The sequence below is a fragment of the Cupressus sempervirens genome, chromosome 3 (assembly GCF_028749045.1).
Source record: "Cupressus sempervirens isolate cs-2001-9-10 chromosome 3, ASM2874904v1, whole genome shotgun sequence".
Classification (NCBI taxonomy): domain Eukaryota; kingdom Viridiplantae; phylum Streptophyta; class Pinopsida; order Cupressales; family Cupressaceae; genus Cupressus; species Cupressus sempervirens.
Window position 1 is genome coordinate 989,217,248 of NC_143120.1, and position 144,179 is coordinate 989,361,426.

Genomic DNA, 144,179 nt, shown 5'->3' on the forward strand with positions numbered 1-144,179 from the left:
GTTAGATACATGGAGACCTAATATATGCACCTATTTAAGAATGGAGTCACTTACGACTACTTGCCCCTTATGTCAATGTGGACTTGACCTTGTAAGAAAAATTCATCCACCTTCCAATGGCCATAAATTTAGTATCAACAATATTAAATATTTTACAAAATGCATTGAAATCATTCTATTAACAAATATAATTGGAAAACAAATTGCTACATTTATTATCAACTATATCATCTATCAGTACATGGTATTCCCTTTTCTGTCATCATAGATAATGATCATCCCTTCAAGAATTGGGATGTCCATAAACTTTGTAAAAAAATCATATTCAACATTTATTGTCCACATCTTATTATCCTCAGGGTAATGACCAAGTTAAGGCCTCTAATAAAACTATCCTAGGAATTCTAAAAAAGATGGTCAATGAAGTTGGTCGTGACTAGTATATCCAGTTATGCTAGCCTTACGGGATTATCGCACAAGTTCCCACACTCTCACAATCGCCACTACATATGCCCTAGTTTATGGTTTGGAAGCTATCTTATCAAATGAGGTTGAGTTGCCTTCTTTATGGGTCTCTTGGTGTAATTTGACCAATGATGAAGACTATAGGGTATCTTGCTTGCCAGGATTAGATCTACTTGAAGAAGACAAACAAATTGTCTTTAATTACCTCATGGCATACCAAATGCAAACATGTAGAAATCATAACTACAAAGTCAAATCAAGAACATTTTAAATTGGTGATCTTGGAAAATCTCAAGAATCAATAAAGCAAAGAAAAAGGGCAAGTTTTAACCCAAGGCTTGGTCCACTTATCATTAGTGTTGTAAATGAATTGGGTGCATACCACTTGATGACTCCTAAAGATAAATCACCCAAAGACCCCATCAATAGCATTCACCTTCACAAATTTTATGCCTTATCATTTCAGAGAATTTCTTCCAAAAAGACCTAAAAAAAATTTAAAAATCATAAAAAGTCGAGAAAATAGAAAAAAAGGCATGAAAAATCCTAAAATTCATGAAAATATACCAAAAAATCATAAAAGGTCCTAAAAAAAGAAAAATATAAACAAGGACAAAATTTAAAAATTTAAAAAAAACAAAACTTTCTTTAGAGGAAACCACTTTGGTGGTATCCTAGGTAAGTACCACATTGAACCAACGCTATGTGTAATGACTTTGCTCCACCTTGATGAAGACAAACAAATTGCCTTTAATTACCTCATGGCATACCAAATGCAAACATGTAGAAATCATAACTACAGAGTCAAATCAAGAACATTTTAAATTGGTGATCTTGGAAAATCTCAAGAATCAACAAGGCAAAGAAAAAGGGCAAGTTTTAACCCAAGGCTTGGTCCACTTATCATTAGTGTTGTAAATGAATTGGGTGCATACCACTTGATGACTCCTAAAGATAAATCACCCAAAGACCCCATCAATAGCATTCACCTTCACAAATTGTATACCTTATCATTTCAGAGAATTTCTTCCAAAAAGACCTGAAAAAATTTTAAAAATCATAAAAAGTCGAGAAAATAGAAAAAAAAAGGCATGAAAAATCCTAAAATTCATGAAAATATACCAAACAATCATAAAAGGTCCTAAAAAAAGAAAAATATAACTAAGGACAAAATTTAAAAATTTAAAAAAACAAAACTTTCTTTGGAGGAAACCACTTTGGTGGTATCCTAGGTAAGTACCATATTGAACCAATGCTATGTGTAATGACTTTGCTCCACCTTTCTTCAGGATTTCCCTTGATTTTCCATCTTGTATTTGTTTTCCTTTCATGTTACAATAATATTTCCATGCTTACCTTGACTTGTGGATTGTTTCACTTTGCTCGCTAACTTGTGCAAATTTTCTCCCCGTATTATAAACAATCTTTTTTTTTAAGGCAGTCTACTTGACAAAACATAACAAAGCTTCACTCGCACCATCATCTATGTTACTTCACCTTGCTCTACAATAAAAACATTCAATTCATGGTTAGACTTCACTTTAACAAACATTTAGCTTTGGACTTATTAAATCATGGCACCATGAAACTAAGATTGAGCAAACATAAGAACATCCTATCAATGTATCAAATCTAAACATATCACTTGTAACAAATATCATTTTGACATGAAGCATAATGTTTTCTTTTTGCTTTGAGTCTTCTGATTATTTCTGATTTTACGTTTTGGTGACATGCCATTTAGCTTTCTCAAGATGGCATTGCCTAGAGACTTTATCTCTATGTTGTATTTGACTAGAAAGGCTAGGATAGGTCATGTTCACTTGTTTGTTGCTTGTGGATTGTTCCTTGGTAATATGATGACTCATCTGAGGACATGATTGAATAAGATCATCAAGGATGTATAAGTCTCATGTGAAACTGGAGCATTCCTTAATTGTCTAATGTGTCTTCCTCCACACAATGGGTATGTTGATTCATTTGGATATTTCAATGTCTAGATGAATTCATCTTTTTGCCATAATAACCTCAATGATGATATAAGCACTTAAATCACAAGAAATTTGATCATCTTCACATATGTTTCTTCTCATCATCACATTTATCTTCAACTCATTTCCTTCATTCCATTTTTCTCATTTATTTTCTTCTTTTCATATCCCTTGTTCATCAACCAATTCTTTCATCTTCTCATTATTCTCAATCTTCTTCCTCATCTCAAAGATCAATAACTTTCTTTATCCAACTAATGCATGCTTCTTAATTTAAATTTCAAATCAATCGAATTGCTTCTTAGCATGTGTCATTGCTCTCTAATCAACCAATCAATCATTTTACCAACGTCTCTTGCGCTAGCATCAATCTCGAACAACTTACAACTTTTCAACTTGACTATACTAAAAATTTCCATCAATGGTTCAGTTGGACTTATCCATTGTGCATTTTTATCAAATGTACGTCTCAACCCAACCACTTGTGAAATATTAATCATTAAATCTTCTCCTTGTAATCTATCAAGAGATCTATCTCATCCCATTTTGTTAGGCCAATCTCTCAAGGGGGCATATCATATCAATTGTCATCCTTAACAAGGTATATTTATGGCATATATCACTTAATCAATTTTCCTTTGAAACAACATGACAAGTTGCACGGTCTAAAAGAGGGGCAAAATATGGACGTGCAAAAATTATCTTCTTGCACCAATCTCAAATTTTCATTAATCAGGGGGATCCATTATTTAATAATCCTACATTCCATCATAATATTATAATTATTCATAATACTATACCATGCATGTTTCTCCATTATACCTCTAATCCATTTAATAAAATATTATATTCTCTGTTAATTCATTAAATACATTAAACAATATAGATTAGATTATTATTTCATCATAATCCATTTTTTAAATCTCCTACATATCAACTGCATTCCTCTATTTATCCTCTCTCACCTCTATCAATTGCCTCCACTTAATACATGTGGGACAAGCACACTTACAACTCTATATCACATCTTCCATACCACAACTGTCTTGTAACCTACTGAGGACATCTATTTAAACCTTTCCCCCTCTCATTTCTAAGGATCCAATACTTACATACTTTTTTAAATTCATTACTTGCATATTTTGATATCTCTCTTGCATTCTAGTTTCCTTGACTATTCTTGCATCTTCATTTTTGCATTCATTTATGATCATTGTTCTTCATTGCTTCTTGTGCACGTGTTTCTAAGAGCATCCATTCTTGAAAAAAACTTCTTGAGAGATAAGCAAGCAACATAGTCAAAAATTCATTTGCATGCATGTGTATTTTAGTTTTGTGATTTAGTTTTGTTTGTGTTTTGCAAGTACTCCATTGTTGAATGTTGGAACAAATTTGAATCTTTGGTTCAGAAATAAATTTCCCTCATCTACATTTGGCACACCCAGTGAGATGAATCTCCTTGTCCTATTATAAATCTAGATTTTGTCGAAATGAAGTTATTTTATTTACAACTATGTGATGCATAGAACATTGTGAAATGGTTTTACACGCCTTCATTAATTTAGATAGATGGATAACAAAAATGGTAGAAAAAATGAATTTTATATATATATATGAGGGGCTAAATTAGCATGTTAAACCAATGTACTTTGGTCATCAGTATAGTGGCTCCCACACTTTTTTCATTGAAAAACTATTTCCCATCTATCTACCCCAGTTTGGACATTTGAATGAGGCTTTTAGTTATGGCATTAACCCTAATCACTCTATAAGGTGCATACTCTAATGTTAACAAATGTTGGCTAGTTAAAGTTTCAAATTGTTTCCTCCATCCTTCCAATGGCATTTTGTGTTCCTGACATACTTGGTACACACTACTCTTCTGACATAGAAAATTTAGAACTTCAAACCTCATTTTACACATACTCAACCACACTAGTATACTAGTCTTATATAATTTTATAAAAACTTAGAACTCTCCAATAACTTCATGTGTGTCAACACATGCTCCTCAACTCTCTCATGTTATAAGGTATTTGTGTTTAATTCCATTTCATCTACAACTAGCTTTTCCATATCAAGATTTTCAAATCTAAATTCAATGATAGTCATTTTCTCAAAACCTTGTCTTCTCAATATTGAGAAATGGAAAAATGCAAATTGAATTTGAATCACTATTAAATCCATCCCAATATTGAGAAATGGAAAAATGCAAATTGAATTTGAATCACTATTAAATCTAGGGTTGAGAAGCTCCTTGACTCTAACAATCAAGAAAGGAAACCCTTTCTCATCAAGATGATCAATATCTCCCATGTGAAAACACCCAAATTGAAAAACAGTTTTATTGCCTTCTGGATTTTTCCAATATCTCTTCACAATGTTTTTTGCCATGATGTATTTGTGTGATGCTGCTTTTGTTGAGAATTGTCATTCCTAATCTTGTGGGCTTGCTAATAGACCCCCAGTCTATGTTGTCCATGATGTGGACCATAGGTAAGGTGGCATATTTCAAAAAATCTGAAATGATCTCATAATTTGAAGTTAGTTTTCCATCATTAAATGTGTGGAAAGAAAACATTTTACTTGTGTTACCAAGCTTCCATTAGCACTATACACATCCACCTCATTCTTTTTAAGGTTGGATATTATATGGTATCCAATATCATCATACAACTTTAAACGCTCATTTTATGAATGAGGTGCAATCTAATTTTTAGGTGTCTAAATTTCCTCTTGAAGGGGGATTGATAATTCCTATAGGAGATAAAGCCTATTAATTACACCAAATGTAGAATTAAATAATTGTAACCGTCTACCCTTTGATTAACTGTCACCTGTTTTCATGTGAGGGAGCTACATATGGGATTGTGGCATATTACACTACAGGATATATAAGATTAAACTTTGAAGTTCCCAGCAACTATTAAGAGCACTTTTACCAGCAAGATTAAGATCTAGAAAATTTGTATGTAAAGTTAGCTAAATCACAAGTTCAGTGAAATATTATGTTTGAATGGAAGAGTCAGAAATGAGGCTGACGCATTTGAGCCCACTCTGACTATTCCCATGACGAAAATAAGTTTTTGGGACTTGATGACAATAGCAAAACTCCTAAATCAAGTAAGAATGCAATTAGTGTTATATGCCATGCGTGAAAGAATGAATCTTTATAGTTAATAAGGAATTCACTATATTTTACTATTTCTTGGAAATATAATTTGGTCAAATAGAGATGAATCTCCTGTTCAACCACAATCAGAGGTGTCTTAAGGTTTCAAGTGCATTTACAATGCCAGCTGTCAGCTGTGGATTCAAGTATCTTGGTGCAGGCTCAGCAAAGGGTGGAAATGTTTGCCAACATTAAGTTACTTAATCTAGTTGCTTCTTGTGGAGGTTCAGCTTTGGGTGGCACTGCTGGTGGGAAGGATTCAATCACGATGGTGGATTTGACTGGATAGTATATTAATTCTTTAGTGAAGTGGGCAGATAGGATGACTGTATGTAAGGTGGCAGTTATGTTCCATTTGTGCTCTTCTAGTTAATAGTTCTGTCAGGTTTGGGGTTTTCTCAGTCTTTCAATTTCGACGAGTGTGGTTGTTCATTTTGTAACAGCTTGTTGATTTCTTAGCATCCATTTCCTATATAAGCGAACACCCGTATATTCGCTACTGATTAAAAAAGAACAAGATGCAGAGAGGCCAGGTTAAGTTTCTCTTCCTCTATCCCTCTTCTATCCAAGTATTCAAATTTTATGGTCAGTTGTATTAAGTCTTTTCTAAGTTGCCATAGAAGTTGTTTGCCATGCCAATTCATTTCAAATTTTCAATAACTAAACAATATTGTCCAGGGATAATTTTACTATTTTCCTTTGGAAAGAACCATGCTATGTTAAATTTCTGTGAAAATAATTCACTCAATGTAGACATAGACTGTGATTGCATTCCACGATTAAAGGTATCTTTCTAATTAAGATATTGTTTCAAATTGAAAAGTGTAAACAAAACAGAACTTTGAAAATTAATATAGAGCTATGAAACTCCTAGCTAAGTGATTTTCTAATTATAAATTTACCTGTAATAAAATATTGAGTAAATTTTGGCTTACTGGTGTCTCATGTGAATGGTTCATATACTATATGATCTCAATTATCAGTTTGTGAAGCACCTTCTAAATGCAGCCGAGTGAGCTAAGAAGTCATACTTCAGCCATTAAACCATGGCGATGGAAATTTTCCACATGTTCCCAGTTTGATTCACAGCCTAACTGTTAACACTATTTCCATTTTCTTTTAGATCAAAGTATCTCCATAACAAGCCTCCAATGAGATTGTTTAGGGAGTGAGCAGCTATTGGTACAACGAGACTTGAGGCAGAAACTGCTGCAAAGCCATATACAATCCCAACAAAGGAAGCCCTGAACAGATGACAGAACAATCCAGAGTATCAGACAAGAAAGTCTTCAGATGTTCCATGCTAGAATTCATTATAACATTAAACTCCACTTTGAAACTCATTCTGGTTTCTGAGTCACTTTGACCGACTTTGATCAACTGAGTAGATTAATATAGTTTATAGTTTATTTCTTTTTATACAGTCGTCTCTCATTTTACAATCATCAACACTTCCATTTCCAAGCACAATCACCCAAAAAGCTTGGAAAGAAAGAGAATCTCAACCATGAAAGTTTGACTGCATAGAAGTAGTCTCTAAATACACGTGTTCATCATCAACTGACATTTTTTCCGAGTGAAGAAGCCTTGAAAGATATTCCAATTACTGAAAATCAGAATATGAATGAAGCTATATATTTTACCACAATGCAAAAGCAGATTTCCTGCCTCCTCCTAAATGCAAGGCTCCAAAAGTAATTCCTGCTACTGCAATGCCCTTCCAGTCAATCCCAACGATAGGAAGCAACGCCCCACGAAAAAGTAGTTCCTTTGATATAACAGAATCAATGTGACCAAAAGAAAAAGCATTGAATTCAGCTATCCAGAAATTTCATGCTAAGATAAAAACTCCTAGACAAAGAAGATTTAAAATTTTAATCTTGATTTACCTCACCAATTCCAGGCAAGAATGACACAGCAATATAATCCCATGTCTCCAAGGACCCAAGGACCTGAAAAAGAAACAGAAATAAAAACAAATCAGAGATCTAGATGCCACTGTGATTACAGTGAAGTGGATTTTTCTTAAATAATGAAAGCATCATGACATTTAAAAGATCCTTCCTTCAAGAGAGTCCAACATTAGAACTAGCAAAACCAAAGAAACAGCTGTAAATAAATGGTTCTTTAAGATTTGACCATGCACTGCAGAATTGTACAAAAGATGCAACCCATGCCACAAAATTTCATTTGAGAAACCTGGTACTCAAGTCATGTTATAGTGGGCAGAAAAATTTAAAAGATCCTTCCCTAGAAAGAAACCAACATTAGAACTAACTAAAACCAAAGAAACAACTGTTAAATAAATAGCTCTCTATGATTATTGACTATGCACCACAGAATTGTACAAAAGACAAAACCCATTGCACAGAATTTCATTTGAGAAACCTGGTATTCAAGTCTAGTTATGGGGAAAAGTAAAAGTATTCTATTGTATCAATTGCATGTACTCATGCATCAGATATTGGTGAAAGCTAATGCTGAGGACAGTTTATTGTCAAAGAATGGGCAATGCTCTAAAGCAGAAAATGTATTAAGAGACCAGTTTTCCCAAATGACTTCATATTTTAAAATTAATAAACATGTTGATAGAATAAAACACATGTTTCAAGGGCTTTCTATATACACCATGCTGATTGTTGTCAGTGTATAAAAGATGGTGAATGAGCCTAAAACAGTTGTTATAAAGGCAGGTTCTCTGCTCATTTGTGGATATTAAATTCATTTTCATAAATTGCGAAGGCGTTTTAAATTCACTTATAGCAACCATGTTCAAATTTCTTGTTTCTAAAGGTCAGAAGGGTGTAGGATAAAATTGTTAAAATTTTACAGGAACTCAAAATAGACTTAGATACGTGGAAAATCAAGATTACACTTTAAGGCCATAAACCTGCTAATTATCAGTAACCTTACTCACTTCTGTTAATGTTTGGTAGCTTCAGTTGGATAAACCCATGAGACTAAACTAAAGATATATATATATATATATATATAGTTAAATAATCAATTGTTATACTAATTAAATAATAATGAATTGACATGTCCCATGAAGGGACATGTCTCTCCATGTCTCATCCACAATGTAAGAGCGAGATTGCTGCCCTTGAAAAACGTTTACCAAAGAGGCAATGTTAATACATTTGCAACAATCATGATAAAACGACATGGTATCAGAGCAGGTTCTTTCTTGCCAACCTGTGATGTTAAGCATCAAAAGACAAACAGAATTGTAAAATCTAAAGTTTGTTTCAGAATAACAAATCTATGTCCTGTTTAGAAATAAAATTATTATAATCTGACTTATGTCTTGTGGTCGCATCAAAATACAATAGCTAGCCGTCTGTGATTGGCATATAAATAAAATATTTGTTTGGAATAATTATTGTTGCTGAGGATATGAGATTTGCGTAAGAAATAACAATAGCTGGCGGTGGAAGTAAATTACAGTAGGATAGAATAAAAGCCTTAGAGATTTGCAATTAATATTGCAGAGTTCTCAGTTTACCATATGGAAAATTTAATCTGAGTTTACATGGTTTAAATTCGAGTGGGTTTGAATTAAATTTACCAACTATTCTTCTATATTCCTTTTGTGATTATTAAAAGAGACGATTATCTGAGGCTACTGCTATACCATGGAAAGTAATATTTGACTTTGGAATATTTGTGTGGGCCTTTATTTATATATACGTCTGGCTGTTGTGGATTTAATGAAAAATATTCTTAAGGTTGGAGTTGGCAGACATCAATAATATAGTGTGATGAATAAATTTATCATTATGTTACGTTTCTTATTAAGCCAAGCAATATAGTTCCATCACTGTAATTCCTGGAATTATTCAGTTTTGGCCAAGATTTTTTTTTTTGGCAGAAATGACATCTCCACAACCCCCTTGAATAAGAATAGGTGATGAGAGAAGTTGCTACTGTGAGCAAGTGTCAAGTGATCTGGGTGTCTTGTGCAAAGTTCTGTCTATAGGAAGTGAAGCTTGGTTTGGGGGCAGTGAGATGCTTGTGTATGATTAACTCACAAAGCATGGCATTCACTTGTTGTATCTGCTCAAAAGTACCTTGCTGTAAAGAACCTTATTGGAACATGTAAATGTTAACTGACCTCTACAAGTGAAGAGCTCAGGAAGATTTTAATGTTGTTATGCCATGGGTTTGGTTTGGAGGTTTTGACATCAAATTTTCCTAAAACTTCATCATGATTAATTTGGTCAAGAAGGAGACAAATTAAAACTCCGTAAGCAAACAATTTAAGGCATACACAATAGAGAAAGTGGGACAATCATTGGACCCGAAGTGACAAGGTAAAAGAAGGTATAATATGTCATTTAAAAAATATATTAATATTGTACTAGGAGTGTGATCCTCACTATACAATGTTTATAATTATTTCTTAATTCATTTATATGGATAGATATAAATTTACCTATATGGTGTTATATATGTATATAAAGTAATAATATATGAAAGACATAGATCAAAGATACATACTTGGAAGATTGAATATGTGTGTGTGTGTGTGTGTGTGTGTCCAAAGTATATATTTAAATCAGATCTTTATCTATATTAAATTGGAATGATCTTATATCATTATGCAGAATTATCCTTGATTATCATGTTAGTCTCTCTCTTATTTTTTTATTTCAATACGTACAATAAGAGTCATTTCCCTTGATCTTTTCCAAGAATGCTCTTGCAGGAAAAGGAGATTGATATCATATTCAGAGTGTGTTTGACACTTCTTCGAAGGTAACTTTGGATGAGGAGCTCACATGATTGATATTCAGAGGGAGTTTGAAAATCCATGTGTGACTGCATGATTTTGATGGGCCTACACCCTGTGTACATCATGAGGAAGTGATTTCTTCCAAATGATTATCACTTGTATTTGCAGATGTTATTGGAAGCATAGTTACACATCCTGGGGGATGAGGGGCAGGAGCACAAGTTTCTGGGATGGGGGGACAGACAGGCCTCAATTTGGGGACGGCAGGGGGGCGGCAATGGGGGATGGGAGGGGGGGACGGGGTTTATATTGTATATACTATACATATGATACTCAAAATGCTAATTATGAAAAGATGTGTAACAATATAAGACATAAATATGAAGTATAAGTTCGTCAAGACCGCTATTGCTAGTTTAGTTTTAGTATTTACATTGCATTGACTATTGAACAATGAACAATGAAAGAGAACTAACTTCTAACTACTAACTTCTATCAAATAACTTAAATTAAAATAATGTCATGTCCCCACTCTAGCTCAGTCTAGCAGAGACATGTGAGTCAGCTTATTATGGGGTTTTGTAGGTTGACAGGGTTGGATAGAGACCCAGTATGGTTATTCAGTGTTGGGGATTTGATGTTCCAGCAGTTATTGATCAATCGGGAGACGTTCCTTGCTTTTAGGAGGCAGTTCCTACTTTTTAGGAGGTATGATCATGCCCAGGGTTGGGTCTCCATGAGATTACTCTTTGGGTTCAGTTTCAGAGGAATAGGGCTTGTTTCCTAAATTTTGGGAGCATCCCTAGATTTTAGGGATGAGACTGCTAGTGGATCCTTGATTTCCAACTTCAGTCACAGATAGGTGACAGGATGATTTTATGGTTTGTGATGTCAATTGAGCATTTTGTGGCTATTTGGGTTATATTTTTAATATTTCCTAAGTTAACGTTTAATAATTAAATAAGGCTTAGTTATTAGCCATTTTGGAGTAATAAGGGGTTTTTTGGCCTCATCTGGATGTGCATCCTATGGTGTGATAGCTCATTGGAAAGGTCTCGAAATTCTCTAAATCTTTCTATTTGGTCTCAGGGCAATTCAGTGAACAGATTTGTCTATGAGGAAAAAGGTCATTTTCTAGTAACATGACCACTTTAAAATAAGAAATTATAACACTTTCAGTACACAATGCCACTTGGAGACACTTAGGGTTCAATTTGCAATTGAGAGGGGTTATAAGGAGATGGAAGCTTCATTCTATGATCATCTTTTGCATATTTGACAACTTGTTTATGAATTTTCTCTAAATGGGTGATTTCTAGTCTGGGACGCAAACCCCAGGTCAGTGATTGGCTAGGATGTAGCCCTCAGCAATCTTTGGCACCGAATCTCTTAGGTATTGTGCGTGGTGATTAAGGACAAAGGCATCAATTCTCATTGGGGTTTCAACGTGGCATATCATCTTTCCAATTGGGACGCGGTTCATTGTAGCCTATGGGACGCCATTTGCAGCAGATACACCACGTGGTGTATAGAGTATTGCTTGTATTTAGCTCCAAATGTATGTTGGATTCGAGAACAATCTTCACCTTCCAGTTTGAAATCAAATTTGTATGTGAGCTTTAGGAAATGCATTGGATTTATTGCTTGGCTCTATAATTCAGACAAATCTGCCTAGTACAGTTTGCAATAATTCTGATTTTTACTGAATACCTTATTTATTTCAGTCTTGTTTCATGGTTGTTCCCTATTCCTTTCTATGTTATAAAACCAATAAAAACAAACAAACCTTTCTGCACTACTATCTAGTTCTGCAAGAAAACATAAATAAACAGGAAAACAGATTTTAAAAATATAAAATTACAGCAAATCAACAGAAGAGATCCATCAAGGATCTTTCAAATAATCAAAGATTGAAGATTCAAATGGCATCAAAGTATGAGTATCATTATCTCATCAATCATTCAATGGCATCATAAACTTAATTACATCAAATAGCAACAATCATGATATGGTCACAATGTTCAATGTTTCAAACTTCAAATAACAAATATGATAATATCCAAGTCCCAGTACAAACTACAAAATCAAAAGACAAAATGTCAAATACTAAAGACCAAAGGACCACCAAAATGCAGTAGAGGCTGCCTAGAGGCCACTAATCATCCATGTCAACCTGAGGCTTAGGCTCAACAAACTCATCCTCTGAACTCTCGGCCTCTTTGAGGGTAAGAGCCACGAGAGGAATACCAACCAACCCCACATCAGAAGTATTTGCATCCTTAAGGGCTCCTTTGGCTCTACATCCCATAGTGTTGTAGGGCTCTCCCTGTACACACGTCTTGTGATCTTTAATACATAAGGCACAGTGTACAGCCACTGGCTTCTTTGCTTTCTCAGAAGTAAGTATGTTCCTCTTATGAGAGTGGATGAAGCCATAAGTAGACTAGCTCCTCTCAGAAGTTGAAGAACTAGATACCTAAGATAACATCATAACAATCAAATGACTAGTATGAGAATCATAAAATTGAAATTGAAATTCATGACTAAAACACTAAAGTAAAAGTGAAAGTAGAATTTAAAAGTAAAAAGTAAAGGTTCTAAAGTTGGAGAACATGAAACCTAAGATAGGAGACGGATGGCTAGTGTGGTAGTTGTTGATTTGGGTCCATGACAATTCCACCACAAAATAGGATCCTATTGTGTCATTGTTTCTATGTCGGCCTTTGCTCTAGCTAGATAGCCCCTAAGAGTAGAAAATTTGGTCCACTCAGTGCGAACCTTCCCTGCTCTCAATGTCATACATCCTATCAATGCACTTGAAGAATCCTTCCTTCACCTAAAATTCAAATTTTAAAATCAGTAAATTAACAAATTAAATATTCATAAGTGCAGGTGTACTAACTTCTAACTTTCAAGTGCAAGTGTACTAAATTCGAAATTGATAGTAAATTACCTCATCATCATTCAGTGGTGTAACTCTCCCAGGTATAGGCATGTACCACTTCGGATTCAATGCATAAGAAGCCATATGTAAGGGAGTGTTGAGGCTGTCCCATCTACATTGAATAATAGGTTGAATGTGCTCAGTGTAAAATAACAAACTCGGTTCCCTCTCTCACACAACTACCCTCATCTAGTCAAGCATAGCATCAATGCACTCATACACCTCTCCAAGAGTAGTTGCTTCCGCATCCCCATATTGGATGACTTGGAAAACTAGAGTGATGAAAGAGACAATGTATTTTGCATCACTCCAAAATAGACCACTCTTTACTATCTCCTTCAGCCTCAACCCCTACTCTGTCCTGAAACCATCCCACCTATTCCACTCATTCATCATAACCATGAGTTGCAATGACTCCATGCAACCCAATCATTCTCTCCAAAAGAATGAAGTAGGATGCATATCGAGTCTCAACTGGTTTCAGGAACTCCTTCCTTGTGAAGCTCCTAAAAAGCGCATGTGATGTGTGGTGATTGCAAATAAACATCTGCACATCTCTAGCATCACTCACTACTCCCTTAATTCAGGGAATCTTCCCCATGTCCTTTAGTGCATTGTTCATGACATGCACACAACATGGAGTCCACCAAATATGTCTGTAAGTTGTCTCAACAAGTCTCCCTGCAGCTCTACACACAGGTGCCACACCTGTCACTACTTGGACCACTTTTTGTGGCTCAACCTCCTCAATAGCATCCCAAAGTATATGAAACTGAAAACCAGTATCCTTTTGATGCCTTGAACAATCAATAGCCTTGAGAAAAAATGGCCCCTCTATGCATGCAATGATGATATTGATGAGTGGATGGTTCCTCATGTCCATCCACCCATCCATGATGATGTTGCAACCATACTCCTCCCAAACAGGCCTCAAGTTCTCCTTCTAGAAAGCAATCTTGGCGTACTCTTTATCCAAGGTTGTAGTCCGCAATTTGTGCTCACTTGGTGGGACAAATGATACTCCTCCTCCCCTTGCCACCAGCTGCATCATCTCCTTATAATAAGGAGATCGTGTCACAGGAAGAGGTATGCCATTGGAAAAAAAATCTACCAATGCCCTCCTCTATCTCATCTCTCAGGCAAGCATTAAATAAATCAGCAATGGGGTTACTTTCAAGTGACACCTTTCTTTTCCCCTTGCTGGATAGTGCTTCAGGCATAGCACTAGATGTAGAAGGACCCGAGGCTGCCCCTACAAATGATGTAGTTGTAGGCCTCTACAGTGGTCTACCCCTAGGACTAGGAGTAGAATAACATGGTTGGCCCTACTCATAAGCCTATTGAAGACTCTAAACCTGTTGCCTACCACTCAAGGTGGTAAGTACCTCAACTCCCAAGTCATTTGGAACACCTCAAAGATTGGTGAACTCAATTCTATAATGGAAATTTTTCAATTTTGTCAAAAATTTGCATGGACCCACACCTTTTCCTATCCAAAAGAGGAAACGTGCATTCACTCTAGTGATGCTCCCAAACCATTATGTCTTACAAATGTTATATTTCCACTTCCTTGTACCACCACTTGTAGCTGTCCGTGCAATTATCCTCATTGCAAACTGTCTGAGAGGAGATTTAGAGTCATAGCTATTTCTAGTTGATTCTAAATTTGTTTCTTCATTCTCTTCATCATGTTCAGCCTCAGGGTTATAATCTTCTTGGCTGCTATCACTATGAGAATTGGCCTCTAAATCCATCTCATCATCACTGTGATTTGACCCACCTGAGGCATGACCTTGGGAGCTCATTTTCACACTGAATTTCACAAAAAAAATTTAAAAATTAAAATAGATACATGCTTTCAGCCTATGTCTCTCTTCAAAATCACAATTTTTTAAAGTAAAATTCAAGCAACAAAAATTTGGAAATGAAACAAGAAACATCTACTAAAATCTAGAAATGAAATTCAACTAAGCACTAAAACCTACAAACTCGAAACAAAAAAAAAAGATCTTGAGTTGAAAAATCAGAAAATAAAATTAAAAAACCTTGAAAACCCTACCTTTTGCTTCACAAATTTCTTCAACAAGCTGAAAAATCTTGCTTCTCCTCTTCTTCTTGCTCCTCACTCCTCTTTGCCTTCCACATACTCTCTTCACTCAAATAAGTACCCTTCTATGAGCTCTTCACTCTCCTTGTTGCTGTTGCTAAAACTAGAAAACTATGAAATGAATAAAAATGAGAAAACAAAGAAACTTAAATGGGATTTCAACCTCTAGATGGGCCCCACACACCCTAGGATTACCAAACATTAAAAAAAAAAATTAATAGAACCTTTTTTTTTTTTTTTTTTTTTTGTGCACTTTTTCATGGGGATGGTCGGTGGTCCCTTGTTGGGTCAAGGGACGCGTATGGGTGTCGTTGTTGGGGACGTGGGAACACCATCCCCCCGTCCTAGGTTCGTCCCCGTCTCGGATGCGGCCCCCAAAAACGACAGGGACAAGTCTCTGTGTTACTATGATTGGAAGGTGGTGATCTTACAATAACTTAAATCGTGCTATACATTTTATGTAAATGTTTAAACAGATCATGATTAATTACATCTTGAAAATCAAGAACTTAGTGTTAGATGTCATTCACTTGATGGTCTATAAGTTGTTTGTATCAATATATGATAGGTACTTGGTGAATATCATGTGTTGATATTTTGCAGGCCATTACTTAGAGTATTTGGTGAATATCATACATTGATATTCTAGAGGCCAATACTCATGATATCAAATGTGATATCAAAATGGTGGACATTTTCTGATCAAAGATATCCTTAAATTTGTCATTCGTAATAGTACCAATGGTATAATATCTATCATGTGTTTATCCTCCCTAGCTAAGAGGGAGTGTTAATGTTTGGTAGCTTGAGCTGGATAAACCCATGAGACTAAACTAAAGATATATATGCGTGTGTGAGATATATATATATATATATATATATATATATATATATATATATATATATATATATATATATATATATATATATATTTCATTAAATAATCAATTGTTAAATTAAAAAAATAACAATGAATAGACATGTCCCATGAAGGAACATGTCTCATCCACAATATAAGAGAGATCGCTGCCCTTGAAAACATATATTGAAGAGGCAATGTTAATACATTTGCAGAGATTCAGATAAAACAAAAACTTCCATAAACCTCACCTAATAGATAACCCCAAAGTCTTGTTATTTTCCAGCCTTGAAAACAAGGTTACATGGGAACATGTACCCACATCACTAGGACGCATATCCATGTACCCAAGTACCGGGTACATGTACCCATGTACCGGGTACATGTACCCATGTACCATGTACTCAATGGACACCATCATAGCTAAGGACCTTGGTTAAGATTTCTGATTTATTTTTTTCATTTGTGTATCAGTGTGATGTCTCATCTTCTAGGTTAAGGAATGAGTGCCGGCACTGGCAATAAATCATTAGTACAACATAGGAAATATATATTAAAATCCAAAAACATATTAGAAGTGTTGAACTAATTAAATACTTATCTTAATACTACCCCAGTAACCCCTCCGAATCCTTCGGAAGAACTCTTCTTAAATCACCTAACCCTCTAATGAGAATTACTTCTTGATTAGGCGATCATCATATGAAGAGCACCCTTCCTAAGGACTCTTGGGATCTCTAAGTATGCTTTTATTAACACTACTTGGTAGAGATCCCACCTCTAACCAAGTCTCTTATCTCTGACATGTGCATATGACTGACCACCACAATATATATTGCCTCTAAGAGATTCTCTACAAATCTCTCTCTGGATTCAGTTCAGAATCCGACATTCAATCAAGAATGTCCTCTGATCTCTGAGTCCTCTCTATGAGAGACTCAACATTCATAATGAATGTCCTCTACCAAGGATGTGCTGGGTCTCTATGAGAGCTATAGAGTTCTCTTATGTATATAATTTGTAAATATTCTCTACACAGGATCTGACAAGTTATGATGTAAACATATCATATATTACATACCTCTAATTCCCTTTGAAGTCTGCAACTATATCTGTCCCTTTAATATATACAGTTCTTTATCCTAGTTACTAATTATCGACCATGTAGTTTACTGCAACAGAATTGGTTTCTGCAGTCTCTTCTCACTATATCTTTTTTCACTTCACTGTTGTCTATATTTGGCTATTGTTCAAGTCTTACAGTTACTACTTAGAGTTTGTTTGGCTGTCACTGCCTTAGTCCTTATTAAGACCCCTTCCTGTTTGCACCATTACTTATTTCTCCACTCACCATGCACTTTTTACTTTCATTTGTGTCCATGCTTTCTGGCATTTGAAGAAGAGTGTATTGTTTGCTGGCTCTGTTTGCCAAGTTGTCATTTGCCACATAGTATCCTTTATGGCTTATTTGTTGTTTGTTCCTTTATGTTCTATGTCCTCTGATTTTATCTGTATTCGATTCTTGCTCTTACCTGTTCATTAGCCTTCTATGTGGTGCTCTGTTACTTCCACGCTGGCAGACGTGTATTTTTTGTCCATTCTCTGCTCTTCGATTGGTTATTTGCAGATGTATTTTTATTCTCAAAATGATGGTCGTCTTTTTCTCTGTGTTCGATAAATCTTGATTGCTATGGTTATTTGTCATAAATATATATTCTGAGTATTCTGTTTGCTCTCCTTATATATGATGGAAATTGCTATTCTATTTGTTGTCAATAAACTTTTTCATGCATAATTTATTTATCTCTTCTTTCCTTTTTACACATCTCTCCATGAAATAGGGATTCAACCCAATAAGAGGCTGCCCTTTGCTTTCTAATACATTTACTCTTATGTCTGAGACAGTGTAAGATACGCCATTTCCCAACTGATCACATTATTTGACTATGTATTGGTATGCCATGTTTGCAATCGATATTTCTGCTTTCGAATATGGTATTGATTGTTGTATTTATATGAATGCATCTAATTAAATATATACAGTCACTGTATGTATACATCAATCTGGAATATATTAATCTTCTCTGCTCTTATATATAATTGTATATATCTGTATTGATATCTTAATCTGCACAAGATTTTGCTCTTGATTTGTTAGAATATACATGCCTCTCTATGTATTTTTCAATGTATTTTATGGATGTCACTTGATATGAACCTCTGCTCAATGCATACATCTCAACTTTTGATCCGATAATAAATTGCATTCCATTCTATATTCTCCTCTTTCCCGCAGATTTTCTCCTTTCTTCTATACTGCTGATTCTATGGATTCAGCAATCACAACCTTTAGTGACTAATTAATCAAGTTCGTATTTTTATTTTAATATAATTCAATTTCTTATTAATATATATTATAAATGTTTAGATTTATATAATTCTTGAAATATAATATGTGTGTGTGTGTGTGTGTAATCATATTTCAAATTTATTTGAATAATATCAGGTATTATTAATACATAATTATCTTATAATTATCAGTCTCTTAATTAATCATTAGAGGGATATTACAATCAGCTTGTTGTTTATCAAGCTTAATTCAGTACGTAATCAGTTTGAAACTTTGATGCAATGCTGCTCAACAGTAAACTTTATCATTGTTCAAGTTAGAAGTTTATCATTTGCAACATGTCAGTGTTAAATGATTTATGATCTTCTTGTTCATGTTTAAAGCCTGCCTTCTTTGCTATGTATCTAAACATTTAGCACATATTATTATTAAAAACATATTGCAAATCTGAAGCAAACTTTATCAGTGTTCTTGTTTTGAAAAACCATTGTTATGACTTGTATTTTCAGATTTTTCTATAAATATTGAATTATTTTAAAAAACTGATGTACTCAAGTAGCCCCGTCCCCTGTTTTGAAAAATAGTTGTACCCATACCCTAAGTGCCCAGTACCCCCATCCCCGTGTGACCTTTCTTGAAAATGATTGCATGTTCATGTTTCCAAATATCTGCACAGGAATATGCAAAATAACAACAGGAAGCCAAGATGAAAAAATCAACAGTATCATGAAATTTTACCATCTAATTCTTAGAATCTCAATAACTCCCTGTTCATATTTTCCCACAAACAAACTGTTTGTACTTTTAAAGCCTCACACCAAGTAACAGATTAAACCAAAGCGGGGTAGTCTCTTATATGAGGACTGTGTACACAGAGAACCAGCTGAACAAAGGTAGGAAACAACAGCAAGCGCAGGAACTTGAGAAATATCTAATGACATGAGCAGAACCAGAAAGTGCAGAGATTTGTCATCGAGTAGAATCTATCTCACAGCTACCACTGAACTCAACATTCAAACGTCAACATACACAATTTCTTCTAGAAGCATTGTTGTAAGAGTAAAAAATTGATCTCAGTGTACTTGCATAAAAATGTCAAAATATAGGTATGCTAGTTTTAAGAGCACCCTTGTTCAAGGGTCAATGCACCCAAACTGCCTGTAAACAGTTTTTATTTTTCATATACAAGGAAACAAACCCCTCACCCACAATTAACATAATAAAAAAATAACAAAAATAAAACTAGCAGCCTAGCACAAAACATTTGGTATTAAGGCACAAAATTATTTTCATAAAATCAAAAAGTGTAATGTGTTACAGTTGCATGCCTTCGACTAAGAGCTGAAAGGAGCACTCAAATACCTAGGAACTCATCCCAAACAGTGCAAACATTTCCACCACCACTATTTGAAGTAAAAGAGTAAAAATGATAAAGAGTAAGCACTTTTTGGACCTGAAGAGTCATATTCTCAGCTGACTGAGTTCTCAATCATAAATCATGAACTTTATGCCAGTTATTAGCAAGTTGTTACCAAGCTGCACTCATGTTATTCGGAAAAGCTAGGGGTTTAGTTATTGCATGATTAACTTACAAGTTCCCTGCAAATTTTGCATGTATGTTTTGATCTATTCTCATTCCTATTATTGGGTTCAGTCATCTACTGCATCGAGTTTTGTATTTCTTATGGGCTTGTTTATTTAACTTCACAAATTAAACATAGTCAGGTAGACAGCCTAATTCAAGTCCAACATTGTTGATGATGAGATTTTGAATGGGTACTATCCTAAGTTACCATATATTCGCTCAGTCTCAGTCAAACTTGAAATTCAGTTTGTGTCAAAGTTGGGTCCCGTCCAAATTCATTCTGAAGTCGGCCAGTGACTGGAATTCGTGGCAAATTCACTCAGCAGGACCCTGGATGAATTTGCCACGAATTTTAAAGACTTCTGTTTTCTTAATGCAAGCCCTGAATGACATTTCCCAGTTGCATGCGAGCCTAGAACAAATTTGGACAACTTTGACTTTCAGCAACATTTTTAAACTTTAAAAAGTTTTCCCTGCCATGACAGCCTTAAAACAACGGCATAGCACAGGAGGATTTTATCATTTTAGAGTCTACACTTTAGACTTGGTTTAAATTTTAATAAATATATATACAGCAACACAATGTTTCTATTTTGTCACGGAAAACTGCAAAGTCACGGGCTTAGTTTATACTCATAAATGACAAAGGCACAAGCATTAACTGCATTCACACCATTTTCAAACAGCACTAGCATTCACTGCTCACACTACGGCATTTACAGGCATTCACACCCACATCAGGAGCATTCTCAGTGACGGAAGGGGAATTTTCATTCACAAAAGAGGCATTTTTAGTGACTGCATGTCATGTCCCCAAATTTTAATGTAATAATTTAGTTTAATTAATTAATTAATTGGTCCAAGAATTAAAATAATATAATAAAAGGACCTTTTACTAGTTACTTTAATTAATAAATATGGGGCCCAAGTTAATAATATTTGTATTTGTGGTTCCAATTGATTTAGTATATCTCAAACCCATTTTTATTTTAATTGTTTCCGTAGGTGTTGCCGTCAGCTATTTTTGTAAACCCTCAGAAGTTTCTCCAAAGGGTATTTAAGCATGGCATTTAGGTAGTAGTTGGCATGCAATTTGGATTATTTTCTTTGTACCACGAATTCTTGTTGGAGTTCTCTGTTGTTCGCCATTTCTAAAGTGAAAGATCTTCCCTACTTGGCTAGTGTGGTTTCGGTGGGATTCAACCCTCACCCTATTCCAATTCTCTATATTACTTCACTCGGATCTGGCAAATTCACACACCATCTTCATTTGCAATTATAAATATTGTTTGAGGAACCTCCTCAATTCTGTTGGCATCCATTTGTCTTGCAATTTGGAGTACATATTTAATATTGTTGATCATTTGGAATCATCTTTGCAAAAAATCAGTATTGGCGAACTCATTGGTTTAAAGGCACCACATGGCTCCACATACTTCACCAAACTGCCAGAGTCACTTTCGTACGGACTCACCCAACATCGTACGCCACACTCTCTTCACTACTTCGTACCCTCCTAATACACCGCACAAGATTACCCTACCATATGGCCTTCTGCATTACTGTATGGCCTGCACTCCAAATCATAGGAACTGCCTTGGCTCTAGTCATACGGTCTCCTAGGTCAACCATATGGTTGTTTGTTTACCATACGGACAACGTTGAGTGTTGTTTCGATGTGTGTTTGACTTGCAACCTGTGCGCTAAGTCAGAGTATCTTAGAGTTTGCCTTCGAAACATTATAGTGGTACTAGAGCAATTACCTTCGGGTCGAGATCCCCTTTGGGAAGTCATTGCCTTCGGATCGAGATCCCCTTTGTGAATTCATTGCCTTCGGGTTGAGATCCCCTTCGGCCCTTCAGGTCGAGATCCCCTTTGGGTTGAGATCCCCTTCGGAAAGTCATTGCCTTCGAGTCAAGATCCCCTTCGAAAAGTCATTGCCTTCGAGTCAAGGTCCCCTTCGAAAAGTCATTGCCTTCGAGTCGAGATCCCCTTCAAGAAGTCATTGCCCTTAGGTCGAGATCCCCTTCGCGAAGTCATGGCCTTCGGGTCGAGATCTCCTTTGCAAAGTCATTGCCTTCGGGTCAAGATCTCCTTCAGGAAGTCATTGCCTTCAGGTCGAAATCCCCTTCTGGTCGAGATCCCCTTCGAGAAGTCATTGACTTCGAGTCGAGATCCCCTTTGGACTGAAATTGCCTTCGGATCAAAATTGCCTCTAGACAGAGATTCCCTTTAGGTTGAGATTACCTTTGGACAAAGATCCCCTTTAGGACAAAATCCCCTTTGGACCGATATTGCGTTCAGGTCGAGTTCCCCTTCGAAACATTACAGTGGTATCAGAGCTGGTGATTTTGCCAGTCTACTGGGATGACTGAGAGATTTTGGTATTTGGATCACACTATGGCGCTGAACAACAATGGAGAATGGTGGTGGAAGGCACTGCAAAAGATTGGCTAAGAGCTCAGTGAGGGGTTTGATCTTCCATTAGATATATTAGAAGTATTTTTGTGTAAGGTGAACCAATTACCTTCAAGGATTTATATAGAGAATCCTCTCGCCGATTAAGGATGCCTTAAGTCAACCCAAGCTTTTGAGACACTATGACAGGAAAAACAAGTTGGCAGTTGCAGCGTGTCTCAGGTGAGGTCTTGAGAATTTTGGCTCCTAAAGCTTTGTATGATGATAACACCATGATAGAGATATTGCATTTGATGGTCGACAACTTTCACAATCTTGATGATTTCAGTAGTGATCCTTTCGATAGGAGATTTACAATATTGGAGAATTGTACGAATGTCAAAGTAACCTTCTCTTCGATCTCAAATTGCAAAATTTGGTCCATGATATGTTTCATCACTTCTTGGTCACCATCAAGGAAGATCGTGATACTAAGATTTCAGTTTCTATGGGGAGTCTTATGATTTCATGCATTGAAGAGATGGATGAAATATCCCAACCCATCACATCTATGTTATGGGTTGTTCATAATCTAGAATGTGTTCCCTCTATAGTAGCATACAGACTAGTCAGTAATGTTTTCAAGCATTGTGAAGAAAACTAATATCTCATTTGCACAAGTGGGAGAAAGTGGATGACAACGATAAGGGAGATGCATCACCTAAGGAGAATGAATGCATGATTACAGGGATGCTCCAAGAGGATTTGCTAAATCTTTCTACTACACCATGGGGAGAACACCTAAAAATGAAGACATTACTTGCATGGATCTTGTGAAGACATGGACCGATCAAGTTGTGCTCATCACTGAAGTTGAGCCCAAGGTTGTGCACGTCACCAAGGCACTATCTGTCTTGGAGGTTCTATCAATTGCCGAGGTTGTGTCCATCATAGAAGCTGTGTCTATTGTTGAGGCTCAATCTGTCATCAAGGCCATGTTCGTCCCCAAGGTTGTGTCTATCACTAAGGTCATGTTTGTTGCCAAGGCTATGTGTCTATCATCGAAGCTATGTCCATCATCGTGGTCATGTTTGTCACCAAGGTTGTATGTTCGTCATTGTGCATCTGTCACCATAGCTGTGTTTGTTGTCGTCATTGTCACCATGTCTGTCACCATAGTTGTGTCTGTTTTTGTCATTGTCACTATCACCATCACCATGCCCGTCACTGTCATTGTGTCCATAGTTGTCACCGTCAATGTGTCCATCATCGTCATTGTGTCCATTGTTGTCAACCGCACCATGTCTGTCGTCATTGTGTCCATTGTCATCACCGTTGTGTCTATTGTCGAGGCCATCGTCATGTTCGTTACCATCGTTGTGTCTATCACTGACACCGAGTCTGTGTTCGTTGTCGAGTTTGTGTCTGTCGTTGTAGTTGTGCTCGTCAACATCGTTGCGGCTGTCTCCGTCATCATTGTGTCTGTCATTGTGGTTGCGTCTGTCGCAGTAGCTACGTCTGTCGCCATTGAGATGTTGCTCATTGTCAAGGCTCTATCCATCGTTGAGGCTTCAATTAGGGTTCTGTGTGCCACCAAGGTCTTATCTGCAACTAAGATTTTGTTTGCCACCAAGGTACTCTCCATTGAGGCTTTCTCTGCCAAGGCTCCCTTCGTCGAGGTACTCATGGTCGGGGTTCCCTTCACTGAGTTACTCTCTGTCAAGGTTCCCTTCACTGAGGTACTCTTTGTTGAGGCTTTCGTTGTCACAGCACCCTTTGTTGAGTCTCTTGTCGCCGAGGTACTCATGATCGAGCCCCACTTCACCAACATTCTCACCATCGAGGCTCTCTTTGTCGAGGTTTCGTCCATCAGGAATATAGTCATGGTCGTTGTGATTGTGTCAGTAGCTAAGTTTGTGCCAACATCAACATCTGTTTGTATGACCATTTCCAAAGAGATTTTTGAACATAATGACATGAAACATTTCATCGATTTGCGTCATTGGGATCTTGTTGAAGGGCACAACAATGTTTATATCACAGTGGCGCAATGAACGCCTAACGACAATGTGGTACAAGGTAGGTTTGATGACAATTCACTCATCTCACCTGCGTGCTTGGTTTGGGATCCTGGTGCTGACAACAAAACCAATGTTGAAGTGAACCCCCAGAATGCTCTCAGTGTGTAGGATGAGAGCAAGGTTGCTAATCTTCAGGAGGGCATTGATAATAATTTGGGGTCACATAAATGGAATCATGAAACTAGAGAATGAGGCAAAGGTTGTTGGCAAGAACAATTGCTACCGTTGTTTGATGATGGAGTTTATCCTCCAATCGTGCTCGAGGCATGTATAACTACAATCTTTCCATGTGAGGGACTTTCGAGCGAGAACAAGATCTACCTAAGTTATGAGTTTCTAGAAGAGATTGATGAATATGATGACATCAATGTATTTTATAATTGGCATCTTTGGGATCTTGGTAACTCAAGACACGACAATATTTATATCAAAATGGCACAGTGAATGTTTGATGGCAATGTGGTGCTGCGGAGGATTGATGTCATTTCACTCATCTCACCTACACGTTTCATTTGGGACCTGGGAGTTGTTGGCCTTTCATCTGTTGACGGATTGCTTGAGGGCAAGCAATCTTTGGGCAGCAAGGATTTGTCATGTCCCCAAATTTTATGTAATAATTTAGTTAAATTATTTAATTAATTGGTCCTAAAATTTAAATAATATAATAAAAGGACCTTTAATTAGTTACTTTAATTAATAAATATGGGGCCTAGGTTAATAATATTTGTATTTGTGGTTCCGATTGATTTGGTATATCTCGGACCCATTTTTATTTTAATTGTTTCCGTAGGTATTGTCATCAACTATCTTTGTAAACCCTCAAGAGTTCCTCTGAAGGGTATTTAAGCATGACATGTAGGTAGTAACTGGCATGTGATTTGGATTATTTTCTTTGTACTGCAAATTCCTGATGGAGTTCTCTGTTGTTCGCCATTTCGAAAGTGAAAGATCTTCCCTACTTGGCTAGTGCGGTTTCCGTGGGATTCAACACACCCTATTTCAATTCTCTATATTACTTCGCTCGGATCTAGCAAATCTGAGCACCATTTTCGTTTGCAGTTATTAATATTGTTTGTGGAACTTACTCAATTTTGTTGGCATCCATTTGTTCTTGTAATCTGGAGTACATATTTAATATCATTGATCATTTGGAATCATTTGTGCATAAAATCAGTTTTAGCGAACTTATTGGCGTAAAGGCATCGTAAGGCTCCACATACTTCACCAAACTACCAGAGTCACTTCTGTACGGACTCACCCAATATCGTACACCACTCTCTCTTCACTACTTTGTACCCTCCTAATACACCACACAGGATCGCCCTACCGTACAGCCTTCTGCATTACCATACAGCCTGCACTCCACACCGTAGGAACTGCCTTGGCTCTAGCCGTACAGTCTATTGGGTCAACCGTACAGCTATTTGTTTACCATATGGACAACATTGATTGTTGTTTCGAAGTGTGTTCAACTTGCAACCTGTGCACTAAGTCAGAGTATCTCAGAGTTTTCCTTCGGAACATTACAATGGTATTAGAGCAATTGCCTTCGTGTCAAGATCCCCTTTGGGAAGTCACTGCCTTCGGGTCGAGATCCCCTTCGTGAATTCATTGCCTTCGAGTTGACACCCCCTTCGGTTCAAGATCCCCTTCGGGAAGTCATTGCTTTCGGGCCGATATCCCCTTCGAGAAGTCATTGCCTTCAGGTCGAGATCCCCTTCAAGAAGTCATTGCCTTTGGCTCAAGATCCCCTTCGAGAAGTCATTGCCTTCAAGTCAAGATCCCTTTTCGTTAGTCATTGCCTTCGGGTCGAGATCCCCTTTGGTTAGACATTGCCTTCGGGTCAAGATCCCCTTCGGGTCGACATTGCCTTCGAGTCGAGATCCCCTTCAGGAAATCATTGGCTTTGGGTTGAGATCCCCTTGGAGCTAAGATTGCCTTCGAATCGAAATTGCCGCCAGAGAGAGATCCCCTTCGAATTGAGATTGCCTCCGAATAGAGATCCCCTTCAAAATGAAATCCCCTTCGGACCGATATTGCATTCAAGACAAGATCGCCTTCAAGCCAAATTCACCTTGGGAACATTACACTACAAGATCATTCTCCATCAAATGTCATTCTCTCTTTGTTCTCACTCATAGCAGGGGTCTACGAGGAGGGTGTTTTGAGTTTACATCTCTTAAGGTACATATCTCTATATACTTACAATTATTTTAAAATTTCTTTACAATATACGTATCTATATATACTTGTTTTGAGCCTGTGAAGCTTTTCAAAAAATTCCACAAATTTTTTATTGTTTAGTTTTACAAAATGAAATGAGCTCCTCAAAAGGAAAATTCATTTTTGTCTTTTTTGTTGTCCGTTGTTTGTAGATTTAAAGAATGGATGCAAGTGTTTCTAGCACAGGAAACTCTCACTTCAAAATATATAGTTGCTCTCCACTACGGAAATATGTGGAAATGGTTCAACCAATGTCAAGTGAAAGAGGTTATTTGTGGATTTGCAATCATTGCAAAGAGGAATTTAGTAGCTCTTACAATAGAGTGAAAGCACATTTATGCTTTATTCCTCAAAAGAGGCATTAAATTTTGTACAAGGAATCCAAGAGTTGAGGAGTGCTACCTCAAACCCTTCTTCCAAACCACATTGTGAACAAATATATTCAATAAAAAAAAAGCAAAGAAAGCAACTGGGAGGGGAAATTCTCATCCTTTGCAAAATGCTAGAAAAAGACAAAAACATCATCTCCGGCTTCAGCTTCCACTCCCAATGAAGCACCCGCAAAGGGTCATCCATTCATGCGTGCTCCTCAAGAACCGGTTGTGAATAAGAGAGCAAAGGGGTCCTTGGAAATATCATTTCAAAATGAAGCTAGAGACATTGTCCAAGAAGCCATAGCGAGATGCATCTATGCAAATGGATTGTCATTTAATGTTGTTCGCTCATCATATTGGCAAAATATGGTGAGAGCAATTAAGGAGGCTCTAAAAGGGTTCAAGGGCCCGAGTTATAAGAACATGTGCACCACTTTATTGGATAGAGAGATGGTCAATGTAGAGGTTGCCATGCAGCCGATCAAGGACTCATAGATTGAAACAGGTGTGACCATAGTATCTAATGGATGGAAAGATCGAGAGATCATCCTTTGGCCAATGTTATTGTAGTGTCCGAAAGAGGTGCAATGTTTTTGAAAGTTGTGGATTGTGAAGAGGAGGTGACGAATGGTTCCTTCATTGCAAACATTATCATCCAAGCCATTGAGCAAGTTGACCCTAAAAATGTTGTTCAAGTAATAACCGACTGATGCAGAGATAAACTCAATGGAAGCAAAAACAAAAAGAACCAGCACCAAAAAGAGATAGATAATAATTATTCTTCTAATTAATTCATCAATTGAACAAGTATATACACTTGCTCTCCTACAAATTTCTTCTTCCCGTAATTTCATATCCAAAAACTTGCCCTAAACCTAAACCTAAAACTCTATCTTTACTTGCAAGGACGGTCTACGGAATATTTTAGATTATTACAAAATAGGAAAACTAACCCTACGAGACCAAAACGGCTTACAAAAAGATCTAGATCCTTATCTCTTGCCAAAACGGCTTATAGACTATTCTAGAACAATATAGAATAGGATAAACCAACCCCACAAGGACCTATACAAATCCCAAGATAAACTCCTCCAGTCAGCTCGCGCAGAACTGATGCTTGGTAGTGATTGGCATATGTACATTCTTTATTTGGGTGCTTCTGCACCATACTCCCGAGGACAATAGAATCCAAGTCCCTTGGATTGGCCTTCCTCTTTCATGCTTTCCAATTCTTTGGTATTTGCTATTTGTACTCTTGACCAGTATCCAAAACAACTATCATATGTACGTAAACTTTTACCATATTCAGATAGAACTACTGCAAACCTACAGTGAATGGATTACATGGAACCTCATTAAATATGACTTCACCAATTTGGGTTACTATAGGAACTGTTGCATCCTTTGCTGTGATGTCTTTATGCTGCAATATCTCCATGCTTGGAGACAAATTCATCACTATTGAAGCCTCCTCTATCCTCTTAGCTTCATCACAAGTCTTCTTACTTGCTGCTAGTATCCTTTTGATAGGCCAAACCACCTTCTTTCTTAACTTCAAATGTCATTTCTTGGTTGCATTGAGGACCATCACATCCAGCGCTTTATGAACCATTTCATCACAATGCTCATCAACCATTTCAACCTCTTTTCTATCTTCAAGAACTTCTGAATCATAAGTTTCATCAAAAACATGTTGTTGCTCATCTTGTATATCTGCATCACTGTGTTCATTTGGTATGTCAGCATTGATCTATTCATCTGGTATATCAGCATCAATATGATCAGGTTGTTCTTTCAACGGACAACTCTTCTCTTCCAATATCTCAGTACAAGCTTCTGTAATCTGAATTGGTTGATGCTCCAGATCTGTATTTTCTTTTTTCCATATTTTTTTGCAATTCCTCTTTTAGTCGTGCTGAATTTTCTTCGTGCTTCCTCAGTTCCTGCATTAGGAATTCCATTAGTTCTTTTATCTCTTGATCTATTCTGGCTTCCTCTTCTCTTTTCTTCCTTTTCTCTTCCGCCCTTTTCTTTTTCTAAAAATCACAATATGAAACCCATGCATCTAAAAGTATCCTCTTATCATGAGATAAATCTCCTCTTGTGACCATTTTCTCCTATCTAGGTTCTCTCCACTCAACCTATTCTTGTGGCCATTCTACAGGTTCTCTTCCCAACTTGTCACAACAAACACAAAACTCACAATTCACCTTTGTTCAGACCTTTTGCTAAGCTCTGATACCAAAAATGATGCAGAGATAAACTCAACGGAAGCAAAAACAAAAGGAACCAGCACCAAATAGAGATAGTTAATAATTATTCTTCTAATTAATTCATCAATTGAACAAGTATATACACTTGCTCTCCTACAGATTTCTTCTTCCCATAATTTCATATCCAAAAACTTGCCCTAAACTTAAACCTAGAAACTCTATTTATACTTGCTAGGAAGGTCGACGAAACATTCTAGATTATTACAAAAATAGGAAAACTAACCCTACAAGACCAAAACGGCTTACAGAAAGATCTAGATCCTTATCTCTTGCCAAAACGGCTTATAGACTATTCCAGAACAATATAGAATAGGATAAACTGACCCCACAAGGACCTGTACAAATCCCAAGATAAACTCCTCCAGTCGGCTCGCATAGAACTAACACTCGGTAGTGACTGTTTGGCATATATACATTCTTTATTTGGGTGCTTCTGCACCGCCAACAATGCCAACAAATTGTAAGGGTTGTCAAGTTATTGGTTGAGGAGCACTTCAAACACATTTTTGGGACACCTTGTGTTGTGCACTCACTCAACCTAATGCTGCAAAAAGTTGGCACTAAGATTGAGTGGATTAAAAGAAATGTATGAACATGCACAAGACATCCAAATGTTCGTCACTACCCACCATAAGACACAAGCCATATTTAGACAATTCTCGAAATTGGCACTCTTGAAGGTAAGTTAAATTATTTAAAATTTAAAAATGTTTTAGAAATCTAATCACTTTAGTTTAGTAAACTTTACATCTACTTGCCTTTGCATTGAGCCCTAGGTTCTATAGATTGATCCTTAGGGAGAGTATGACTAGAGTTGCCCCATTTAGAGATCCTAAAGTTGCTCAAGGGTACAAGGTAGCCCTTCGAAGACCCTTTGCCGAGCACATACAACCTACAATGAGGTCTGAATTCATAAGTTTCGTGAGCTCCGATGATTGTGGTCTTGAAGCTCTTGGAGACAAGAACAAAGGTGATGCTCATAAATGGCGGTACTTCCATGGACAAATGTACCAGCAAATGCAACCCATGGCCATAAAAATTGTATCAGAAGTTCTTAAGATTCTAATTTCTAAATTCTTGTTGATGAATATTGAATTTTTATTTTTATTCAAAACTCTTTAACTCTCTAGCTCCAAAATTGTAAATCTTGATAGGTTGCTAGTTCATCATCATCTAAGAAGAACTCGAGCACATACTCCTTCATCCACTCAATAAAATACAACAAATATAACTCCAAGAAGGCAGATAACTTGGTCTTTGTGCATTCAAACTTGGGGCTCACAACACACAAAGGCAATACTTACGAAAAAAGGGAGGCAAAGCATTGGGATGTTGAACTAGAGTTTGCAGAGTTGGAAGCACACTTGATGCATTTGCAATTGATGATGGTAATGGCCAGCTACTTAGTGATGTTGAGGCTGATTCTTAGGCTGCTAGTACTAATGCTAGTGGTACTTTTTGTGCTTCTAATTTGCAACAGCAGAATGATGATGTTTTGTTTGATAATTTGTGATAATATTTGATCATTGATGATTCATTATTAATGTTGACATCATTGTTTTTGAACTGAAACATTGATATGGTGGTGTATTTTGGCATTTTGTTACATCATTTGGACTCAAAAGTTAATATATATGGTGGTGTATTTTGCTAAGTTTCTTTAATATTAGCATTGTGGTGTATGAACAAACTTGCTGCATCATATATATAGTCTTGTAAGGATGAACCCTAAATGAACCCGAACCCTAACCTAAAAAAATTTGGACGGATTTTGAACCCACATCCATACCAAAACCCAAACTGGCAACTTAGGTACTATCCATGAGAATGTTATCTAATCCTTTATTAACACGGATGATCCGGTGTATTCTTTAAAACAGATAGACCAATGAGTTTTCACAATGTAAGCTGCTATTGAATCTAATACATAATGCAAAAATTTGATGTGTGTTACAGGTCTAAACTCTTATCTGTGTCTTCTATTCAATTTACACATCTAAATGCCCACCTTCATGCCTACACGACGACAAATCAGATTTACATACCATTAAGTGCCTGATACTAAAGTGCTTCTTCCATATTAAAATTGCATGGTGTGACAAAAAATATTGATGTATATGATTGATTTCACTTCTACTTGTTTTGGGGCCAAGAATTATGCCTAAAAAAATTGATTGTTTACCTTAATGGTTGTAAATGAAATCAGCATGAAACGAATGAGAAGTAGAACTAATGAGCTGTCAAACTGCTAACAGAAAACACAGAACAAAAAGAGCACAAATTATACATTTGACAACCAAAGGAGAAAGCTTAAGCTTAGAAATAGTGATGTGCTTCTTCCCTTATTAAGCTCGTAAGGCCATTGGCTTCTACAGACACTCATCTTGCTAGCTTTATATCAAATTCTCTATGCTCTCTGCAAGCTCACCTCTACCTCTTGCTGCAAATGAGAATGTGTCCAAAGGACCATTCATCTATCATTCAAGGCTCGTGTTTAACACTAGACATGTTGTAAATGGACAAAAATTGAATCCAAAACCTGAAACACCTCGCTTGGGATGCCATCAACCCAACTTCCATTGTAAGCAATTGGTATGCCTTTCTATACTTTCTAGGACAGGTTTAAATGAGACAATCCGGATTATGATGTTATGGTAATGAATTTGCTCCACCTGGATCCATCTTTGCATTCTGCTTTCAAATAATGATTTTGATCCAGAACATATCCATAAAGTGTGCATGAGGGGCACATCTGAGCCAGGTTTACATGTTTGGTCCAATCGAAATCCATCAACAATGCATGGCTAAGAGACTTGAGCAGGACTCTAGACACAAACTTCCAAAGGCCAATATTTTGTTTTACAAAGCATATTTTTGCTACAATTTGAAGTGTTGAAATTCAATTAAAGACTCTGTCTGTCGGTTGAGTTTGCATCACAGTTTTGATCTGAAGTTGCAATTTCTTATAATCATCAAACGTAAGCTCTTATATTCATCTTATCTTGGGATACAAGTCATAAGGAATTGATGATTATCCTTATTTCATATTAACTATAAGAACAAGTATGAATAGATTTAGCTGATTAGTTTCTGATCAGTACCAGGCCAAGTTTGATTAATAGATCCTTTTCCACATAGTCCCACACCATGGAAAATAATAATAAGAACCCAGTTTAGTTTACTGGGGTAACCATATTCATAGCACATATACAGTATTTAGGAGAGTCCCCATACACAGTGAAAGTCTCTCACTCATTACTTGTAAAAGTCGTTAAACATATATTTGTTGATGTCAGGAAAAGCTCTACAGAAATCATTGTTCATGCTAGCTCAGCACAAAAGCCACATGCTGATATCACAACAGATTCCATAGCAATCCAGTCTCCTTCCTCAGGCCTTTGTATACCAGCAGGTGTATTTTCCATTTAGATGATGAATTCAATGAGCAGAGAGGTCATTAATGATTACTTGATCCACTAGACAACATTGTTATGGTCACCAGTCAAACTCCCCAGTCAAATGTTACTGGAAGACATGTCTCCTACCCAATAAGATGCACCTGGGGATGGAGATGTTCCTTTGAGACTAGAGCTATTCCTGGATACATCCCGATTCACAGGGTTCTTTTGGCCACCATCTCCAAAGTCCCCCAACCAAAAATTGACGTCCCCTACCAGAAAACTTAGGGCATAAGGTGTTACAAAAACTCTGTTTCTTATCATCTATAATCATCATTGCAAAATCACTATTACTTATCTGTTAGTAATGATAATGCTAGGCACTGAAGTCTTCTGATGAATCTGCTCAATTGCCTCTGTAGAAAGACTCATTAATGACATATAATTATTCCACTTTTATTGTTCATGATTTAGCAACCACTGTTCTTCTAAAGAGATCACGAAAATGGTAATAATAGAGTCTAGACCTTTGTGTAACATCAATTCAACTGTTGGAAATAGTAGAAACCGCTGAGAATCTCTAGCCTTCTCAAATATCTTATAGAGACAAATTCATGCAAACCTTCTCCATTTTCAGAAGAACAGTACAAAATTTCTCACAACTAGGCATCTCGTATTCTTTCGTACGTGTATAGCATCAAACTATCAATATTCTTCAGTTTCAGTATGCAATAATAATCTAATATGAAATATGTAGTGTGATTTTTGAACTCTTTGACACAATGGCATTTGAACAATTTGTGTATTTGATGTTAAACTTTACTGATGTTCTTATTTTCAAAGTTCTATGCCATGGAATTCTCCGAAAATTTATTAAATCATAGCAAAAGTAAAATTTGAGTCTCTAAGTACCCCTGTCTCCTATTTTTGAAAATTAGTTGTACCAGTACCAATACCCTCTGGAATCTACAAGTAACCCCATCTCTTAGTAACCTTGATTACTATTAAATTTAATAGCAAGGCCTAGACATGTTATTATTGTTTACCATACAGGGTAAACGGATACTTATTGCATTCAGTAGACTAAGATGTAACACAGAACAGATACTTTATTCATATACGCAATATGCAGTCTAGTACAATGCTTACAATGATAATGATTATGATTATGATGTCTCAATAGTCCCTACGGATGATGTACATATACTTTCCGAAAGGGGTGACTCAACCGTCACGCGCCCTTTTGGATACAATTCTACCCATCAGCTACAATATAGAATTTACCGACAACAACTACTAATGTCAGTTTAGCCTAGATACCAAAATGTCAATTCTATATTCACATCTTCAGATTATTCAATGTTATATCATATGATGATGTGATAAACATTTTTCATGTTAGCATATACAAAGTAATAAAGGATATCCTAACTTCTCGTTTTTTGTTTGGATGTTTTATTTTGCCCCTACTCTAATCACATTTAGGCCTTGCCTAGAAACTAACAGCAGTCATCCAAGGATCCTCTCTCTCTCTCTCTCTCTCTCTCTCTCTCTCTCGATGAGTCCAATTTTTCAAGAAAATGCTAATGATTCTGAATAGGCCCCCTATTGTTTATTGAACAACTAAATAATATATTCCTTGAATTCCCCATTTCATAGTTTCTCTGAACTTTCTTTTAGAGGGTTTGTTGACAATATCCACATCCGTAAAAGTCAAGAAAACAATAAACTTTGATTTTTAACTTTAAAAGATACAATGACTTGTCGTCCTTTTGTGACATATTATGTAGCCTCAACTCGCTACATACAACACCAAGAATGAAGAATAACCAAGTGTGCAGAGAAGAACAGAGAGGTGTAAGGTGAATCACTAAACAGAGATATTAAGCAGAAGAGATTCAATGTTCATATACACAGGAGAATTGATCCGTTTTCCTTAATTTACATAGCCTATACACTCTCTTAATAGTTATCCTTTATGGTAGTTTCCTAACTCGTAAGTACGAATATGACCGTTATCAGTTTAATCAATCAAATCCTGCATGCTTAGGATTCAACCTTTTAAGGTTCATCACATCAACAGATTCCCCATTTATTAAAGAAAGGTTGACAAAATCATAACAATCTTCTAACTGTTTCAGTATTGAATGTAAAGCTTCTGGAAAGAACTGCATTAATTTGCATAAGCTTTATTATTAGTTTTCACAGACTCTGAAACCCTCATGCTCAGTGTCAATACTGCCATACCTGTCTATTTGCTGCTTTGCTAGAATCTGCAAATTCTGGCCAGAGGTTCAGTAGTAGCTGCCGACAAGAAGAGATCAACACAACTAAAGCCACAATTGTCTCAGCTTGAGACCATTCGACATCATCTGTAAGGAATATCAAATAAGTCAAAAGCCGTCAGACATTAACAAAAGGCAAGATATAATGCATCCATATGTATGGTAATAAAATCTTCAAGATAGGAGAATACTTCAAATTATAGAAATACCCCAGACAAAAAAAAATATATTGAAAATTGAACAGTATATCCAAAATGAGGGAAAAGAACCCCAGGCAAAATATGTATTAGAATACCATTTGGTTACTGGATCAACTTAATAAATGCAAGTTGATCAAAAGCAATCTGCAGTTGCATTACAAAAATATAATTACATTAGATAACCATGTCAGTTATCACTCAAGAAATTTTTTAAAACAAGGCCAAGCATACAGTAAGTAGAACCTCCAAAGATGCAGCATTAAGTAGCCAATCAATGATTGTTTATATGATGGATAAAATTATCACCGATGAGTTGTCGTATTGGGATAAGTTTCTGCGGGAGACAAACTGTGTATAAATATCACCAGAATTTTGCGCAGATAAGTTTAGTAAAGTATCAACAAGAAAACATGAAAATCTCGGCGATGAGTCTGCAAGTTATTGAAGAATCTGGACAACTTATCGCCCGTGGCCAGTTTATGGCCGAGACGACCCAGCAAAAGGCCTTAATTGCCTTTTTGGTTTGGCAGAGTGAATTTGGAGAGCTTAGAAAGGTTTTGGAGGAGAAAGGTCATCATTTGCAGCATTCTAGTCGATTTGAAAAGGATTTGAAGTGGATTTGAAGAGAATTTTCAAGCAAATTTGGATTCACGAGTAAGTTTTCAAAATTCTTTCTCTTTTGTTTTAAATTTATTTTGTCTCGTACAACCGGAAAGTTATTCCCCTCAGATTTGGCAAGAGAGGAAGAAACACCCAAACCGCAGGTACATTATTTGGATTTTCAGTGTCTTCCACATACATGATAAGTAGATAAAAACCATGTTCTAAAATATGTTTTCACCTTGCTTTCTAACTCTTTAATATTTATCTTACAGGCACTTGGTGGTGAAATTAGGGTGGAAATGTCCCTTATCTACAAAAACTTTCCCTTCGCATCTTATATCAGCCATGTAGCTCATCCAATTGTGAGTGTAATCGGAGCTTATTCGATAACATTCATAGGAAGAAGAGGAACAAGTTAGCACAGAAACGCCTCAATGACCTTCTTTGTGTGCATTATAACCTTAAGTTGCACATAAGAAAGGTAGAGTTAGCAACGATTTGTTTAACATAGATCCCTATTGTGATTGGACATCATAGGGGCAGCCTCCATTATTCATAGACAATGACATCTATGATTTGGAGAGGCAAGCTATGGAGGAGGGTGGATTCATGGTGGGAATGGTTGACATTGATGAAGAGGATAAGGACAATAAGAGTGAGGAGGATACATATGATGAGGAGGCATTGTCAATGTCAACACCATCTACATCCAGGATGGAGATCTAGTCACAGCCACAACCACAACAGACTTCTAGGGCTAGACTCTCTCCCACTCCAATAGTTTTTACTAGAGTTGCCGGAAAGGGGAAGAGGACGATGTGGCCTATTTTGATATTGTACTTGCCACTTAGTTGCTTATAGTTTTACAAAAACAATTTGCTATTTTTAGTTTACTTCAGAGTTCAAACTATCAGACTATGGCTACAAGCCATCAGCATTCCACATGAGGTGCACTCTTGTGTCCTATTTGCATTTATATATACCTAGATCAGCTTGTTTAGTTTGTTTACTCATTTATTGAGTCATTAGATGCATCTCCTGTAAAGTTTTTGCAAATTTTATGCGATCAGACTTTGATAGTAACTTCTATATTGTTTGTAATTCTTGATCTTCCTTCTATCTGACTTGAAAAGAGATGTCAATATCAATTGTTATTCTGAAATGTATTTGACTCATCAAGTATTTGAGTATAGGCAGAATTGCTTAAAGGAGCAGACTTATTCTTCTTGTGTGTCCTTTAACTACAACCACACCTTGTATAAATATCTTAACCAAAGGGCATGTCCCTTGAAGGGACATGACCCTATCTAGGTTGGCCCAATCACTGCATTCTCACGATCGGTGATTTCCTAAATGATTGTATGTTAGCATTTACCTTAACTAATTTTTGTTATACTTGTTTGCTAAAACAATATCTCCTTGGGCGCCAATTATGAGAATGCAGTGATTGGGCCGACCTAGATAGGGTCATGTCCCTTCAAGGGACATGCCCTTTGATTAAAATATTTATACAAGGTGTGGTTGTAATTAAAGGACACACAAGAAGAATAAGTCTGCTCCTTTAAGCAATTTTGCCTATACTCGAATACTTGCCGAGACAAATACATTTCAGAATAACAATTGATATTGACATTTCTTTTCAACTCAGATAGAAGGAAGATCAAGAATGGAGAACAATATAGAAGTTACCATCAAACTCTAATCACATAACATTTGCAAAAACTTTACATGGTATCAAAGCTCTGGTAGTCGAAACCTAAGCTCTACAAATTAAACAATCAAACTTGATTTATATCTAGCATCATTCTTCTATCTTCAATGGCATACACAATCAAACCCAATGACAGCGTTGATGGGAAAGAACACTTTGATGCTTGGAAATTCAGAATCATGATGATTCTTGAAGAAAATGATGTAAAACAATTTGTTGATTCAGCATCCAAACAACCTGCTATTGAACCTAATAAAACTATATGGAGTAAAGAAAATAGGAAAGCCATGCAAATCATATTAGATGGAGTAAAAAATGAAATAGTACCCATGTTAACAAAATATCAAATGCATATGAGGTCAACAATGCAACTATAGTCCTCACACTAAAAAGGAAACTAAATCATATACAAATAAAGAAGGGAGGATCAATAAATTCTTACTTCTTAAGGGTTGCCAGTCTAAGAGATCAACTTGCAAGTATAAGAATCATAATTGAAGACAAGGAACTAACACTGATGGCTATAGATGGGTTACCAAATTCATGGGAAACATTTGCACAAGGAGTGAGTACCAAAGACAATCTTCCTAACTTCAATAGACTTAAGGGAGATTGTCTTCAGGAAGAATCTAGAAAACTTGAGAAAGGGGGAAAGTTGAAAACTGAAGACGAAGAACTTCATTTTCTCAACACAAATTCCTATAAAAGTAAGAAAAAGCATTTCAAGAAGAAGGGTAATCAAAGGAATGACAAACCTAAGAAAGATCTATCCAAAGTAAAATGCTTCAAATGCAGATCTAATTGCCCTGAAAATTCTAAACAGCAAGTAAACTATACAAACATTACTAAAGAAGATAACTATGATCCTAAGAATCTTGTATTGTATTCGGTACTATCAAATGAAGTATCAAGCAAGGCATGGGCGATTGATACTGGGTCATCTCGACATATTATAGGATACAAAGAAGCACTAGACTCTATATCTGAAGAAGTTGATGGTGAAGTTACTATCAGTGATAATTCCACTCATTCAATCAAAGGAATTAGGAATTGCACCTTGAAACTAAAGTCCGGTAGTTCTCTACATCTCAAAGGAGTACTCTATGTACCAGGAATAAAAAGGAATCTAATCTCGGTTACAGCACTTGAAGATGATGGACATAATGTTGCATCCATGGACGGTAAAGTAATGACTTGGGCTAAGAACTCATTTAAGAAAGCAAAATTGATCAATCAAAGAAAGAGGTACTTGTATGAATTTTATTCAGAACCTAGTCAACTTATTCAAGCCTTAATTCATGAAGTTGTTGATATAAACAAAATATAGCACAAAAGGTTAGGACATCTAAATTTCAAAACCTTATCAACTATGGAGAAGATGGTTACTAGTTTACCTAAGTTAAATAAAGATCATTCAAGCATATGCAAAGGATGCGCTATGGGTAAGAAAACCAAAAGTCCATTTCATGATAGCACTACAAAAACTAACAATGTTTTGGAATTAATCCACTCAGATTTATGTGGACTTATGTTTGTTGTTCGTTCTCTTGGAGGATTTTGGTACTATATACTTTTTATAGATGACTTCTCTAGGAAAACTTGGATTTACTTCTTAAAATGTAAAGAAACAGAAGAAATCCTTAAGAGATTTAAAAAATTTAAAACCTTAACTGAAAACATATCAAGACATAAAATTAAAACTCTTAAGACTGATAATGGAGGGGAATATATCTCAAATTTGTTTAAAGAGTTTTGTAAAGAAACAAGAATTAAGAGGGAGTATACCATTCCTTATAACCCACAACAAAATGGGGTAGCAGAAAGGAAGAAAAGGACAATTATAGAAGCTGCAACAGCTATGACATTTGATCAAAATCTAGAATATTATTTTTGGGCAGAAGCCTCTTGTACTGCTATCCATATTCAAAACAGAAGTCCTCACTCCTACCTTAGAGATAAAACTCCTAAAGAATTCTTTATTAAGGTTAAACCTAATATAAGTCATCTTAGGATTTTTCGGTGCCCAGTATATATTCATGTTCTAAAAGAAAAGAGAAATAAGTTAGAACCCTCCAGGAGGAAAGGTATTTTTGTAGGGTATAGTGAAACATCTAAAGCATATAGGATTTTCATACCTAGTCAAAAAGATATTGAACTTAGTAGGGATGTAAATTTTGAAGAAGATTTAGCATTCAAAAGAGCCCTAAGTTCTGGAGATCCCGCTCCCTTACCTAGTTCTGAAGAAAATACCGAATCTGAGTCTCAAAGGGAGAACATTGAAGAAATTGAAGATGAAATTCAAAATCTCAATCTTGAGGAAACTCAAAATTCAAAGAAAACACCACTTTGGGCCATTAAGATAGTAGAGGAAGCACAAAACTTCGCTACACCATCTAGAACCCCCAAAGAAAGCAAAAGACCCAAAAGATTTTCTAGTTATGCAACAAACATGAGTGATTTGTCTAAATCAGAACCAACCAATGTTTTAGATGCTATTAAACATACAGCTTGGAAGGATGCCATGACGGAAGAATGCCAATCCATTGTGAAGAATGACGTTTGGAAAATTGTTCCAAGATCTAAAGGAAAATCTATTGTTTCTTCTAAGTGGATATTTAAAATCAAAAATGTTACTGATGGTAGCATTGAAAAACATAAAATCAGATTCGTAGCCAGGGGATTCTCTCAGAAAGAGGGGATTGATTATGAAGAAACCTTTGCTCCTATTGCCAAATACAGCTCTTTAAGAGCAATCCTAGCTATTGCAGCATCAAAGGGATGGAAAGTACATTAGATGGATGTAAAAACAGCATTTATGAATGGAAAGATTACAGAAGAGGTATATTCAGAGCAACCTGAAGAATTTGAAACTCATACCCCTAAAACTTTTCTTTGCAGGCTCAAGAAAGCTCTCTATGGGCTTAAACAGGCTCCAAGGGCACAGTATGAAAGAATTGATACGTATCTCACCAGCTTAGGATTCTCCAAGAATGCACACAATCATTTAGGAAATCGCCGATCATGCCTAGTAAAGGAGCAATGTATTTATAAGCCATCATAAGGTATTATATAAAAGATAAGGTCGAGGCGATCTGCATAGTCAGATTTGTATGATGATGACAGTTATAGTTTTAACATCTCCTTATTGGATTTTACAAAACAAATGCATTTCCAATTAAAGTTGAGCATTTTTTTAAGTTCCCAATAAGTTCCCAACTTATCTCCAATATTTACCAATATCTTTTGTTTTGCCCTTGGCAATAAGTTGTCGACAATGATATTTGAACTATGGTACATACTACAAACTAATTGAAAAGGAAAATCTTGGAGGATGCAAATATCATAGTCGATGCCCAAGATCTTTTTTACAAATACCAATGCAAATTTCTAGGAGCTCTAATGAGACTAAAATATGCACTTATATTTCCCTCATTTTATCCTTATTTTTCCATTTCTTGTTACAATGCAGTCACCATTTGGTAAGGAAGAGGTAGGAAACTTAATAAATGTAAGAGGAAAGTTAAACTTAGGCTAGAGATGAAAACTTTGGACTAAATGCTGATTGGATTGCATAATTGTCGATAACAGGGGATTCGAAGGGAGACAAATGAATGGACGACATGACCATTCAGTGCATCAATAATATGAATGAGAATGTGACAAAATAATCAGCTATTTTTGGCTAGTAGTTTTCTGATCTTTAAAGATGATTCGAACTGTTATAGTTTTGTTGTATTTTGATGGCCGTGGTTTAGGCTAGCTAAGAAGGTTGTTATTTTGTTTTGAATAATGACTAATGAATGGTTTATACTCTATAATCTGTTAAAGACTGAATTAGTAAGGATTAGCGTATAAATATGTAAAGAAACGCCGAAACACTTAAGCTGATATATGAACTGAAATTGCTACTATTTGTATGATCCTTTTTCCAATTCGAGTACCTGCTTTGAAGAAGTGATCAGAAGATTTTAAACACCTAGTAACCGGGAGAGGAAGGGGCCCCTTTACTCGCGTTATCAGGCGTACTTTTATGTGCAGTGTGATCTGAGTTAATCTTGTGATTTTAATTACCATATTGTTTAGTTGTCATTCATATTTTAGATCTATATTGATAATTGTTATATGTATTAATTCATGTTGTTCTAGTTACGTAATCTTTATTTATTGTAATCCATTGTGCGTGAGTAATTGTGATCTCCAAACTTTCAATAGTCAATACAAACAGATTTTAACTAGTTTAATTGATCATTGAATTAAATCAATCAGAATACGCATGTGTTAAGTGGAATTGTACATGTCATAATCTGTAATTCGAAAACCTTGCAAATCAGTGATCATTAAACCCAATCGATAGGAAACTGTAATTCTAATATTTTTGTGTCATTCTACTTCTTGTCACTTCAGTGACAGGAAGAAGAATCAATCCTTTCCCAAGGCTAAACTATAGACCAATCAAAAGAAACAACTTTATGAAATATGAACATAAGAATCTAGCCTCTGATGTGTATGATTGAATAGAACAATGAAATTCTTTTTAAGAAAAGATTTAAAAGTGTGGTTATGTGAGTTCTTTGAATTCTCTTTTCTAGTAAGAATTCTTGAAAGTGATAAAAGCAATTTAATTCTTTTAGAATAATTTGATTCAGTAATTGAGTGTTTTGCATTTAAAACTTTAGCATAGCAAGAGTGAATTGCATCCATCAACCCTTTGATTTATTATCTTAATCCTTTATGCAAATAGTAATTATATCTCTCACTAGTTTATGAATCCTGGATTGACATTCTTAGGGTATTTCTGTCCAAATTATATCTCAAAATAACCTATCAAGATAGACCCCAACTTTGCCCTACAAGCTCCTCTTCAGATGTTCAAAAGTGATGCACCCCACCAAAATAGGTTTTCTCATGGTTAACAGGTAATTACAACCTACAACCATATAGATGTTGCTATCTAAAGATCACCGAATTCTCTCTTAAATGGAAATAAAGGTTGTTATGAAACTATAAAAGCGTGCTTTTCTAATTAAATACAAGAAAAGATGTTATGTTTTCTATTCCATATAGGGCTTGTGTTGGGTATTCCATCATTCAATCCACATAGATAGTTAGTTATATTTTTTATTGTTTGTTTTTGGTTTGTTTTGTTACATGTGATTTGTTTTGAACTACATGAGTATTATTTCAAGCACTTTGTTCACTGTCGTCTCGTGTATAAACCCATTTTTTAATGAAATAGATTTATTCGGTTGCTCTGCAAATGTCAATATGGTATCAAAGCGAGTATGTAAGTCTTGTGCTTGTTCGTTGAAGATGAAGATCATCTGCAAAGATCTATGTTGAAGATTCAAGAGTATTATTTGAAAATTGATGACAACGAGGGTAATGTGAAGATTATCAAATCATGTTCCTCCAAACTGCTTACAAATATTCCTTCACAGTTTCCCCAACATTGTTGTTTAAAAGCCAGCATTTTGGCATTGGTAATGAAATCTTTTTTTGGTGGCTTATCTATGCTCGAGTGGTCTTCTCAGTCCTTTTAGACACTCAACCTCTCACAAACCTGGTGTTGGCGCCTTTTGTGGGTAATGTATCAGGTTGCATTCTTATTCTTCTATCAAGGTGTATCTTTTCATTGTTGTGGGTCTGTGTTGTGAAAAAACAAGGACGGAAAACATTTATCCAGCATACACATCATATGAATGATGTTGTTGTTGTAAAATGATATGCTGAATAAATGGTAGGATACTCCTTGGAGGTGATGGCAAATGCATACATGTCTCTAGATATGGTCCTCGTTTCCTTTGGACATTTGACAACACATTGTCCTCACCTTGGCCTACAAACTCTCCACACAATTGATTTCATGCTCCATTCTAGTGGCTAATGCAGATTGTGACCACACATAATGCTCGTGGTTTTGCATTTCATTGTTTTGGGGTTTCTTCTTCAAATTCAAAGTCCGCAAAGGTGTGCCCTTTAATGTTAAATTCATATTTTTCGGTGTTGAATTGTTATATTTATATGGTTTTCCATTTCTTATCGCATGGCTGTAGTATCAACTTGTTCTTAGAATTTTATAATGTTCCTTTACTGATCATCCTAGTTAGTCTTTAGTTTATTAAGTAATTTCTATTTTCATCTTTAGTTCATGATTCGTCTTTGTAAATCTATATAATGAGTGGTCATCTTAGTTAGTCTCTAGTTTATTAGGTAGTTTTTATTTTGTCTTTAGATCACGATTTGTCTTTGTAAATCTATATAATGAGCTTTCATCTCCCTTGTTTAATACAACTACAACATCGATTTACCATAACATGATATCAATGCAAGTCAATGGGATCTCATAAAATTTGGCAAATCTTTTAAGAAAAATTCAACCTCTTTTGATTTGGAATTTTTTTCCATAAATTTGTTTTTTTTATTTTTACAAATAAAAATCGTTAAAGGTATTTTATGAAATATGTGGTTTGTCTTTGAAGAGTTTTGCTGAAAATCACAAGCTTGGTTGAGTGTTTTGATTACGCAACTTCTTGGTTTAGGAAAAAGTCTCTAGTTTCCGAAGGTTGCATGTGAGTTGCATTTTTCTTGCATGTTCATTTTGTTCCTCGCATGTACTTAGATGTGCTTTTTATGAGTTGCATGTTCTTACATGTGTTGTTTTACTATGCGTAGCCTCATGTTTTGTCTCATAAAGGTTTCTTTGATGGAATTTCATAAATTTTTCCCTTAAAAAATATGGCTGGGTTTTATTATTTTTTCCTCAAAAATTATCTAGCAGGTTTGTAATTTTTTCCTCAAATATTATCTGTTGAGTTTTACTGTTTTTCCTCAAAAATGAAGCTTTATATTCTCTAATCTATGTCTCGGATTTTGTTGTCTAGTTTTGATAGATTTTTCACCTCAAAAAAATCTAGTTTTTCCAACTTTTCTCCTAAAAATTGTAGCTTTTTGCAGTTTGTTTTGGGGGCATCATGCTCAAATGCAAAGTTTGGAGGGTTTGTCAATCTTTCCCCAAATTGTGTGAGCTATTCTTAGTGTTTGTCTCTAACTCCAGGCAAGAGTAGCTTCATTTTTTATTAAGTAAAACAAGTTTTGAAGGGGTCCTGAAACCCATACAAAATAACACTACATATTTATATCATTATAGCCCAGTAGATAAAACATGACAAGATAGAACAAGCTTGACCAAAAGACAAAAAGCCAGCCAAACATGGACCACCAGAAAGACAGACTAAAAAAACCAAAATCTAGGAAACACAAACAAGACAACACTGAACAAAGCAAACCCCTTAGCCCATATTCTTGAGAAGCTTTGTTGCCTGCAACTCCAGCTGATCCGTCCTCTCACCAACCTTCTTGATTTGCTTGATCTTCGTTGTAGCAGAGAAGGCCATATTTCTAGTGTTGGCTCTAGTTCTTTTGCCAAGCCCATCCAAGCTATCAATGGGACCCCCTTGATCATCAGAAACTTTGATAATGGTCTTATCCCTTGCAGAGCCTTCTAGCTTGTTGATGAGACTCTTGATGTACTCATTGGATGCTTTAAGGATTTTGAAGCTTTGATCAGCAATGTTTCTCAAAGTGTTCTCAATATTGGATACCTTGTTATCCACCTCCAGAACCTTAGCCTCCATCCTGTAGAAGGTCACCATGTCACTCAAAGACCCTATGTTCAAATCCTCCCTATTAGCATTTTCAAAACCATTCTGACTGCTGAACTTCCCCTCTAAGGTCATCATCCTACCACCAATGTCGTTAACCTCATGAAAAAGCCATTTAATGGACCTAAAATTGTCCAAGAGACTGTTCCTAGGATTATTCAGATTCTAGAATGTCCATCTATGACTCTTTACTGGAGTCACTAAGAATCAGCTCCCTAAGGTCAATCTCACCAGACTCCTCACCTCTGACCATTAAATCAAGCTTTTCCCTGGCAATTCCCAACCGCACTATGTTCATGTCAAGGTTTGTCCAAACAGTCTTTATCACCCTAGGAGGAGTGTAGCAGGGGAATGTACAGGGTTGTCCAACGAGGGCTCCTAAGGGTTCTTTTGAGAAGAATCCTTGAAAACCAATTTCCCCTCTTTGCCAAGGGAGTCCCTAAAATGCTCCTGGGAAGACTCCATAAAAGAATCAGAAGCCTTCTTCTTGCCCTCACTACCGAAAGTCTTGCTCTGTTTTTGCCTCTTGTTTTTCGTAGCAGAGGAGCCCTAGTTCTTATTTCTGCTAATCACCTCCTCGTTGTCCATTTCAATATCATCATCTTCATTATACTCCTCATCCGAGGATATAACAACCTTCACTTGTGTTTTAGCCGAGCGGCCCTTGATCTCTTTTATCGCCAAAACCACTGGATCTTTAGAAGAGGAACTTTCACCCTTACTCGTAGTATTGGTGACGTCAAGATCCTCAGAATGCATGTCCTCACTATCTTTAGTGGCCGAAGAATCCTGCATAGACTCAAAATCAAAATCAGAATCCTCCAACACACCCTTCTCCTCAATGGATTTCCCAATTTAATGGACCTTAATATACTCATAAATACGTAACATAAGGCAATCATACAAGCATGGATTGGTAAACACTTTTTCACTCATCCCATTAATGTTGGAACTCATGGAAGTATACAGGTAGAAAGGGATAGAAATTTTAATAGTGTGCCTGAAGTGATTCAGGAGAACAAAGTGGTGGGAATGGACATGGGTGAACCAACCATCCAAAGTGATGTAATACGTATTGCACACAAAACAAATCTCCAGTGCTTTCTAATGCATTTAGGATGGTGAGAAGTTTTACCTTTCTTGACCAGGGCATCATGTTCTCCATCCTCCTTAGGAAATTATCAACCGCAACATCCGAGATTTTCCTGTCTCTGTAGAATTTTTTCCCCGCTATTACATCCCAAATTTTAAACTAATTATAGCCTTTGTATCAATTTATTTCTTCTTGATCATGTGAAGCGAGTTAGTTAAGTATAGCCGTTGTATCAATTTATTTCTTCTTGATCATGAGAAGCGAATTAGTTAACTATAGCCATTGTATCAATTTATTTATTCCTGATCATGTGAAAATGAGTTAGTTAATTATAGCCATTGTATCAATTTATTTCTTCCTGATCATGTGAAAGTGAGTTAATTATAGCCATTGTATCAATTTATCTCTTTCCGATCATGTGAAATGAGTTAGTTGCAATATATATACTTTCATGAACATGTGAAAAGAGTTAGTTATTTTGACATTGATGAAATCTCTAACGGTCACTAGATGATTTTGAATTAACAATTTATAAATCTTGAATTGATGTCTTGGCAAGAATCTTGTTTTGAATGATTACAGGAAGAAGACTAAAGAGAGGGGAAGCATTACTAAACGAGGTCATCGGAAGGGGATGGTCGAATGGTCCAGTCATAAGAATCGACAGGTTTGACCTAAGACTATCTTGGCAAGGTTACTAAGACTTGACAACATGATACATGGTGAAACACGCATGAGCTATAAAAGGAACATTATAATAAATAATATAAAATAAACATAAATTCTTACCTTTAAATGATTATCAAAGAATTTATTATTTAATCATTATTATAGACTCTTAAATACGAACATATGTATATAAAAATAAGGTGACACCAATACATTATAAATAATAATCTAATGATGCCACCTTATCAATACGTACATATGGACGTAGTCAAGAAAACATAATAATAATAAAATAATCATAATAACTATTTAACTTCTTATTTTTCCTTCTTTTCTTTCCCTCCTTCCTTTCTTTCTCTTAATCGATTTGAATCGTATTCAAAAGAGTTCTTGTAACTGAAGGAAGCCGTAGAGTCGAGCTCTTCTTTTTTTAAAAGAGTCTCATAATCATATCAACCCACTCACTTCATTTCTTTTTCTTTTAGCCATCGGTGACTCTCTAGTAGCTGAATTCATCCCATCTAAGATCCATCCCCACTGAGAAACCCTCCAGCTGAGAATATTGTTCACCGATCTCTTTCACGTCTTGTCCGTGGGAAATCAGGACCAGTGGTGGAGTCTGATTCCAATTTAACTAGAAAGTCAAGTAAAATACAGTCGGACCATGTATTTCCTTTTGAATTTCTTATATTGTGAAAGCTATTGGGTTGCAAATAGCATACAAAAATAGAATACATATATTAAAGAAACTTGTTTGTATTTCTTTCGTGTATTGCACCAGACGTATCCCTGTGCCTTGATTACTTTGAAACCATAATGCTGATGTCTCTTATTTTCAGACTGAGTTCAAGGGAATACCATATAGGTATCAGAATATGGAGTATGTCAAATATTGATTTTATTTAATCATGATATCATGGCAATCATGTGTAAATAAATACCTCAGCTTAGAATTTAATATAGCCAGTTATATCACACAGTGATGAATTTGAATTCATGTAATCTGAATGCCAAGGAATTCACCAGCAATATTGCCATAATAGGTGAAGAGGTGTATAGCATAAGCAGTGACTATGAACTCATGAGCACTTGGGAATCACCGGCTTGATGACTTGAATGGTGAGGAGGTGTAGGGAGTCTGCACAAATATGAAAGAAAACAGATCAAATAAAAAATATGCTAAAGAAATACTATAATAGCTCATGCATGTTCCATTTATGTAAGATGTTGTCAAGTCGAGTTGGTGGAGATCGGGTTTGTAGACCCAATTTGAAATCCTTGGCTAGTGTAGAATTAGGCAGCTATGCCGAACATGTGATCTTTGTTGATTGTCCAGATGCTTCAATTATTTTGGAGAATAACTGTTGGGACTTCAACCCACCCAATTACTCTGATGGCTGAGCTTATGAACATCCCAAGCCCAATCCCAAGGTAGGGAGGGTTGTTCTATTAAATTAAAATATGTGGGGATAAGTAATGGTCCACAGTTGGGAGGTTAAGCCTATGTTAATGCTTCTCCTCTCACCAATGTCGAGGCTTGGACAACGAGTTAAAGAAATTTCTTCATTTATACTGTATGTTTCTTTTAACCCCTGAATGAATAGATGGTTATTTTCATTTCAAGATAGAGAAATCGTTTACTTTATGAACAGCCATTACTTTATTTTCAGTTGAATATTTGGAAGTAGTTAAAAGTTAGCAATACTTAAATATCTGTTTTGTTTCTCGTAAATATGTAAAATAGATTGAAAAGAGTTTCTTTCAGTTATAATCAGATGGTATAAATCAATGTCATGTGAAATGAATTCAGTTATTTGTGAAATTAGTTTAATTTGAGAATAACATTTGTTTGTGAAAATTCGTACGTTACACCCACAATGGGAATGCCCGTAACTTGGGAGATGAGGTCCTCCGTAACAGTTTTGCTCCAACCACCCACATCTAAAGTCCCCTAATTCCAACTCCTCAAGAACAAATTAGTAACTTTTGGTTTACCACCATAAATCTCTCCAGGAAAGGAATTAAAACACCATTCTTCAAGATACCCCAAAACTTGGTCTCTTTTCTCCATTTCTCACAGTTGCAAGGCTCCCTCCTTCATTGCCCACCCATGTCTCTATTCTACAACTCAAACGCCAGATTTCTTTCCCAGAAACAAAAAGCCTTCAAGCAAGAAAAAAACTAGTAACAAATGAAAATAAACGCTAGGGTGCTCAAAATCACCCACAATACATGCAATGAAAAGGGGAGATCATTACAAATCTTGTCCTTACAATTCTGTAGGCACCTCGTAATCACAAAACCATCAATTTTGGGTACCATTGTTATCATTATAAATAAAGCCCTCCTTTCCATTTATTAAGTCATAATTAACACTTGATACGACCTCCATAGGAAGAGCCATGTCCCCCTGCCATATCATCTTATGGTTAGTCTTGGCAGCTATGTTAGCAATAGAGTCAATCACCATGTTAGACTCCCAATAAACATGTGAAATGTACGACTTTTCCATGGTACTTAGGATATCTAAAGTTTCTTTGATAATATTGTCAATGGTCCATGAAGATTTACATATCCTCTTCAAAGAATTTATAATATTTTTAGAATCCCCCTCCCACCAAAGCTTAGTTATACCCATGTCTTTAGCCAATCTAATAGCTTAAAGAGACGTCATCACCTCCGCATATTTGTTGGTCTATTGTCCCAAGGGAAATATCACCACAACCAAGCATTGGCCAAAATGGTTTCTTCTCACTACCCCACGCTCAACCAACCCAAGATTACCTTTGGTTGCCCCATCAAAGTTACCTTTACACCAATCACCAAAAGGAAGAACCACCTGCTTTCCTTGTGCCTACAATCAACAAGGTTAACATTGTACATGGAATCACAAATCAAATTAAGTTTAGAAAACCTACTACCCCAATTAAGGTTTTTCAATATAGCATTTCCAAGCTTAGAAAAGACCACAATTGGGGAGGATGACTTATCTCTAAAATGTTGTTACGTTCTTTCCATAAACCCCAATTGATATGAGGAAGAGCCAATGCCCACAGTTGTTTGAATTCTTTAGAGGAGTTGAAATGAGATGACCACTGAATAAAACATTTTGGCATACTAGTAAGAAAGATCCAGAAAATATTGAGCCTTCCCAAAAATTAAGACCAAATATCTCTGGAGTAAGGAAAATGAATGAAAAGGTGATTCACCAACTCAACATCCACACCACAAAGAATACACATATTTGAGAGATAGAAGCCTCTTTTGCACAGATTGTCAATGGTGAGAATTTTGTTTTGGAGAAGAATCCTAAAGAAAATGTTCACTTTTGGGATTAGTCCAGAAATCCAAGCCTTGGCCCAACACAGGGAGTCCTCATGGACTTCCGAGATAACTTGATAAGTAGAAGCCACAATAAAGGATCTAGAAGACGAAGTTGCCCAAACAAGGACATTTGATCTATCAACAATAATAATATAAGAGAGAATAGTCATCAAAGGCGCAAGTCGAGGGGAGACCACACATAAATTAACCCAGGAATCTCCCATCCAATAGCTAGCGACACTACTCCCAAATTTGGCCATGCAAGCTTCCTTCCACTCATAAAAATCCTCATGATCCACTAGCTTGCCGATTAGGGCCAACTGTCTTGCCAAAATTTTATGAGTTTCCCATTACCAACCTTCCATTTGAAGTCCTTAGAAGTAGTATTTATGGTTTCAAAAATGTTGTCCCAGATGAAAGAACCATTCGGAGTGCTGCTTGAAGATAAGAATTCTTGAAAAAAGAAGGATTATTGAAGAGGTATTTCGAAGCCAAGATAACCCTCCACTCTTCCTTGTTTTGGAAAATCCACCAAGCCTATTTGGCCATAAAAGCCTGATTGAACATTCTTATCTTTCTCAACCCAATCCACCTTTGTTCTTAGAAAGACGAACCTTATCCTAGGAGATAAGAGGGAGCCTCTTATGATCATCAATTCCAAACCATAAAAAGCATTTTTGGATGCTTTTAATTGCCTCTACAAATTTTGAGGGAATGGAGAAAAGACTAAGGGCATAGGTAGAGAGATTCCAAAGAGTAAACTTAAGAAGTTGAACCTTACCAACTTAACTGAGAATCACACCTTTCCATCTAGCTAATTTACGATTAGATTATTTATCAATCAAGTTGTTCCGAAAAGAATCTGGAGGTTTCAGCCCAAGCGAGAGCCCAAGATAAGTGGCAGGAAGCTCTACCGAATCACATTTAAGAATGCCCGCAATGCACCTCTGTCTCTCCAAAGGAATATTAATAAAATACAAGGCCCTCTTCTCCCAATCGATCAGCTGCCCCATAGCACTTCTATAGCACGTGAGCACCTCTTTGATATTTTTGGCCTCCTTAATATAAGCACTCCCTCCCAAATAGTATCATCAACAAATTGTTGATGAGAGAAGGTAATACCCAATAAGGACAGCTTAATTCCTTCCAACTTCTTTGAAGTTATGCCAGCCGAAATTAGCCTTCCAAGACACTCAGCAACAATAACAAAAAGATCAAGGGAAAGAGGGTCTCCCTGTCTCAAACCTCTAGAAGGTTTAAAGAAAGAAGACGGAGACCCATTAACCATGACAGCCATGGTGGCAGAGGAAACCAATTGAGATATCAGCTTGCATGCTTTATGATAAAACCCAAAAGTAGTGAGCACCTTTAAATAAAAAATTCCAGTCCACACAGTCATAAGCCTTGGATAGGTTCAACGCAATTTCCAGGGAATGGATCACTTCATGAACCGAAATGATAGAGTCCACAATTTGTCTCCCAAGAGCAAATCTAGAATATTGATGGGAAATGATTAATAAGAGCAGATAAAGAAGTCTAAGGGTAAGCACTTTAGATATGATTTTATAAAAAGGAGACTAATGGGACAGAATTTATCCATGGAATCTGCTTCAGCCACCTTAGGGATCGGAACAAGAAAATTCGCATTAATTTCTTTCAAAATATTTCTTGATCCAAAGAATTTTTGAACTGCTTTGATAACATCTTCCTTAATAATATCCCAGAAATGTTGGAAGAAAAACATAGAAAACCCATCAAGTCCCAGGGCCTTCTCCCCTTCAAAGGAAAAGAGAGCTTTCTCAATTTCATCAGCCTTAGGGATAGCACATATTATTTTCTTATGTTCTCTACTTATAATGGAAGGAATATTACAAAGGAGTCACTCCTAATTCTCCAATGAAAAATTGGAATCAGCAGAGAGTAAATCAAAGAAGAATCTTTTGGCCTCAAAGTTGATCTCCCTTCATCCCAAATAGTCCTATTATCCTTAACCAGCCTTGAAATTCTATTAGCAACTCTGTGCTTGAGAGCAGTGACGTGGAAAGATCTGGTATTTTTGTCCCCCTCAAGCCAAATGGATCTGGACCTTTGTTTCCAAAACACTTCCTCCTTAGCAATGATATCATGGTAAGAGGACAGCAAGACTTTTTCTTTAGCAAGTTTGTCAAGGTCATATCCAAATTGTTGTATCTCACCTTGGATCTGATTGGTATCCATCAAGATCTCCATTGTGGATTCAAAAATGTTGCCAAAATCAGTTGTGTTCCAAAGCTTGATTTTGTTTTTAATGTGTCTCAATTTTTTAGCCACTCTGAACATAGTCGTTCCATCAATTTTGATACTTCACCACTCCTGAATATTTTTCCTTAAAGTCGGATGGCCAAGCCACAGTTTTTTCAAATCCAAACAGGAAATTCCTTTTCCTGTCAAGAGGATCCAAAACCAGAAAAATGGGAGAATGATCTGAGCCTACTATGGCCAAGGCAGACAAAGAACTGGAAAAAAAGGACAACCAATCAACAGAGATCAAGGCCCTATCCAATCTCACTTTAATACAATCCTCCCCCAATCTTCTATTAGACCAAGTAAACTCAGCTCCTTGAATATCCACATCAATAAGGACCAAGTCATTGATAAAGCCCATAAGATCCATCCTACTATCCAAATCTGTAGCAAAACCACCCTTTTTTCCATTGTCCTTAAGCGGGGTATTGAAGTCTCCTATAATAATCCATCTATTGTTGTGCAAAGCATCATTAATACTCTTGATTCTATCACAATACCTGGGTCTACCCCTTTTACGAATTAGGAGCATACAGATTGGTAATATTTGAGAAGTCTCCATCTTTAATATTAGTAAACTTAACCAACATGATATTATCTTCTTCATACAAAATCTCACCTTTGATTTTAGACATGTTCCACAAAATAGCAAGCCCACCTGAACACCACGTTGGATGTTTTGTAATGGTTTCTAGCCAAAAGATTTGCTGGTTCTGAGAGGGTTAGTGGCAGACTCATCTCAATGGTAGAGTCAGTGGCAGGCTCGTCTCTTTTTTGAAAAGCTTTCTAAAGAAGGGGTCGCCCTTCTCTGTTTTTTTCCGACAAATTTTGGCTTCTTGGACATTTACATTTTACAAATCCATGAAGGGTCTCAGCAATGGAAAAATGTTTTGCAAAATATGTGACCAAAAGACAGAAATTAGACAATGACCATTACGGGAAGGCATTAGAATATTATAATGTTTCTTTCATGGTTATCTTAGTTATTCTTTAGTTTATTAAGAAGTTTCTATTTCCGTCTTTAGTTCGTGATTGTTTCTTTTAGAAACATCATCTTTGTTAATCTATATAAGGAGCTTTCATCTCCTTTGTTTAATACAACTACAACATCAATTTACCATAACACTTGTAAATGTTAATAAAAGAAGGGGAAAAATGGGGTGGTCAATAATAAATGAATAGATAAAAATTGTAAGTCTGATAAAAATATAGTGACTTTCAATTCTTCGAAGGTGGTGTTATTTTCTTCTAACACAATGGCAGGTAGTTATCCAAAGTTCCCTCTTTCAGATTCTCAGTTTTTGCAAGGCAATAATTATTCTACCTGGAAGACCAAACTCAAAACTCAACTCAAATTTGAAGAAGATTGGGATGTGGTCAATGCCAAATGGTACCAAATAAATGTTGATGAACAAACAAAATTTGATCAAGCCGACACAAAGGCAAAATTGATCATTTTGTTTAGTGTGTTCAATGAAGTTCAGCCCTTTATCCGCAACTGATGCATGGGACAAGCTCAATACGATGTATGAGGCAAAGAATAATAATCAAATCCCGAATTTGCAGAGTCGACTGCTTAGCTTGAAGATGAAGATTGGGGAACACTTTGAATCCTTTCTCAAAAGGATTGTTGAGTTGAGGGCTTCCCTACAAGCATTTGGAGAAACAATTGATGATGCTTTTTCAGTGCCTATTGTTCTACGAGCACTACCTCTGCATACAAGATATTTGTGACAATTTCAATGTCACAAAGGCTACACCCACATTTGAGAAGTATGTAAATCTTCCTCAAAAAGAATGGTCTCTAAACCAAGAAAATTATTAGGAAGATCATGCCATGGCTACACGTTATAAAGGCAAAAAGCCTATGAAGCAGTTCAGTGGACCTACCAAATCTGGTAAGTCATCTAGATTGTAGATAAGATAGATAAGATAAGATTGTTAGTTATACAAGTCTGGTTGGCACTTGGATATGTTGATGATGTGTTGTATTGATGACAGGTTTGTTATTGATCACAACATATATGTTTGTGAGTACATGACAGACAAAGATTTTGTACATCGCATAGGTTTATTGAGTCGGCAAAGTTGGCACAGAATAGGTAAAGCTATGTAAGCTTAGGATTGTGTTCATAGATGAGTGCAGATGCTAAATCTATGTTTTCTTATGTTTCTATTGAGTATTGGATGAGTTACATTCATTTGGGGCCTGTTTGGCTGCGGGGATAGGAATTAAGAATTGAGAACTGCTATTCTAGAATAGGAATTTGATCCCTCTATTTGGTTCAAAAAAATAGAAATAGGAATTGCTTCAAAATATCAAAGCCAAAGAAATATCAAAACAAGAAAAAATGTATCGCAGCTGAATAGGGGATCAAATGCTGCCTCTATCTGTTCATTATTTGTTCATGTTCATTTCCATTGGGCAAATCTAAATTCCCAAGTGAGCTTTGCTTCGCCTCTGAGGTGCACCAGGGCCTCAAGCTCCACCTGCGTCAAACACTCTAATCAGCAATAGACAAGAGAGCATTAAAAGAGGGTAAACATTTATGTTATAGTGATGCACAGCCAATGTCATGGCTCACCCTCATTTTCTACCAATTAGTTCTAATTAATCCACTAATCCTTCAATGCTTGAGGGTTATGAGTGAGAATTTAACAGCAAAAGTGAGGCTTTCGAGGTAGTCTCATAAGAAGCATAGAAGAGAGACATAATCAACTCAGCAATGACACCCTTGGGGAACGTTGCTTCGTTCAAAAACTAAGCCAACATATAAGTGTGGACTACTTTTGGACGCTCCTTCCCCTCCTTTATGCACTTGTCAATTATTTGTTCATCTCTATAGTTTCAGTGCAGACAGGAAGAATCGAGTTATGCTGCAATCTCGCCACTACCGAATAGATCAACGAGATTGTTGATTTTCTTTCCCAGGGATTTTTGGGTTTACAGGTTGGGCAAAAATGTCTGCTTACAGATTATTAGTTGGAAGTGGATCTGAAAACATTATCAAATAAGAGAAAGTAAAAATGGGAATAGGAAGAGCTATTCCAATAACAGGTATTTTTTGGAACGGACATATGCTCATTTTAGGGGCAAAATGGGAATATGTATTCCTATTCCCAATTCTGATTTGACGCACCAAACAGAGAATACAAAACATATTCCTAATTTCCTATTCTTATTCCAACAACCAAACAGGCCCTTGGTGAAGACTGGTAGCAGACCAATGCATAAGAAATTTTGTCAGAGATAATTGCTGGTAGATTGATTGTATCTTATCAGCAAGGTGTAATTAAGGTTAGCAAGCTTGGATCATGGTTGAAGACATATTCGTGATACTATGTTTGTGATAGCATATCTTGGAGATTATTCTAGAAAGGTCATTGAAGTAAAACGTGCGGTGTTATACTGGCAACGAATTAAATTGATGAAACGTGTTGATCATTATTGGGAAAAGAGTTAATTGTATTGTAACGTATGGAAATATTATTGTAATATTTGTAATGATGCTTACAAAGGCATGTATGTCTTAGTGAGGTCCTATGTAATCAATTGTATACTGGGAAAGCTTTAACATGCCAACCTAATTAGATATTTGGATAAGGTATAAAGGAAAGATGTTTTCCTTGGATGTGTTCGTCAATTATAATGCAATTGTGTGGATGTCATCAAAGCATGCAAATTTGATCAGAGAAGAACAAAGAAAGAGTTGGATGTTGAATTTGAGCTTCAAAGAAACTGTAATGGCAATTGAGCTACAATATTAGTCAATTCAACTTATTGGATTTGTTATCCTGAAGAACTACTCTTCATTGTTGACTAAAGCAATTTGGACAATGAGTTCAATTGTCTTCCTACAAGCCTTTAATAGGGTTTGAATCTTCTGACAATGGTTCAAGGTCTCCTAACAGGGATCTATCCTTTACTAGGGATTGTTGTATTGATTGTATTGTATTTGGATCCTAACAAAGTCACATCCTTTCACAAGGAACTTTTATATTAGTACACTATCTTGTGGGTACCATCCTTTGCCTAGATTTCCCTCTAATCAAGAGTTTCCTTAGTCAACAAATCATTGTGTCACTGGTATAGTTTATCTCATGTTATGCTTCATTGTTTTGGTTATTGAAGTTGGATTTAATAAGTTGGATACAAGTTTAATTTGCTCACAACTGATTCACCCCCCCCCCCCCCCTCTCAGTTGTGTAGGTGGACTTCACTTTCTAACAAAGATAAATTAATAAAGTCCAACAAGAGACTACCACAAGGGTCCACAGGATTGAAAGTTACAACAAAGAAACAACCAACAACTTATACACCAAACGGTGTCCAAGGATAGAACAAGCAACCAAAAAATAGAACAAAAGAGAGAATTAAGAAAACACCACCACAAGGATAACCAACTAGTGGTCCCCAATGGTGGCAAAGTACCACAAAACATAAGTGCAACCGTCAGGGCAAGAAGGGGTTTGGACTTATCTCTGAGACCCACAAGGAGTGGGGTGCTACCACTATGGTGTGCAATATCTACAAGGTCTCACTGTCATGGTATGTATTGAAGTAGAAGGGCTCAGTAGACACTTAGTACCTCTAGTAGAGGTGACCGGCATGGAGAAGGATGTGATGAATTGAACAAGCCCTGATCTCGATGTAAGTTGTAGTTGTGAGGTGTGATCACAAAGACAAGTAGCCTTCTAGAGGTAGAGCGCCAAGCATCGTTGATTGATGTACCTCAAAAAGGAAGCTAAGGACCGGCAATCTCTGAACAACCAATAGAACCTCCCACAAATCTCATAGTAGATACGGCAATGGAATAGAAAGTGTAACTCTGTCTCGACCACACCCAAATCACAAAGATGACAACTCCGAGCATTTCTCTCAATCTGGTGGTTAGTTTGGAAGCAAAGACGATGGGATCCCACTCTGAAGGAGCCCAAAGGAATACGTAGGGAATGAAGCAAGCACCTCTCAACATAAGAGGGGCACACAATGATACTATCTTGAATGTCAATGTAGTGCTCAGCATAGAAGGTCATCCTAGGGCAGAGCCCACAGGGTGGTTGATCCAAGTCGTGTGGATATACTGCCGATAGATGTCCATCCTAATATGCCCATTCAACCCTTATTGGGTGGGGAGGAGATGAGTAGGAGCATCCAGAGAGTACTGGAAGGGAAGCAGATGGTCAATATCAATACCCACAGACACTAATAGAGAGTCCAATCGATGACAGAGTCAAGCATGATGTGAAAATTTGTTGGTATAACTCCTTCAACAAAGAAGCATCCAACAAACCACCTCCAAAGAAGCCATTTCAAAGTGACAAACTACGATGGTAGTAGGACAAGCAGAAACAATAAACAATATTGCTGAAGCAGAAGATTCTCCAGATAAGGAATACATGCTTTCAGCCCACACTTCAGAAGATGGTTCACAACCTACTTCTATTTGGTAAGTGGACTCAGGTACTACCAAGCACATGACTAGACAAAAGAAGTGGTTTCACACATTGAGAGTACATCATGGTACACTTACTCTTGGGGATGATACCACCTATGACATCACAGATATTGGTGACATCTCTTTGAAGTTTGGTACGCATAGTTACAGGTTTACTAATGTCTTCTACATGTCAAGACTTACCAAGACTCTTCTTTCTGTTAGTCAGTTTCTTGATCATAATCTTGGATTGAATTTCATACAAATCAGGATAAAAAGGTCTACATTATCAAAGATAAGGTGAAAACTGCAAAAAATGTTGCTAGTGCTACTGAGATTGGTAGAATGTTTAGGCTTGATACAATTGCTCATCATTAGGTCTTAGTGACTAAGGACAGAGATCTTGCTATGCTTTGACATCATTGATTTGGTCATTTGAGTAATAGTTACTAGCTAAAACTTAGTCAAAAACACATGGTCAAAGGGCTTCCATCACTTACGAAGTCAAGTGTTGTTTGTTCTTGTTGTCTTGCTGAAAAACAACAAGCACCCTTATATTCCAGTAAGCATCGTTCTAGCCAACCTTTGCAGCTGGTGAATGACGCCAAGCAATAAATGATACAGACCTGTACTTTTAGCTATTTGTTGATGATCACACTCAAAAAATGTGTGTATACCAACATAAAGATCAGGCCTTTTCCTAATTCATAGAGTTTTGCGCTCTTGTGGAGAAAGACACATATCATTGCATTTGTGTCCTCTGCTCAAATTGAGGGAAGGAATACACCAGCACAGAATTCTCCACATATTTGAAAGAAAATGGAATTTGGTGCCAGTTGACTGCAGCATATATACCTCAACAAAATCGAGTTGCTGAACAAAGAAATGGAATCCATGGAGATGGTTCGAAGTATGTTGATAGATTCTCTGTTGGAACATGAATATTGGGCTGAAGCTGTTCACACTGCAGTTTATCTTTTGAATCATGCACCAACCAAAGCCATTGATGGCATAACTCCAGAAGAAGCATGACCAGGGTTAGAGCCTTCTACCTCTCATCTTCCTGTGTTTTGTTGCACTGCCTATATGTATATTCCTAAACAAAAAGGAAGAAGCTAGATGAAAAGTCAATGCAATGTATTTTTCTTGGATATAGTAATGAATCCAAGGCACAACTGCTTTTGGATCCCAACACAAAGAAAATCTACAACAGTAGAGATGTAAGTTTTAATGAGAAGAGTGAGCCAAGTTCTCCTCCTGCAACATCATTTGCTACAGATAGTGCTACTACATTCAACATGGTGAGAAGAATGATGAGAATGTTGATGGTCAATTGATACCCACCAATGTCACAAAACCATTACCAAAGTCATATACTAGTACCATCCAAGATGCAAAATTGGATGAAGTTCCAGACACTTCCGCTTCAGGTGCAAGGACTTGTAGCATGGCTTGTTGAGGTAAATTTTGCTTTGATGACTTATGTTGATAATTTTGAGCCATCTACTCTTTCAGAAGCACAAGAGTCAAAGCCTTAGAAAAAGGCTATGGATGCAGAATATCAATTTTTAATGAAAAACAGCACTTGGAAGCTTGTTGATCTACCACACAGTAAGAAAACAATTGGTTGTATGAGTATTTAAGACTAAATATAAAGAAGATGGTTGTATAGATAGGCATAAAGCCAGACTTGTAGCAAAGGGTTATGACCAAAAAGAAGGAATTAACTAGGAGAAAATATTTGCTCCCGCTGCTAAAATTAAGACTATTAGAATGATATTCACTTTAGCTGCCCGATTTGGATGGAAACTATACCAAATGACTGTAAAAAGTGCATTTGTTAATTAAGACCCTAAGGAACAGATCTACATGACCTAACCAAAGGGATATGTTGAACCTGGAAAAGAAGAAGAGGTATGCAAACTGATCAAGTCCATATAAAAATTGATGAACATTTGCTACAACATGGGTTCACTAGGCATCCATATGATCCCGATTTCTACCTCAAAAATCAAGGGTGGGATATTGTGTTCATTAATGTGTATGCTGGTGACTTGGTTATCACCAAAGTTTAGAAGCATTGATTGAAACAACCAAAAATGATCTCAAGAAAGCGTTTGATATGACAGGTCTCAAGCTTTTGCACTATTGTCTATGCTGAGAGGTGTGGCAAACAAATCACCATATCTTTGTATCACAAAGAAAATATGCTAAGACATTGCTCACGAAGTTCAGAATGATAGATTCTAAACCTATGTCTACTCCCATGGAATCAGGTTTGCAATTATCTACATCTGATACATCTCCTCAGGTGAATGCAACTCTCTATCGACAAATGATTGGAGGTTTGATTTACCTGACTTACACCAGACCAGTTATTAAGTTTTGCTATTAATTATCTATCAAGATTCATGCAAGATCCAAAGATGTATCATTGGAAAGCAGCAAAATGGGTACTAAGGTATATGCAAGATACAATAAATCATGGTTTGGAATATAAGAGGAATGATCAATTCTTCTTGACATGATACGTATATGCAAATTATGCAGGTTCAGTTGATGATCGAAAATCCACTTCTAGATTTGTTTTCTTCCTTGGATCAGGACCTATTTCTTGGGGAAGTAAGAGGCAACCCACAGTTTCTCATTCTTTCAACAGAAGCAGTGTGCAGCAAGTGAAACAGTTTGTGAAGCAGTTTGGCTATGTCACATATTAGAAGGATTGGGGAATAGTTACAGGACTCAGATTCGCCTCTGACTCAGAAAGTCAAAATCCGACTCGGCCAAAACTCGGCAAGTACTCAGAAAATCGAAAAACCCATGAAATTCAAAGATTTTCAAAGATTTAACAATTTTTTCATGCATCATTCAGTCAATTAACATCAAATACACAATAATTGAGAAAAAAAGATCACATAAGTATAACAGCGAATTTCTGAAGGAAAAAAACTAAATAACATAATATAAAGTTGAAGATCTAAGATTAAGATTCAATCCTTAATAAATTCTTGACATACCACAACATCATTTTCAGAATTAATATACATTGAAAAAAAAACACCTTCCAAAAATCTCTATCTTTTTAAAAAAATGAAAATAAAATAAAAAATCAAGAGTCCTCGGCTTGGGACTCGGCAAAGTCCCTAGACTCGGCGAGTCCACGTGGACTCTGCTGTTTGCCGCATAAGTTAACTAAGAAACGCACACAGATAATGAATACGAACATGAACAACAACCAGCAGAACTCTTATTATCATTATTCGCATATGCCCACAGTACATTATACTTCGATAATAAGATCCCATTACAATGCTTCTCGAAGGGGTTATAAATACCTTCCGAAGAACTTTCCCGAAGGAGTCTGTCGGCCAGATACATTATGCCCACTACAAACTATTTACCCGTCGGCTACATAACAAGACCTTTTCCTAAGGGACCCGTCGGCCGATGCACAATTTCTTTTCCGAAGGGACCCATCGGCCGATACACAATTTCTACCGATGACATCATCCCCCCCAAAAAAGAAAAGTCATCTCCTGACGACTAGCAAAATTAGGAGACAACCCACAATCAAGAAAAAGAAATACTAGAGAGAAGAAGGAGGTGTCCCAGTAGAGTGTTGTTAACGACGTAACTCATACACCTGGTCAGTCTGGATGCGCAAATCTGTCTGAATCTGTGAATTAACCTCTACGGCCTCCTTCAGTAGAAGCGCAACATCCATAGCCTGCCTCTTGGCCATCTGCAACTCATGCTCTGCCGCATCTTTATCCCGGATAGCCGCGTCCTTCTCCTGTACCACTGCTGCCATATCCTTCAATAGTGTTGCCCGCTCTGCTGCCCATGCTGCCTGCTTGTCGGCCAAATCAGTGGCTAACTTTTCTCTTGCCTCTTTTTCAACCGCTAGAGATCTCTGAGCTGCAACACTAAGAAACGCACACAGATAATGAATACGAACATGAACAGCAACCAGTAGAACTCTTATTATTATTATTCGCATATGCCCACAGTACATTATACTTCGATGATAAGATCCCATTACAATGCTTCCCGAAGGGGTTATAAATACCTTCTGAAGAACTTTCCCGAAGGAGTCCGTCGGCCAGATACATTATGCCCGCTACAAACTATTTACCCGTCGGCTACATAACAAGACTTTTTCCAAAGGGACCCGTCGACCAATGCACAATTTCTTTTCCGAAGGGACCCATCGACCGATACACAATTTCTACCGACAACATCTGCCAAGACTCGGCCCAGTCAGAGTCCAGAGGCCATTTGCCTCGGAAAGGCTGCCTCTGCCTTGGACTCGCAGAGTCTTGCTCAGACTTGCAGAGTCCCAGAACACTGGATTGGGGATACCTAAAAACCAACCTACCATCCTCTACTGCAACAATAAGAGTGTTCTCAAGCTTGTTTGTAATCCAATGTTTCACGAACAGACCAAGCATATTGAAGTTTATTGTCACTTTATTCGAGAACATGTTCAACAAAACAACATCCAACTTCAATTCCACTCCACACAGGATCAATATGTAGATATCTTTACAAAGTGTCTTGCCTGCATGAAGTTTGAAACATTCCTGGGTTCTCTTATTAGTAATTTAAAACAATGATGTAATAAGGGAGGAGTGTTGAGGCAAGAGCCTACAACGCAATGGTAAATTGTGAATCTCTCATCGAGGAGGTCTTGGGTTTGAATCTACTCGTGATAATAATTAATCTTAACAACAAAAATAAATGAATAATAAATAATCCAGGCTTCAGCCGATTACCAATCAAAAAAAATTAAGGGAGGAGTGTTGGACATTCCATTCTTCATCCCACGTAAGTAGTTTGTTATAATTTGTTACTGTTTGTATTTGTGTTGTTTTGATACGTGTGATTTGATGCAAACTGTGCGAGTGCTATTTCAAGCACTTTGTTCACTGCCATCTCTTGTATATAAACCCATTTCATAATGAAATAGATTTATCAGATTGCTCTGCAAATACCAGAAGGTTGAGGTGTATAATTCACATCCTATTCATTTCGCCAAGATGACAGATGCCTTTCAAATATAATTACATTAAATCAAGAGAACAATAATTTTCCCACTGTATTCCTGTTCTAAGATTTTCAGTCTGTAGATTTTTCACACTGCCATGATGTGACTCAGAAAGCAAGAGATTTACTCGTCTGGGAATTTCTAGACTCAGATTTCTCGTGAATTTCATTAAAGTGTGCAATCAAAATTCAACTACAAACATGAGTTTGCAAGCTTCTCTATAAGAATTAGGATTAGTCTATTGTTTGGAATAGCATTAAGTAGTCAATGGAGTCTTACATGGCATTGTCCTTGTACAATCAGGAAAAGGCAATCCTCCTCCAGAAATAACATGAGACACCTGCAGAAGCCATTGTGGTGAATAGATTTTGGATTGTTTCAAATTCTAGATGATTTTTATTTCAAAGTGAAAACTCTGGACTCAAACCAATTATGTACTGTAATAGGAATATAAACTTCAAAAGATATAACTCAGACATCAAAAGTAATTTATTTTAAGATTATCTTCCATCTACGAAATATGGCTAAAACTGCAACACTGCAATATTTCTAACCCCAAAATTCTTGAAATTTGGCATTTCATAGGAAAGTTTGAACTTCTAATGATTGTTTACAGATAGATGATGCAAGCAAGGCTACCTTCAAGATTAGAAATGAATAATAATCCTGGTGAATCAAAGGCTACCATAGACCACTGCCCTCAAGAGTTGTTTATTTTGCAGTAGACTTCTCCAATAAAAATTGTTCTTTTAGAGCTTTCAAGTTGTTTTTTGTAGCGATTATATTAAAAGTTTAAAACATCTATACTATACTTATAAATTCTATACCTTCTTAATTTAAACCTGTATAGTAAACATTTGTAACTTTGTACTAGAAAATTAGCTACTTAAAATGTAAATAAATAACACAACAAAGAAACTCGTTTCATCTGGCCTATGCCTTAATTATGAAAGTCAGAGATGAAACGCCATATTAATTTAGTTAGCCAATAGGCTATTATATTACAGACATTGACCGGAAAATAAGATGTCTTACCCGAGAAATTGTGTCGGCCGTTGTAGCACTTAATAAAGTAATATTGTATTTAGCACTTGTTAAGCTTGAGTGGGTTGGGTAGTTAGGAAGTGAGGGAATGCGTCAGTTGGTTTTCCCAACCAACCGACCCTTTTATAAAGACTTTGGAATATTAATTATGTACTCATGTTTTCGGTAATCAATAAAGTAATAATATTCTCTCGCCATCTTGGTATGCTAGTACTTGTAATAAATGTTCCATTTGGTAATTATTGAATCTATGTTATAGTACTATGTATGTTGTGTGAAGAACCATTCTACATTTTGGCGTCGTTGCCAAAGTCCGAGCCTAGAGGTTGTCAACAAGACAAGATGGAGTAATGGGAAGACCCTTCCTACCATGTATACAAAAGACAAACAATGACGGTGAAGAGGAGGAAATAACTAGAGAAGATCAGTTGACACACAATCTGGTGATGGCTTGGGAAGTTTTGGTCGACCAGTACGTGCAAAGGGAAGCCCGTGAGAGAACAGTTCCAGAAAGCACGATACGAGACGAACTCTCGATGCCACCAGCGATGTACGATCTACTTGGACAAATCCCTTGCCTGTTGGAAAGAAACTTGGTAAGTGTCGAGGAAGAAAGAGTCGAAACAAAAAGAGAACGAAGGAGGCAACAAGTGCTCCAGCAATTCGCTAAAAGGACACGGGAACAAGACTTGGAGGAGCATGATAATTCAAAGGAAATAGACACTAAACAAATTCATGCCCCTGATTCCAAACAAATATCTGAGGCGGGTAACACAAGAAGAAACTAAGGAGGAAGTCGCCTTGAGGACATTACGTCTCCAACAACAGGAGGAAAGACATCATAATCTAAGAGGATAGGGGTACCACTTTCGAATCCAAGAAGGGTTGATTGAACATACAATCGAATGAATAGCCAATTTGTCTATCTGTGATGTCCCCACTTTTTCGGTTATGTTTGAAAGCTGTAACCTGCAACCATTTTTCAGTACAATATCAAAAATTGTATATAAAACATATTAGCAATATCAGATTTAAGTAAATCTAATCTAAATACTACCCAAGCTACCCCTTCCTAATCCTTTGGAAGAGATCCTTTCTCCAATCGCCTAACCCTCTGGTGAGAACTACGTCTCGATTAGGTAATTGTCATAGAAAGAGATCCTCCCTTAGGCCTCTTTGCGATCTCTGATAACACTACTTGGTAGAGATCCCACCTCTACCAAGTCTTTGTCTCTGACATATGCATATGTTTGACCACTACAATATATATTGTCTCTAAGAGATTCTCTAAAATCTCTCTTTGGGACTCTAATCCCAACATTCATTTTTGAATGCCCTCTAATCTCTAAGTTATCTCTAAAGAACTCGATATCCATAAATGGATACCAATCTCTAAGTTCTCTCTAAAGAACTTGATATCCATAAATGGATACCTTCTACCAAGATTTACTTGGTCTCTAGGAGAACTACAAGTTCTCATCCCATTTCTTATTATTAATCCTTGATTTGTACTCTCTTATCATATGATACACATGAGTATCTAAAGAAACATACCTTTGGTTGCCTTTAAACTTGCTATTGTATTCTCTTATCAATAATGCTAATTGATTCTATAATATAGTTCCTATAATATCTTTTTTTCCATCCAATATATGATTATCATCACTTCCTAATGTATGCCTTTATAATGTTCCTTATTGACTGTCCCCTATTAACAACTATCGTTATGCTTTCTTATATAGTTGACGTCTTTATCTTGTTTGATATCTATATATATATATATATATATTATTTTTATGCTATAAAAATGACGATTCTCTGATTTCCTGGTTGCTGTGACCCTTGTTATTACATGGACTTTATGCTCAAGTATTACTTGTTGCTCATCATTTCTGTGTTTCCTTTGTCTATCGATCTTCCTTTAGATACTATCATCTTCTATCTATTTGTATTCTGCAAGGATTGAAAGGAGACGATCTTGGGTGTTTTGACGTCCATGCTGAGGTGTAAATAAGTTTCTTCATTATTCCCAAATAGCTGCTGTCCCTGTCTTATATTACTGCCTATCTAAGGATTTTGGATGTGTCTAATTCTAGTCTTCTTATTTCAGTTGGTATGAAATGTGCTACTGTTCTATATTTCTCAGGATGATGATCTGCTCGATATCCATTTCAGAATATTTGTTTGCTTGTGTTATTTCGCTATTTGTATTTTCAGTGTATCACGTGAAATGCTCGATGGAAGTTCGCTGGAGATTTTTGGCTTTATTTTCTCTTGGTCGCCGGCTTATATTTAAGGGAACATCAGTATTTCCTCTTCTGCCCCAAATGTTCAGTATCCATTGTAGCTCATTATTTATCTATTTCTTCCACCAACGCTGATAAGACTTGATATTGTTTGTGGTCCAATCATGTTTGCAGATTTGTGAATCAGATCTTATATCCCTCTGACCTATGCAAAACCACCTCCATTTATTATTTCATCCTGAAGACTCTTTCCCTTTCCCGAGCTATGCTGCTGACGATGAGGATCGGCCAGAAGTACATGTTAGAGTGTGTTGGTCTGTGTCTGCCCTCCATTCCTTTTCTGATTTTTTTTTATGTTCCTCCTTCCCTACTTTGTTGATTTCTCCTCCTTGTTATATACACGGCCTGAACTTGTCCATGTCCCTTCATCAAGGGGATGTGACTCTTTGATTTTTATATTATATACTAATGGTTAGTTATATTAAATTGAGATCTATAAAATGTAATAATATTATTCATATTGTGTATTTCATGTCTAATATATATATATATAAGTATCTTACAGTTATCACAGTCTCTTACTAATAACTTTGTTATATAATAATTATTGTCTCTTACATTTTTGAAGTGTTTATATATTTTTATTTTGACTATTATAATTAAATTCCATTATTAGGGGGATATTACACTATCTCCGAAACATTAGGAAGGAAGGTAGGGTGTAGAAATCCAGAAACCCTTGTACACAGAGAGCTTCAACAAGAACAAAACCCAAGCTTAGGAGGAGATACTATCAGGACTAGCAACCAAGAATCTAGCCCATTGGGAGGGAGCTTCCAGTCAGGAGGGAGTTTCCCGGCAGAAGGGAGCGACTTGTTAGGAGGGAGTTCCCCGTCAGGACGGAGGTTCCCGTCAGGAGGGAGTGTCCTGTCAGGAAGGAAAAGAGCAAAAGAATGGCAATGGACAAACAAAAATTCCCTAGATTCACGAGGGATGGCTCAGAGGACCCTACACGTCATTGTAAAACATGGATAATCAATGGCAAGCAAACGAAGAAAATGATGCAAATGAATGGCTGAAAGCATTTCCAGCCACACTAAGAGGTATAGCCATTAATTGGTATACAGATTTGGAGGCAGGCAAGAAGAATGCATGGAATAATCTTCGTACAACCTTTGAAGATGAATCCAAATTCCTTCGAGCCGATGATGGAATAGTGACAAAGATTTACAATACAAAGCAAGGGAAGAATGAATCCATCAAAGCATATAGTAGGAGGCCGAAGGAACTGATAAGAAAGCTTGACAACAAGTCTGCGGATGGACTGAAGAAAAGGTGGTTTATTGAAGAGTTGACGTCGTCCCTAAGGAAAAAAATGAAAATACTTCCACCATCAACATTTGTGGATGCATGCACTCGTGCAATGGATATAGAAAGTGAGAACAAAACCTCCAAGGCCAAAAGACATGCAAGCGAGATGGAAAGCACAAAAGAAAGTGGGAAGAATCCACAACCATCCAAACTTTGAGGAAAGATATGATGCAATTAATGAAGGAGGTAACAAGAAGGAAGGAAGAAAAGAAGAAGGGAGGGAACTATAGTGTATAAACTGCAAGGAGGGCCATACAAAAGGGACATGCCCGAGAAAAGCATTATGTGAGATCTGCCAAGTATTGGGACATGCTATCAAAGACTGCCCTTACAATCTAAAAGCACAGAACACGCAAGTATTCTTCACCCAAGGGGAACAATCCACACCACCCTCCACTCCTCCATGAAATACAAATGCAGAAGCCTCACCTAGAGGTTATAGAAATAATAGACAAGGGAGTAATAATAATAGCAATAACAACAAACCCAGGAGAGCAATCCAGTATGATTCCAAGGGAAGACCTATGATTCAATGTAGGTGGTGCAACGAATGGGAGTATTTTACACAAGACTGGCAGAATGGAGGAGGATAGAATGGAAGAATGTTGTGTAAATGGTGTGGACCAGGCAATCACAAGGATGCGAATTGCCCCAAGCAAAAAGGGGTGAACATGCTAGATATTGAAGAACCAGAAAAGGAAATCCTTGTTATCACAAAGATGCAAGCCAGGAAACTTGTTTACCCGGATGCTACTACGGAAAAGGAAAGATTTCATGAAGCCAGAAGGGACATTCAAGATGACATGACAGCAGAAGAGAAGGCAAGTATAGATAAAACTTCTAGCCACGGGCAAGTACCGAATATCATGAAACAAGCACTAGAGACCACTATTCCGATGAAGATTGTTGATCTCCTGGAAACACTACCTCAGCTACAAGTAGCACTAACACAAGGGGCAAGCATCAAAGGGACACTCTCCAAAGATGAGACGAAAGAGGAAGCACAAGTCGGAAAAGAGAACAACACCCTATTCACTATAGGAATGGGGAGGACACAAGCAATGGTGGAAATGAAAATAATGGGGTATAAACTTTCAAATACTATTATTGACGGAGGCTTTGGCATGAATGTTTTATCTAAGGAAACATGGAAGGCAATAAGGAAACCCACACTCTGGCCGCCCACATTCCAATTGGTGGGTGTAAACCAACATGGAATCAAGCTAATAGGAACCTTGATGGGACAAAAGGTAGTAATTGGTACGTAACAATTCTTCCTGGATTTTGTGGTTATTACTCTAGAGAAGAAAGGGTACGATTGACTATTGAGTAGAGGATGGCTTGTCACAGCAATGGCCACCCATAATTGGAAGAGGAATACCTTATCCATTAAGGTAGACAATAGGAGGTACACGATAGACCTGAGGAACCAGTCTATAAGTGAGGACCTAGAATCTGATTCAATGGTCGAGGGAGAAGATGGAGGGATAAAACTAGATGAGGAAGGAGTGCTCTAAAGATGAAACTAGTTCCCTCGACGGCTTGTTCTACTAGCAAATGGGGGGCTACAAAGTATTCCAGCTGGAATGTAACATGTTACAAATCCAAGAAAGTGAGGGAGAAGAAAGATACCCCAATGGCTACAAGGAATACAAAGAAGGTATGACAATACTTAATAATAAACCGGCATACGTATTTGTGAAGGAAATAGAGTACAAGGAGGCTAAACTACTAACAGTAAACCTAGGTGAGAAGTCTTAAACAAAAGAAATTCTAATCGAAGATGACTAGGACCCAATGTTGAAGGCAGCAACTTTCAAAAAAAAATTGGAGTACAAGTACGTATTCGCATTGACGTACAAGGATTTGAAAGAAGTACAACCAAAATTGTGTGTTCATAGAATACCACTGATACCAGGGGCCAGACCAGTGCGGAAAAAGGCTGTATCGCATGAATAAAAACTATGCGGCAAGAGTACAGGAGGAAATCACAAAAATACTAGAGGTGGGAATAATATTCAAAGTACAAACCAGCCAGTGGGTATCCTCTATAGTCATATCACTGAAGGACGGTAATCAAATTCAAATTTGTGTTGATTTCAGATGCTTGAACCTAGTAATGATAAAAGATTCACTTCTAATCCCTTCTACTAATAGTATCTTGGAAGAGGTGGTCAGTCATGAAATATACTCCTTCATGGACGAATCTTCAGGATATAACCAAATCAGCATCGCTGAGAAGGATAAGCTGAAAACCACATTCATAGTAGATGGGGTATACGCCTATAACAGGATGTCCTTTGGGCTGTGCAATGCACCGGCCACCTTTCAGAGAATCATATTGCACATCTTTGATGGAATGTTGGCAGGAAACTTCAAGGCCTTTCTGGATGACTGGTCAATCTACAGTGGAAAGGAACAACACCTCAAGGTCATTGATGAATGCATGGAGCGATGTAAAAGGGCAAGGCTGGCACTGAATCCCAAGAAATGTAGATTTATGGTTCCACAAGGCAGACTACTTGGGCATTCAGTGTGCAAGGAAGGGTTGAAGACAAATCTGGACAAGAATAAGGTCATACTAGAAATGGAAGCGCCATCGGATGTGACTAGGGTTAAGTCCTTTTTAGGACATGTAGGGTACTATAGGAGGTTTATAAAGGGGTTTGCGGAAGTATCTCTACCCTTAGAACAATTAATGAGAAAAGATGAACGGTTTTGTTGGGGGGAGCAACAGGAGGATGCATTCCAAGAATTGAAGAAGAGACTAGTGGGGGCTCCCATTCTTGTACACCCAGACTGGAACAAAGAATTCCATGTACACGTGGATGCCTCCAATTATGCAATTGGTGCCACTCTAGCACAGAATGGGAAGGAAGGACTGGATCACCCTGTGTACTTTGCAAGTAGGTTGTCAAAAGCAAAGCGCAACTACAATACCACCTAAAGGGAAGCCTTAGGTATAGTTTATGCAGTACAGAAATTCGAACACTATTTGCTAGCTATGCCCTTTACATTTTTTGTTGATCACCAAGCACTCATGTACTTGGTCAACAAGCCTGTGATTCAAGGAAGAGTGAGTAGGTGGTTAATCTTGTTACAAGAATTTACTTTCAAAATCATAGTTCGACCAAGGAAAAATGACGTAATTGCAGATTAGTTATCACGGATCAAGTAGGGAGAAGCCTCTGAAAGCAGAGTGAATGAAGACTTTCCTGATGGCCACCTATTTTGAATTGCCATACTACCCCAGTGGTACGAAAAGATTGGACAATATCTATCAACTGCTACCTTCCCACAAGATATGCCAGCAACAGAGATAATGAAGATTGCACTCAAAAGCAGGACATTCCAATTGATCGAAGGATTGCTATACAAGATGGGCCGGACCAAGTACTAAGAAGATGAGTTATGGAAGAGGAAATCCCAAGAGTTCTAAGAGAATCTCATGAAGGCCTAGCAAGGGGCCATTTGGGACCACATGCTACAGCCCGTAAGATATTATTGGCAGGACTATGGTGGCCCTCACTGTACACAAATGCTTGGGAGTGGGTTTTGAGCTATGACACCTACCAGAGAACAGGCAAACCTTTAAAAAGAGACTTCATGTCATTGTTTCCGTCACAACCACAAGAATTATTTGAACATTAGGGGTTGGACTTTGTGGGACCCTTACCCGTAAGCAATACCCATCAGTGCAAGTACATAGTGGTGGCAACAAAGTATCTTACAAAATGGGCAAAAGTACAGGTTCTACCTGATAACACAGCTCTCAGTATCGCCAAATGTACCATCAAGATAATGACAAGTGAGTACAAAATCTTTCATTCATTTTCCAGTCCCTATTACCCAAGGGCAAATGGCCAAGCAGAGTCCACGAATAAAATATTGGTGACAACCCTCTAAAATATCTGTAGAGTTGAAGGAAGAACAACTCCAAGTCGTGGTATGGGCGTACAGGACTACTTATAAGGCCACCATTGGACAAACTCCCTTCCATTTGATGTATGGGAAAGAAGTTGTGATGCCAATAGAATACACACTGCCAAGTTTAAGAATAGCAATACAACAAAGATTAGGGGATGCAGAAAGTTTACGAAAAAGAATCACCGCCTTAATAAAACTCGATGAAAGAAGAACACTAGCTCAATGGGCAATAGAGGTCGCACAAAATTAGGCAAAAACTTTGGCATTACAGGCATTTAAAAAGATGAGCTTCCAACCTGGACAATTGGTACTTAAAATAATGGAAAAAATGAGATCAAGCCCGAAAAGTTTAAAGTAAGATGTTTAGGACCGTATAAGGTCTTGGAAGTCAAGGATAATGGGGCAATAAGGTTATCCACCTTACACAACGCACCATTAAAAGACCTAGTGAACAAGTCAATATTAAAGCCTTATAAAGGATGGAGCCTTTTGCTATTCAGTTCCTAGAAATACAAGATGATAAAGAGGAAACAAAAGACAATAGAAAAATACACAAATGCACTAGAGAGACATTATTAAAGCTCGATTCCTAGGCCCTCAAAACACAACTAAGATGCCACAAGTTCCCAAGTTTGGACAAAGATAGTACAAGCACCTTGCGAGCAAGTGCAAGAGATTGGCATACGAAGGAGGAGATGATTGGAGGCAACAGGCACGAGAGATTGTCTGCGAAGAGAGTAGATCACGCTCGTATGTTAGAAGAGAGGGAGGAAGTACGAGGCATTTGTCAACTTGTACGGGCAAGTGACACCATACGACCACCCCTACGAGGAAAGGACACTGTACGTGTATGGGAGTTAAAGAGGGTGTCATCTTGCACACAAAAGGGAAAGAACAACGTACGGACAGATGCCTTGGAGGAAGAGGTGCCCTGTACGAACATTAGTATCTATATGCCTAAGTTCAATGTACGTGAAAAGGGCGGCATTGTCATACAAGTTACTAGGAGAGCTACCGTATGAACATTAGTATCCACACAAGTCAGAGAAAGGAGCTTTGTACGAAGTGAAGGCAATCGGTGGGGCGTAGGAACTATTGATATACAAAAGACAAGTGGCCGAGGTAAATGGGAGAAGGTAGAGTCTTTACAAAGAACCAGTCGTACACGAACCATAGAGGACAAACAAAACAAGTGCAAGATCCATAGACACATGAACAAGAGGAGTAACTGTGTAAGGAGTAAAGGCACAAGCACAATTAGCAATTTCCAACAAATGGTAAACTTAAGCTTGGGGAACCCTGGCAATAGAAATATCATTGATTCCAAGAAAAAAAGAACGGCCTCGCAGGTGAGGAAGATGGGAAACAAGAAACACAAGGGGAAAAGTGCAAAAAGAACTACAGTGGATAATGCTGCCTTCGAAAGTGTCATGGGAAGTGAATATTGCACCTGGTGGGAGCACACAGAGGACAATCATCCGCTCAAGGAGGCCTTGCGGAACATGGAGGTAGACAAAATTATTTCTATGCCTATATTCGATTTAAAGGAGTTTGAATCAATATTGCGTACCATGGTGGTTGGCTATGATAAAAAGGATAATCAGTCAGTAATCCAGTATATGCATCAAAAGCTAACACACTCCTACTCACCCAAGGAAATAAACAAGGTTTTTGGAATCCCCAGCCGAGGACAGGAATTGGTAAAAACCCTAATGACGATAGAGGAGAAGAAATGGTTGGGATTAATATGCAGAAGGATCTCACAAAACAAGAATGGGAAGGTATTCTGAAGAAAAGTAGGGGCCTCAAGAAAGTCTTCATCGCTAATGACGAATGGTGATGCATTGTAGACTTGGTAAAAAGTAAACTCGCAGCCGGAAGTCGCACGTCAAATATTGCTCTCTGGGTGTTGCCTTTGGTTGATAGATTGTACAAGGGGCAAGTGTACAACTGGGCACAATTTCTTTCAGATAGACTTCAAGAATTCATGGAGTTGAAGCACAAGGCATTTTACATGCCCCACCATGCAATGGCCCTATTCCTAGAAGTAGTACGAACTTAGGTAGACGTTGAGCACAAAAGGGCATTGGTTCCAGCCAACAAAGTAGAACCCTACAAGCCAGCGATGACATATTGGCTTCATATGGACACCATGGGGGCAAGGTCACACAGTAGTGAGCCTCGAAAAAAGAAACCAAAACAAGCAGCTGCAGTCCAAGAAAACACCTGGAAAATCGAAAAGGTTGCTTTGGAGGCCAAGATCACCACAGTAGAGGCAAAGAAGATGGATGCTTTGCGGGTTCTATAGGGGGTCCAAGCCAAACAGAAGACAACCAAACGAGATCTTCAGCGACTCCAAGGAGCTTTGAGTACAGGGATGTCTTCCCAACCTTCTTCTTGAAGTCTAGTTTTTTTTAGGTTTTGTTGGTTTGTTAGTCGACGACTTCTTTTTTGGGGGGGATAGATGTAGTACTTAATAAAATAATATTATATTTAGCACTTGTTAAGCTTGAGCGGGTTGGGTAGTTAGGAAGTGAGGGAATGTGTCAGTTGGTTTTCCCAACCAACTGACCCTTTTATAAAAACTTTGGAATATTGATGATGTACTCATATTTTTGGTAATCAATAAAGTGATAATATTCTCTCGCCATCTTGGTATGCTAGTACTTGAAATAAATGTTCCATTTGGTATTATTGAATCTATGTTATAGTACTCTGTATGTTGTGTGAAGAACCATTCTACAGCCGTCAAAGCTTGTTGGAAGTGGAAAAAATATTTTCAAGAAATTTTCATAGAAAATTTCACCGACCTTTGTGTATGGTGATATAGATAAGAGTACAATAATGGAGGAGATGTGGGATGTTGTAGCCGTTGTTTATCAGCTTGTGATTGTGAGTATGGGTGTTAGAATAAAGGTCGTGTTGCCCGCCAGAGGCGAATGAAGATCCGGCAGTTTAAAATAGTTATCGTCGGGGCCAAGCCAAAAAAAAAAAGCTAAGTTGGGCCATAATGGCTGCCATACATTGGGTGCAAAGGTATACGGGGGGGAAGAAAATACAAACATGGAAAAGGTGGCAAAATCCGTCCGTTTTTCTCAGTCGTCAATTCCAATGTCAAAAGATGGAGAGGATTCTTGTGGTTTCACAATACGGTCGTCGAAATTGTCGCAAAAGTCGAAATGGCCATTTGAGAAGATTAAGAATATTTGCCGTCAATACATTTCGTTGCCGATATATACTTGGGATTTTATAATCCTACTGGTGTATTTTTGCGATTGTTTGAACATTCATATCAAATTCCCACCACCATTCCATCGTTGCCTTAACCCTTATTTAAACCACGAGTACATTTACTCGGTATTGCTAACAAAGAGACTACTCCCGTTCACCGTAATTTGACAACATTTCTGATTTTTATGAGAAGTCTAGAGCTTAACCAGTTATTATATTATTACTTTATTTGGCCCAACTGAGTGTAGGGCGAATGTATTGGTACGTGTCATCTTGTACTGAAGTTCATGTAATCTTTATTATATTGATTGTTAATTTTTTAAATGATGTTAATTTTTTATTTTTTAGTTTTGTAAATATTGAATGTTAGAATTGGTTATATTCATTTCGGGGGTGATGTAATAATAAACTAGAGTTTTCGGGGACATTAATATACTTTTGCCTTTGAATTCTTTAATCCATTTAAATAAAATAATATAATGTTAACCTTAAAGGTAAAACAAATTAATAGTAAGCATAATTAAAATTGATTATTTAGTCTAATTAGTTTTTTTTGGTTAGCTGAAAGTTATTTACCATTGTCTCAATAGTGGAAAAAATATTGTTTTAAAAGTTTGGTGACTTCTTTAAGTGAATTAAAAGGTAATAGATGAATTTATGTTATGATTAAGAAATTATTATTCTCTCTTTTTATAGAAAGCATCAATAATGGGAAAGTGAGGTTGCATAATAAATATTTTTATTATTGTTGATAGAAAACATTACAAGAGCAGTGTTTTCTTAATAAACAAACTATGAATGTGGCAAAAGAAAGATGAAGAAGTAACAATCATGTAAGAAAAATAAATTACATACTCAAGAAACTAGACCCCTCGAGTTTCTACTTTTGTTTTCAAATATAGCTAAATTTAACTGGAGCGCATGGGGCTGATGGATCCGCTATAAATCTCTCGCACGTGAGGAAGTTGTGAATTGGGAGTACTCTTTTTAATTTAGCTTGGAATTTCTTTTGAATGTAATTTAATTAAATTTAGCAATTAAGATTATAATGAATAAATTATTATTGTTTAAATGTTTAGTACTATTTCTAAGAATAATTTGTACTAAGTGAATAATTAATTACAAGTTAGATAATTATTATGAGATGTTGTGAAGTAACCAAAAAAAGTCATTTGGAAAAAAAAAATGGTATTAAAATAAAGTGATACCAAATAAAAAGGAATAATGTCATAATTTAGATGAAGTGTGAGGAGGATGTTGAGGTCGAGGAGGAGACACAAAACACGAAGCAAAAAAAGGACCAAGGAAGAGGAGGAGGATGCAAGGAAGAGGAGGGGAAGAAGAAGGGGGAAGAAAAGAAGGAGAAGGAGAAGAAAAAAGAGGAAAACACAACAAAGAAAGTGAAGACAAGGAAGGGGAAAGCCACAAAGGAGAAGAAGGAGAAGAAGAAGCATAATGAAAAGACCAAAATAGGAAAAGGAGGAGGAGAAAGAGAGAGTTTAGGAGAGGATGAAGAAGAAGACAAAACAGGAAGCCCAAAAAAAAAAGAGCAAGTCAAAGGAGAAGACGGAGAATAATGAAGAGTCGAAGGAGAAGGAAACAAAGAAGAAGAAGAAATAGGAGCAAAAGGAGAAGGGGAATACACTTGGTGTTGTCTCTTTTCAACTTCATAATATATTAAACAAGATATACCTCACTATCAGCATAATCATTGCACCTCTTTTCCGTGCAAATGCTAGTTAGGAAAATCATTGTCATTTCCTTGAGGTGTAGTTGAATAATTTATCAAGATGCCACCACTATAAATTTACTTGTCTATTTTCATTGTATGTCATCTTCCAATGAATTTTAACATCAGTATTGCCAGTACATGCAAAAATGTGTGTTGTTCTTGAGTCTATTATGATATTTAATATTGGTACAAGCAATACACGCAGCTTTAAGGTTTCAACTTCATTCACATGGTTATGGTTGATAAAGAAAATGGTGGAATCACGTCCAATTGGTTACACTCCTCTCCAACATCAACATATTATTGTCTTCTCTAAACGCTGCATATTGTTCTTGTTTTTAATAGTGCCTAAGACAATCTCATATCAAAAAGAGACATTTAAATTTACACGGCGGTAAGAGCTCAAAAAGTCAAACCTAAACAATATGACTAACTCTCCCTTAATTTACACATCAACAAAAGCTTTGCCTACAAAAATGCTGATATGCAATATTACAACATGTTAAAGGAAGCTTAAACTTCAAACTGTATTGGAACCAGCTGAAGAATCCTTGACAATTTGATTAGCGGATGTGATTAGATTAATATACGCTGTAATTAGTTGAACTGATCTTATTGTAAACAACTTAGGAGATACTGAATTGGATAAGCAGTCAAACCAACAGCCATGCACCAGGAGTGAGAACTAGTACAACTACCGAGGTGATACAATCAGATAGGATATTGCTAGGACATGCTAAAAACCATTCCAACCAAATGGAAAATCTTTACAAATAATTTGAGAGCTCTTAAACAATGTCTCCTCCTATCCAACTAGTAGTTCACCTCAAGTTGTTAAAGAGTCGATACACAAACTTTTAACAATAAGCTGCAATTACATCATCTCTTGTTGGAGTTACTATATTCAACTTTTCATTTTTAACCTGAGGTAAATCTTATGAAAATTGTTCCTGCAAGATTACATGCTAAGCAATCATTAACAAAAAACTAGGACATGCATTTACCACAACTTTAAGGAAATTAATCCAATTCACATGAGATCAGAACTGGAAAAGCTTTGAAGAGGAATTGCTTGTAATTCCAAGTTAAAGATAATATAAGATTGATCACTCAATTTTTTCACTTTCATTTTCTAGGAGAGAAAAAACAATTCATTAGTACGGAGAATATTTTATCATGTCCCCTTTTCAAATAATTAAAAATAATAATCTTTGCTAAGGCAGACAGGCCCAAAAAGGTGAAGTTTCAGCAAAAGGGGATAATCTTTGGAAGCGAATGGACTAATAAATGAAAATTATTATTAAAATATGTTTTATTAACCCCTCTTGGACGTGAGTTAGGGTTATGCCCTCTTTTAAGGGGTTTGGAGGCATTTTGGGCTCATTCCGGAACTTGATTTTTGCGCATTGCTTTGTTGTTCTTCAGAGGCTGCCAAACTTGTGGAGAAGGAGACCCAAGAACGGGAGTTTGCAGGTTTCTAAGAAAGCTAAGGATGGGAGTTTAAAGCCATTCCATGTGCATGCTCATGCAGAGTTTGCCTTTGTGCTGAACAGTGCAGATTTGTGGATTTTCGGGTGTGTTTTTTGTAAGAGTTTGATGTTTCTGGTTGAGTATTTCATATCAGTTTGGGTTGCTGCTGTATTTCAGACTTTTAGATGTTAAAATAGAGCTGAATATATGTATTTGGTCATGATTATACTTCTGTGATAGATTATTAGTGTTTTTGTGGTGTTTCCGGACTATTCTGTGTTGTTTTTGGGAGCCCGATGAGCATTGTTTTCATCCTCCGTTTGGGAGCTGTTGTGTAAATGTTATACAGATCTGGAAATGTCATTTTGTAGGCTGTTATGCTGCTGAAATTTCTATAAAAATGTCCACTTTCAGATTTATTAATAATATGTGAAGCTGTGAAGTTTTTGGCACTATTTCGAGCATACCCGATTTGGGGTTTATTGAGAAATTGGTGGATCTTTGAAATATTGGTTGTTTGATTTTAAAGATCTGATTAGAGGCTTGAAATATCATATAAAATCAGTAAAGGGACATTTCAGTGATATCAAAGCTATGATCTTGCCAGCCTGAGGGTTTGTAGAAGTTTGCATGTAATTAAGTGAAAGAGAAAAGAAATATTTCCAGCGAGAAAAGAATAAAGAAATTTTGATCAAACCTCCAGTTGAAAGTAAAAGTACAAAATCCAACGAAAGAAAAAATATGGCTGATCCAGATGAGATGGCAAAGAAATTCTTCCAAGACATCCAAAATACTCAAAAGAAAACAGTGAATAGTTTGGCAGAAACTAGAGAGGCTTTGCGAATATTGACAGAAAATTGCAAAGAGTTGCATCTATTAATGAGAAAGGGAGCACTTTAGAGGAGCCAAGAAATCTAAAACCCACACCCTCTAAATCAACAAAAACTATTTTTCTGCATGCAGATGAGCCACCAGTGCCAAATCCAGCCCTTAATCCCATGGAAGAGGTTACAGGTAACTTGATTGCATTAAGAGCTACTTACAATGGTTTAGATGATGACTTTCGCAGTTCGGTTCCTTTTAGAGAATATGTGGATATGATGAACACTTTGATGCCCAAGAAAGAGTACAGGAGGGAGCATGACATAAGTGGAAGAGAGCTCAAAAATAAAATAAGAAAGTTTACAGCACCTACCTTTGATGGAACAAATAAAATTTCAGCTAGAGCATGGCTACAAAAATTACAGACCTTCTTCACAATTAACCCCATGAAGGAGAGTGATGCTGTTCAATTTGCAAGTCTACACTTAGAAGATGCAGCCTATGATTGGTGGTATCATGGAATGACTACTCAAGGTCATGATCAGGTAACTACATTTGATGATTTCAGTCAAAGAGTGATAGATAGATTTGACCTCAAGGATGATGATTATGAGGATGTTGTTGTGCATGATGGTGAGATACCTGGTAGAGATGAGCAGACATTGAGCATTCATGACTTTGCTGAGAGAGAGTACCAGGCACAGTTAGATGCTTCGTCACATGAGGTTAAGGTTGGTAGTACTTCACATGATTTATCCAGCCAGCTGAAGGTGAGTGAAGACAGTATTGTGACTACATTATCTCATCATGACAGGTATGTGGAGTTAGTTGGTATTGGTCATATTACTCAGGTGAGGAGTTTGCTTGAGTTTCCAGCTGATTCTAGTTTACGGATATGGACTCAAGATTGTTATATTGGCATTTGGGATCTAGTTGACTGGAAATCTTTAACACTTTCTGGTAGCAGTGATTGTTTGGGTGCTATCATGGATTTGATTAGCAGATTGCACGGTGTTGTCTTTTCTTGTGCCAGGAGCTTATCCGATGTTGGTATTAGTTTTTATACATCGGTGTTGGGCTTTGTTCATATATCCAATCGACCATTTTTGTTGGAATGTGTTGATGATATTTCATATTTGGCAGTGTGTACAGATGAGTCCCAGGATCATATTGGCATTGATGACATCCAGGAGGATGCAGTGGGCAGTTTTGAAGACTTAGTTTCCTTGACGGTTTCTTTTGGTACAGAGGAGTTGGATAGTAGTGCTACAATTTTTGATACTCTGTATGTTGATATAAGCTTTGGAGTTGATTCGCAAGATATGGATGGTAATACTCTAGAGACTAGTAACCTTGAGGATACTCCTTTAGACAGTGCATCAGAGGAGGTTTGTAGGATACAGTCTAGCCAGTGCCATCATGTGTCTAGTCAATTGAGAGTTAGTGAGCGAGACATTGCTATTTCTTGCCAGCATTTCGATGCTACTCGTCAGTTGTTAGCAGTTTATGGATGGGGTTCTCCTACTAGTGATGAGCAGGGAGGCAGTTATCTTTCCTTGACAGAGTTCCACTCTTTATGGGAGGCTATCCGGATTCTGGGACAGGATTATATGCAGTTGGTAGCTGACAAAGATTATCTTATGGAGTGGGGGAGTACAGCATACGATGCATCATTGGCCAAGGAAGATGAGGTGAGTGAGCTTACTCAGCAGCTTGAGGTGACTTCTGAGATTCTTGAGAGTACGCAGTTGGCTTTCAAAGAGTCACAGTTTCATTTGGCTAAGGTGACCATGGAGTTAGAGCAACTACAATCTTTACCAGATTCTGTACAGTCACAAGCTGTGGTGTCTGGTGATCCGAGGATGTCCATGGTCGAGATTGTCAAAGGCAGTGGAGATGGGGATGCATCCATCCTTGATGCTAACATTGGCATATCGGGTTTGTCCCCACTAAAGTCAGGTTCAGTTGAGTTGGGTGCTGCAGCAGATTGTTGTGGTATGCCTGACATGGTGGTGGCCTCTAGTACTAATGGCATGAAGACTAGAGATGTATCAAAGATCATGTGTGATGTTGGTGAGCCGGCAGTTGGCATGGTTCTTGCTAGTAATACTACTCCTTTGGCGATGTCTTCGGAGGTAGTAGTCAGTTCCAACTTGGTTAGTGATCGATTGCAGTTAGTTACATCTGGATTGCAGTCTGAGCCACTAACTGAGATTGGTGCATTCTATCGGCATTACACTGTGAGGTATGCTCATCAATTTACCTTTGATGACCATGTTTATGAGATGATGATACAGAGATGTACTTTGGTTCCTAGTGCTTGTCATCAGTTATGGGATGGTTTGATGCCTCGGGATGAGAGTTGTGATGGGCATGACATGGCGATAGGTTTTGCAGTTGACAGCTTGATAATACATGACTTAGAGCAAGAGTTTGGGAGTGATGCTTCAGCGATTGTTGTTATTGATTCTACTCCTTTGGCTATGACATCTCCTGACTTAGCTGGTGATCAGTCACAGTGGGTTGTATCACTTGTTCATGGTGAGCTGTTGACTAAGGTTGGTTTTTTTTATCAACATTATACTGCAGGGTATGTACATCAGTTAGCATTTGATCCTTGTGTTGAGGAGTTGATGGCAAGCAAATTTGGTTTGGGTTCCATTTCTTGCTGTTTATCTTGTGATGGCTTTTCACCATCAGCGGTGCATGGGAGTTATGGTTATGAGATAGTGGCCGATGATTTGCAGAGTTGTGTTGACTACAGAAGTTGTACAGTGTGTGGATTCTCCATACTTGGTACAGTTTCATTCGGGAGCATTCACCATTGTTGCAGAGTTGGATTGTACATTCCGTACAGGCTAGTGGGATGCGTTGATGGTATTTACTGTGTTGGCAGTTTGATTTGTCCACTTTACTTGGGTTTTGATGTTCTAAGAGTTTGTGTCTCATGCGTTCTTGACTGTGGCAGTTGTGATTTTGGAGTTTGGTTGAACTGTAATTGTCAGTTTGATTATGGATTCCTCTTGGTTATATTGCAGAAGATATTGCAGGAGCCTGTGTTAATTGATAGTAGTATAGTTCATGACTACATTTGGGATCCAGGCAGATTGATTGGTTTATTGTTCAGCCATTGCTTGAGGACAAGCAATATTTGGAAGGGGAGGACTTGTCATGTCCCCTTTTCAAATAATTAAAAATAATAATCTTTGCTAAGGCAAGCAAGCTCAAAAAGGTGAAGTTTCAGCAAAAAGGGATAATCTTTGGAAGCGAATGGACTAATAAATGAAAATTATTATTAAAATATGTTTTATTAACCCCTCTTGGACGTGAGTTAGGGTTATGCCCTCTTTTAAGGGGTTTGGAGGCATTTTGGGCTCATTCCAGAACTTGATTTTTGCGCATTGCTTTGTTGTTCTTCAGAGGCTACCAAACGTGTAGAGAAGGAGACCCAAGAACGGGAGTTTGCAAGTTTCTAAGAAGGCTAAGGATGGGAGTTTAAAGCCATTCCATGTGCATGCTCATGCAGAGTTTGCTTTTGTGCTGAACAGTGCAGATTTGTGGGTTTTCGGGTGTGTTTTTTGTAAGAGTTTGGTGTTTCCGGTTGAGTATTTCATATCAGTTTGGGTTGCTGCTGTATTTCAGACTTTTAGATGTTAAAATAGAGCTGAATATATGTATTTGGTCATGATTATACTTCTATGATAGATTATTAGTGTTTTTGTGGTGTTTCCGAGCTATTCTGTGTTGTTTTCGGGAGCCCGATGAGCATTGTTTTTATCCTCCGTTTGGGAGCTGTTGTGTAAATGTTATACAGATCTGGAAATGTCATTTTGTAGGCTGTTATGCTGCTGAAATTTTTATAAAAATGTCCACTTTCCGATTTATTAATAATATGTGAAGCTGTGAAGTTTTTGGCACTATTTCGGGCATACCCGATTTGGGGTTTATTGAGAAATTGGTGGATCTTTGAAATATTGGTTGTTTGATTTTAAAGATCTGATTAGAGGCTTGAAATATCATATAAAATCAGTAAAGGGACATTTCATATTTCAGCAGGATTTTTATGTAAATAATGGTTGAAACTTTGAAAGCATATTATATGTTGATGACATGGACCCAATCATTGGATATCACCATCATAAATAACACTGAAATTAAACAATTGGCATTAACACTATCTCTTGCACTGTGTTCCAATACGCTATAAACTGTCACCAATGTCAGATGAGATGGTTATACACGTGTTAGGATTAACCACGGACAGAAATAACAATTACATGCAAATATAACGAATATCAGGAAATAATAAATCACACAAAAAATAACACAAGACACAAAGATTTAACGTGGTTCACCTAATCCCTAGGCTACGTCCACCAACAGCAAGTCCAATAATATTATTATCCAGTGATTACAATCTGCAATCTCTTACAACTCAATACCGCTGCAAGAAGCTACAATCTCATTATACATTATGAAACCCCTAACCCTAAGCCATCTTATACAAAAAATATGTTGTTTACAAAATTAGGGCTAGAATAAGTCATCCAATAGAAAAATAGCAATCGATGCCTTTTACAATCATAAAGTCCGTTGAGCTTTCGGGGGCCCTACCCCTGAAAACCCCCATGGGGGTGTTGCCCCTCGACCACACCCTGTACTACAAGGAGCATACTTGGAGCTCTACCCCAAGACCCCACAAGGGGCGCTGCCCCTAAACCACTGTAGTAAAATCTGGGGGGAAATCGCACCAAATAAAGTGGAGAAAAATTAACTTCTATGTCTAATTAGGCTCCACATCACAACAACCTATGTAAATAATAAACTCTTATCTAAATTTCATGTACAAAATTCAAGTAGTGTAGTTTATTTCAAGAATAAATGATGAAATAGAGCTGGTGTTAATCTTTATTGTGTCTTTACATTTTAGTTAAGAATAGTTTGGATACTCATTCTCTACCACAGACACGACATGAGAGTGTCATACAAATGAGTTAGATGGGCAACTCAACAAGGTTCAAAATGTAACTTGCCAATATTATTGGTCTAACAATATATGACTGTTCATAAATGCGGAATGTAACTTGCTACTATTACTGCCATAATAAAAGGCACTCTCTTCATAGGACCTTATCTATTATGAACTAATGAGTGCAGATAAGTACATGAACAATTTTCATCATGTTGTCAGTAGATATTTTGGCTGTATCTTATTTATAGATGAATAATTAACATTTAGTGACTCAATGGACTTCTCCATTGCCATCATAGATTGTGCTATTCTAGATTATAGCAGCCCATTTGTGGACTGTGGATCTAAAAGCAAAGGAACTAGGTTTCTAAAAAACTTTTATCAGCCAGCAAAGTCGGAATACCAAGAACTCTGATTTTTCCTTTCAGAAGCCCATTATTCCTATGGAAAAATGTATATGCAAACTTTGACCCATAAGATTTGAGTACAATGGACGGGAAATGTTTTGTTCCTAATAGCTGCATTCTTCTCCATATTCATGCTGCAATCAACCTTCACGTCCGTTCTTATAGCCTTACAACAGATTTTCAATTCCATTGATCTCCTTCGCCGTCTATGTTACATCCAAATTTTTGACCTAATTTTGAGGTTCACATGAAGTTAGTTGATAGTTATATTTGTTAGATTCCTACGAAATGGTAAGATGGTTAGTCGTTATAATTTCATACCAAGATAACATGCTAGTTGATTATTTATCACGAATTCATGGAATTGAAAAGGTGGTTAGCCGTTATAATTATTTATGATTAAATAACTTGTTATGGTAATATGATTTATCTGCGGAGAATTTCCTTGTAGGAAGCACGTCGAACGGGTGGAAGCATTGTCTGAAAAGAATTGGGTATAGGAGCATCACCATCACTGAGCAAGTGGGTATTTGTGAATCACCATGGTTGAGGACCTAGCGACTTGAACATCAAGATACAATCAACGGAACCGTATGAGCTATTAAATAAATAATTTAAAAACATAAAATAATTTAATTAAAATATAATATGTACCTCAAAGGATTTTGAATGATCTTTCACCATATTATTTTAATATATGTTCACCGACAACAATATATACCTATGTACGTACACAAATATAAAATAAAGCGACACCATAATATTATTTTATAATAAAATGATGCCACCTCATTAATATATCTATGTATACGTAGATAGATATAAACCATAATAATTTTTCAATTTATAACTTTCAAATCTTCTTCCAACCTTTTATTCTTTTCTTGTTTTAAACCGATTGAACACTTGGCACATTTGTTTGGCATCCAAGAGCCAATACATTTCCTTTATGTTACAGCTTCTTGGAAGCCGAGGAGTCATGTTACCTTTTATTTAAGAAGTCGAGAGTGAGAGGGAAAGACGTCTATTCTTTCAAGCACCCGACTTTTATTATTTTCCAAGCATCCAACTTCTGTGATCATTCCCGTCTTCTTCCATATTACCGATTACATTTTCATAGCATCAATATCTCTGCTATTATAAAATTGTAATCATTGCATTGTTCCTTCTCACAAATTCTTTATTATACTATTATTTTGCCGAAATTGCAAGCTATCTTCATACCGGATTAGCGTTCAAGATCTTCATAGCCGAAAGTGAGGCACGTTGCTGAGTGTCCAGCAAGACTCCATTCCTTTTCAGATTATTTCAGGTTATGTGGATATCCAAAATCCAAAACATTGCAATATGAATTTCTTATTCAATTGTTACAACAAATCCAATTTACATAGTAGTGTGCCACAACTTATATCATGATGCAAAATATCTTGATTGATATCATAGAATAGACCACCTCTATTTTAGATTTGTTTATGGCAATTAAAAGCCAAGTAACCACATTATGAAATCATGATTTATTATGCCATTGGAGATTAGAATTCAACTGATATTTTCTACAAGTCTTTAAGTACACATTCATCAAATCACAAATTGTGATAAGCTGGAAAATACATTATTCATGAAACAGTTGAGAATCAACAGAAAGAGCTGGTTGCTCTAAGATTCAAACACCTGAGACTCACCCGGCTGTATAGCCAAGGAAAAGGGTGAAGAGGTGAGAGAAAGGAATCTGCAATAACATGAAACAAAATCAAATGTGACATAACAATGTTTATCATTTTAAAAAGAATCATTTAATAGCTCATGCATGATCATGTTTATTGTATTCTCCTGCTATCAAGTCGAGTGGTGTGATTAGATACCAGGATGCTCAGTGGATGACAAGGTGTTCCATATCTATTCCGGTTAGGGAGGGCTTTTCTCGTTAGAGATTGTGTGGGGATAAGTTATGGTCTGAGGTTGAGTGGTTGAGCCCCTGACAATATTTCCCCTCTCCACAAGACATTGGATGTGCATCAGACAAAGATAAACTATGCATTCAAACGTTTGTCAGAAACAGGTATTTTTACTTTTATGATGTATATGCAAGGAGAAGGTCATCGTTACAGTTATTTCCTTATATGAAAGCAACTCTTATTGTCAATATAATTGGCAACCAGTTAGATCGACTGATCTTCTAACTGAACGTGGAATATATTTAGTTGTGAGAGATAGATTTATCTGATGGATTGTTATTTCAATCTTTCATTTATATGAATAATGAATATGAGCATATCTTCTAATCTTATGTTAATGCCATAGTTAGCAATGGGAAGAAACGAAATGATACAGCGGAATCTAATGGCCTAAGTGATACAATGGTATCTAATGCCATAAATGATAAATGGTAATTGATGCCATAAATGATCCAATGGTATCTGAAGCCCTAAATGATATAGTGGTATTGACGCCCCAAATGATACAATGGTATCTGATGCCCTAAATGATCCAATGGTAATTGATGCCCTAATTGATACAGTGGTATGTGATGCCCTAAATGATATAGTGGTATTAGATGGTAATCATCATTTGATTTTGATATAATGGTATTTGATGGTAATCGTCAATTGATCCTAAGTGATATTTGTGGACTAATCTGGGTGATTGCAGAAGCATCCCTACATTGATTTTCGGTTTAAATTCCATAGTATGTAGATTTTAATTTCCATAATAAATTTATTGATGGTGTTTTCGAATGTTAGTTATGAGTTTTTCGTTTAAGTAATTGTAATTGTTAATCTCATTCACATGAACATAACTGATATAACTATATTCCTATAAAAATGAAGTAATAACTGTATTTCTTTGATATGTTAGTTGTTAGTTAACACCCGGTAAAAGTAGATGTTACAATCTAGACGGACTCACATAGGATACACTAGGTTATGAAGTTTGCACCCGAGACCCTCGAGTCATTGATGTCAATGGTGCAAAGAAGAATCATCATTGACGGTTATATGAATATTGAAGATATTATGATAATGATACAATAGTTACTTCATTGTGCATTTGTAACATGAAAAGAAACATCAGATATATGAAAAAAATGTATGGAAAGAAACAAGGGATATGAATATTGCCATAGGAATGAAGATACAATAAACAACTGAATATATTTAATGTGAAGTAAACATGATACGACAAATATGAAGGAAGTTACTGAACATGTTCTAAGGATAAGTTCTTGTTCATCATAAGTTGAAGTCAATGACATTTTCAGAAGAAACTATGCATTAGCAGAGACTAAGCATAAAAGAGTATTATTTAAGTGTAACGAAGCATTAGAGATAACGTTTTATTTCTCAGCAATGACGACTTGAAAATAAAAAGGCAACATCTGTGCGCAATTCCAACTCATGGAACAACAGCCCAATACGGAATCAAGTAATGTTAGTTATTTAAGGAAGCAGATGTGATATAAGATACATTGATTTTGCATATCCGGAGTTAATGAAAAAAGGAGAGGCAAGGTATATAATACAACCATAGTATGTCGGGTATATTGCAAATAAAGACAACCAAAAGCGGAACATATCGATGGTACAACCTGGTCAAATTCTCCAGTCAGAACGATAAAGTCCGCAAATTTGGAGGGCTCGATCAGAACTCCAGAATGTAAGTATGGAAGACGGCATGATGAGATATGCATCGTCAAAGCAACACGCGCAACACGCAAAATCAGAGATCAATGAGTAAACTTTGGAGGATATGGAGTAATTGGCGGCAAAATAATAATATCATTAAAAATGATGGGAATATAAAATGATGTCTACAGCGAAGGGCATCTAAGCAAATGAAATCGTTCATTGCAGAAATAAAAAATTATAAGAGTCGATTTGGATGGGAAGTATGTCACGCGTTGAAGTTTACGGCAAACATATACACACGACAAAGTTTAAAAAGCATGCTCCAGAAATTAATCTAATGCATCTGGAGTCTTCAGACAAATATCGTGCCTACGGAAAATGAAGTTATAGATATATGACGGCAATGAACAATACAAATCTTTGCGACAATCCACGGGGAAATTGGTCAAATAAACTTCAGACCACATCAGCCATTATTATTAAAGACAAAGTTGAACAAACAAAATTGGATTATCTACGAAGAATGACAAGTCAGCAAAAGACGTTTCGAAGACTACATATTATCCATGATGTAAAGACTAATCTACTTTGGTCTCATGCGATTGAACATATAAAAGCTATGAGTCCCGATGTTAGGCAGCGGTAATATGTACGGAATCATCAGTGGCTGCGAACTCATTCACTACAGACAACAACAGATAATTGTGAGTGTTGATTATAACTAAAGTAATTATCAAGCAGCTCAAAGACCACGAATTGAATGCCCACCAAGTCATCGTGAATAAACAGCAGCATAGACAAATTAGTTAAATTAAGGTTGCGTTTATCTTTTGGAATGATGCGATATTTCATATTTGGAAGATTGCGTTCCCTTTATGAATGGTCGAATAGAAGATATAAAATTGATAGTCAATTCTAAAAATAAGGATAGAGATGTGTGAATAATAAGAAAAAATCAGAAGTACCGAGCAGAGGAAAAGATAAAAGATAATGAAGAGATATATGTATAGAGAAGAACAAATAAAAGATAATTAGCAAGTGGAGCAAGAAGAAAAGTTAGAATAGAAATATTCTAATAAAAGAAAATATACCAGAATATTAAGTTCAAATATATAAATAATAAAGAGCATCAAGCTGTGAATAAAAATCAGATATGGAAAGGTGAGAATGTGGAAAGGAGAATAGATATAAGGCAGATTGGTCAACAATTGAATTACATTGATTTACTAATATATACAATGGAGCGTTGACATATTAAAAAATAAGGAAGGTTACTGCTTTATTGTGAAAGATATTAAGGAAAGTGACTGTTTTTGTTGACACGGAGATAAGCACATATATATGTTATTATTAGACTGAAGAAAAGTATAGAAGATATTTAAGATGGACAAGAACAGTTGCGCTGAAAAGAAGTCCATCATTAGTTGAAGAAAGCAACAGTGTCAAGGTGGAAGAACAGATCAAATGTAGTGGGTTGGTCCTCACAAAGACAGAAGAGGGAGTTGGTGCTTCTAGTAGGTCGGAACCTGGTAGGGAGTTGGAGCTTGCAGTGAGTCAATGCTCATAAACATAGAAGTCGTAGCCTCTAGTAGGTTGGAGCCTACAAACCATAATAAAAGAACAAAGTTTATATAAAAGCATTTATTGTCATAGTTTTCTCCCACATTGGGTTTTCATGTAAATCATTGTGTTATTGTGCTTATGTGCATAATTGTTAATTCCAACATTTGAAGTTATTTGGATAAAAGTTTTAAATTGGCAAAAGTTTTATTTAGTGATTCACCCCCTACCCCTGTCTCACTATCTCAATATAATCGTGTGCTCTTCAGGGTGCACACCTAGTATGGGTGCACCTGCAAGTGCCCTGTGCCCACAGGTCCACACACCCATGGACTCGTGCACACCCACAAGGATGGATGTGCACAGCCCTTACTTGGGTGCACCCGGTGAGAACCCCGACACACCCATGGACACTAGTGATGCAACTTAAAAAAGTGGGGCCAAACATTTTCTTTTTAAAAAAATATATTATTATTTTTTCCTTCTAACCCTAAACACTCCCATATGAGTGAAGAAGTATTTTACTATGTTTTTTTTTTCATTTTTTTAATAAATTGCAACAATGAGAACTCAAAGCTCAGTGCGTGGGGAGGGAACTCAAAAATTTAAAATTGATAAGAGTCTCGTTTATGGAGACACACTACAAGAATTTCACATCTTCCTGGAGGTGGGGGGTTTCTTTGGAAATGTAATTTTTGCAATGCACAATATAATAGCTTCTACTACTGAGTCAAACTTCATTTTTTGTGCCCGGGGTTTTAAGGAATTAATATATATGATGGCCAAGGGCCAAATATGAAGGGGTGGTTAGTTGGAGAAATAGCGGCACTTACAAAACAAGAAGAAGATTTTGAGAGATTGGTTGCAAAAAGAAACAATCTGGTTATAGTTCCAAGAAAAAAACAATAACAACACCCTCTCAACCAGTTACAGCCTCTAGACATCCCTTCTTGTCTATGCCTTCTATGGAGATTGAAGATGTAGAACCACAGATCTCCGCTTGCAAGAGAGGTCCATTAGAGAAGCATTTAAAACTGAGGCAAGAGATAATGCTAATGAAAAATTTGCACATTGCCTCTTTGCAAATGGTCTTCCATTCAACTTGGTGAGATCGCCATATTGGAGGAAAATGGCGATAGTAATAAATATTGTATCTTCTAGTTACATACGTCCTAGATTTGAAAAGGTGTGCACCACCTTATTGCAAACAGAGAGAAAAATTGTAGGGGCTCAATTATTACCAATTACAAATTCTTGGGTTTAAACAAGTGTATCTATTATTTCTAATGAATGGAAAGAATGCAAAAATCATCCATTGATCAATGTTATTGTTGTCCCCCAAGGGGGCAATGTTTTTTAGGGTAGTTGGCCATGAAGGAGAAGTGAACGATGCAAAGTTCATTTCCAAGATTCTCATTGATTTCGTAGAGTCGATGGGTCATAATAATGTTGTCCAGGTAATTACGAACTGTGCAAAAGTTTGCAAGCTTGTACGTGCTTTGGTAGAAGCTAGATATGATCACATCTTTTGGACAACATGCACTATACACTTGCTAAATTTAGTGACGCAAGCAATTGGCACCTAAATAGAATGGGTGAAAGAAATATATGAGAAGGCTAAGGTGATTCAAATGTTTGTGACAAGCCACCATATGTCACAAGCAATTTTCAAAAACTTTTCAAATTTTGAATTATTGAAGGTAAATTTTAAATTTGAGTATATTTAAGTTTCATTTACCATTTTATGTCATGTTTTATATTACTGAATTTTTAAAATTTAAAAAAAAAAAATTGTTGTTTACATATTCTAAATGTGTTATTAACTGATTATTAACATTTTCTTAGGTGGTTGAAACTCGGTTTGCATCTCATAATCATTTTGAGACAACTTGTGAAGGTGAAAGAGGCATTGGTGCAAACGGTTATTAGCAACCAGTGAGGTATGTAGAAGGAATCAAATTCAATGAGGACCCAAAAGGTGAGGGCATTGATATTGGATGATGATTGGTGGGCTCGTGTGTATTGTGCATTGAATTCACCAAACGTATCATGTCTTTGTCTCGGTTTGTTGATACAAATGAGCCATGCTTGGGAGATGTCTATGATAGCACACCATTGCACCTCCTAGCATATGCTCAATCTCCCAGGTACTAAAGCGCAAAAGTACTTGCTATTCTAAATAGAGTGCCACCATATAGAGATTTTGAAGTTGTCAATGCATACAAGAAGGCATTTAATAGACTCTTCAATGATCCAGATTTAGAGGCAAGTTTTAGGATAGAATTTGGATTGTTTACCTCAAGAAAAGATCTTTCCCCTTGTAAAGCAAAATGGATGCTGGTACATGGTAGCACCTTCATGGTTAAGATTTTAAATTTTTATGTACCTCCAACCTGTTGCAATTAAAATCCTCTCACAAGTTTGTTTTAATAAAAATAAAAATAAAAAAATTGGCCACTTGTTAACAATAAACATTCTTGAGTTTATCTTGTATTTTTTATTTTGTTGGTTTCCTCTACAAGTTGCAAGCTCTTATGTCACTGAGCGGAATTGGAGTACATACTACATTATCCACTCAGTGAAGCATAACTGGTTGGCTACAAAAAAAGCTGAAAACTTGGTGCTTATTCATACCGATTTGCGCCTCTTGGCACATAAGATTCCAAAATACAAGAAGGGGGCAGAGAAGCTTTGGGATGTAGCATCCAAGTCTGCCAACTTGGATACAACCATCCAAGATCTTGCTAGAGCCACCATGGTCAATGGGGATGATGATGATGACATAGTACATGGTGCATCTAGTGCTATTGGAACTGATTTGGGTTCTAACAATGATGATGATCTACTTGCAGCTGTTGAAAATCCCATAGATGATGATTATTTTGATAACCCCTTTGATGATTGATGAATACTTTGATGATTGACGAACATTGAACATTGAATCATGTTTCAAACTTTCATGAACAACATTTTCATTTTGTAAATCAGCAATTCAGTGTAATATTTTTATTAGAATCGTAAACATAGATCAATGATCAAGTATTTATATTTTTTATGTCTATCTTTGGCATTTGGCATTGATCAATGATCAAGCATCATACTATGAAATGATTTAGTTTTACAATTTTGTATATTTCTCTTATTTGTTTGTATATATATATATATATTGCATATATTTATATACCCATGTGCCCATACTTACCCAAATGCAAAAAAAAAACATGTAACCACATACCATGTTCTCGTATTTGAACCTGTCCCCAAACCCAAGCCAGTAACTTAGAGGATACGCCTTACTCCTTTTAATTGCATCATTTATTAAAATATTTTGTCTTTTTTAATCTAAGATGGAAACACTCTTTATTGTAATTTGTACTATTAGCCTGATTTTATAGTTAAGTCTTGTATCAATATAAATTGATCCATGGGCTTCAAAATGTAAAGCAATGAATAAGTGTCTCCAGCATTCATCTTCAAAATTAAACTAAAAATTGTGCCGTAACAAACATGGTTTGGAGGTGATAAGAGTGGCATGAGACTTAATCATCGAGAGACCAGTACACCATTAGAGAAGGTGATTAACTTTAGTAAGAAAAGAAGTAAGATCAAAGTGCAGGTGCATATAAGGTATTCAGAGAGTTGGCTAATGTACTGAAAGGCAATATATTGGATTTCAAAATAGATGATTCTTTCATTTGTATTTCTTTGCTGCCAATGTTGTAATAGATTTTGATATGCCAAAGAAGTAAGAAAGTCCTGCTGCTTTTTGCTGCGACTTTGAGTTATGGTTACATTTTTGTTAGCATGCTGTTGCTTCCATGTGTTTCGAAAGGAATTGAAAGTACAAAAGTATTGAAGCCTGAATTTCATCACCCAATCATATCACATAGGAATTGATTTGGGGGAAAATGAAATATGGTGTGCTGACACTAATATTTTGGTTTAACATGTGAAGTTTGTGAACTGGTAATATAAGAAGAGGTTTTATTGGTGCTGTTTCTATTAGCAAAACTATTAGGAAACTCCTGTTCTAAATTTCTCTATTTACAAACATATCAAGGTGGGTGTGGGTGTGTGTGTATTTGTACCTTGTCAGCTTGCAGGTATTTGTTCTTGTGCTCACACGAGTAGTAGCAGCCAAAGAAAAAGAATGGAAATGATAATAGAATTGGAAAAGGACAAAATGTATTAAGATAGGTGAAAATTAAAGAGCAATTCCTGAACAAAGTATTCCACATATCAACAACACCCACACAGAAAATCGAAGGGGAGAAGTTTTACCTATCTAGCTAAATTTATATGAAAGTAAGCATAGAAAATAACGAAAGAACATAGGACAACACTCAGACTAAACAAGAGAACACCTATAATTCCAATCTGATTTTCTCTTGACATGGCATTTACTCAAAAGCAATTTCTGGTTTGTGAGGTGTTACATAGCAACAGTTTTTGGTGCTCCATACTGTAATTAGTTTTTGGAAATTAATTATTATCCTATGCTACTCTACTCGAAAGCTGACTTCCAAAATGCCTTCAAAAGATACGCATATCTGAATTGCCCATCAGACCTTGAAAAGTCTCATGATGAGCTGCTTCTAAGGTACATTTATAAAGAAAAGTAGAGCTCTTTTGCATCTATGCACAAGAGTGCACAACCTGAATGTTGTTTAAGAGAACTAGAAGAGAAAAAGTGAAGCGTCTATAAGATAAAGCAAGTTTACAAGTATTCTGATTAAGAATTTTGCTATCAAACACATACATCAACTTGTGGGTGATTCCACTGTGAAGAATCAAACCGTGATTGTCGTATAAACCTAAAATTAAGCCTTATCTGATGCCTCAATAGATCCAGTTTTAGGTGATATTTTGTGTGGATGTGCAATGTCATCTATGACATTTACCCAGAAGATTGAATTGTCAGTATGATAGACAGATTCCTACAGGATCCTCTGAATAATTCAATAAGTCTCTTGATTAATTCAATGAGACTTTTGATCTGTAAGAACTTTTATTTAACTCTTATAGGAGAACCTTCAAGCCGCCTCCAGTGCAGCTCACCCAAGGCTATTCACAAAAGTCATTTGACAACTATGTCCGCCAAGACTCCTATAAAGGAAGTTTGTGGCAAAAATGGGTTGTGCTGCAATTGTTTCTTGAAACACGTCTATCCATGTATTCTAATATGGCATTATAAATTATGTTTTGTACCCTTCTTATCTTAACAATCATATTGTTGACGCATAGCCTAACATACTGTAATACTTTTTTTAGACCATGTGCATTCAATTTGTATTTTCCACTTGATGAATAGAAATTGGTGCAGCCAAATAATGTAGATTGATTAGTGCCATTTATAAAATACTCTTGATAAGAGAAAATATCATTCCTTCCCTTCATCAATTACAATCCCGATAAGTTGATGTCTTAGAAAAAATTATCTTCAAGCTGGAAAAAGCATTGCAATAAAGAAAAACATCTCCTTGTTCCAACAAATTTCAGTATGCCTTTAGCAAATCTGGTGGGTGTGTAATTTAATTTTTTTATACACTGGAATTGCACATACACAATGAAATATGTCATAATCTAGGATGAGAACTTCAAGAAAAAGATGTCCATAATCTGAAGTGCCCTTCACATAACGAAGCACATGCTTTGCTGTCATCCAATGATCAGCCTTAGGAGCTGTCATAAAGCATGAGATGTAGCTGACTGGGAAGCTGATGTCAAGCCTAGTACCAGAGAGGTCGATGAGGCTTCTTACTAGTTGCCTGTATGTAGTATCACACGGGAGGAGAATTAGACTTGGCTGATAACTTGAGACCTTTCTCCATTTTTCTCCATTGGTGTAGATGCAGGTTTGCAATCATGCATACAGAATTTCTCTAACAAAGCCCTAGCATATTTGGACAAAGATGAATATACCAGAAGACTGTTGCCAAGCCTCAACACCTAGGCAATAATGCATGAGCCCAAGGTCAATTATATCAAAAGACTGGCATAAATTATGTTTGATTCCCTGAATCAAAGATGCCGAACTGCCAGTGATGATCATATCATCCACGTAAATAACCAAAAGGATGGTGTCACTGTCAATAGTCTTGATGTACAAATTGGAGTCTGAAGAACTCCTCACTTATCAATTTTTATGTACCATGCCCGAGGGGCCTACTTCAAGCCATGGAGAGCTTTTACCAATCTGAGAACCTGATGGTCTTTCCCAACAACCTTGAAACCAAGATGCTACGTCATGTAGACCTCTTCATGGAGAGCATCATTCAGGAAAAGCACTCTTGACGTCCATCTGATGGACCTTCCAGCCAAACTGTGTTGCTATGGCTAGGACTAATCTAATTGTGCTCATCTTTGCAACAGGAGCAAAGGTCTCCTCATAATCAATGCCCTGATGCTGGAAAAATCCCTTTGCAACTAAACAAGCTTTGTCCTTGTCCAACTCCTGTTCAAATGTCATTGCATGTTCCCACTCTAGAATTCTTTTAGCCTTGGAATGTGTTTGAGGTTCAAACACACTATGAATGTTGGCCATGAGAGCAAAGTTAACAGACTTTGTAGTTTTTCTCTTTTTCCAAGCAATTCTCCCATCAATGAGCTCATCATCACGAAGATTAGCAAGTGTCTTAGCCCACCACTTAGGCCGAAGAGGAGAACAACCAACATTAGTATTAGGAGATGCTTGGTGATCAAGTTCATCTTAAGAATCTAGATCAAACTCAAGTGAAGCATCTACAAATCAAAGTGATCTTGCATGAGTAGTTGAAGATGTTTGTATAGGGATCACTGGTATAACAAGAGTTGCAGGAGCTACAGGAGTCTTTCCATCAAGGGGACCTAATGGAAGCCGAACTCCCAAATCATGAGCCTTCATAGGCTGGTTGCTGGATCAAGAACAGGAGAAACCTGCATGAATGGTCCTCACTACTCCTCCAAGACTTCATCATTACTATACAGGAGACGAGATGTCTCGATGTCGATCAAGCGGTAGGCTTTGTGAAGACTGTTGTATCCAGCAAGCATGAGTTTCTGACTCTTAGCATCCAACTTAGTGCACAACGCATCAAGGATCCAAACAAAAGCAAGAGAGCCAAAAACCTTCAAGTGACTGATTCTGGGCTTGTGACCTAACCAAGCCTCTTCAGGAGCTTTACCTGTGACCATCACAGTGGGTGACCGGTTCAAAAGATAAATTGCAATGTTGACTGCTTTTGCCTAGAATTTCTTTGGAACATGTTTGTGTTCGAGCATAGATCAAGCCATCTTGGTGATTGTTTTGTTTCGACATTCAACTAAATTGTTTTGCTGTGATGTGTGGGGTGTGGTTAACTGGCGTTTGATGCCATGAATATCCAAGAAGCTAGAGAAATCATTAGAACAAAATTTCTCCCCATTGTCTGATCTAAAAGTAATAATAGATTTCCCAGACTCTTTTTTAACTAAAGGTTTAAACTTCTGAAATGCAGGAAATGCATCGAATTTCTTTTTAAGGAAATACACCTACATTTTTCTACTGAAATCCTCAACAAACAACAGAAAATACCTGGACCCAAGAACAGAAGGAGTAGCCATAAGGATGCAGATATCAACATGAACAAGTTGAAGTACCTCAGAAGCTCACCATGAATCGCCACTGGTGAAAGGTGTGCGATGTTGCTTCCCAGCTTGGCATGCATCACAAACTCCAAGTTGTTGAGTCTGAATCTCTGGCAATCCAAGGACAAGCTCATCTCGAGCAAGCTGTGAGAGATAATGCACATTTAAGTGCCCATATTGTTGATGCCAGAGTGTCATAATAGAAGACCACCGAGTAGCCATAGCTAAGTCCTGAGAATCACCGGAATCAATAAGTCGGAAAAGACCATGATCCTCAAGACCCACTACAAGAATAGACCAAGTCACCCAATCGGTGATGGTACACTGATGTGAACTAAAGTCACATCCAAGTGTGGAGAATGTCACAGTAACTAACTGACTGAGAGTAGATTTAGTTTCATCCCTGCAAAATGAGATTCCTCCCAACAGACTAAATCTAAATGTTGCTTTTGCCGACAATAATGTACTCTTTTCCGCCACCAAAAATAACAGAGTCTGAATAAGGCTGGTAGTTAGTGAACCAGTCTTTGCGGGGAGTGAAGTGATGAGAGGCACCTAAATCAATGTACCAAGCAGACGACTTGGCATGATCTACAGGTCTTTTAGCAATGAAGGTACAAGGCAGATTCTATATGCTCAGTGTGCTCTGCATTGTTTGCTTTGGGCTATGAACCTAATTGCTTAGATTGTGCAGCTAAGCATTTTTGACATTCAACCTTCATGTGCCCAAACTTGTGGCAATAGTTGCATTGAATGTGCTTCTTCCAGGAGCCGTCTAAAGTTGGAGCAAAAGACTTATGTTGAGACGACTACTAAAACTTGTCTTTATCCTTCTGAAAGGATTTAGCAGCAAAGGCTCTCTGTGGAGGTGGAGCTGGAACTGCTACCGAACTGTGGTTTTCATCGATCTTACTGAAGCGGAAGTGTGCAGAGATCAGTGAACTTCAAATCAACACCAGAAGACATGATGTTGTGAGTCTCGATAAAATGCTCATAAGACTTTGGTAAGCTTCAAAGAGTGACAACCACAATATCCTCTTCCTCCATCTTGCGATCGATGGCAAGCAACTAATCACAAATTTCCTGAATCCTATTCAAGTGTGCCTAGAGCGAGGTTCGCTCATCCATGATAATAGAAAACAAAGTGTTCATAAAAAAAGATTTGCTTTTGTCAGAAGTCTCATGAAGACCTTTGAGATGTGTTCATATCTCGGCAATTGTCTTGCTGGATGGAATCTGAGAGAGTTGATCATCAGCCATAGATAATTTGAGAAGCCTCACCGCCTCTCGATTATTCAGATCCCAAGTATCCTAATCAATACCAAAAGCAGTCAAATGCTTCGTAACACCCAGAACAATTTGATTGGTATTTCGATATTCAAAAATTGCTATGATTTGTTGCTTTTGGGTGCCATAATTTTGACCATTGAATTTGGAGTTGTGCTCAGGCATAATGTTTGTCAAAGATGCCATGGCACGTTTTTCAATGAAAACGTGAAAAATAAGATAAGGCACGTTCTTTGAGGCAAAAAATCAGAAGACCCAAAAAATTTGGAGTGACCCAGAAGAGAGCTCAAAAAACTCAAAAAGATGTTGGTTTTTAGATCCATTGGATTAAAATTTGAAGCACAAAAATCGAGGCACCCAGAAAAATTTGACAACAATCTAGCTGAGCTCTCAAAAAACCCACCAAGAATTTGAAATCAAAAAAAATTGAGCTGAAAAATTAGGGTTTCGAAGAAAGCCCTAATCGGCAGCCATGGAGGAAAAAATTGTAGAAAAAATGGTATTTTTTGGTAAGAAACACCTGATTTTAACAAAGAACCTTTTTTGCTTTGCTGAAACGTCACAAGAGTTGTGGATTTGTAAGGTTTTAGCACCAAAAAACAAAGCTACAAGATGTATTGGAGATCTGGTGTGACTTCACGATTTGCAGAAAAATGAGCTCTCCCAACAATTTCAGACATAAGCTAAGGACAAGAACGATGTTGGGAACAAGTGATTTGGAAGGTTGTTGTGATTGGTAGGCCAAAAATGACCAAATAAAACCGCAAGCAAAGGATCTAAGGTAATCTCAAGAAAAGAATGCAAACTGCAGTCATGTTTTTGGAGACGAGTTTTGAGTGTAGCGATCTTTAGAAATTGCAAACCCTAGCCAAGAAACAACGTTTGAACAGAGAGATTTTTCTCAAATACAAAAACCCTAGATGGGTTTTTGAGAAAAACCATAGAAATTATTTCAAAAAATCTGAGCAAATAATTTCGAAAGAAATTATAAATTTTTCAAATAATTTGAAGTATTTGCTCTGATACCATATTACGAAGTAATTGGCAAAATGCTTGTTTGTTATTAACAGAAACTGAGAGGTCATTATATACAAAAGAATGGAACAACGATCGTAAAGAATAGAAACATTCTATTCTAGCTGAAAGAAAGTTAAAAAAGCTATAGCTAACTAAATATTAGAAACATTCTAATATTTACAATAGATTACAAATAGATTACCATTAACTAATAATAGAGGATTATTTATTATCGTAATAATTTGGTGGGTGTGTAATTTAAAAGTTTTACACACTGGAATTGCACATACACAATGAAATATGAAATTTGTGCTACCCCATAACCTCAAATGATTTCCTTTTAGATAACTGCTTCATGAATTTTAAAGAGCACTTTATTAAATTACAAGATACCAGATAACAAGGACAAAAGAAGGACGAGATTTATATGAGAAAACCATAACTAGAGTATTAGAATATTATAATATTTCTTTAATGGTCATCTTAATTAGTCTTTAGTTTATTAAGTAGTTTCTAGTTCACGATTGTTTCTTTAGAAACATCGTCTTTGTAAATTTATATAGAAAGCTTTCATCTCCTTTGTTTAATACAACTACAACAACATCAATTTATCATTATATGGTATCAGAGCAGGTTGATGGGATTTCATAAAATTTGGCAAATTTTTGAATAAAAATTCGAGCCTCTTTTGATCTAGAATTTTTTTCACAAAATTTGGCTTTTGATTTTTAGAAAAAAAAATCGTTAGAGGTATTTTATGAAGCTTTTGTGGTTCATCTTCGAGGATTTTTGCTGGAAATTGCAAGCCTAGTTAAGAGTTTTGATCCCGCGATTTCTTGGTTCCAAAAGAGTATTTGATTTTTTAGGGTTGCATGTACTTACATGTTCGTCGCATGTACTTGCATGTTGCTTCTGTATACTTGCATGTTGGTTTACCATGTGAAGTCTCGTGCTTTGCCGCTCTTAAAAAATTCTAGTGGGTTTTCATAATTTTTCTCTTAAAAGAATTAAAAAAACCTGATTATGTAATTCGCAAAGTTGTGTGGGATTCCTTTGTGAGTATATAATTTTTTCCTCAAAAATTATCTAGTGGTTTATAATTTTTTCCTAAAAGTTTATCTGGTAGGTTTTACCATTTTTCTTGAAAAATGAAGATTTGTATTCTCTTAATTAATTTTTCACCTCAAAAATCGTCTAGTTTTTTTCGATTTTTCTCCTTTAAAATCCTAACTTTTTGCAGTTTGTTTTGGCACATCATGCTCACCTGCAAAGTTTGAAGAATTTGGCAATTTTTTGCAAAATCATGCTAGTTGTTCTAAGTGTTCCTCTTTGTCTCCAAGGAAGAGCAGCTCAGTTATCCAACATCAGGTTGGATGTGAGCAGATGTTTTGCTGATTCTGGGAGGGTTAGTGGCAGACTTATCTCGATGGCAGAGTCAATGGTAGGCTCTTGTCTCTTGTTGCGAAGCATTCTGAAGAAAGGGACACCCTTCTTTGTTCGTTTCTCGACACTTTTTGGCTTCTTGGTCATTAACATTTTACAAATCTAAGGAGGGTCTCAGCAGCAGCAAAATATTTTCAAGAATTTGTGACCAAATGACAATAGTTAGACAATGACCATTAAGGGAGGATATTAAAATATTATAATGTTTCTTTAGTGGTCATCTTAGTTAGTCTTTAGTTTATTAGATAGTTTCTATTTTCCTCTTTAGTTCACGATTGTTTCTTTAAGAATCATTGTCTTTGTAACTCTATATAAGGAGCTTTCATCTCCTTTGTTTAATACAACAACAACATCTGTTTACCATAACATAGAGAATCCAATTAGAATATTTTTGTACAATTATATAACAAGCACAGTATGTTGATACTTACTGGCATTTCCAATACTTCACAGGCATTGACTTCCTCATCATATATACACAACTGGGCAGAAGTATACCTGTCGAATAGTTAGACCAGTAATCGCAAAGATTCCGGAGGTGATTGCACATGCTTTAAGTACAGCATCTCTTCCAGGGGTGTATACAAAACCATCCTTGGATATGACCTCTGTAGATGATTCTTCATTCTCAATAACCATGCCAAGCTTGTAGTTGGGCTCTGAGGATGCTGAATTTTGGAGGAAATTTGCTCCATTCTCTTTTTCACTAACAGTGGTTTTGCTTCTTCCTAGATGCGAAGTTTTTGGTTTCTGCTCCTCTCTTCTTGTTTTCTTCACAGGCTTATACTTAGAAGTTATGATCAAAGCTTCAGCAACCTGTGACATTAATTGAGAGAATGTTGTTACACTAAAAAATTGAGCGTAGAGAAATGAAGCAAAAAAAACTTTTCGAGAAAAATGTGTTTGTTTGTTTATAATATTATATAACTGTTAATATAATTGTGTGCCAATTTAAAATACTCAGCAACCAGGACCATGCAAAACTACATTTAGTAAACAATTAAACAAATCAGAAAAACCAATACAATGAATAACATAGTTACACAAGCTGGCTTACACATTTTACCTTATGATAACCAATAGATCGGGTTTTCCTCTTAACAAGTAGGCCAATTAAACTTGCTTTGCTATCTGCAAGAAAAACTGTTACAGAGAAATAATTTGAATTTGACCAAATATATTTTTCAAATTTCATGTCATTTGCATTATATTTTCAAACTGTACAAATACATCATTTAAGGAATTATGGAGTGGCTGTCCTAGTTCCAAATGAACAATATGTACTTGTTTATTCTACTTTATAGATTACAAAGTAAACAGGAATATAGATTTACAAAACATAGGAATATAATTTACTTCCAACGCATAAAGAAGAAATAACTTTATTACCGATCCTCAGATGTGCAATAAGTACACTATCATCAAAGCAGTCCCCGACTATGAACAAGTACATATAAATAGCAGACAGATGTTGGTTAAGGCTATGAACCATCAGTAACTACTAACCAACAACTAACAATTTGGTCAGGGACTAACACCACAAATAAAACGTAACTATTTATCATTTACCCGACTACAGCGTATATATTTATTCTCTGTCAACTCTGTCAATCCCCAACAAAAGAAAGTTGTCTTCCGGACAACACAAACAAAAGTGGGAGTTGAACACAACAAAACTGAAAAAATTGTCTACTAAGAGCAGGAGGATGAGAAGTTGTCCCTAGATTACTAAGTCCATTGGTGTGGATGTCGGAGAGGGTTGCTGACTAAGTCACTAAAGACGCTGGTCAACCAACAACTCACACTCTCGGGCCACCTTCACCGTGTGAACAGCCTCCATCAAATGAGTCTTTGCTTTCTCCAACTCATGCTCCTCCTAGAATTCTCTCTTCAGCTTCTCCAACTCCTTTACTAGAAACTTGCCTTCACTCTGAGCTATATGTCAATCTTGTTCTCCTAGGCTCTAGCTGCATGGCCTTCTTGGCTAGCTCTTTGTCCCTCTCTATCAATATCCTATCTCTCTCAACTAAAAAATCCTCTAGGATTGCCACTCATGCATAGTCTTGAGTCTTGAGCCAACTGCTCCTGGGATTTTCAAATATGATCAGCCAACTCTAACCAAGAAGTCTCGGCCTAGTGAAGCGCCTGATCTCTCAACTGTGTGGCCTACTCAATGAAAGTCATCTGGCAATGCAAACAAAGATAGATAACTTATATCTCATCTCCATGCCAGAGGAGTTTTGAACACTCAACCGTGTCTGTCTCTGAGCCATCTTGGGTGCCAAGCATCCAACACCTCGCATGTCTCCAGTTCAGGCCATCCTTGTTAAATGAAGCATCTGAAAAATTCTCCCTCGCACCAAACTACATAAATGCTAGAATTCTTTTTGCCTCATGTGCTATAAATGAGTCGTGTCTAATGTTAAGATGGCAAGCGATGTCCGCAACTACATCCATTACCTTAGCCATAGATTGAAGTTCTCTAATATAGCACTACACTATGTTGATAGGACCATGTGGATTTGACTGATCAGTCTCTAGAACAATCCTTGTCATTTCAGAATCCCTAAATGACAATGCGTCCCCTCCTTCGAGTGTGCCTAGTAACTATGAAGCCTTGGGATGTATATGTGGGACTGTTGCAGGTGTAAGCTGCATCACAACTTCTCTAGATGGTTGAACCATCTCCAAGAAAACTTCTACAGGTGTCTCAATTGTCTATGAATGCTCTAGAGGGCTCCACTAAGTCTTAACTATTGTAGTGACCTCTACCTCAACCTCATGTGTTTCACAATACCCTTAGTGAGTAGTCCTAGGGACTCTACTGAAGGGGCATTCACTACTACTCACAACATGCCCAACTAGTCACCGATCTTGGTGGCTTCCTTAGCCACTGTAGTGCCTTCCACCAAAGGTATTGGTGGTAGCAGTATTGGCACCACTGGTGCCACAAGTGTGGTGAAAATATAGGTGGTAGAGGTGGGACTATCATCAATGGTACCACTAGCGATGCGGCTATGATCAATAATGGAACTACTAATACTAGAGCTACAAAAGATAACGCTAACTCGGTGTGTATAGGAATGGCATCCTCCATCCATATCCTCCTCAAAATATGTCTCAACTTCAAGTGAGACATCCTTTGCACTCATCCCTATGGAAGAAGATAGCTCAATGGCCTCATGATCGTTTCTACACTGCAATTTATCACACATTTCCATTTCTTCGTCACAGGTAGCATGGCTATCTATGTGGTCTCTTGCCCCATTGCTAGCACTCTAAGGTTGGCCAAGTAGAATGTTGTTGGCCATAAGGCATCAAGTTGGCCAATAGGATGAAGTCTACCCCACTTGTACGAGGGCACCTAGTGTGAATGGCATCAATCAGTACTCAGAAAACATGTTGGGTTATGTAGAATGCCTTGTGATTCAGGCAGAAGAACTCTTGAATCCTCTCATTGCACACTTTCCCAATTGTAAACCCTTCCTATGATTGATCACACCATCAGGTTAATCATCCATATGGCAATGTTTGATAATATGTTGGCTCTAGTTAGTCAACATTTAATAAAATCTAGGATACACCTCAATTCAGCATTGGCAATGAATTCTTCTTCAAACCTCTATTCAAATGTTGTGTTTTTCCGCCTAAGTGAGGTCTAAGCCACATACTCATTGCAAAAGGGACTCCTTGTGTTGCCATGTCATCCTCTTAATGGGTTTAGGCTTTAGCCATTGAAGCTCCCCTCAAAGATATCCCAAACAACAACATGAATTCTTAAGGCCAGAAAGATATAGTCACTTCGCAACCCATATACTGCATGACCACCTTGTGAGAATATCAGTTATGGAATATTCAATCTATGACAAATAGTTCTATAGAATTGTTCAAGTATTCAAGAAGGCATATTTGCTACCAAAGGAATTTGTTCTATTCCAGGACTAGCATGTACTGTAGTTTATAAAAAGCCCAAGTAGGGTGGGGCAAATAAATATGAAATGGTTTGAGTTTCTTCAAAATTACTCATTTGATCTAAAGCATGGGAGTGGTAGATTAAATAGGGTTATTGATGCATTGAGTAGAAGATGCCTCTTGTTGCAAGAAATGAGAATAAAGACTGCTAGATTCCACTCCATGAGAGAGTTATATGAGGATAGCTTGGCAGTGTGTAAGAAACCAATAAAAGTCTCAATTTCCATTGTCTTAGATAGTGATACAAAATTTGTGGGCCATTTATGGCATATTTTGTGGATAAAATTAGTCATTGATTTGAGTTTCAATTCAGCCTTATCATCCACAAACAGGCAGGTAAATGGAGGTTGTAAATGGAAGTCTCAGAAATCCATTGAGATGCTTGGTTGGGAAAAAGTCAAGTATATGGGATATTACATTGGCAAAAGCTGAGAATGTATGCAAGGCCTAAGTTAATAGCAGTACAACACAAAATCTTTCTCAAATTGTGGATGGGTATAGCCCTAGAGGGATGAATGAGTTGAGGAGAACAGCTGATTTGGAAAGACAAAGTTTTGTTGCAAAGGACTTTGCTAAGTATATGCATGAGTAACATAAGGAAAAAAAAAGGAAAATTCAGAGAAGAGATACAAGAAATATATTGATATCAACAAAAAACCTTCAAGTGGCACCAAAACTAGTGAGAAAGAAACATAATTTTCAAACATTAAAGACTCCAGCAAGTTGACCAACAAATTTCAAAACTACACTGTACCCCGTGGCTTAGATTCGCTCACATACATGTTAAACAAAATCTCCAGCATTCTATTCTATAAAATTAGCACCTTGGAAAGCTCTACTCCATCAGGAAAACCCCAACAAAACAAATAATCGTGCGTCTATTTCAAGAACCAAAATATCACTAGCCAATATTCATAAATTGTTCTTTTTGTAATATGAGGTGCCTTCTACCCCAGTGCAATGATTAAGGCGAAGACTCATCTGCTCGGCATAGTAACCAGCAGAAATAAGGCAAATTTGTGAACTTGAGATGTAAACATTGCAATTATAACAACGCAATCAAAGCTTACCCCTAGAACATTTAAAGACGACCAATAATCCAACCTGGAGATTTACCAGGCCTAATTAAAATATAAACATATAAATAGTCAGAAACGTTAAGCCACTTGCATTTGTACAATCATTTTAAGAGTTATCATATTCCACGATAACAAACGGCTTAAATTCTGGTTTTCCTTATCGAGTAGAAATTTAATGCTACCAAAAAACTTCAGTGAACAAAATAAACATTGTGGTGAGAGAAGAGAAAACAGTGAATTTAAACTTTGCCTGGAACAGACCAGCGAGCACGGACCCCAATTTGTATTTCTGGTAGCAAATAAGTACGCATTAGACGAGTACTCCGATAAAATAATAGCTAGCAAATTGTAGTTTGTATTTCATGTAGCAAGTATTCTAGAACACTAATCGCCCATAAAAATTAATAACACTTAAATTTATATTTGTATTGGGCAGTTTGAGGCTGACCCACCTGGTACAGAGAAATGAAGGGTGGAAAGAAAACAGCAAGACATAATTCTTCTCTTTCAGAATCCTCGGACAATCATCAGAGTATGGAAAATTTACAATTATCTTACATTTTTCCAGCTTAAAGTTTGGTGGGCCGTACAGTTGGGATCTAGAAAGAAAGAAAAAACTGTGGATTGAATGGAATTTTCTCGTCGAATAGACAGTTTACCCCTAAACAATTGACAAAACAGAATTTATGATGAAATTAATATTGAAGTTGGGCAGTTGGCTAAATCTTTCCGGAGGTTGGTCACGGGTTCTAGTCTCTCCCGTTCCCGTGGTACCGGTGGGCATGTCACGTCAGTGCTACCGATCACGTTAAAAAGTTTACCTGACGCACTGCAGTTTATAAGGGGCCGTGCTGCACCCGATTCTTGCAGTCTAAAAAAAAAGAAAAAAAGAAATTAATATTGAAGTTTATATTCATGGTGATTTTTGCTATGCGGCTAATGTATTTTTTCAAACTTTTGTTGGTATACTCAGGGAGAGGGATTAACAAGTAATGGTTTACTTTTCTTTACTTTTCTACACGTCAACATATACACATGATCACCTAGAAATTAATTATTTAATTCTTAATGCATGTTCAATCATAAAAGGGATGCAAGCATCAAAGTTCCTCTTTATCGTATTGTGCTCTTTCTAATAAAAGATATGGTGAGATTGAAGAATGGTTGTGCACATGTTTTTTAAGATGTGTTTTGCCGGAGCAAGAGTATTTGAGTAAAATGAAAAGGATGAAAAGTATTGAACTGCATTTGCGAACTCTTAAACTATTTTGCAAAGAATAGAGTTTCCAAAGATTGCATTGGAAAGATTGTATTGTCAATTTCATTATTACGATTATTTTCACAATATTGCTTAAATATCTTTTAGAATAATTAGTTGCTCAAGTGATAATTTGAAAATAATTTTACATTAAACTGATTGAGGAGCAATAGTAGAAGCAAGTATGAAGAGAATGTGGTAGCAACAACATTTTTTAGGGCATTGTTGATTTTGTTGAATTAGTGAGAATTTGGCTCCAATTTGTCATGCAAATTATTGGCAACATTTTTTGAAGTGTTATCTTCATCATGGAATCATTTAATGAGTGAGAATGTGAGATCAACAACCAACTTAACAATATCAATCAACAACCAAAAACATTCTCCAATATCTCCTTAAATAGTAAAGTTTTTGCTTCCAAATTCCTCTAGATTTTGATGCTTAATCAAATCTATAGATCTCAAATTCATTGTACTTAGTCACTTAGAAAATAGAACTTCCACTAAACTTTGTGCTCATCCTTATCATATTTCAATCTCTATCATTTGATCTTCATTGTATCTCTCCAGTCATTGATCGTGTATCAAACTTTGACTTGCGCCTTTGATCTTCTCGAACAATCTTTATTTTTTTCATAAGTCGGCCTAAGATTCCATTTTCCTAAACTTGTTCTTCTAGCTCATACTTGGTGAACATTACATTTCACTTGGTTAATACATCACTCAATTAACATATGAATTAATCGGTTAACACTATAGTAGCTCGAGCAATAGTATACTCCTTTCACCTTGTCACTCAGTATAGTTTGTATAGCTCAGTGAATACATAAACATCATCATTACATTACAAAATTTCATGATTATAAAACAATGAAACCAATAGTGCATTATCTTTGTCCAACTCATTCAAGTGCCCATTGAATACCATACTTATGAACTTTGTCATCATCATACTTTCTTCAAATCCTCTTCATCAATCAAATGATATAGCATTCTACTGAGTTAGCATAATGTCTAGCCAACTAAGACTTTGACATCAATGACAACATAACAACTAATGTGACTCTTTTACATACATTTATAGCATTCTATGTTACATCATAAGTTGGGACTAATAGTTATCTCCATGTGCATATGTTGTTGTTGTGCTAGTTGAGTTTGAGAGATAGTTTTATATTAGAGCATATTCCTTAGATAAGGAATGTGTATTCATTGGGTTTAGGAATGGTTTATGAGTTTGATCTTCTTATGTGAGGCTTACATCCATGATCAGTTATATGGTATGGTTTGGATATTATTGTGGCTTCTTGGTTGGGGTTTTATGGAGGAGACCTTACTTGGCACAGTTAAAATCTAGATGTATGTGAAGAAAGACATGATATAGGTTATGATTAGCATGATTTCTCTTTGGTCTTGGTTATCTTCCTAAATGTTTGGTTTCACTTACATTAGATTTGAGATTGGTTAGAGGTTGTGATCACTGATTTGTGTTCATGTCTGTCATGTAAGAGATGACATGGTTGTTCCTTTATCTCTTTCCTTTGTTGGTTGTGAAGAACTTGGGAGAGTGTCAAAGACTTTTTTATGAGAGTTGTAAATGTCCTCGATACTACATGGATTCACTTCTATGAGATGATGAGAGTGGATTGGTTACAGAGTTGACATTGTCTTTTGTAGTGGGAGCTTCTTGGTGTATATGTTGTAGGTATTGGTCTTGAAGCTCGTGATTTCATGTTATTGATTGGATGTGTTGATGATGTGATTTTGGTATACCTTTGAAAGTATGGAAAGTTGGATGGGTTAGTACTTGTTGTGGGTCTTATTTTAGCTATGGATTTTGACAACTATGAATACATGTGATTATCTTCAGATCAGGTGTTTGTGCTTGGCATTTTTAGTTGGTACAGGATTTCATGATTCTTATGTGATCATGAAATGGAAACATAGAAAGAGCTTTAATTGTTGATCAAAGGGATGATTAATGGTCATTGCATCATCATTGATTCAAGGTGCACAGGTTATAAGTTTTGCGATAATACAAGAGGATGTCACATGTCTCATTAGTGGAAATATGAATTAATATCAGTGTTGAATCATAACCGTCAAAAAAATTTCAGATCAACGGTCTATTTTTAAATCTTTATGTTGCATGCACAATCTAACTGTTGCAGACATTAATGGTGAATTAAGACATTCCTCATGTGAATGAATTCAAGATAAAGTAAATAGATTGTTCCTCCTTCTGTGCAATGTGTGACAAAGCAGACAGAGTTTGAGTTTCTAAGTTTTTCTAGATTATGAATTGTTGTGATTAAGGTGGTATTTGTTGTGATCAGAGTTATGCGAAGATTGTGAGTAAGTACTTAAACATTGTCATAGAAAGATTTTATGTTTTAAACTTATAAAGTAATAAAGATGCCTCCTTGAATGGACTTTTATGGGAAAATATATTATCAACATAGGAATGTCCACGATGACTTCCAGGAGCAATCGTCTGCTTCAACAAACCAAACTGCAAAGGGTAGTGAATTAGTTATGAAATACCCTAGATTGAAGATTGAGGAAAGCTTCTATGATAAAGGCAACTGGTTGAGAGATGTGGAAACATCAATGGGTAGCCTAGAGCTATTCAAAAGATGGTTTTCACAAAGGAACCATGATACACCACTCGACAATGTCTAGGAATTCGATGTTGGGAAGCTTGTTGTGCCAAGTGTTTTTATGAATGTTGATTTGTTGACAATGTTGACCAAGAGATATGACCTTGTCTTGTAGGTCGTGAAGAACCATTCTAGGGATCATTTTTTTAAAGTTACAATTGAAGGAACTAGAGAATATTTTATGCTAAACCCAAACATTACTCTGCATGAGAAGATTGACTTTGATAACTTGCAGGGTAGGTATGATGCACAAAGAGTATATCTTCAAGGTGGACCACTACAAGAACATTTTGTTAAGGTGGGTAGTCTAATATTGGTAACACCATCTACCCCAGAGCCTTTATTGAAGAAATATTTCAACCCTAGGGCACATGCTCTATTTATTTCCCTCAAAAAGATTTTTGGCATGGATGAATAGGAGCATGTCCCAGCATCATTTGTTTTCATGATGGCCTAAATATTATAGCATGCAATGAGCTCCATTTTTTAATTTTTCCTATCTGGCTAATCAAATACATAATGGGTTGATTGGCAAAAGTACGGTTAAGGTAGATAAACCTTTTGGTTGGTATTCTTTCCTTATGTACATGCGTTTATTTAAAGGTGCTTCTGTCTTTGGAGAAGACATGAAATTGGAACAAGAAAGAGATGGAGAAAAGTTGCTAGTCCAATTGTAGAGTGCAGATATGACTTGGGAAGTTGCTAATGCTAGCTTTGTTTAATTTGATCAGTATTTTGCATCAAATATGGGGAGCTTTGTTGGATTTGATTAGACCTAAAGATCATGCTAAGGGTTTGAAGGTCAGTCACAATTGGGGAGATATTATCTCATACTATGTTTCCACTATCTTCATAATATATGGTTTCCAAGGGAAACCTCATGTCCTTCCCTACCAAGTGTCATTAAAAGTGGGTGTTGTTGAATTTCTATGGTAAATTGGAGGGCTTGAAGAAAGAGAATTGGTGGGAAGATCTAGGGAACATTTTTTTCAAATTTTATAGTTGTTCACCATTTTGTGATAACAAAGGGAGGATGGAGATATATGGGTAAGTTCCTAGATAAGTATCGAATGGCTCAATCTCATCCTAGGTTTATAGACCCAGAAGGGTTTTATGAAATGTTCAAAGAAAGAAGTAGAGCTAAAACTTATAATCACATGTTTACTTTCTTGAGGATATAATTAGAAATGAATTTTCTTTACAAGAACAGGAAGTAAGGAAGGAAAAATGGAGAGTTTTTAGTAGAATTCTTAAATTTATTAATGCTTTAGATAGCCAATATGATCCTTTGGGGGATATAAAATTTTGGGGAGACAAAACAAATAATTTGATGACACATTTTGGTAGAATCATGTAAACGTTGAATGAGAAAAAGGAGGCATTAATAAAGGCATATCCAGACCAAGCCAAGGAGGTGGAAAGAAGACTAATAAGAAAATTTGTCATTAGTCTAGGACAATACACCCTCTAGAGAAAGGTCGAATATATAAGTGCTAGAAATGTGGGATCACATCCAGTGCTAGTCTATCAGAGGCAATATTATGAAAGCCCACCCTCATAACCAACAACTAAGAATCAAAAGTTACAAGTGAGATCTTCATCAAGGATGGAGGAATACTCACCCTCTCACACCTCCGTACATTTTGATAATGAGGACTCTTTGAGGGAGAAACTAAAATAAATGGCAAGCCACGATAATGTTTTAATAACAACATCAAAAATAGAAGAAGGAACACGTTAAGAACACAAATGCCACTCTAGGACCTCACTATAGAGGATTATAAGGGGAGGGAGATGGATCCTATCATAGAGCAGGTTGGTAGAAAATTTGTGTCTAATGATGACTTTGTTAAATCTAGGGCCTTCATTCAATTTTTGTGGAGAACCAGTATTTCCAATTTTGAGGAAAAATGTAAGAAAATAAAGTCAAAGCAACCTAATAGACATGACTCTAAGATTGAAGAAGAAATTAAGAGTGAGTTGATGAAATCTTTTAATTAAATAACCCTTGAAGGGGGAAGACAACTACTCAAAGATGTTGGTGTTCTAATACTACCTGAATGGGACATTGCTAATGCAATGATTTTTTATGCAATTGGGAAGGAAAAAGATGCTAGGTTTGATACAAAGGAAAAAGTTAAGGAAGCCAATAAAGGGGTGAAATATAGTAATAATCATAAGGTCCTTGTAATGTGGTCAATTCAAAAAAAAGACCAATCTAGACTTCAAGAGGTTTAAGATTCAAAGCATACATCGAGTCTTGTAGTGTATAGAGTATCTAATGTAGATGATGAAAAAAATGCACTTATGAATAAAGAAGTATATGATTTCAACCTAGTTGTTGCTAAGAAAGAGAAACAAAAATTCATTAATTTGAACACTAGGTTTGAAAAGGTGCTAGAAGCCTATGATGAAAGGGGAAGGAAAATATATGAGATGGAGTGAATCATTGCAAACTTAAAGAAGTAGCAAGGAAAGAAGAAAATGTTGGAAAGATCAAGTCAACCTATGATCGCAACATCCCCTACTCTACCCCTTCCTACAAGGCCTATCATTGATATCCCAGACACACCCCAACATTAGGAACTCTACACTGCAGAAGAATTGGATGAGGAGAAGGCTAAACTTAAGGCAACCCATATAGATGTGCAGTTGCAATATGAGGATAGAGTTAGGGATACAATCTTGTTCTTAGTTGATAGAATAAATTGGCCCTTGTTCCATTTGGAAATGTCAAAGGTAGAAGGAATGTAGAGTGAGCTTGAGCATAATCAAGGTTGATGATCATATTGAAAAGGCATATGATCAAGCTACTAACTTGTTGGACTTTGATCTTAAGAGGGAAATGCTACAGAAAAGGCTTAAAACATGTTTTTCTAGGTATCTCAATAGAACCTTTGATCTTTTTCCTCATGTGCTAAAGGGCCTTGGTAACATTAAAAGTAAAGAGGATTGGGGAAATGAATTAAAAGAAATAATGAGTGTAAGGATGAATGATGTTGTCAACAAAGAAAATTATATCTAGTTTGCTAGGACTATTGAAGAAGTAGTTAGTGTCCAGATATACTTTGATTCTTTCCACCCAAGACTTTGAGGAAATAAAGAAGCTTGGAGAAGATATTTTGAATAGAGAGAAAGAAATCCTTAATTTCAACTAGCCAGATGACACAATTTTCAATAAGTGGATGGCAGAATATACTTTAGCTTCAAAACTTTTACAGATGGCATTGGAGATTAAATCAATGGACAAATATATGACCACTGAAGAGAGAGCAGTGATTGACAAAGGTATTCAGGTAAGAATGGAAGAGATAGAAGGGGTAGTCTGACAACCAACACGAGAAACTGAAGATAACACATCAAAAATAGTTAAGGAAGGGGACATCCAATCACTAATTAGAGAAGCCAGAGAATTAGATCAAAACAAAAATGAGGAAGAAAAAGTGGCCCACCATCTGAAGGGGAGCAAAAAGATGAAGGAAAATCATCATAAAATGTTAAGAAACAAGAAATGGACAAAACGGAAGAAGCCCCTACCCTGGGAAACTACTTTGTTGTTAAGTAAAAGATGTCACAAATGTTTTTTAGTTTCTTATGCTATGAGGATGGTGACATTTTGTCTCTTGTGTAACCTTTTTGTTAGAAGTACAGCTATATTTTTCCTCTATGCCTGAATCTTGTTGCAACTCATGTTATATAAATGAGTTCCCAAGGCTAGAGGAGGAGTCTGAGAATCATTTGGTTGAACTAGTTTTGTTCATTTTCTGAGTCCGTCCATGTATACTATATAGTGGATTTCCAAAGTTAGAATGAAAAAGATGGTTAATAGTACTATGTCTAGTTAAGAATATCTACAAAAGATTGACATTGGATTATATGTTTTCAAGGAAGATAACACAAAGGCATTAGTAGAATGGTTATTCAATCTAAACCTTGTCTCTTCTTTGTCACTTTTAATTCTCTGAGATTTGATAGCAAAGTTTATTGAGTCCCAATTATGATTCTTTTTGGAATTATATTTTAGTTTATGTTCTGTTGATGATCAAATGGATTATGTAAATGCTTAATGTAGGTTGAGAGGATTACTAGTTATCATAAGAAGATTCTAATGAGAATGATATTTATGATCGAATATTGTTTTCTTTTCACAAAGTGTTGAAATAGATCTAATAGTAAATGTCAAATTTCTATGAGATAGCATCCCAATGGATAAGGCACTAGTCATCATCAAAGTTGATATAGCTTGGAAGTTCATATGGTATATTTATTTCTAAATCAAATATTTTAAAGTTTCTTTGTTGATGATTTGAAAGTGAGCATGTGTTTGATTCATGGAATCTTAGGGTTTGATAGATTAGTTATTTGTCATTCCTTTGATAATATTAGAATTAGAAGAATATGAGGCAACTTATATGTTGTATTAGAATTCATATTAAGACATGAGAGTCGAAGGAAAAAATGAATTCCTAGGTAAATCCACTTGAATTTTGTCCAGTTCAAAGTGGAGAAGACATTGCAAGGTCTTGTTAGTTGGTCCTTTTAATTTGTTCCCCATAGTACTTGTTATGATTTTTAGCTAATTCCCAAGTATTCTCTTCTTTTAAAAGGTTGTTAAAATTCTATCAAATCAGGAGCCAACAAAGCACATGGTGTACTTTGGTCCATGATGGTAGATGTGCTAGGAGGGATTGTTTCCTTGTTCATTTATGTGAATACATATTGACCCTATGCAATGTATACAAAAAGTGGGAGATTTTTGAGATTATGTCTATTACACACATTGCACAGTATTATTGTATTTTATTATATAATGTTGTACCTAGAGGGGTGTGCAACATGTAGAGATTCTCATGGGATATTCTTTATGAGTTGTATTATAACATTGTGATAATGTTTGATATAATTATTTAATATTGGGGAAAATGAAATTAAATGCCCAATAAATGTGGGATCAATGGGTTAGGTAGCATATGGTTTATGTAATACCACTTAGTGGTTTTGTAAGAGCTTGCTAGTATAAAAGTAACCAGAAGGGTAGTTGTTGAGGCAAGAGTTGAGAGACAAGTTAGCCAAGGGAGAATTTGTGAAGGTTGGAAGCATGGAATGGGATGTGTACATTCATGTCATGGATTTCTTGGTTGTGGCTATGGCTTTAAAGGCTTCCATGGTTGTATTACAATGGTGTTTTTCCTAAAAAATACATGGTGATGGATGTTTTTGGAGGCTAGGTTTTTTTCCCTCAATGAGGGTTTCCCAAGATATATCTTGTGTCACTTTTTTTGTCTATACATTGTCTATTCTCTTGCATGTGGATTTGTATTTCATGTTTATTTTAGATATATACATCATTATGCAAAAACAGTAATTTTTTTGGTTACAATTTCCCTTACATGTGTCAACTAGTCACACTAACATGTCTACTTACTTGACTTTCTACATATGCATATGACTTAGCATTATTTCATCTAAGTATGATTTTTCTCTTTACTACATTTGCTTGTCTTATCCTTGTTATTTCTTCGTTTACACCTATGGACTGGAATTACACTTGTGTGTATTAAAACGTAAAGTCTGCCAAGATAATTGAAAGGGGGGGGATCAATTATATGCTTAAAATAACTCTCAATATCTTTATTTATTCTAAAATATTTCAATAGTAGATGCAACAACCATAGAAATATAACCATGCACAATAACACTAGATGTGTTAACTAGGGAAACCCTTAATCAGAAGGAAAACCCTGGTGGGGATGGTACCCACAAAATGATGTACTAATATAAAAGTTCATTATGAAAGGATAGACCTTGTTAGGAGCCAATGAAATACAATCAATACATACGAGTTCATGTTAAGAGATTTTGAATCCTTTTTAGATGATTCTAGCTTTGTTAGGAGTCGTGCCAACCCTATTATGAGTTGAAAGGATGAGGATTGAACCCACTGTCCAAATAGCCTCAAAAATAGTCTTCACTAGACAATCTTTTGGATAAGCATATCCAATAACTTTGAATTGACTAAATAGAAACTCCTTTGCTAATACAGTTCCTTTGAAGTTTACAGTACATCTTGAACATCCATCTATGCTCTGATCAAATACAATTTTGCATCCAAGTTCACATAGGCAACAAAATGATGTCATTGATAGTTACAACCAAGGAAAAAATCTTTCCTTTATATGAAGTCCTAAAACAAATATTGAGTCAGTCTTGATGTTTTTCCATTTTACAATGATAATATAAGACATTATTAAGACATTGCATTGCATGCTATATTACAATTATACTCTTTCTAAAATATATTTACAATAGTCGGCTCAAAGGAAATATCTTTCTAATAGTCTTCGCCAAAGCTCACAAAATGAACATCTATTTTCACTATCTGGATCATAGCATCTTCAACATGTCTCTAACCTTCCTCTAAGCTCACTTAATCAAATTACATCTCATTAAAATATATGATCATTTTACTAGTACCTTCTTTCTAGAAACTCTATCTAAAAGCAACTTCTAGAAAATATCTCATAACTCAGTCATAACTGCATATCTCTTTTCATGAACATAGGCATAGCATCAGGACAAACTTTTTGAAGCTACCTTCAACTGTACATAACATATCTCATTTATTGTTGACCGTGTCAAAAAATTCTTCCTCGGTATCTCTTAAATTCTTCAGATGATAAGGTGTATGTTGGCATCAATGACAAACATTAGTATGAATGCAACGCATAAGCTTTGAATTGTGTCTCAAGCATTTCTATGATACTCCCCCATAGAAATACCATCAACATTCATGCTAACAATCTCCCCATTTAGTATTTATGGCAACATGGATGAAAAACATCTAGGTTCCATGAATACCAAATATATATCTTCCTCATTTGCTTTTTCTCCCTCGTTCATGTTTCTAATGAATGTAAACATACATCTTAGTTTGAAACAGGTTGTAAAGATTTTTTCATGTTCAAATCACAACCACACAATAATAATCATGCATAAGGAAGGTGTTAATCTCCCCCATACATCAATCAAATCACTACCCTCCCCATAAGGAATAATCTCTCTCCATTAAGTATAATGTTGTCCACATACACTTCTCTCCCCTATTGACATCAATGACAAAGGTATCATTATGTCAATTTTCTAAGTCCAATAATTTCCAAAACATTTTGTTTAAGCTCTCAAGTGTCCAAAGACATTGCTAAATACCAATAACAAGTGTCCTCAATTACTCATCTCAAACATAGATACTCCCCCATAGGAGAAGCATCGAGCATCCAATCCAGGTAAAAGATATAGCGCTCTACTACCAACTAGACTGATACAATCTTTGCATCAACTACATTGAAGTAAGTTGGGGCATGACCCCAACATACCTCCCAAGTACTCAAATTTGTCCTTATCCAATGTTTTTGTAAATATGTCTGATATCTTCTCCTTTGTGATAACATATTCCAACTTGATTTCTTTTTCTACAACTTTCTCTCTCAAAAAGAAGATACTTAATAGATATATGCTTAGTCTTTGAGTGTAAAATTGGATTCTTTGACATACATAATGTACTTGTGTTATCACAATGTATAATAAAAGACTCAGTAAGCTTTATTTCAATGTCTTTCAGCATCTACTTCATCCAAATGATCTGATTACAATTATTTTCTACTGCTACAGACTCTACTTCTATTGTACTCTATAAAATACAATCCTATTTCTTGCTTAGCCAAGAAACCAATCTTCTTCCCAAGATGAATGCTCCACCAATGGTGGTTTTTCTATTATCTACACTTCTTACCCAAATAGCATCAGTGTATGCACATAATGTAAAATCATGTGATATGTCACAACATAAACCATAATCAAGTGTGCCTTTCAAGTATCGCAAAATTCTTTTTACCACAACAAGGTGTGTTTCCTTAGGATTTGCCTAGAATATTACCACAATTCAAATTACATTTTCTATATCATAACTTGTATGTGTCAAATACTGCAATCCACCAATCATAGATCTGTACTTTGTTTTTTTGTGTACTATTGTATTAATCTCTTTTAGATAACTTATAACCAGTTACCATAGGTGTTCCAGCAAGTTTACAATTTTCCAATCCAAATCTCTTCAACAAATCTTTAAGATACTTAACTTGGAATATGAAAATTCCATCTTTGTTCTACATGATTTGCAATCCCAAGAAGTTTTTCATCTCTCCAATCACACTCATCCCAAATTCTTTCTTTATTTCTTTTGGAAATGTCTTACTCGCTTCATCATCACCTCCAAAATAACGTCATTCACAAATGCTACAAAAATCAACAAACTGTCATTATTTTTTCTCAAGTACAAATTACTATTAACATTACCTTTTACAAATCCCAAATTTGTCAAGTGTTTATCCAATCTTGCATACTAGGCTCCAGGTGCTTATTGCAGTCCCTATAATGCTTTCTTCAATCTGCAAATTGTATCCTTTTCATCTGTCAAAGGAAAACCATCAGGTTGTTCAATGTATACCTCTTCTTCAAGTTCTCCATTTAGAAGATCTAATTTGACATCCATTTGATAAACTTTAAAGCTCTTGTTAGCTACATATGCCAAAAATAACCTCACTTCTTCTAATCTAGCAATAGGTGCAAAGGTTTCTTCAAAGTCAATTCCTTCTTGCTATGAATATCCTTTACAAACCAATCTTTCTTTGTTTCTAACAACTTCACCTTGTTCATTCATCTTTTTTCCAAATACCCATTATGTTCCAATGGTATTCTTATCTTGAGGTCTAGGAACCAATTCCCAAGTCTTTTTCTTTTCAATCTTCTCTTATTCTTCTTTCATAACTTTAATCCAATAATCATCTTTACAACCTTCATCAACATTCTTAGGATAAACTTGAGAAATCAAACACAATTCATCACTAACCTTGTTTCTTATCATAACTCATTTGTTTACACTTCCAATTATCTATTCAACAAGGTGATTCTTTGCTATATTAATGTTAGGTGTCACTTGTTCAACTCTGATTTATGTTCTAGGCTCAGATCTAGGTTCTTCTCTCTATATTTTTCCTTGTAATTTTGCTTGCACACTAGTGTCAATTTCATAAAATAATTCCTACTCAACATTTTGAATGTTAGTCCTTGGATCAATCTCTTCAGTAGAATTATAATCAAGTATCCTTTCTTGAATCATAAACTTTTCATCAATTCTCACATTAGCACTTTTCACAATAGTCTTCAATCTCTTAATATAACATTTACTTACAAAGATTCTAAAGTATTTCATAGAAGGTGTATGTTCAAACCAAATTTCATAGGGTGTCTTACCAATACCTTGTCTAATTTGTGCTATGTTCATAGTGTATATTGTCTTGTTCACTACTTCTCTCCAAAATATATGTTCCACATTATTCTCAAATATCATTGCTCTAACTACTATGTCACTAATATGTTCCTTCTTTCTGCTATCCCATTTTGTTGCGATGTCTTAAGGGCTAAAAGCTATCTCTTTATCCTATTATCCTCACAAAAATTATTAAACTCATTTGAAATTAATTATCCTTCTCTATCACATCTAAAGCATTTAATCTTCAAACCAAATTCATTCTCAACTCTATTTTTAAATATCTTCAATTTCTCAAAAGATTCAGATTTATCTCTTAGAAATACAACCCACATCATTCTAGTGAAATCATTAATAAGTAACATGAAATGCCTTTCACTATAAAAATCTCTTTTTCTTCTACTACCACTTAAATCTGTATGTACAATCTCCAACTTGTCTTGCTTGTAAATGAACTTTTCTTTTTCTTTGCCAACACATATTCTTTGCACATCGTGTTAGTAGGTTTCAAAATCTTAGGCAAATCTCTGACTGCAAATGTAGTGTTGATCTTCACAATGTTATCAAAGTTGATATGACAATATATCTTATGCCTTAACCAATTGTCATCTACTTTAGCAACTAAACATATAACTTTAGTAGGGTTCAACTAAAATACATTACCTCTTGTCCTTGTACCAGTACCTATCAATATAGCACCTTTATCCTTGATAATACACAACTGATATCCCATGCCAACAATTTTTCCAACACTCCAAACATTATGTTTCAAATCATCCACAAAGTTAACATCATCAATGTTAGTCTTTCCATCAAGTGTAACTAATCCTATTCCTTTTATGTGACATGCTGCATAATTTACAACTCTAACTATAACTCCATCATACCTATTTAATTCAACAAATTTATTCATATCTCTAGTCATATGATGTGAATAACCACTATCTATAATCTAATCAAACTTTTTCTTCTCAATTTTGAAATGAATGCTTTTTCTTCTTTTACTTCCTCTTTTATTTCTTTTTCAAGGATTTCTTCCTTAATAGAGACAAATCCTATTTCATCATCCTCAGCATCAATATCATCTAGGAACTTTATCATCTTAAAATAAACTTCACCATCCTCATCAACATAGAAATAATCATTAGGTACTCTTGACTTATAAGGCTTTATAGGCTTAAACTTTTTCACTTTTTAGAACATTGTAAATAATAATGACCAAGTTCTTTACATGTCCAACAAACAAGAATTTTGTTACCTTTAGGTTCTATCTTCATAAGAAGGGTGAGTCCTTCATCAATCTTCTTGTCTTCTTCCTTTTTAGATGCTTGCCTTTTGTTAGCATAATCTTCACTCGTACTTGCACTTCTTGTCAAAGTAGATTTATCTCTTTGTATGTTGAAAGTAGTTTCTATTCTAGGAAATTTTCCATTCTAGTTCATCCACATCTCAGATGTTTGTAATCTCACAAGAAGAGTCTCTCTTGTAAAATTAGGAGTCTAGGGAATAACTTGTTCAATTATTTGTGCTCTCTGATGATAAGAAGGTGTCAAGGTCTTCAAGATTTCCCACGCAACAAAATCTTCTATCTTATTTCCTCCACAAATTTTAATTCTTGCAATCATTTTTGATATGTTACCAAAGTAACGTCTTTTGGTCTCATCTTCCAATATCTTAGCATATTGAAATAAACATATCCAAATTTTTAATCTATCCTTCTTAGCATATTAATCACCTACAAATATTATTTTTAAAGTATTATAAATCTTATTAGCAAGTGTTAAAGATTTTACCTCTCCATACTCTGTCTCAGGAAGAGCTATCAGTTGTGCTTCTTTAGCAAGCATATTTTGCATGAATAGATCTTTCTCCTCTTCTTCACATTATTTAAGCTTATCTTCTTCAATCACATATTTAGCCCTTGTAGTAACCAACCAAAATTCTACACCCATGCATAGAAGAAGAATTTTCATCTTTTCTCTCCAGCTTTCATACTTTACTCCATCAAACTTTGGACTTTCTTTTCTAAAATGCACCATGGATCTCCTTATGTCGTTAAACTTTTCTTTCAAGGATTTGATGCTCTAATGCCAACTGTTAGAAATTAAAGTCCACCAAGATAGATAAGAGGAGGGGGTGAATCAGTTGCTTAAAACAACTCTCAATATATTTATTTATTTTGAAACATATAAATTGTAGATTCAACAACCATAGAAAGATAACCATGCAAAACAACACCAGATATGTTAACTAGGCAAACACTTGATCAGAGGGAAAATCGTGAGTAGGATGATATCTACAAAATGATTTACTAATATAAAAGTTCCTTGTGAAAGGATAGACTCTATTAGGAGCCAAAGAAATACAATCAGTACATGTGAGTCCCTATTAAGAGACTTTGAATCCTTGTTCGAAGATTCCAACTCTGTTAGGAGTTGTGTTGACCCTAATAAGAGTTGAAAGGAGGAAAAATGAACCCACTGTCCAAATAGCCTCAAAAGTAGTCTTCACTAGACAATCTTCCAGATAAGCATATCCAATATCTTTGAACTAACTAAACAGAAACTCCTTTGCCAACACATCTCCTTTGAAGCTCCCAGTACATCCTCAGCATCCATCTCTGCTCTAATCAAATACAAACTTGCATCCAAGTTTGCACAGACAACAAAATGATATCACTAATTATTACAACCAAGGAAGCAATATTTCCTTTATAACAAGTCCTAAAACAAATATTTAGTCATAATTGAGGCTTTCCCAATTTATAATAATAAATAGGACATTTCTAAGATATTACATTATATGTCACATTACAAATGTACTCTTTCTCAAAGATATTTGTAATAGTCAGTTCACAAGAAACATCTTTCAAATAGTCTTTGTTGAACCTCACAAAATGAACATCTATTTTTTCCATTAGGATCATAGCATCTTTGACATGTCTTTAACCTTCATCCAAGCTCACTTAACCAGATTACATATCTATTAAAATATAAAATCATTTTACCAATACCCACTTTTCAGAAACTCTATCTAAAAGTAACTTCCAAGAAACATCTCATAACTCAGTCACAAATACAAGTCTCCTTTCACAAACATAGGAACAACATCAAGATCATATTTTGAAGCTACCTTCAAGTGCACATAACATATCGCATTGACCATTGATTGCGCCAAAAAATTCTTTCTCTGTAACTTTGAAGTTCTTCATGGAATAAGGTGTATGTTGACATTAATGAAAATCACTATCATGAATGCAACACACAAGCTCTGAATTATGTCCCCAACATTGCTATTGTACTCCCCCATGGATAATGATCAACATTCATGATAATAGTGTGCTTGTCTTTCTTCACCAGTCTTGGCTTCAGACTAGTCATATTTCCATCTTCACCTTGACATCATTTTTAACTCGATCATAACTAGTCACAAAGGTACCATCACTGCTCTAGTTCCTTAGACTTTTTATAGTTATGCAAAAAATAATCCCCTTTGACATTGATGGCAACAGTTGATCATTCTAGTGCTTTTGATAATTATTAACGAAATACTTTATACTTAACAAATAATATCATGACATTACCTTTCTTTTGTTTTTCCCAACATCTCCCCCTGATATGATTCCTCATGTTACAAATTTACTCGATTTCTTGTTTTTGCACATGCAATTCTTCATCATTACACATTGCCTTATTTTCTCACTACTCTTGCTTCTAGTTTGCTTGCTTCTTTTCTTTTGACTTCTCCCCTTTGACTACTCTTCTAACTTCTTACATTTTTAGTTTATTGACTCTTCCTTGCTTTCCTTCTTTTCTACTCCTTGCTTCTTCTTTCCAACTAATTCATTTCTCTATTGCTTGCTTCTTCTCTCCCTTTGACATTAATTCCAAAGGTGCACATTAGGTCTGTGTGACTGATCCCCCTATAAAGGAGTCCAACTTATTCACCAATCCATGATATGATTAGTCATCTATATATCATGGATTGATTCCTACCCCTTTTTCTCTATTTCAGGCTTAATATAGATAGTACCCCAAATTTTCCTTTGAGATACTCAAAGGTATCCTTTGAAGAGGTTTTTTTAAAATATAGTAACCAGTTTCTCTTTGGTTCATATATATCCCAACCTTACCTATTTTTCTTTGATATGTTTAGTATAGTTGTGTTATTGTAGTTGATAACTATCGGTTCCTCTACCTTCATTTGAATTCCTTCTAGTAGTTATTTGGTCAAAACAACATGCATGTGGTTTACTACTACTACTACAAACTTTGCTTCTATTATTGATTGAGATATGCAATTTTTCTTCTTGTTGGCCCATGTCACTAGTCTTCCTCGAAGAAAGAATGCACCTCCATTGGCGCTCTTTCTATCATCTATGTTCCCCCACCTATTCAACATTAATAAAGATACTAAGATCAAATTTTCATTTGTATGGGTACCATAGAACATATTATTTTGTACCCTTAAGATATCTAAAGATCCTTTTCACAACAATGAAGTGTGATTCCTTTGGATTGGCTAAAACTCTAGACACTATCCATTTAGCTTGTGCAATATTTGGTCTACTATGCACTATATCTAAATTTTACCATTTGTAGATTGGTAAAGAGTTTCATTCAATTCTAAACTTTAATCCTCCTTTGATAATTTGAAATTAGAAAGCATTGGGGTGCATGTTGTGGTTTCACAACACACGCCTAATTTTGAATCACAAAATGGGGACCCCCTAATTTGAAAACCCTCTTGAGACACCCAGTCAAGTGCCTCAATCAATTAGGACCCTTACTTTAGGATTATGTCAGTCCTTGATCCATGATCAGGTAACACAAGCAATATTTCAAGGTCAAAAAATTAAATTTTGGCCTTATAGTGTAAAAAGTGTGGAAGTGTGCACTCACCTCCACTTGAGGATGTGCACATGTGCACTAAGAACCCTTGACCTATAAATTGACCCCACCCCCTTGCTCTTTCATTCTTACTTGTTTCCCCCATACCTCCAATCATCGCACCTTCGCACCCCCTGGGACTCCGCAACTCTACATCTTTGAACATACATCTATCTATTAGAAGTAAAAACACCAATTGATTGGAGATGTTCACATGTCCACCTCCAATAGGTGTGCTAGTGTGCTTAAACTAAGTTCTCTCCCCCTCTCCTAAGAGTTCACTACATGGATCATGTGCACGGTTGTGCACATGTGCACTTTTTATACTCTAATGTTTTTTAGGCTACAAGGAGTGCAGTACACATTTCAAGTGTGTTGGGGGATCACTCTAGTTTCTTATATTTTTGGGCAGTTGTCCATTCATCTTAGTCATACTTTAGGGTCATCGCAGGTTTTTGACATCAATGGTACTATCATTTCTCCTTTTTTGTAGATATAATGACATCATTTTCATCCTCAATGGCCATAAATTTAGCACCAAAGCCAATCACTTTCAAGTATCAAGGAGCACTGAAGAAATCTCAATTTTAAGACAAACATATTGAGATCTAAGACACCAAATTAGGGCATATTGAATGAAACATATTTATGACATTATGTAACAGGCCTAAAGAAAGGTCAGCCATAATGTCAGCACTAATGTGGAGTGGGTTGGTGAACATTGCTTCTCACCCAATGTCAGTTCAATCATCCAAATTGATCATGACTTTGGCTCATCACTATGTACTGAAGGATAAAGTGGTCAAGAGTGTGACCAGAGAGATAGTCCTAGACATAAGACCTTGAAGCATTGAGAAGGTCTTCCATCTTCTATAGGTGGATCAGTACCTCCAAATCACCTGTGATAGTGTAGGTCAATGGTACATGGAGAATGAAATAGAAGCTAAAGAGTTGGTACAAGGGAAGTACCTAATTGACAAAACACATTTGGGGAGGAGAAGTAGAAAGGTCGATATGACTAGAGACTACATGATAGACGACATTCACTACTCAATAGTTATCCTGAGTAGAGCCATGGGTCTTCCTACAACAAGTCATCTGGAGATGTAGATGGTACATTTCATAGGAACCATCAGAACTAGCAAGATGCTTATTGATTGGGCCATAGTACTGAATGATAATATGGATGAGCAACTAATTTTGGTAAAGAATGACTCTCACTTTTATATGACCTCCTATATGGTATATCTTTTGGCAGCAAGACCTACATATTATCTAGGATTGTATAGAAAAGGGAGCATGTAGGATGCAAATGCTTGGTCTTATGTAGTTTACCCATAACTAGTGAAGAAGAAACTCCCATTGTAAAGTGTTAAATATAGGGTGGTCAATGATGGGTTCATTTTCACCATTATTAGGTTCATTGAAACATACTATGCAAAAAGAATATTAGTGGAAGATGTAGCATGGATAAAGCAAGTTGGTGCATATTTAAGACATTCACTTATACCTAGGAAGCTGGCACTCTCCTTTGCCCAAAAAGGCTCCCATGATATCTATCAGACAAATTACTGCTATTGGAGATAGCAAGAAAACTAGCATTTTCTTATGACAGGGTGAGGAAGCAACATAAGAAGACTTGGGTGTGGTCAATCACCATTGGAGCCTTTGAAGTCAAACAAAAATAAGATATCACTACATTTGATTCAAAATGGGATCAATATCCTCTTGAACCAATCACCTGACCATCCATGTTTTGATAATATTAGGATGGTGCAATATTTGGTGAGAAAGAATTTTGTGCTTGTACCAGTGCTAGAAGATCACTGGATGAATGTCATAGATAACTACGATGTCCAAATTAGAGACAATTCTAGGACGAGTCTACCAATTGCTAAAAGTGTGCTTAACATGGAGATACCTTTGAAAGTATGGGACACAGATGCCCCCAAAGTGTTGGATCCCCTATACAAAAAGGATAAGATTTACAAAAGGCCCATAATGAATGAAGAGATTGGGCATGAAGAGAATGATGATATCAATCACTAAGCTCGACATGTAGTTGAGTTAACAAGAGAATGGATCATAAAGCTTTTATGTATGAATCTAGTTCCTCAAGCCCTAACTCTTCAAGCTACAACTCAACCTAAGAGAGGTAAAGGAGTGAAAGTCATTGTACTAACCTACCCTGCTAAATCACTAGTGAGATGAGAAATGGTTCATCAACATGAGTGGGAGGTGGAGTACTTTGAGGCAGAGAAGACAAATAGCCACAACATAGATGATGGTGGTAGGTATAAACAGGAGGAGATTGAAGAAAAAGAGAACTCCATCACCTCAAGTGTCAAAAATCGTCCCCGAGGTGGGAGATGAGGAGGAAGGGGAGAAAATAGAATTTATCCCCTTAAACAAGAGGGGTCGCTAGGCTACAACCATAAAAGAAGAGAGAAGGAGTTTAAATCAAATATCACCTTTTGTACATCAAGAGCCTGTCCATGTTGAGACCTTGGAAAAGGAACAACAAAAGTGGATTGAAGAAATGGAAGGCGAGGGAGCAGATATTTTTGCCATCTCATATTTTGATTTCATGCCTCTGGGAACTAAGATGGTGGGGGAGAAGATACAAGATACTCCTCCAAATGAGCCAATGGGAGAAAATTGGGATCAATTGCCCCCCTTACCACAAGGGCCTCTTGGTGTTCCTCCTCCACCAACACATGATATTCCATCAATAATGGAACAAGGATCAGTTGCCCTACCTCCTTCAATGATTAAACCTAAGAGTCAAACTTTAGAGGAAGGAGAATATTTCTAATTATATGTCAATAAAGTATTAGAGGAAGGGAATATTATTGAAGAAAGGCAACAAGATCCTCCCAGAAGAGAGGCTAGGTATCTAGCTCAACTTGACATGGAAGCTCCCTCAAAAATTCTTCCTCAACATGAGAAGACTCCTGAAAGGAGTGATAAGGGGAAGGAACTTGCATCAGAACCCACCTCTTCGACTCAATATATGTCATCGATGGGAACAATGTCATCATGGCTAAAGAAGGAAGTCTTGTTCAGGCAAAAGAGACAAATGGAGTTTACTAGAGAGGAAGGCATGGTAGAGTTGATAAAGCAATCAAGAAGCCTAAGCCACCTAAGCATGATGCAAAAATATTGGCCTTCATAATGAAGAAGTAGGATCAAGACTTGGCACATATTGTCATTCTACCCCCTCACACAAATACATAAGATTTGACCCCTAAGGACTACCAAATAAAGGAGGTAGTATTAGGAAAGTCTACAGTGGACAAAACAAATCTTCTGATCACTACAAGTCTCAAACAAGTGTTCACACATCTTAACAAAGATGAATCAAAGATTTTGATGCTAAGGAAATAGAATGAGCTATTGAGAGGATATTTGAATGAAGTAGTCGGTCCTATAGACCTTGAAATTACTTTGGGAGCTGCATTGGATAGAAAGGAGACAAAGCAACCTATGGATTCATTTTTGGATGCTCACCAAAGATGGCATCAAAGTTTTGAAGAAAGAGGAGTATAAATAATACAAGATAATTTGAACCTTCTGCACAACATCCAAAGTAATGTCGAAAAATTTTACCGTTATAAATCAAGGTCTTGGGCTAATGGATGAAGTAGGTACCTGGGCCAATGATTTGCAAGCACTAAAATCTATAAAAGGGCAAAGGTACCAGATGGTAATGGAGGTTTATTTGCCAAGGACTTAGATAAGTTGGATGATTGGATAGAAAAGATATCTTCAAGAAATAAAGTCATGGAAGGGTTGCATGAGGATATTCAACAAATAAAGAATAAATCTCAAGGGCAATTTTTTTAAGCAGAAAAATACTACAATGTCGCTAGCCTTGAGATTTTTGAAGATGAATAAAGAACCAAAATCTCCTTGGTGTAGACAATAGTTCAAAAATTTAGGGTTTTATTCAAAAAATCTTCGTCTGAAGATGACGTCAGACAGGTATTCAAAATAGAAGAAGCATTGTTGGAATTAGATTCTAAGCTAAAGGATTTTGTTGATACAAGAATAGAAGTAAGTAACTACTGAAAGGTAGTTCAAAATAAGTGTCACTAGATTTACCAGAGGCTAAGGAAGTAATTGAAATGATTTAGAAATTCAAGAGCAAACACCCAAACATCATTTTGTTTTAAAGGGAAGAAAGCGGAGATGATAGAAATCAAGTTTTGACACTTGGAAGAATTTTTGTGTTTTTGGGTTCTATCACCAAGGTGCACATTTTCCAAGGTTTACTTTTTGAAGGTGCACCTTTTGAAGGTGTGTTGACAATTTTGAAGAAGTAGTACGTTGACAGTTAACTATTAGTTGTTATTTTAGAGCATTTCATGCATTGAAAACATGTTTTGACAATAGTTCAACTCCCAGAGACACCTAGAGAAGGTTGAACTTCCATTTTTAGAGCTCTTAATGATTCCCAAATCATCTCATGGTTTCTCTCTTCTTATCTTCTTCTTCTTTTATTGTTTTAAGTTATGTAAAGGCTCATGCACCCATTAATTGATATAAACAAGAGTGGAGACCTACTGGCACCATTTAGAGAGTCAGTTTGTACGTAAATAACTTTATTTTATAAGTTTTTTAGCATGGGTTTGCATTAGAAGAGCTCTCACTCCCAACACAAAAGGAGGAGAAGATTTTTTTTAAATACATGGATGTAATATGTATTCAGGGCCAATATTTTGATGCAATAATAAATGTTATTGGTGCTCTCATTCTGAGTGTAGTAAATCTTGTCATAGTGTGTTATTTTTGTGAATTCATGTTCATGGATAATAATGGAACTAATGGTTTTATTGTGTTGCTATAATTGTGTGATCTTTTAATTACAGTGTTTACCTTATGTTAACAAATTTTTTTGTTGTGACGAATTTGAGAAATGATCGTTATTGTTCTTACATAGCATTTTGTCTTGTGTGAGCGCACTTTCCATGACCTTGCAATTTGATGAAATGTGAAACATCTTTCAATTTTTATTCAAGTTCCCATCAATGATTACATCAGTGGAGTTGAGGAATTGTTGCTCCTAATTTAATTGGTTTTCTACCAAATCCTTTTTATAATTTAATTCATAGACATGTTGTTACTTTGGCTTATGTCTATTAGGAATTTTCCTTTCAGTAATTTTCTTTAAACTCTTGTTACTCTATCTTTGTTATTTTCTTTTCAAACATTTGGTTAAAATAGGAATTCATATAGTTGCATTGATAAATTTCATTCATCATAAAACAAAAAATACAAAAAATATATCTTTTTTGAGGTTATATTTCAAAAAAGTTGTGCATAATTAGTCACTACCAACAAAGGCCTCCTTGTGAACATTCACATTTATCTTCAATTGAGTTACTTAGTAGATTGAAAAGCAACCATCCAAAACCTTGGATTTGATCATTGATCAACTATTCAAGAGAGAGATTTGAGAGAATTTATGTCGTTAGCATAGTGCAAAATGATTACTTAACAAAAGTGGTCCTAGAAGGAGGGTCAATAAACCATTTTGCCAAAACTTGAAGTTCTTGTTTAAAATTTTTGAAGTCTGCCACTATGAAGGTGTGCTTTTTGAAGGTGCACTTTCTTGAGGTGCACTTTTTGAAGGTGCACTTTTTAGGGGTGTGATTTTTAGAGTAAACAAAAATTGGAAGATCTTGATCCGCTACCTCCATTTCAACGAGCTCTAGACCTCAACCACTTTTGCAAGCCTCGCAGTGATAAGGGGATACCAAGAATCCAACCACTCCCATTTCAAATTTCATCATCTTCCTCCTTTCTACACTCAAACTACCTCCACCTATCATTCCAGCTAATCCTCTATCCATGGCTTCCTTTGCAAACATAGTAGATTCAACAATAAATGTGTAAGGTCCACTCAATAACCTTCCCAAAAACCCTGAGAAATTCTATCCAAGGTTCATCTATGGAGAAACATAGACAACTGAGGATCACATCAAGGTTTTCAAAGAAATATGCAATTGAAAAAAAATTCAACAAGAGAATGTGATCCTTCATTTTTTCCCATATACATTGGGATAGGTTTCATTTAACTAGTACGTGAATATGTTGCTGGGATCTATTCAAAATTGAATATCTTTTGAAAAGTTGTTCTTGGACTAATTCAAAACATTTATCAATTTGGTTGTGATACAACACCAGTTCATATCTATCAAGAGGGATCATGCAAAGGCCATCTCACACTTCAATCATCATTTTCACATGGCATACCACAAGTTATAACCCCTTACACCATACCAGTTGGTGTTGTAATTCATATCTCTCTAAACTCTATAGACTACCTCATTGTTATCTTCCTAAGGAGGTTGCCTACAATAGATATTGACACACTAGAAAAGGTCTTTGAAGAAGTAGTCACCTTTACTAAACAAGATAACCCTAATGGAGGAGAGGTGATGGTTCAAACTCATGCCAATAGGACAGTGCCACCATACCATGCTAGAGCACAAGTAATGCCTAGTCAATTTATTCCATTAACTCCAATACCATTACAACAGACATTGATTACACCAGCTCTAGCTATAACCTACCCAAGATATGGACCTCCAAAAGTTTCCTTCTTTGAGAAAAAGATAGCACCATCCGCTGAGGTAGAATATAATGTCACAATCGAGCTAGATCAAATGAAAAAGACCATGTCTCAGATAACCAATGAGTTAACCCATTTAAGGTTGTCACAAGTATAGGACAACAATTCCTAGAGAACAAATGCAGCCCCTTACAATAATAAATATGGTCAAAATTACAACAATAATTTCAACAAAAATAATAATGCAGGGAATAATTTCAACCCACTAGATTGTAACAACGATTTCCAAAGATAGGATCAGCAATGGAAGTATCCTTGTAAACAACAATAATGATATTCAATTCATTGACATCAATCAACTAGACACTAGTCAAAATATTCCCAATGATGGCGACTCATTTTTCAACAAAAATCAAGAAGTGAACCAAAATTCACATTGCGCTAATAATGTGTCCCCTATTTAGTTCAATTCCATGTTGTTAGAATATTATGATTCTCCACAGAACATTGAAATGGGAGACCAAGTTAATGAAGATTTTTTTTGTCCAATCAAGAATCAGACCCTAAACCAGTAGAGATGTTCACTTTTTGAAATGATAATTAAAATACTTACAACTTACGTAATCAAAGGGAACCCATGATTGATGAAATTCCCCCAAGATTAAAACCAACACCACTAGACCCAAGAGTGAAGAATGATCATACGCTTGCAAGACCACCCTTATTTGGACAAAAAATTTAGAGCCAAGGAAACATACCTACTATACTGAAGAATCCTGCTTGGTCAACTAAAAAGTATAGTGTTATTGAAGAGTTAAAGAGGACCAAGGCCAATATCTACATGTATGATATGCTACAAAGTTGTCCTAGTCAAAGAGAAATACTATTGAAAATTCTTGATCACACAAAGATAACCCCAGGTGTTAGCCCTCAGAAGATAGTATTGTCACACGTCAATACCTTTGAGGCTATGCCTACCATGTATAAGGCCAAGGTCAAAGTGCCCCCTTTCTTGCTTAGTCTCAGAATATTTAGAAGAAACCTTCACAATTGCCGCATAGATTCAGGAGCTTCTTGCAATATCATGCCACTTTAGATATCTCAGAAGTTGGGAGTCACCCCACAATCGATGAATTGAATAATGGGCCATATTGATAAAATGGAAGTGAAGGTCATAGGAGTGTTCAAAGAAGTTCACATACAGTTGACTACATACCCCTGGATCCAAGATATTATAAACATATATGTGGTAGAGAATCTAGAAACATACAACTTATTGAGCAGAGAATGTATCCACTACCTAAGAGGATGGTTCTCAACTAACTTCATCCAATTATGGTTGCCTTGGACAGGATTGAACAACTAGATTAAAATAGACACCAAGCCAAAATTAAAGACAATTATCACATAGTACAATGCTCCAAATGAAGTAGCATTTCTTCAATCAGACTTAGGCTCTCACAGGGTAATGACTCTTAACATAACTTTGATTGAAAAATCTAATAACCTAGATGCATAATCACTGAACCCTATCCCACGAGAAGAGATTTTGATACAATTCATAGATAGCATGGTTGCAAATTTATAGTGTTAAGGGGAAGAAGGATATCCAAATATATTTCTCCTTCAAAGATTTTGCAGGTTGCATAAGGTGAGTCATTCAGAGTTTGAGTGCATGGACTGTCAATAAGCAATTTCTCAGGTATCAACTCAGATAACACACTCTACAACTAGTCAAACCACAAGTAAAATACCCAAAGGCTATTAAAGTCATTCATGCACATCTAAGATCATGAAAAATGAAGAGGAGGTAAAAGAATATCTAAATGAATCATACAACGAAACCTCTTCATAAGGGGGAGCTTTATCTTCTCCTCCACGAGGAATGATTAAAGTTCTTAGGAGACACTTTGTGAAAGGTCAAGGGTGGACCTTGGTGGTCATTCGACCTAAATGACAAATTAATAAAATAATAGACTTGATTGAGGAAATTGAAGAGAACAAAGGAAATGAACAATCCCTATATCAAGAGTAACCACTAGTAATTTGTCAAACCCAACATGTGAAAAAATGCAGTGGGTCCCTAAGAAAAAATCCTTCAAAATCAAAGTAAAAGAAAAGCTTCACACAAATAAAAACAAGTCAAGGAAACCAAACGATCAATCAATATGGACACTCAGGTTTGATGGTTCCAAATGTAAATTTGGAGCTAGAGTAGGTATCAAACTAATTAATCCAAAATGTGGGTCTTTTTATGCTACATATAATTTGCAATTTGGACTCTCTTCACATTGGAAAAGGATGTCAAAGCTCTCATAGTTGAAGGAGACTCCCAGTTGGTGATTCAAAAGGTCAAATCAATCTACTCTTGCAATGATAGAAGATTTCTCGCTTACCAAAAGAGAGTTTGGGACGTAATGGAAGATTTTGAAGCCCTAAATGTAAGATCTATTCCAATAAGAAGAAATATAGTAGCTGATGCCCTTGCAAGAATGAAACTCATAATATTCTCAGTAGAAATTGTGGTTGCTCTATCTATCTCGGATAACATTACTAACTTCCAGGTCTTCCAAGATGATCAACACATTCTGGAGTTCAATATGTGCAATGGTTTGTTCAAAGGACAAGAAATTTATGACACACACGATGATAAACCCAAAGGAGATAAAATTAAAGATGAAGATGGGATTATTAATTTGAAAATTAATACTATTCCTAAGGGGATGGTGGAGCTAGAAAACATCTTTGACTAAGATGATTCATCACACAACAAGAGAACCATTAAAAAAAAGGAGATCAAAGAATGTGACTCTTATAATCTAGGCACAGAGGGTGACCCTAAGATGGTGAGAATTGGAAAGGCATGTAATTCCCAAGAATGAGAAAATACGCTTCAGTTACTCATAGAATATAGAGATGTCATTGCATGGAGCTATGAGGAACTCAAGACATATGATCTTGACATCATCGCTCATGATATTTTGTTGAAACTTGATGCTAAGCCTTTTTGCCAAAGATAGAGATGAGTAAACCCCATCATTGAACCCTTAATAATGAAAGACATCCACGAATTACTCGATGCCAAGATTATCTTTCCTATCTACATTCTACATGGGTTTTTCAACTTGGTACCAATAAGGAAAAATACTAGAGAGATTTTCCTTTATGTAGACTTTTGGAATTTGAATCAAGCATCCTAGAAAGATAACTACCCTTTTCCTTCACTTGATGAAGTATTACAGATTGTAAATGGGTCTAAGATGTCTTTTCTAGATGGGTACACAAGATATAACCAAGTAATGATAGACAAAGAAGACAGATTAAAGACAACATTCACAACAAAATAGGGAACACTTGCATATAGAAGGATGCCCTTTGGATTAATCAACACATGACATACATTTCAAAGAGAAATGGATGAGGCATTTAAGGGATTGATAAACAAATGCATAGTTATCTATATGGATGACCTAATAGTCTTTTCAAAGAGAGGAGTACTCATATTGTTGATCTAAAACAAGTTGTCAATTGATGTTAGAAATATGGCATATCTCTTAACCCTAAGAAATTTTCATTCGGAGTTACCAAAGGAAAGCTCCTAGGTCACATCATTTCTAAAGTGGATACTTCAATTGATTTTGAATGGATAGAAGCAATTCTAAAATTATCACCTCCCATAGTTGCAAAGAGCTTAAAAATTTCTTTGGGAAGATTAATTTTATATGCAAGTTCATTAGAAAGTTTGTCAAAATAGTTCACCCCCTCAATGACTTGCTAAAGAAAGAAGCAAAAATTGATTAGGTTCCTAAAGTCAAGAAAACTTTTGAGGATATCAAAGCAGCTATTTCCACTACCCCAGTACTGATAAGTCTTGATTATGAGTTACATTTCAAAATCTATTCTTTTGCTTTAGAACACTCATGTGTAGGTATCCTCACACAAAAGAAAGATAAAGAAGATGAAAGACTCATCAAATTCATGAGTTTCCCACTAAGAATGCTGAATTGAATTAGCCCAATCTTGATAAACAATCATTTGATCTAATAAAGGTAGTTCAGAAATTTCACCACTACATACTTAGGAGTAAGGTATACGCTATTGTGTCAGATCCTGTAGTCAAATCATTGCTAAAGCAAAATGAGTTAGGGGAAAGAAGAGGAAAGTGGATGGCTATATTACAAGAGTTTGATTTGGAAATTTTACCAATGAAGCTAGTGAGAGGACATGGATTGACCAATATTGTAGCTGACAATGAAGAAAAAATCATAGTATCTCAAGTAGACACTAATGAGGGAATAATCATAGATGTCTGGCACTGAGATATTGTATTTTATCTCTTGCAAAACTAATACTCTCAATGGATGAATAGTTCCCAACACAAAAGACTAGAAATGAGATGTGAATCCTTCATGCTTCAAGATAGAAAAATCTACAAGAAGAACTAATGAGGACATTTTTTAAAAATGTTTATGACATGAAGAAGTGAGAGAAGTACTGGAACCGTTTCATGAGAAATATGACATTGGACATAGATCAGCAGAGGCTACAACTCGTCAAATTCTGAGATCAAGGTACCTTTTGTCTACTATTTTCAAAGACAAACTTAAACATGTACGTTCCTTTCACATCTGCCAAACAAGTGCTAGTAGAGAAAGAAACCCAACAATGCCATTGCAACAAATATTTGAGGTTCACCCCTTTGCCAAGTGGGGGCTAGATTTTATTAGACCTGTAAACCCACCATCATCAACAGGACATATCTTTTTCCTAATAGCTATAGATTATTGCACTTGGTGGATTGAAGCCGAAACTTTCAAAAATTGTACAGCAAAAGTGGTCACTGACTTCCTAGAAGAACGTATTGTGATTAGGTTTGGAATGCCATTCTTTCTGGTATGTGATATTGGGTCATCTTTTGTGTCAAATTTTCTTATTCAATGGGCATTAAAGAATCAAATTATAATCAAATTATAATCCAATTATCTTACCCAAGGGAATGATGCAACCAAGACCAACTATAAGAATTTGATTACAGTCATAAAATGCTTGCTCACATAGAATCTAAAAGATTGGCATACCCAATTGAAATACACATTATGGACAGACAGGGTCACGATAAAGAATGCTTTGGAACATCCTTGTATCTACTAGTATATGGCCAAGAACTAGTATTCCCCTTCAATATCAACATTCCAATATTGAAATTCATAAGAGGATACGCCAAGGATGCTGACAAGGTCCAAATTAGATTGATGAATCTTTTGGAATTAGATAAGAAAAGGACAACCGCTTTAGAACATATGTCAAAACATTAGGCTGTCATAAATGTCAGTTTGACAAATGAGCCATGATTAAATATTTTAGAATATTAGACCTTGATCTTCTATGGGATAAGGCAAAAGAAAAATAGCCAGTCATACCAAGTTTTAATGCTTGCGGATTGGTCCTTATCAGATTGCAAATATTCTAGGGGAAAATACTTTCAGGCTAAGTACTTTACAAGGGGAATTGGTCCCATTACAAGTTAATCACCAATTTCAAAAACATTATTTCAAAGCCTAACACACAAAAATAAATAAATAATAATAACAATAAATTTGTTTGTTTGCTTTTAATTGTGTGTTTTCTTTACGTTTGGTGTGTTTGTTTTATTTTTATTTTCGAGTTTGGGGGTTAGGTGTAATCAAGATTCCTTCTTAATACAAAACCAAGACCATTTGGTTTTGATTTTAGGGAAGAGGTATTTCTCTGTCAAAGAATTTATATAAATTTTTTTATTGTACCAATTGAAATACAAGTGTTAATTACAGTCATAAAAGACTTCTTTCCTTAAAGTCAGAATCTAAGATTGATCATTGTCAACACTTTGCAAATTTAAAGTATTGATCATCTAGGTTGTCTTTAGATCTAGCTTGGTAGTAGCAAGGGATAATTCAAAACTTACCAATTTAGACAGAGGGTCTCTTTAGAGACCTATAAAGATCATTGTGTAGTGTGAGAGTTCCCAAAATTTTCATTTAAAAGAGGAACACAAGAGTTAGCAAACTAGAAATTAATTTGGAAAAGAACACCAATGCCTTGGTCATACAATCCAAATGTGGTTAGGGTAGAAAAGAAAGAAAAAGAATCACAAAGGTTTCACATATAAAATTCCAGGCAATTGCAAAAGGTAATCAAATATAGATAGCACTTCAGAATTGTTATCCTATTTTGTACAATGAACAATAGACTTCAAGGAAGAATCAAGTGAAAACATGAAAGATCCATGAGGCAAGTTAAAATAGATTACTAAAGACTCAATGAAAAGAGATTGATAACTCATTAAGAGCCCTCAAAATGGATTCTTTTATTTGGTTGTGTAGTGATGGGTAAAATAGGTTTATGGGCATTTCCAAAACCAATTATGATTAAGCAGAAGATTGTTCCCTCATTGCTAGGCAATCATGATAGATGACACTTTGAGATGTCAAAAGGAATTGGAACATTAAGCACACACTGAGCATAAAAATTTGAGATTTTGAAGTTTTGGTTTCCAAAGTACTCAAACATTGTTTGTAGCATTTAGAATCTAGTTATCACCTGACACATATTACAAGGACGTTTGTTGATGAAGAAATGCCTTTTTCATTTCTTCCCTTTTGTTTAGGATATTTGTTGTGGTCTCACAAAACACCATAATTTGAAAACCCTCTTAAGACATCCAATCAGCTACCTCACTCAATTAGGACCCTCCTTTAGGTCTAAATCTGTCCCCGATCCCCAATCAAGCAACATGAGCAATATTTCAAGGTTAGAAAATCAAATTTTAGCCTTATAGTGAAAATAGTTTACAAGTGTGCACTCACCTCCACTTGAGGATGTGCACATGTGTGCACCCTTAGAGGTGCACACTAAGAACCCCAAGCCTACAAATAGATCCCCCCTACTCTTTCATTCTTACTTGTTTCCTCCAGACCTCTAATCATCGCACCCTTTGGGACTTCGCATCTCTGAATGTTGCATCTACCAACACCAAATGATTGGAGATGTGTACATGAACACCTCCAATAGGTGTACTAGCATGCTTAAACTAAGTCCCCCCCCCCCAAAGAGTTCATTGCATGGATCATGTGCGCGGGTGCGCTAAGTGGGCAACTAAACATTTTTTATACTCTAATGTTTTTAAAGCTACAAGGAGTGCATATGTGCACCTTGCACACATGTGCAAGGTGAGAATATGCACATTTCAAGTGTATGGGGGATTTCACTCTATTTTTTTCTATTTTTGGTCAGTTGTTCATTAGTCTGATTCATACTTTAAGGTCATCATAGGTTTCTAACATCAATGGTACTAACATTTTTCTTTTTGTGCAAATATAATGAAATCATCTTCATCCTCAATGGTTATGAAGATAGCACCAAAGCTAATCACTTTTAAGCATCAAGGAGCACCAAAGAAATCTCAATCTCAAGACAAACATTCTGAGATCCAAGACATCGAATTAGGGTATATTGATTGGCAAGATGCCTATTGATTGGGCCACAATACTAAGTAATAATCTGGATGAGGAGATGATTTTGGTAAAGAATGACCCCCACTTTTATATGACCTCCTATATGGTATATCTTTTGGCATCAAGACCCATAGATTATCCAGGATTGTACAAAAAAGGGAGCATGTAGGATATAAATGCTTGACCTTATGTAGTTTAACCACAAATGGTGAAGAAGAAACTCCCATTACAAAGTGCTAAATATAGGGTGATTAATGATGGGTTTAGTTTTGCCATCATTAGGTTCATTAAAGAAGACTATGCAAAAAGAATAATAGTGGAAGTTGCAGCACATATAATGCAAGTTGGTGCATATTACATCTAGTTCAATACATTCACTTATATTTGGGTAGTTTGCACTCTCCTTTACCTAAAGAAGCTCCCACAATATCCATAATATAGATTACTGGTATTAGAGATAGCAAGACAACTAATATCTACTTGAAACAAGGTAAGGAAGCAACATAAGAAGACTTGGGTGTGATCAATCATCATTGGAGCCTTTGAAGTCAAATAGAAACAAGATATCGCTAGATTTGATTCAGAATGGGATCAATATCCTTTTGAGGATTACCAGTCAACTTGTCCATTTTTTGATAATATTGGGATGGTGCAACAATTGGTGGGAAAGAAGTCTATGACTGTACTAGTGCTAGAAGATCATTGGATGTATGTCGTAGATGACCAAGATGTTTGAATTAGAGACTATTGTTACTCTATCTTTTTTATTTCCCTTTTATTAATTTTCTTTAAACTCTTATTACTATATATTTTTAATTTTCTTTTCAAACATTTGGTTAAAATAGGAATTCATATAGTTGCATTGATAAATTGCAATCACCATAAAAACAAAACATATAAAATATATCTTTTTTGTGGTTATATTTTAGCAAAGTTGTATAATATTGGTTAGTACTAGCAAAGACCTCCTTGTGAACATTCACATTTATCTTCAATTGAGTTACCCAGCAGGTTGAAAAATAGCAATCCAGAACCTTGGAGTTGGTCTTTGATCACCTTTTCAAGAGAGAAATTATGTCATTAGCATCGTGCAAAATGATCACTCAACAATGCCCACCGATTTGACCTCGACTGAATATCTTCAAGATCTGCCTCACATACTTCATATGTCTTATGAAGATTCCTCTCTTTAGTTGGGAAACTTGTAACCTAATAAAGAACTTGATTTCTTTGATCATGGACATCTCAAACTCCTCATTCATTTCTTTTGCAAACTCTGTGCTCATGTTTTCATATCCTCCAAAGATGATATCATCCATGAATATCTCAACGATCATCGAACTTACTCATGTCTCCTTCTTTACATAGATGTTGTTGTCACTCATTCTTATAAAACTAATTTTGATTAAGTATGACTGAAGTCTCTCATACCACATGCTTGGTTCAATTCATATAGGACTTTCTTTAGCTTTCTCACTTATTTCTTGCCTTCTTCCGTCTCAAACCCCTCTAGTTGTTCAATGTACACTTCTTCTTCCTATACTTCATTCAAGAATATTGATTTTACTATTAGAATATAAAGTCCACAAATATAACTGAGGAGGGGGGGGGGGGGGGGGTATGAATCAGTTATACTACTATTATCACAATTATCAACCTTATAATCCTTAACCATAAGAGCAATATAATTAGCAACCATAACAAGATACTCATACACAAAAACACCAGATATGTTAATTAGGGAAACCCTTTATCAAAGGGAACACATCAGTGGGGATGGTACCCACAAAATGATGTACTAATATAAATATTCCTTGTTAGAGGATGGACCCTATTAAGAGTCAATAAAAACATTCAGTACCTATCAGTCCTTGTTAGGAGATTCCAACCCTGTTAGGAGTTGTGTCAACCCTCTTAGGAGTTGTAGAAGGCAGATGAACCCACTTGCCAAATAGCTTCAGGGGCAAGACCAATCAACCCATTTTTCAAATGATCTTTGTATTATTCCTTGCATAATAATAGAAATAAATTGTACCTGCACTTCCTCTTCCTTTTTCTTGTCAACCAAACTGCTCTGCTTCTTCTAATCTCAATACTAGATCACCAAATTTGAATCCGATAATCCCTTGGATCGCTTACTCACATTTACTAAATACTATGCTCTTGTTTGCACTCCTTGATTGCAATTCACATCCAACATAGTTTGCCAAAAAGAAAAAATTATTCCTTTATACCTTGTCCTCAAAATGACTTCTTTGAGTTGGCCTTGAGGATTCCCCAATTAATTATAATAGGACCACATTAAGATAATTAATTATATCGCAATCATGCAACACTATCTACTTATAGTCTTTACAAATTCTCACACGTGGTACTCCAAACCTTGTACACTTGCTAACATCATCATTAGACTATCCTCTATCACTCTATAAATATTTTGCAACTCATGATTTTGTCTTTGTTAGGAGATACAATCCAATCATCAAAAATTACTTATCAGGTATTTTGTCTCTGAACTGCTCTTTGTAAATCAAACATAACTTCTACATATCTTCGACTTACATCACATGCACTTAACCTCATCATCAAGAAACGGTGTAGAACATGTCATTAATTGTGCTTCACTTGAACATCAAACCTCTGTCTAGATGACCTCGATCTCTATGTGCTACTCTTCCAGTCTTGAGAGAAACCATACTATATTGTCATCAATGATAAACACACTCATGAATGCAACACATCAATCATGCTACATTCTCACCAATGATTAGGATACTCCCCCAAAGGAATACCATCAACATTCATGCTAACATTTATATCCATATGGTATACTTTAAAGTTTTTGTATGTTGTGAAAGATAGGAGTATCTCGATTCCTATTCTTGCCAGTAAAGCAAAGGTTTCTCCATAGTCTATGTGTTCTTCTTGTGCACATCCTTTGCACATGAGTCTAGCTCTGTTTCTAATCACTTCTCCATCTTCATTCATTTTATTTCTAAATACCCATTTTCTGCCTATAACATTATTGCCCTTTGGTTGGGCCATCAAGGTCCATGTATCATTCTTTTTAGTCCAATCGATCTCTTCTTCCATGGACTTTCTCCAATCTTCATCTTTCAAGGTTTCTCATGTGGCCTTGGGCTCAATATACCGGAGTATTAAAAAAATTTCTTGCACTTGCCTTCTTTCCATCACTCCAACATCCTTGTCTCTAAAAACTAGATCTATAGAGTGGTTTTTTCCTGACATACCTAGCTAATATTGGTTCTCCTTTAGGTGCATGTAGTCTTTGTTCTTCAATTTGGACTACTTCTTCTTTTGCAAGTACTTGCTTTTGTGCTTCCTCAGTTGGTGTCTCTATCACTTACTTAGTCAATGGAGTGTATACAAACTATTTTTAATCTTCTGGCTCTTTTTTGCTTTATTCTTCTTTCTTTTGAGAGAACTCATCTACCTTTACATAGGCATGTTCTACAATCTTGTTTGTCTAGATGTTCAAACACTAGTACACCTTTCTCTTTGTACAGTATCCCAAGAAGATACCTTCATCACTTTTTGATCAAACTTTCCTTGATATTTATCCCTTTTGATGTAGCACTTGCTTCCAAACACTCTAAAGTAACTCATTAAGGGTGAGTGTCCATACCATAGTTCATAGTGTCTCTTGTTTCTATCCTTCTTTACATATACCCTATTCAAGGTGTATATAGATATTCTCATAGCTTCTCTCTAGTAGACTTGTGCAACATTGTTTTGAATTATTAGAGTTCTAGCATAGTTTATAATTGTTATGTTTCTTCTCTATTCAATACCTTTTGGTTGTGGTATCCTGGGAGCTAACATCTACCTCTTTATCTCTTATTCTTTGCACTAGCTCTCAAATTACTTTGAGATTAAGTCATCTACCCAATTTGATGTTAGGCACTTTAATTCCTTATCAGTCTCCTTCTCTACCTTGGCTTTATAGGCTTTGAACATGTGAAAAGCTTATGACTTATCTTTTAGAAAAATAGTCCACATCATTCTAGAGAAATCATATTTGGACAACATAAAATACATATCACCAGATACATTCTTAGTCCTCATATGGCCACACAAGTTAGAGTGCACTATAACTCTAAAAGTATTTTAGGAGCAAATGAACTACTAGAGAAACAAGAACTATCCAAATTACCTCGTTGGCAATCTTTGTACATGACATTATCAAGTTTATTGAATGGAGGCAAGCCTCTTACACATTTATTTCTTTGTACTTTGAAAATGCTCCCAAAATTTACATGACACAACCTCTTATGCAATAACCAACTATTGTCATACCTAGCTACGTAACTACTATTTATAGAAGTCTTGAGGTAGAATAGATTAACTCTGCTTTGTAAGCATGTACACAACAACTTACCTATCTTGTCAAGAATTTTGCAAAAACCTTTGTCAAAATCAAACTTGTAACCCTTATTGATTGGTTGAGCTAAACTCAAAGGGTCATATTTGAGACCTTCTACTAGATAAACATCTCCACAATTAGTAAAGTCACTTAGGGATATAGTTCCCTTACCTACCACCATGCACAAAGAGTTGTTGCTGAATCTTACCATTCTTCCACTATACTCTTCCACTTAATGGAACTTGGTCTTGTCACTAGTCATGTGGTCAGAGAAGCCACTATCTATGATCCAATAATTTTTTTGGTTGGTGCTTGATATTAGGTCTCTTTCTACCCTTTCTTTCATTATAGCAATGAATGTTATTTCATCACCATTGTCGTTGTTTGAACTAGTTGACTCATCATCTGTCACTCCTTCAACAATGTAACAATACTTCTTCTCCTTGCCTTTTAAGCTTGTCTATCTTTTTTTATTCTCTTTCTTAATGGGCTTACGACATCTATTAGTTATGTGTCCTATCTTTTTGTAGTTGAAACACTTAAAATGAAGCTTACCATTATACTTCCCTTTACCTTTCGATAATATTTTTGTGAGTAAAGCCTCCAACTCTTCTTGTTCGGGTTCTTTAGCATTGAGAATATCAAGGTATATTTTGTGTCTAGAAGTGTCTTCCACCTCCTTTCCTATCTAGGGTGTAATGGGTGTAGCTGAAGCTTTGAATGTAGTTTAACCCTTTGAATGACTATTTTCATACCTACTCATCTTAAAATCTAGTCAAAATTTATATTATGTCATTGATAGATACCTAAATCTTCTCTATCAATCTTAGTTCTTGAATGGATGAGACCCTTATGGTATACTTAGGCAACAAGGTTCTCACTATCTTTCTTACTGCATTGACTTCTAGTAGTGCATCTCTAATAGTTTTGATGGCTAGCATCACATCCTTCACCCTCTTGTCATATTGTTTGATGTCTTCTCCTTCTCACATTCTCATCTCATTATACTTTTCAATTAGGATATCAACTTTATCCTTTTGGATGTGCTTATCTCTTCCATAGATGATCTTGAGATTTTCCCACATCTCATATGACATCTCCACATCTTCCACATCAACATATTCAACGTAAGATAGAGTTCTCACAAGAGCATCCACTATAGCTGCGTGAATCTCTTTATCCTTTGCCTTGGCTTCACTAAGTGGAGTAGCCTGTTACACACATTTTGTCTTTATGTGACTCTAGTATGCATCTCTAAGATTTTTTAGATGTAGCCTCATCTTTCTTCACCATAAGCTATAGTTTTCTTTTGAGAACTTTGGTGCTTCTCTTTTCAAAATCTTGATCTTTTACCTCAATTTTGTGTGCTAGAAAATGTGACCTGTTAGGAGCAAGGGTTAACAAACAAACATTAGCTAAAAACCTTGAAAGTGCATCAAAGATTCATCAAAATGAAAGGAACAAACACTAACTAATACTTGCTTGGCTTTTGCAACCCTAAGTAGCTAACAAACC

General features: G+C 36.2%; 1 protein-coding gene across 5 annotated transcripts; it reads right to left on the reverse strand.

The window, feature by feature from the left end:
- Positions 1-6,393: 6,393 nt before the first annotated feature.
- On the reverse strand, positions 6,394-106,601 carry LOC149570076 (CAAX amino terminal protease family protein). Of its 5 annotated transcripts, none has more exons than XM_089822732.1 (9): positions 106,532-106,601; positions 106,330-106,368; positions 102,095-102,159; positions 101,527-101,844; positions 63,548-63,608; positions 35,202-35,326; positions 7,518-7,580; positions 7,272-7,396; positions 6,394-6,872 (listed from the first exon to the last, which is right to left on the reverse strand). In XM_089822732.1, exons 1-9 carry the CDS (start codon positions 106,572-106,574, stop codon positions 6,719-6,721), a joined length of 993 nt encoding a protein of 330 aa, XP_089678858.1. In that variant the 5' UTR covers positions 106,575-106,601; the 3' UTR covers positions 6,394-6,718. The 5 variants fall into 5 exon arrangements, with proteins under 5 accessions (XP_089678858.1, XP_089678857.1, XP_089678861.1 ...); XM_089822731.1 differs by having other exon boundaries at positions 102,095-102,171; XM_089822735.1 differs by lacking the exon at positions 106,330-106,368.
- Between the last annotated feature and the right edge of the window lie 37,578 nt (positions 106,602-144,179).

Coding starts and splice junctions, on each gene's coding strand:
- LOC149570076 (XM_089822731.1), bottom strand. CDS start 106,574: ATGTCTTGCTGTTTTCTTTCCACCCTTCATTTCTCTGTACCAG. Junction 106,369..106,531: donor CCTTCATTTCTCTGTACCAG/GTGGGTCAGCCT, acceptor ATTTGCTACCAG/AAATACAAATTGGGGTCCGT. Junction 63,609..101,526: donor CTGGTCTAACTATTCGACAG/GTATACTTCTGC, acceptor TGGCTTCTGCAG/GTGTCTCATGTTATTTCTGG.